Genomic DNA, 121,896 nt, shown 5'->3' on the forward strand with positions numbered 1-121,896 from the left:
CTCAACTATCTCATCTATAAAATGAGATCACTTAGGACGGGCGTGGTGGCTCATGCCTGTAATCCCAGCACTTTGGGAGGCTGAGGTGGGCAGATCACAAGGTCAGGAGATTGAGACCATCCTGGTTAACACAGTGAAACTCCATCTCCACTAAAAATACAAAAAATTAGCCAGGCGTGGTGGTGGGCACCTGTAGTCCCAGCTACTCGGGAGGCTGAGGCAGGAGAATGGCATGAACCCAGGAGGCAGAGCTTGCAGTGAGCCGAGACTGCCCCACTGCACTCCAGCCTGGGCGACGGAGCGAGACTCCATCTCAAAAAAAAAAAAGGAGAGCTCCAGTATCTACCCCACAGATGGCTGTTTCCAATTAGATGTAGTAAATGCACACCTTTATAACCCCATAACCCACTGCTTTCTATATATCAGGCCTCTCTCTGCTGCAGGGTCCCAGCTCTGCCACAATGCTCACAGTGTATCTCAGGCCGTGCCTTTCTTTTCTTTTGTTTTTCTTTTCTTTTGAGATGGAGTCTAACTCTGTTGCCAGGCTGGAGTGCATCCATCAGGCTGGCATGCAGTTTCACCATGTTGGCCAGGATGGTCTTGATCTCTTGACCTCGTGATCCGCCTGTCTTGGCCTCCCAAAGTGCTGGGATTACAGGGTGTGAGGCACCGCGCCTGGCCCCAGGCTGTGCCTTTCACAGCTCAGAGTGGGCCACACACCTCACTGAGTGCGCACTGACCTCAGGGCTGCAAACTCTTGCACCTTTCAGGTGTTTGCCTATATCCAGAAGACACAGACATAGGCAGAGACAAAGATATGAGGGGAGGGCCTGCTGCAGTGGCTCACACCTGTAATCCCACCACTTTGGGAGGCCGAGGCAGGAGGATCACTTGAGCCCAGGAGTTCAAGACCAGTCTGGGTAACATAGCGAAATCCCATCTCTACAAAAAGCTGGCAGGAGGATCACTTGAGCCTGGGGGGGTCAAGGCTACAGTGAGCCATGATTGTGCCGCTGCACTCCAGCTTGGCAGACAGAATGAGACCCTGTCTCAAAAAAAAAAAAAAAAAAAAAAAAAAACCCCACAAAGATATGGGGAACACACGATGTGTGTGTCAGAGCAACACAGGGAACTTCCTTATCTCCCCCCCAATATATATACCACCTCCCCGCCTCCCTTTCCCACCTCCATCTATCTCCCCATATTTGTCAGAGAATTCCTCTCAAGGGTAATGCAGTTGAATTTGAGGGGCAGCAAAGCTCAGGGGTGAAGCCACAGGCTCAGGAGGTGAGTTTAAATCACAGTACCACCACTTCCTGGCTGGTTTGCCCCTGGAAAGTGACATCGTCTCTCTGTGTCTCAGTTCCTTCTTCTGGAAAAGGGGGAGAATAAATTAACAGGCCCACCCCAGAGCTGTTGGGAGGATGTTTGAAAAGTGTTAAGCCTGGCCTGATACCTAAACAGCTCAGCAAGTGTCAGTCAGGATCACTAGCAGTAATATTTAGCTACTGACTGCTTTCTTCTCTTTTTTTTTTCTTTTTGAGAGGGAGTCTTAGAATCTGTTGCCCAGGCTGAAGTGCAGTGGTGCAACCTCAGCTCAGTGCAACCTCTGTCTCCTGGTTCAAGCTATCCTCCTGCTTCAGCCTCCCAAGTAGCTGGGACCACAGGTGTACGCCACCATGCCTGGCTAATTTTGTATTTTTAGTAGAGACGGGGTTTCGCCACGTTGGCCAGGCTGGTCTCGAACTCCTGAGCTCAGGTGATCCACCCGCCTTGGCCTCCCAAAGTGCTGGGATTACAGGCGTGAGCCACTGCGCCTGGCCAATCTTTGTATTTTTAGTAGAGACAGCATTTCACCATGTTGGCCAGGCTGGTCTTGAATTCCCGATGTCAGGTGATTTGCCCGCCTCAGCCTCCCAAACTACTGGGATTACAGGCGTGAGCCACCATGCCTGGCCCCAAAAGATATTTTGGTCAAGCGAGGCCAATTCATTTTAAGAGGCAGAGAAGAGAGCAACAGAGTGACAAGGCGAAGCTCAGAAAGATTAAAGCAGGAGAACTAAAATATTCTCCAGTGCCACAACTGGGTGCTCATTTCCATCCAACCTGTTTGCTTTGCGGAGGGGGAAAGTGAGGCCTCGATGGGGCAGAGCCAGGGCCTCTCCACTTGCTCACGGGTCCTGGTCCCAGCATTCAATTTGATATTAGCTGCCTCCCCCAAGCCCTCCTGAATCCACCCCACTCACAAGGCTCTGGGAACACATACCACTAGAAAAAAACCACAGAGCTTTATTATTCTCAACACCAATGGCAATGGTCTTCATAGGACGAGAGAGTGAGTTCTGTCGATGGATAGGCAGCCCCTACTTGCCGGCGATGAGCGGGTTCCGCAGGACCACGATGACCGAGTCCCCACGCAGGAACATCTTGGAGATGTAGCGGTCTTTGTTGACTGGCTTGGATTTCTTCTTGCCCTTGCCGCTCTTAGGGACCTCAGTCCACATCTCCTTCACGTTCTCCAGCACCATGTTGCAGTGCCTGGTGGGGAACAGGGAGGGGAGGCACTGGGTGTGAGGGGGGTGCCTCTGACAGCGCTGCCTGCTGCTCGCCCCCTCCAGCAGCATGGCTTGGGGAAGGATGCAGGTGCTAGGCTGGATGACCAAGCTGCCAAGGCCAATTCTGCCAGTCCTTAGGTTGAGGCTGAGGCAAAGGACTGCACCTCTCTGTGCCAGTTTGTTCATCTTTAAGAGGGAAGACAATCACAGTACCTTCCTCACAAGGTCGTTGAATATTATCTTTTTTTTTCTTTTTTTTTTTTGAGACAGAGTGTCGCTCTGTTGCCCAGGCTGGAGTGCAGTGGTGCGATTTCAGCTCGCCGCAACCTCTGCCTCCTGGGTTCAGGCAATTCTCGTGCCTCGGCCTCCTGAGTAGCTGTGAATACAGGTGTGCACCACCACGCCCGGTTTTTATATTTTTAATAGAGATGCCGTTTCACCATGTTAGCCAGGCTAGTCTCGAACTCCTGACCTCAGGTGATCCACCCGCCTTGGCCTCCCAAAGTGCTGGAATTACAGGCATGAGCCACCACCCTGGGCCATACACCCCAGGCGTCTGAGAAACCTGTCTTTGAGCTCTTCAGACTGGAGCTAGGGCAGCCTCTCTAGGCCTGCACAGAACACCTCCCAGGACCCAGCACTCACCTATCGAAGGCCTTCACACGGCCCAGGAGTTTCTTATTGTTGCGACAGTTGATGAGCACTTGGGTGTTGTTCTTGACTGACTGAGTGAGCACAGAGAGTGGACCCGTGTTAAATTCCTCCTCCTCTCGCTTCTGCAGCTCCTCTGGGGTCATCTCACTCTTGGGCTTGTTGAGGAGGCTCCTGCATGGATAAACATGGAACCCACAAGTGAGAGAGGCTGGAGCTGTGAGGATGGGTGGTCAGGGCCTCAGCCTCAATGTCTCCCCAGCCTTGTCCCATCACATCCGTCCTGTTTGGCCTTCTGAGTATCACCAGCTGGATGCCTAACAGACATTTTCTTTTTCTTTTCTTTTTTTTTTTTTTTTGAGACAGAGTCTTGCTCTGTTGCCAGGCTAGAGTGCAGAGGCACGATCTCAGCTCACTGCAACCTCTGCCTCCTGGGTTCAAGCGATTCTCCTGCCTCAGCCTCCTGAGTAGCTGGGACTACAGGCGCGCGCCACCTCCACGCCCAGCTAATTTTTGTATTTTTAGTAGACAGTGGGTTTCACCACGTTGGCCAGGATGGTCTTGATTTCCTGACCTCGTGATCCACCCGCCTCGACCTCCCGAAGTGCTGAGATTACAGGTGTGAGCCACCGCGCTCAGCCAGACATTTTCAACTCTGCATGTCTCAGGTCGGGATCCAGATCACCCAACCACCGAAGCCTACCCTATCCACAGTGTTCCCCATCTGCCTTCTAGTTCTCTGGGCAAAAACTCTTTGTCAACTTGATTCCTCTTTTTCCCTTGCATCCTACAATAAATCTGTAGGAAGTGGCCATTTCTTACCATGGCCTCAGCCTCTGTCATCTCTGACCTGGAATCTTTCCGGTCTCTCTGCCTCCACCCATGTTCCCTGACAGTCTGTTCTCCACAGAGTGGTCTGAGGGGCTGTGCTAAAACCTAAATCATAACATGTCACTCTTCAAAGCCCTCCCAGGGGCTGGGTACGGTAGCTCATGCCTGTAATCCTAGCACTTTTGTGGTGCAGAGGTTGCGGTGAGCTGAGATCGCGCCACTGCACTCCACCCTGGCAACAGAGCAAGACTCCGTCTCAAAAAAAAAAAAAAAAAAAAAGAAAAGAAAAAAAAAGAAAATGTCTGTTAGGCATCCAGCTGGTGATGATTCACAAGGCGGGTGGATCACTTGACGTCAGGAGTTCGAGACCAGCCTGGCCAACACGGTGAAAACCCATCTCTACTAAAAATACAAACAAAACAAAAACAACAACAAAAAATTAGCCAGGCGTGGTGGTGCACGCCTGTAATCTCAGCTACTTGGTAGGTTCTGGCAGAAGAATCGCTTGAGCTCAGGAGTCGGAGATTGCAGTGAAGCGAGATCATGCCACTGCACTCCAGCCTGGGCAACAGAGCGAGACTCTGTCTCAAAAAATAAATAAATACAAATTAGAAAATACAAAAATTAGGCTGCATGTGATGGCTCACGCCTGTAATCCCAGCACTTTGGGAGGCCAAGGGGGGTGGATCGCCTGAGCTCAGGAGTTCCAGACCACCCAGGGCAACATGGTGAAACCCTGTCTCTACTAAAAATACAAAAAAATTAACGAGGTGTGGTGGCGCATGCCTCTAGTCCCAGCTACTTAGGAGGATGACGCAGGAGAATCGCTGTAGCCCCAGCAGCGAAGGTTGCAGTGAGCCAAGATTACACCACTGCACTCCAGCTTGGGTTACAGAGTAAGACTCCATCCCCCACCCCCAAAAAAAAAGTCGCTGGGCATGGTGGCGCATGCTTGTAATCCTAGCTACTTGGGAGGCTGAGGCAAGAAGATCACTTGAACCCAGGAGACAGAGATCGTGCTACTACACTCCAATCTGGGTGACAGAGCGAGATTCCATCTCAAACAAACAAAAGAAAATCCTCCCATGCCCCCCCGCCATCTCAGTGTAGAAAGTAAAACCCCGGCCAGGCATGGTGGCTCACGCCCGGCCAGGCACGGTGGCTCACGCCTGTAATGCCAGCACTTTGGAAGGTCGAGGCAGGTGGATCATTCGAGGTCAGGAGTTTGAGACCAGGTTGGCCAACATGGCGAAACCTGGTCTCTACTAAAAATATAAAAGTCAGCTGGGCATGGTGGTGGGTGCCTGTAATCCTAGCAACTCGGGAGGCTGAGGCAGGAGAATTGCTTCAACTCGGGAGGCAGAGGTTGCAGTGAGCTGAGATCGCACCATTGCACTCCAGCCTGAGCAACAGAGCAAGGCTATGTCTCGGGAAAAAAAAAAAAAGATTTTTTTTTTCCTTGGGAACAAAAGGTTTCATTCACTGATGTATCCTATGTGGCTTAAGCAGTGTCTGATACATAAACATTCAATGTAATATTTGGTGCACTAATAAATGAGCAAAATCATGCCAATCACTCGTTATCCCTTTAAGTTGTGAATTAGGTCGAAAACGCATCTGTCTCCAGCTCAAATGATCAGGAGAAGTCCCTTATTTCAAATCATTATTTCTAAAAGTCCTAACTTCCCTTCCCCAGTATTCGTTTTGATTTCTTTTGTTTCGTTTTGAGATGGAGTCTTACTCTTCGCTCAGGCTGGAAGTGTGCAGTGGTGCAATCTCGGCTCACTGCAACCTCCGTCTCCCGGGTTCAAGCGATTCTCCGGCCTCAGCCTCCCAAGTAGCTGGAATTACAGGGGCCCGACACTACTTCTGGCTAATTTTTGTATTTTTGGTAGACACGGGGTTTCACCACAATGGCCAGGCTGGTCTCAAACTCCTGACCTCAGGTGATCTGCCCGCCTCGGCCTCCCAAAGTGCCGGGATTTACAAACCTGAGCCACCGCGCCCGGCCTCCCCCAGTATTCGTAAAATCGCTGCCCCTTAACATTCACTTCAATAGGACTAATTATCTAGGACCCCCCTCCGTTATCGTTTAAAATATGTTTTTCATAATTAAAAAAAATTTTTTTTTGTAGAGACGGGGGTCTCGCTATGTTGCCTAGAGTAGTCTCGAAACTCCTGTGTTCTAGCGATGCTCCCGCCTTGGCCTACTAAAATGCTGGGATCACAGGCATGAGTCCCCGCGCCCAGCCCAGCGCGTTATCTGATAAAGCTGTCCCCTCTCCCGAAGTCACGATGCGTCAAAGGCCCCACGCCCGTTCTCAAACTCATCAGGAGAAAAGCAGGACGCTCCATCCCTAAAACATCTGCCCCTGTCCCCCACCCCGCTCTCTGCTCAACCCTTCCCACCCTCAATAGGTCAAAATTTCCACCCTCAACCTCCTTCCCGCCGCCTAAGCCTAGCCCGGCCTCACATGATGGTCACTAAGCTCTCCGTTCACTCCCGTTTCCTCCGCGTTGCTGCAGCCTGAGGCGAGAGAGGCGGGACTTCCTCTTCCTGCGACCCACTTCCGTTGGCGCCTGCGCAAAGCCAACCAGTAAGTGGAGGCGTGGCCTGTTGCCATAGCATTGCCCACCAACGGTGCACAATGAAAGAATAAAAGCCTCGAATAGGGGTTCGAGGCCAGTCAGAACCACACGGGGCAGATGTTTATGACAATGAAGACAAAAGGAAAGGCGGTCTGATTCAAACCGTTTCGTTGAAGAATGGTACAGGTTGAAGGAGGGAAATGACAAACTATTTCCAAATGCCCGCCGGCCGTGACTTCGGGGGCGCGGCCTCCGCTGAAGCCAATCCGCTCCTCGCTTCGGAGACAGGCACCGCCCCTCTTCCCTCTGGGACGGGTTATTGACGTATCTACTGATCTTTCCGACCCTGCGCCACCAATCCCCTGCCTACATCCGGGAGGGGCATGGACCTGCGCCCGAGAGATTGAATATTTTCCACGATCAAACGCTGCTCATTGGCTTTCCCCCTCCGCTAAGGCGGAGCCTATCTCTTTTGCGCTCCCTTTTGGGTCGTGCCATTCTCAGAAGAACCAACCCCAATACCCAAGGGAGGCCGGGAGGCGTGTCCTCAGGACCGTAGCTCTTATTGGTTTCGCTGCTCGCTGTGGGGTGGGCAGGTGCAGCCGCTGCTGTTGCTTATTGGCCCACTGATTCCATGGGGTGGAACTTGGCTGGGCCTAAACTCAATCGTGGTCTGGTACAGGTTTCAGGGCATAGCTGCCATGCGTTCCGGGGGCCGCGGGCGGCCCCGCCTGCGGCTAGGGGAACGTGGCGTTATGGAGCCACTCTTGCCCCCGAAGCGCCGCCTGCTACCGCGGGTTCGGCTCTTGCCCCTGTTGCTGGCGCTGGCCGTGGGCTCGGCGTTCTACACCATTTGGAGCGGCTGGCACCGCAGGACTGAGGAGCTGCCGCTGGGCCGGGAGCTGCGGGTGAGGCTGGGCGGGGACCCGGGCACCGCGGGGACCCTCATTCCCTCCCCGCTGTTACCCAGGGTTGACTTGGCTTTAGCGTACGGCCCTAACCGCAGATGCCACAGTCTTCGTCATCTGAGCGCATGACCCTTACCAAAGGAATAAGGCTTCGGGCTGGTTTTACAACAGTAGCTTCCTTTTATGAGGAAAGGTCTGAAATAGTAAGACGAGGGGGTTCAGGGTTCTACGCCTTTAGTCAACTATTTGGAAGAGTCCCTTCCTCCATCTCCCCTCTCTCTCACTGGGCCTCGATTTCCCCATCAAGTTTGAGGTAGGCTGGACCGGATGGTCTTGGAAGGACTTTTTCTGAGCCTTGGATTTATCCTAGAAGTCTCCGATGCTGGAGGCCGCAAATTAGAAAGAGGACCCGGGGCTGCTTGTGGGTGACGGCGCCCGGGGTAGGGATGAAATGGTGGGTTGCTCTCATTCTTCCCTTCCCTATCCCACCTCCTTCCCAAGGTCCCGTTGATCGGAAGCCTTCCCGAAGCCCGGCTGCGGAGGGTGGTGGGACAACTGGACCCACAGCGTCTCTGGGGCACTTATCTGCGCCCCCTGCTGGTTGTGCGAACCCCAGGCAGCCCGGGAAATCTCCAAGTCAGAAAGGTAAAGGGACCCACCTCCAGTCCCTGACCCCCTAGCCCTCCAGGGAATGGGAAATAAGCATCCTGTTCAAGATCCCAAAGGAGCTAAGAGGAGGAACTGGGGCAATGACTGGAGTTAATCGGACTCTAGACTCCCATGCTGAAAACAAACCACCAGGCTGTACTGCCCCCCTTAATGCCCCCACCAAAAGCTTACTATGTGCTAGGCATAGGCAACAGACAGCCCTTTAAGGTGGGTACCAATATGATCTTCATTATGCAGATGGGGAAATTGAGGCTCAGAGAGGTTATACACATTGCACAAATCCTACAGATAATAAATAGTAGACCTTAGCCTGGTGCACTGGCTCATGCCTGTAATCCCAGCACTTTGGGAAGCCAAGGTGGGGGAATCATCTGAGAACTTCGAGACTAGCCTAGTCAACATAGTGAGACCCAATGTTTAGAAAATCATAGACCTAGAGTTGAACCCAAGCAGGTTGGCTCCAACCTGGTGCTGTAATGTGAGTCATTTAAAGGCCAGGCACAGCAGCTCACACCTGTAATCCTAGCACTTTGGGAGGTCAAGACAGGCAGATCACTTGAGGTCAGGAATTTGAGACCAGCCTGGCCAACATCGTGAAACCCCATCTCTACTAAAAATACAAAATTAGCCAGGCGTGGTGGTGGGTAACTGTAGTCGCAGCTACTTGGGAGGCTGAGGCACGAGAATCACTTGAACCCGGGAGGCGGAGGCTTCAGTGAGCTGAGATTGCTCCACTGCACCCCAGCATGGGTGACAGAGCAAGACTCCATCTCAAAAAAAAAAAAAAAAAAGAGTCATTTAAATACTGCCTGAGTCCCAGTGCGACCTCATCCACTTAGATTGTGACCTTGGACTTGTTTCTTTTCTCTTTTCTTTTCTTTTTTTTTTTTTTGAGACGGAGTCTCACACTGTTGCTTGGGTTGGAGTGCAGTGGCGCAATCTCGGCTCACGGCAACCTCCACTTACCAGGTTCAAGTGATTCTCCTGCCTCAACCTCCTGAGTAGCTGGGATTACAGGTGCCCGCCACCACGTCTGGCTAATTTTTTTGTATTTTTAGTAGAGACGGGGTTTCACTATGTTGGCCAGGCTGGTGTTGAACGCCTGACCTCGTGATCCACCTGCCTCAGACCCCCAAAGTTCTGGGACTACAGGCGTGAGCCACCGCGCCCAGCCCGAACTAGTTTCTTAACCTCTCTGAGCCCATTTCCTCATCTGCAAAATGGGATCATGTATCGGCAGTCCCTCCCCTTTATGGTTCCGAGAAGAGAGCTTAGCACACAGTGAGAGCTATTTAAGGGTAAGCTATGCCGGGCGCGGTGGCTCACGCCTGTAATCCCAGCACTTTGGGAGGCCGAGGCGGGCGGATCACAAGGTCAGGAGATAGAGACCACGGTGAAACCCCGTTTCTACTAAAAATACAAAAAATTAGCCGGGCGCGGTGGCGGGCGCCTGTAGTCCCAGCTACTCAGGAGGCTGAGGCAGGAGAATGGCGTGAACCCGGGAGGCGGAGCTTGCAGTGAGCCGAGATTGCGCCACTGCACTCCAGCCTGGGCGACAGAGCGAGACTCTGTCTCAAAAAAAAAAAAAAAAAAAAAAAAGGGTAAGCTGTGATGAGTCTTGTTGGCTTCAAGAGGCGGGGTCACCCCAACATCTGGCACCCAGTAGGTACTCACCAGGACTGTCAAGGGAATGATTTTAATCACAGTAGGGGACTGGGCACAGTGGCTCACACCTATAGTCCCAGCACTTTGGGAGGCTGAAGCAGGCAGATCACTTGAGGTCAGGAATTTGATACCAGGCTGGCCAACATTGTGAAACCTCATCTCTTCTAAAAGTACAAAAAATAGCCAGGTGTTGTGGGGGGGGCCTGTAACCCCAGCTACTCGGGAGGCTGAGTCAGGAGAAATCACTTGAAGCCAGGAGGCGGAGGTTGCAGTGAGCTGAGATCGAGCCACTGCACTCCAGCCTGGGTGACAGAGCAAGACTCCATCTCAAAAAGAAAAAGAAAAAAAGAGGCCAGGCACGGTGGCTCACGCCTGTAATCCCAGCACTTTGGGAGGCCGAAGCAGGCAGATCACGAGGTCAGGAGATCAAGACCATCCTGGCTGACACGGTGAAACCCTGTCTCTACTAAAAATACAAAAAATTAGCCGGGCATGGTGGCGGGCACCTGTAGTTCCAGCTACTCAGGAGACTGAGGCAGGAGAATGGCGTGAACCCAGGAGGCGGAGCTTGCAGTGAGCCAAGATCGCGCCACTACACTCCCTTCTGGGTGACAGAGCGAGACTCTGTCTCAAAAAAAAAAAAAAAAGAAAAAGATAAAAAAGAAAGAAATCCATTAAATCAGAGTGGGACTTTAGAGTCAACCCATCTGCTCTACATGGCTCAGGTCACGTGGCCCTTCTCCCCACCTCCTCCCCAGTCCCCGTCCACCCTCCCACCTCTCTCTTGCCGCTAGTTCCTGGAGGCCACGCTGCGGTCCCTGACAGCAGGTTGGCACGTGGAGCTGGATCCCTTCACAGCCTCGACGCCCCTGGGCCCAGTGGACTTTGGCAATGTGGTGGCCACGCTGGACCCGGGGGCTGCCCGTCACCTCACCCTTGCCTGCCATTATGACTCGAAGCTCTTCCCACCCGGATCGACCCCGTTTGTAGGGGCCACAGACTCGGCTGTGCCCTGTGCCCTGCTGCTGGAGCTGGCCCAGGCACTTGACCTGGAGCTGAGCAGGGCCAAAGAACAGGTAAGGAGCAGGAGTTGGGGAGGGTAGTGGGCTACCTCCACCTTTTCCCAAGCCCCCACCTTACCTTTTCTGGACATTTGTCATCCCTCTCATCTTCCCACTCTACTCCGCGCACGGTGTCACAGGGATATTTTTTTCCTTTTTTGAGACAGAGTTTCACTCTTGCTCCCCAGGCTGGAGTGCACATGGCGGGATCTTGGCTTACCGCAACCTCTGCCTCTCGGGTTCAAGCGATTCTCCTGCCTCAGCCTCCCTAGTAGATGGGATTACAGGCATGTGCCACCACGCACAGCTAATTTTGTAATTTTAGTGGAGACGTGCTATCTCCATGTTGGTCAGGCTGGTCTCGAACTCCCAACCTCAGGTGATCTGCCCTCCTCGGCCTCCCAGAGTGCGGGGATTACAGGCGTGAGCCACCACGCCTGGCCATCACAGGGATCTTTTTACCTCCTAGATGTCAGATTCTCTTTCCTCTCCCCCAAACCCTCCCAGGGCTCCCGCCTCATTGCATTGCATTGCATCCCGCAAGCATAATCCAGAGTCCTTATATTGGCCCATGGGCTGTGCCCTGGTACCTCTCCAGCCTCATCTCCCACCCCTCACCTCTTGCTCACTCTGCTGTAGCCACCCCTACCTCCTCTGGATTCCTCAAACCCGCAGGGCTCACTCCCGCCTCAGAGCATTTGCACTTGCTGTTTGCTTTGGATAGAATGTGCTTTTCTGGCCAGGCTCGGTGGCTCACGCTTGGAATCCCAGCATTTTGGAAGGCTGAGGTGGGTGGATCATGAGGTCAGGAGTTCAAGACCAGCCTGGCCAACATGGTGAAACCCTGTCTCTACCAAAAATACAAAAATTAGCCACGCTTGGTGGTACACACCTGTAACCCCAGCTACTCGGGAGACTGAAGCAGAGAACTGCTTGAACTCGGGAAGCGGAGGTTGCAGTGAGCTGAAGTTGCACCACTGCTCTCCAGCCTGGGTGACACAGCAAGACTCCATCTCAAAAAAAAAAAAAAAAAAAAAATTATCCGGGTGTAGTGGCATGCTACTTGGGAGGCTGAGAGGGGAGGATGGCTTGAGTCGAGGAGTTTGAGGCTGCAGTGAGCCATGATCATGCCACTGTATTCTAGCCTGGGTGACAAGAGACCTTGTCTCTTAAAAAAAAAAAAAAAAAAAGAATATGCTTTTCATAGATATCTTCCTGGCTGACTCCCACTCTTCACTCAGGTGTCCACTCCAATGTCACCCCTTTAAAGAGGCCTTCCCAGCCGGGCATGGTAGCTCACGCCTGTAATCCCAGCATTTTGGGAGGCCAAGGCAGGCAGATCATTTGAGGTCAGAAGTTCGAGCCCAGCTTGGCCAACAGGGAAACCCCATCTCTACTAAAAATACAAAAATTAGCTGGGCATGGTGGTGCACACCTGTAATCCTGGCTACTTGGGAGGTTGAAACAGGAGGATCGGCCGGGCGCGGTGGCTCAAGCCTGTAATCCCAGCACTTTGGGAGGCCGAGATGGGTGGATCACGAGGTCAGGAGATCGAGACCATCCTGGTTAACACGGTGAAACCCCGTCTCTACTGAAAAATACAAAAAAAAAACTAGCCGGGCGAGGTGGCGGGCGCCTGCAGTCCCAGCTACTTGGGAGGCTGAGGCAGGAGAATGGCGTGAACCCGGGAGGCGGAGCTTGCAGTGAGCTGAGATCTGGCCACTGCACTCCAGCCTGGGCGACAGAGCGAGACTCTGTCTCAAAAAAAAAAAAAAAAAAAAAAGAAACAGGAGGATCACTTGAACCCGGGAGGCGGAGGTTGCAGTGAGCCAAGATCACACCACTGAACTCCAGCCTGGACGACAGAGCGAGATTCTGTCTCAAAACAAACAGAAAAGAAAAACACAGATCTCATCATGGTCTTGCCCTGCTCAACCCCCCTCCGTACCTCCCCAGTGTCCCTATAACAAAGCCCACACTCCCTGGCCCTTGCTAAACCCTCCGGACTCCTCTCAAACCTCTGGGACCCCTTCCCTGGCCACAGCCTTGCCCTGTGTTGCTCCCTTGGCTGGGAATGCTCTTCCTCCTGCTCCATTTTGCCAGGCCAGTTCCTACCCACTCTCATGGCAAACATCCCTTCCCAAAAGACCCAACGCCCTCTCCAGGCCAGGTCATCCCCCAGCCTCCTTCCTATGCCCTCTCAGGACTCTATAGTTCTTAGAAGCATTTGTCTCAACTGCATTTCGCTGTTTGTATAATTACTCATTTGTGGCTCTATCTCTTTCTCCAAACTGAGCTTGAGGAATAATAATCAGAGATAATCCTTATTTAGTTACATGCCAGGCACTGTTCTAAGACCTGGATTCAAACCTTACCCTTTGAAAAGAACTGTTATTGCTGGGCGTGGTGGCTGACATCTGTAATCCCAGCACTTTGGGAGGCTGAGGCAGGTGGATCATTTGAGGTCAGGAGTTTGAGACCAGCCCGGCCAACATGGTGAAACCTTGTCTCTACTGAAAATACGAAAATTAGCTGGGCGTGATAGCGGGCGCCTGTGGTCACAGCTATATGGGAGGTTGAAGCAGGAGAATCTCTTGAACCTGGGAGGTGGAGGTTGCAGTGAGTCAAGGTTGTGTCATTCCATTCCAGCCCGGGTGACAGAGCAAGACTTAGTCTCAAAAAAAAAAAAAAAAAAAAAAAACCTCAGCCAGGCGCGGTGGCTCAAGCCTGTAATCCCAGCACTTTGGGAGGCCGAGGCCTGATCACGAGGTCAGGAGATCGAGACCATCCTGGCTAACACGGTGAAACCCCGTCTCTACTAAAAAATACAAAAAATCAGCTGGGCGTGGTGGCGGGCGCCTATAGTCCCAGTCACTTAGGAGGCTGAGGCAGGAGAATGGCGTAAACCCGGGAGGCGGAGCTTGCAGTGAGCTGAGATTCGGCCACTGCACTCCAGCCTGGGCCACAGAGCGAGACTCCATCTCAAAAAAAAAAAACCAAAAAAAAAACTCTTATTAACCCCATTTATAGATGAAGAAACTGATGCCTCTAGAAGTTAGTAACTTCCCCATGCCTGCTTTGTTATGAAGCAGCCAAGTACGGATTTGATCCCAGACAACTGGACTCAGAATCTGTGCTCTTGGCTACCACGTTCAATGAGTGAGGACATCTCATTTGTTCTGTTAAGCCATGCAAATGGGCAAGAAGTGTGGGTGTGCCGAGGCTGAGGGCTAGTCCTGAGCTGTCTCTGACCGCCCCCTGCTGCTCCCACAGGCAGCCCCGGTGACCCTGCAACTGCTCTTCCTGGATGGTGAAGAGGCGCTGAAGGAGTGGGGACCCAAGGACTCCCTTTACGGTTCCCGGCACCTGGCCCAGCTCATGGAGTCTATACCTCATAGCCCCGGCCCCACCAGGATCCAGGCTATTGTAAGACCAGGGTCCCCTGACTTCTGGCGAGGGAGGGAGAAGGTGAAGCGGGGCTGGCGTCATCTTGCGCGGGCCCCTCCAGTCCTGGCCTTTCTCCTCAGGAGCTCTTTATGCTTCTTGATCTCCTGGGAGCCCCCAATCCCACCTTCTACAGCCACTTCCCTCGCACGGTCCGCTGGTTCCATCGGCTGAGAAGCATTGGTAAGGGTGAATGTGGAGGTGGGCCCCAGCCCACCTGGGGTATGGGGTACAGGGCGGCGGGCTGGGGTAGGACAGGCACCTACCCTCTAAAGGCTCATCTACCAGTCTGGGCCACATAGGAAGACCCCATTTTTTTTTTTTTTTTTGAGATGGAGTCTCACTGTGTCACCCAGGCTGGAGTGCAGTGGCGTGATCTTGGCTCACTGCAACCTGCACCTCCCAGGTTCAAGCCATTCTCCTGCCTCATCCTCCCGAGTAGCTGGGACTACAGGCGCATGCCACCATGGCCAGCTAATTTTTTATTTTAGCAGAGACAGGGTTTCACTATGTTGGCCAAGCTGGTCTCGAACTCCTGATCTCGAGATTCGCCCACCTCAGTCTCTCAAAGTGCTGGGATTACAGGCGTGAGCCACCGCGCCCTGTGACCCCATCTCTTAGAAAAAGAAATTAGCACCGGGCATGGTGGCTCACGCCTGTAATCCCAGCACTTTGGGAGGCCGAGGCAGGCAGATCACGAGGTCAGGAGATCGAGACCATCCTAGCTAACATGGTGAAACCCTGACTGTACTAAAAGTACAAAAAATTAGCCGGGCGTGGTGGCGGGCGCCTGTAGTCCCAGCTACTCGGGAGGCTGAGGCAGGAGAATGGTGTGAACCCAGGAGGCAGAGCTTGCAGTGAGCGGAGATTGCGCCACTGCACTCTAGCCTGGGCAACAGCTGGGTGCAGTGGCATGCACCTGTCATCCCAGCTACTAGGGAGTATCCTTTGAGCCTGGGAGGGCAAGGCTCCTGGGAGGTCAAGGCTGTAGTGAGCCAAGATTGCACCACTGCACTCCAGCCTGAGATCCTGTCTCAAAAAAAAAAAAAAAAAAAAAAAAAAAAAAAGCTGGCTTGGTGGCTCACACCTGTAATCCCAGCACTTTCAGAGGCTGAGGCGGGTGGATCACTTGAACTCAGGAGTTCCAGACCAGCCTGGGCAACATGGCGAAACCCCGTCTCTACAAAATAAAAACAAAAATTAGGTCAGTCGTGGTGGCTCACGCCTGTAATCCCAGCACTTTGGGAGGCCGAAGCGGGTGGATCACCTGAGGTTAGGAGTTTGAGACCAGCCTGGCCAACGGGGCGAAACCCCTTCTCTACTAAAAATACGAAAAGTTAGCCGGGCGTGGTGGTGTGTGCTTGTAATCCTAGCTATTCAGGAGGCTGAGGCAGGAGAATCGCTTGAACCTGGGAGGCGGAGGTTGCAGTGAGCCGAGATCGTGCCACTGCACTCTAGCCTGGGCAACAGAGTGAGACTCCATTAAAAAAAAAAAAAAAAAAAAAATTAGCCAGGCGTGATGGCACCTGCCTGTAGTCCCAGTGACTTGGGAGGCTGAAGTGGCAGGATCACTTGAGTCTGGGAGGTCGAGGCTGCAGTAAGCTGTGATTGCACCACTGCACTCCAGCCTGGGTGACAGAGTGAGACTCTGTCTCAAAAAAGAAATAAATAAAAATAAAAATTTTAAAAAGTTAAAAATTGTTTTTCTTCCTTTTTGTGGAGAACAGGGTCTCGCTATATTGCCCAGGCAGGTCTCGAACTCCTGGGCTCAAGTGATCCTCCCGCCTCTGCCTCCTTGAGAGCTGGGATTACAGGCATGAGCCACTGCACCCGGCCTAAAAATTGTTTTTAAAAATAAAGGCTCGGCCAGGTGCAATGGCTCACGCCTGTAATCCCAACACTTTGGGAGTCTGAGGTGGGTGGATCACAAGGTCAGGAGTTCGAGACCAGCCTGGCCAATATGGTAAAACCCTATCTCTACTATAAATACAAAAAGCAGCCAGGTGAGGTAGTGTGTGCCTGTAGTCTCAGCTACTCCGGAGGCTGAGGCAGAAGAATCGTTTGTACCTGGGAGGCATAGATTGCAGTGAGCTGAAATTGTGCCACTGCACTCCAGCCTGGGTGACAGAGCGAGACTCTGTCTCAAAAAATAAAATAAAATAAAATAAAGGCTCATCCAGCCTTTTCTCTACCTCTCTATCTTTCTAAGGAACTAGAGATTAGTGATAGTGATTAACAGACGGGCTGTAAGGTGAGACAGCTGTGGTTTCCAATCTTACCAGCTGGGTGAACTTGGACAAGTGGCTTCATTTCTCTGAGCCTCAGTTTCCTATCTGTAAAATGGCCAGTGGGGGCTGGGCCTGGTGGCTCTCGCATGTAATCCCAGCGCTTTGGAAGGCTGAGGCAGGTGAATCACAAGGTTGGGAGTTCGAGACCAATCTGGCCAATATGGTGACACCCCATCTCTACTAAACATTCAAAAATTAGCTGGGCATGGTGGCGGGTGCCTATACTCCCAGCTACTCAGGAGTCTGAGGCAGGAAAATTGCTTGAACCTGGGAGGTGGAGGTTGCAGTGAGCCGAGATTGCGCCACTGCGCTCCAACCTGGCGACACAGAGAGACTGTCTCAAAAAAAAAGGCCAGGGGACCCAGAAGTAGTGGCTCATGCCTGTAGTCCCAGCACTTTGAGAGGCCGAGGCAGGAAGATCACATGAACCCAGAAGTTTGAGGCCAGCCCGGGCAACACAGGAAGATCCCGTTTCCACACACACACACAATTACCCAGGCATGGGGGCAGGCGCGTGAAGTCCCAGCTATTTGAGAGGCTGAGACTGGAGGATCGCTCAGGCCAGCAAGATTAAGGCTGCACTGAGCTGTCATCGCCCCACTGCATTCCAGTGTGGATGAGAGAACAAGATCTTTTTTTTTTTTTTTTTTGAGACAGAGTCTCGCTTGGTCTCCCAGGCTGGAGTGTAGTGGCCCAATCTTGGCTCACTACAACCTCTGCCTCCTAGGTTCAAGCGATTCTCCTGCCTCAGCCTCCTGAGTAGCTGAGACTACAGGCATCTGCCACCACGCCTGGCTAATTTTTGTATTTTTAGTAGAGACAGGGTTTCACCATATTGGCCAGGCTGGTCTCGAACTCCTGACCTTGTGATCCGTCCGCCTCAACCTTCCAAAGTGCTGGGATTACAGGCGTGAGCCACCTTACCTGGCCTTTTTTCTTTTCTGTTTTTTTTTTTTTTTTTTTTTTTTTGAGACAGAATCTTACTCTGTCACCCAGGCTGGAGTGCAGTGGTGCAATCTTAGCTCACTGCAACCTCCACCTCCCAGGTTCAAGCAATTCTTGTGCCTCAGCTTCCCAAGTAGCTGGGACTACAAGCGCCCACCACCACACCTAGCTAATTTTTGTATTTTTAGTGGAGACAGGGTTTCACTATGTTGGCCAAGCTGGTTTCGAACTCCTAACCTCAGGTGATCCACCTGCCTCGGCCTCCCTAAGTGCTGGGATTACAGGTGTGAGCCACCACACTGGGCCACAAGATCTTGTCTCAAAAAAAAGAATGTCTATGTCTTTGACTTGGAGGGATTGAATGAGACCAGGAACATAGTGAGCCCACAGGAAGGAGTAACTGGCATTCATCCTTGTTGGGATGACCAGGGCTTTGTCTCTGGGTGCTCTGCCCTCCTCTGATTTGTGGACTGGGGACCTCTGACTACTAAGGACTAACCCTTCCTCTCTAATCACCCCCACCTCCAGAGAAGCGTCTGCACCGTTTGAACCTGCTGCAGTCTCATCCCCAGGAAGTGATGTACTTCCAACCCGGGGAGCCCTTTGGCTCTGTGGAAGACGACCACATCCCCTTCCTCCGCAGAGGTACCTGCCGCAGGGAGGGACGGAGGGTGGGTGTCTAAGGAAGCCACAAGTTGGAACTGGCCATGGCCCCTTCCCAGGGCTGGGGAATGGTGCTAAGTGGCCTAACCTCTTTGTGCTTTGATTTATTCATCTGTAAAATGGGGATAATACTCCCTATCTTAGAGTATTGTTGAGGAGATTGAACGTGCTAACACCGGTAAAGACCTTACTTGGACCAGCACCCAGCACATAGCAAGCATTCCAGAAATGTTTGCAGCTCGGCACGGTGGTTCACACCTATAATCCCAGCACTTTGGGAGGCTGAGTTAGGAGGGGTGTTGGGGGACAGGAATCCTCGAGCCCAGGAGTTTGAAACCGGCCTGGGCAACATGGCATAAATCTTGTCTTTACTAAAAATACAAAATTTAGCAGGGCATGGTGGTTCGCACCTATAGTCTCAGCTACTCAAGAGGCTGAAGTGGGAGGATCACCTGAGCCTGGGAAGTCAAGGCTGCAGTGAGCCTTGATTGAGTAGCTGCGCTCTAGCCTGGACAACAGAGGGAGACAATATTTCAAAAAACAAAAAAAAAGTGCGAGGCCTGGGCGTGGTTGCTCACGCCTGTAATCCTAGCACTTTGGGAGGCTGAGGCGGGCGGATCACCTGAAGTCGGGAGTTTGAGACCAGCCTGGCCAACATGATGAAACCCCATCTCTACTAAAAATACAAAAATTAGACAGGTGTCGTGGTACCTGCCTGTAATCCCAGCTACCCGGGAGGCTGAGACAGTAGAATCGCTGGAATCCGGGAGGCAGAGGCTGCAGTGATCTGAGATCGCGCCACTGCACTCCAGCCTGGGCGACAGAGAGAGACTCCGCCTCAAAAAAAAAAAAGTGCCCGAACATACTATCTTTCACCAGTGTGTGAGGGCAAGGCAAGGTTACCTAGAGGCTGGGCTTGGGCTCCTGGGTTGTGGTGGGCTGCAGCGGACCTGACAAAGTCTCCTCTGTCACTTCAGGGGTCCCCGTGCTCCATCTCATCTCTACGCCCTTCCCTGCTGTCTGGCACACCCCTGCGGACACAGAGGCCAATCTCCACCCGCCCACGGTACACAACTTAAGCCGCATTCTGGCCGTGTTCCTGGCTGAATACCTGGGGCTCTAGTGCCCTCGGCCAATGCCTGTGCAGAGGACTGACAGAGAAGGTCCCACCGAGCGCCAGTGAAGCTCAGGCGGGATCTGCCTAGAGTGTGCTGGCTTGTCGTTTTCACACCTTTGTCTCCTAATTGTGCTACAATTGGAAGACCTTCTTTCTTTTGATTGTCTCAAGCTGCCACCCTTCAAGGATAGGGAAGAGACCATTGTGGGGTGACAGCCAGAGGAATAAGAACGTGGTCCCTCCCCAGAGGTAAACACTTGGTCCAAAGGTTTGCAGGGGCCAAATGGTGTTTTTTTTTTCTTTGAGACGGAGTCTTGCTTCGTCGCCCAGGCTGGAGTGCAGTGGCCTGATCTCAGTTCAGTACAAGCTCCGCCTCCTGGGTTCATGCCATTCTTCTGCCTCAGCCTCCCGGGTAGCTGGGACTACAGGCGCCCACCACCATGCCCGGCTAATTTTTTGTATTTTTAGTAGAGATGGGGTTTCATCGTGTTATCCAGGATGGTCTCAATCTCCTGACCTCATGATCTGCCCGCCTTGGCCTCCCAAAGTGCGGGGATTATAGGCGTGAGCCACTGGCCCGGCAAAATGCTGTTCTTTAGGTCAGCGAACTGAAAGAGCAAAGGACTGCTAGGTGTGGTGGCTCATGCCTGTAATACCAACACTTCGAGAGGCTCAGGGGGGGAGGATCACCCGAGGTCAAGAGTTTGAGACCAGCCTGGCCAACACGGTGAAACCCTGTCTCTACTAAAAATACAGTAATTAGCTGGGCACAGTGGCAGGTGCCTGTAATCTCAGCTGCTTGGGAGGCTGAGGCAGGAGAATCACTTGTACCCAGGAGGCGGAGGTTGCAGTGAGCCGAGATCACACCACTACACTCCAGCCTGGGCGACAGAGCAAGACTCTGTCTCAAAATAAATAAATAAATAAATAAATAAATAAATAAATATTTTTAAAAAAGAGTAAAAGACTAAAAGACTGTTACTGGTCTGGTCCAGTGATGCCACCCAACCAGATGAATTCTCCGTGGCTTGTTTTGTGTCAGGTAATTCTCCAGAATGGCAGCCTTGCTACTGTACCAGTCCTAACCTAACTCCCACATGGGGCACATAGGATGTGTTCATAACCAGGCACAGAGGAGACAAGCTGATATTTTGGAAGTCCAGATTCTTCCAAACCCAATGGGTAATAAGCCATTGTTTCTGGCTGGGCATGGTGGTTCACATCTGTAATCCCAGCTCTTTGGGAGGCAGAGGCAGAGGGATAGCTTGAGCTCAGGAGTTTGAGATCAGTCTGGGCAATATAGTGTGACCCCATTCTCCAGAAAAAGGAAAAAGAAAAAAAGTGTAACCAGTGTTTCTGCAAAACACCACCTGCATAAGCCAGGTGTGGTGGTGCACACTTGTAGTCAGGAGGCTGAGGTGAGAGAATCCCATGAACCCAAGAGTTTAAGACCAGCCCGGGCAACACAGTGACACCCTGTCTCAAACAAACAACAACAACAAAAACGCCAAACATTCTGTAGAACTCATGTAAATAGACATTGCATGACAAAGGGGATCTGAAATCCAAGAAGCAGGGTGAGACAACATAAAATGCGTTTCCTCACTGCATCATGTGAATTTTTAAGACAGAGGCTCCCAAAGTATTTCACTATGGAACCCTTTTTATTAGGAAGTACTTCATAGAACTAAGATACCTCAGCCGGGCATGGTAGCTCACACCTGTAATCCCAGCACTTTGGGAGGCCAAGGCCAGTAGTTCACCTGAACTCAGGAGTTTGAGACCAGCTTGGACAACATGATGAAACCCCATATCTACTAAAAATACAAAAATTAGCCAGGTATGGTGGCATGAGCCTGTAATCCCAGCTACTTGAGAGGCTGAAACAGGAGAATCGCTGGAACCCAGTGGCAGAAGCTGCAGTGAGCCAAGATCACACCACTACACTCCAGCCTGGGCGACAGAGCGACACTCTGTCTCAACAAACAAAATACAACAACAACAAAAGAACTAGGATGCCTCAGAAGGTACTTTGGAAAACAACGGGTTTTGAAAGTCTGGGAGTGGCCGGGCGCGGTGGCTCAAGCCTGTAATCCCAGCACTTTGGGAGGCCGAGCCGGGTGGATCACGAGGTCAGGAGATCGAGACCATCCTGGCTAACACGGTGAAACCCCGTCTCTACTAAAAAAAATACAAAAATCTAGCCGGGCGAGGTGGCGGGCGCCTGTAGTCCCAGCTACTCGGGAGGCTGAGGCAGGAGAATGGTGTGAACCCGGGAGGCGGAGCTTGCAGTGAGCTGAGATCCGGCCACTGCACTCCAGCCTGGGCGACAGAGCGAGACTCCGCCTCAAAAAAAAAAAAAAAAAAAAGAAAGTCTGGGAGCATCTATGAGCGCAATGGGTAAGACAGATCTAGATCTATTGCAGAGTAGCTACAGCACACTGGCTCTCCCTTTCAGCTGTTGGCGCAGCAGTGTGAGATGGTGGGTGTAACTGCAAACTCCAGTGAGCAAGTATTTCCCAACCCTACCTAATTTTCAGACTCAGCTGGGGTGCTTATTAAAAAATGCAGACTGGGTGTGGTGGCTCATGCCTGCAATCTCAGCACTTTGAGAGGTTGAGGCGGTAGGATCACTTGAGCCCAGGACGTTTTTCTTGTTGAGGTGGAGTCTCGCTCTGTCACCCAGGCTGGAGTGCAGTGGTGAGATCTTGGCTCACTGCAACCTCCGCCTCCTGGGTACAAGCGATTCTCCTGCCTCAGCCTCCGGAGTAGCTGGGACTACAGGTGTGTGCCACCACGCCCAGCTAATTTTTGTATTTTTAGTAGAGACGGGGTTTCATCGTGTTAGCCAGGATGGTCTCGATCTCCTGACCTTGTGATCCACCTGCCTCGGCCTCCCAAAATGCTGAGATTACAAGTGTGAACCACCATGCCCGGCCCATGCTGTCCTTAAGGACACACTTTGGTGCATACACAGCTGCTCAGCAAACCAACTCAAAAGAAAAACCTGAGACGGATGGCATCTGGAAGCAGAGTCCTACACCGAGCTCTGTGCCTGTGAGTTTATGACTTTGATGGAAACTTAGCAGTGAACACGGATGCCAGGCCAAGGTGGAGGATTAGTACAGAGTGTAGCGAGCATCTGCCCTCCAAATCAACTCCAGGGCTGAAACTCGGGGTATCAAATGAGAGGATAAACATAGGTCCTCAATTTAGGTTCATCCACATTCGCTGACATTTATTGAGCATCTACTATGTGCCAGGCATCATGAGAACTTTTTTTTTTTTTTTAAGATGGAGTTTCGCTCTTGTCACCCAGGCTGGAGTGCAGTGGCACAATCTTGGCTCACTGCAACCTCTGCCTCCTGGGTTCAAGCAATTCTCCATCATCAGCCTCTAAGTAGCTGGGATTACAGGCGCCTGCCACCACGCCCAGCTAATTTTTCTATTTTTTTTGGTGGGGGGACAGAGCCTTAGTCTGTCGCCCAGGCTGGAGTGCAATGGCGAGATCTCGGCTCACTGCAAACTCCACCTCCTGGGTTCAAGCGATTCTGCTGCCTCAACCTCCCAAGTAGCTGGCAATACAGGCACCTGTCACCATGCCCTGCTAATTTTTTCTATTTTTTAGTACAGATGGGACCATGTTGATCAGGCTGGTCTCAAACTCCTGACCTCAGGTGTCCACCCGCCTTGACCTCCCAAAGTGCTGAGATTACAGGCATGAGCCACCAAGCCCAGCCCATGAGAACTTTTTTCTACATATATCAAACTGTGTAGTCTCCCTGACTACAAATCCTGAAATAGGTACAATTTCAGTTCTCATTTTGCAGGTGAGGCGGCTGAGACTGAGAATTGCGAACCAGTTGCATGCGGTGTGAGGATTTTCACTCACAGCTGTGCTTGCAACCCCCATGTCCTACCTCCCTTCCAAAAAGTACCTGTGGTTGGGTGTGGTCACTCACCCCTGTAATCCCAGTCCTTTGGAAGGTAGAGGCAGGAGGACTGCTTGAGCCCAGGAGTTCCCGACCAGCCTGGGCAACAAAGACCCTATCTCTACAAAAAAAAATTTAAGGGCCAGGCGCGGTGGTTCACGCCTGTAATCCCAGCACTTTGCGAGGCCAAGACGGGCGGATCACGAGGTCAGGAGATCGAGACCATCCTGGCCAACACAGTGAAACCCCATCTCTACTAAAAATACAACAAATTAGCTGGGCATGTTGGCAGGCGCGTGTAGTCCCAGCTACTCGGGAGGCTGAGGCAGGAGAATGGCGTGAACCTGGGAGGTGGAGCTTGCAGTGAGCCGAGATTGTGCCACTGTACTCCAGCGTGGGGGACACAGCGAGACTCTGTCTCAAAAAAAAAAAAAATTAAAATTAGCCAGTATGGTGGCAAGTGCCTGCGGTCCCAGCTACTTGGGAGGCTGAGGCAGGAGGATCTCCTGAGCCCAGGAGTTTGAGGTTGTAGTCAGCTATGATTGTGCCACTGCACTCCATCCAGCCTGGGTGACAAAATGAGACCCTGTCTCAAAAAAAATAAAAACACCCCAAATCCACCCCCACCACTACCAAAAAAAAAATACACTTGTGCCAGATGAGATTTGTTAAGAAAAAGTATCCAGATAATTTTAACTTTAATCTGCTTTATGCAGATTTTTGGCTTGAATCTGGGGTAAGAACTGTTAGCCCTGTTGTACAGATGAGGCTGCTGGTGCTTGGCAAGGTCCCACAGCCAGCAAACCCTTTTTTTTTGTAGACAAAGTCTCACTCTGTCACCTAGGCTGGAGTGCAGTGGCAGGATCTCAATCTCTGCTCACTGCTACCTCTTCCTCCCAGGTTCAAGCAATTCTCGTGCTTCAGCCTCCCAAGTAGCTGAGATTACAGGTGCACGCCACCATGTCCAGCTAATTTTTTGTATTTTTAGTAGAGAGAGTTTCACCATGTTGGCCAGGCTGGTCTCGAGCTCCTGACCTCAAGTGATCCGCCCTCCTTGGCCTCCCAAAGTGCTAGGATTATAGGCGTGAGCCACCGTGCCTGGTCTAAATTAGATTTTTGTAGAGATGAGCTCTTGCTATGTTGCCCAGGCTGGTGTTGAACTCCTGGCCTCAAGTGATACTCTTGCCTTGACCTCCCGAAGTACAGAGAGCACAGGTGTGAGGCACCATGCTTGGCCTTTTTTTTTTTTTTTTAAATGCTGTTGGTGTCTTTTATCAGTTTTTAATTTTCCAACTATCATGTCTTTAAATAGCATCTTTGGGCAGGGCGTGGTGGCTCATGCCTGTAATCCCAGCACTTTGGGAGGCCGAGGCGGGCAGATCACGAGGTCAGGAGATTGAGACCATCTTGGCTAACAGGGTGAAACCCCATCTCTACTAAAAATGCAAAAAATTAGCCAGGTGTGGTGGCAGGCACCTGTAGTCCCAGCTACTTGGGAGGCTGAGGCAGGAGAATGACGTGAACCTAGGAGTTGGAGCTTGCAGTGAGCAGATGCATGCCAGCCTGGGCGACAGAGTGAGACTGCATTTCAATAAATAAATAAATAAATATTGTCTTTGTACTTATCCTTTCTTTCATTTCTGGAATGCCAATTAAATGTGTTATTTTTTTCCTTTAAAAAGCCACATGTATAAATGTGTTAGATCAATTTTTGCTATTTAACCCAGCCATTGGGTTACTATTGATTATTGCACTTTTTTTCCCCCTACACAACACTGAGGTATGCATTTTCTTTCTTTCCTTTTTTTTTTTTTTTTTTTTTTGAGACGGAGTCTCGCTGTGTCACTCAGGCTGGAGTGCAGTGGCATGACCTCGGTTCACTGCAACCTCCAGCTCCCGGGTTCAAGTGATTCTTTTGCCTCAGCCTCCCGAGTAGCTGGGACTACAGCTGCATGCCACCACACCCAGCTAATTTTGGTATTTTTAGTAGAGACAGGGTTTCAACATATTGGCCAGGTTGGTCTCAAACTCCTGACATTGTGATCCCCCCGCCTCGGCCTCCCAAAGTGCTGGGATTACAGGTATGAGCCACTGTGCCCGACCTTGCATTTTTCATTTGTAAAAGTTATGTCAGTGGGTTCCTTTCCTACTTACTAGGCCATTTTGATGTTTTTTTTAAATTAATTGATTGATTTTTTTTACAGTTTTGGCTTCCTTGCTGATAATTCCAAGCTTTTTAAATTTTTAAACATAGTTTAAAATAAATTTTGTATTATAATCAGTGATTGACAGTTTCATCATGTGAAGCCAACTTTGTGGGTGTTTTTGTTGTTTCTGCTGGTTCTTGTTCATATTATTTCCATTTGTGTTTGGTTATTTGTGTACTACTCATTACCTGAAGAATTATTTGTGGTGGGCTGGGTGCGGTGGCTCACACCTGTAATCCCAACACTTTGGGAGGCCGAGGCGGGCGGACTGCTTGAGGTCAAGAGTTCAAGACCAGCTTGGCCGACATGGTAAAAGCCCATCTCTACCAAAAAAAAAAAAAAAAAAAATTGCTGGGCATGGTGGCAGGTACCTGTAATCCCAGCTACTTGGGAAGCTTAGGCAGGAGAATTGCTTGAACCAGGGAGGCGGAGGTTGCAGTGAGCTGAGATTGTGCCACTGCACTATAGCCTAGGTGACAGCGAGACTCCATATCAAAAATAAAAAAAAAGCCAGACACGGTGGCTCACACCTGTAATCCCAGCACTTTGGGAGGCCAAGGCGGGTCAGGAGTTTGAGACCAGCCTGGCCAACATGGTGAAACCCTGTCTCTACTAAAAATACAAAAAATTAGCCGGGTGTCACGGCATGCACCTGTAGTTCCAGCTACTTGGCAGGTGAGGCAGGAGAATCACTTGAACCCAGGAAGCGGAGGTTGCAGTGTGCCGAGATCACGCCATTGCACTCCAGCCTGGGCAACAAGAGCGAAACTGCATCTCAAAACAAACAAACAAAAATTATTTGTGGGGCTTCTAGATGACAGTTCCTTCCACAGGTGGACTTGTGTTTGTTCGTGCCGGACATGTCAGCTAGAAGTACCCTGTATCATACGGAGGACGTGAACCTGGCTGCGAACCTGTGCCAAGGGCCAGTCTGTGACCACAAATTCTCAGGATCTTTCTTGTTTTTTCATTTGATTTCTGCATCTTGAATACCTCTGCAGTCTTCCGGGTCATCCTTACCTGAGCTTGTAGTTCTCTGGGATCCCAGTTCCTGCAGTTGCTCACCGTGGGCCGGCTTTGGTCTTGACTTTTGCTTGATCCTTCCAGTAAGGCTGCCAAGTAGGAAACCCCAGTGTGTCCACATCAGCAAACACCCTGAGAGCAAATGTGGCCTCAGAGCCCCACATATCATTCTCTTAACTATTTGGCGTGGTGGGTCCTTACTGCATTTTATTGGCTATTTGATCCTTTTAAGGAGATTTTTTAAAATTTTCAGTTGTTCTCAACAGGAAGGTCCGAATAATCTAACTCACCCTCCCCACAAGATTCAAACCCGGGTCTTTTTGATTCTAAAATCTAAGCATTGAATCACTACCATAACGTATCCTAGTCCTCTGGAAATTCTGATTTCCTGAGAAGAACGTCAGAGACTTAGCTGCCTCTCAATGTCCATTTTTCCCTTTCTTTAAACTGAAAATTTAAGATACCCAGCTGGACGCAGTGGCTCACCCCTGTAATCCCAGCACTTTGGGAAACTGAGGCGAGTGGATTACTGGAGGCCAGGAGTTCGAGAGCAGCCTAGACAACATGGTGAAACCCTGTCTCTACTAAAATACAAAAATTAGCTGGGTGTCGTGGCGAGTACCTGTAATCCCAGCTACTCAGGAGGTTGAGGCAAGAGAACCATTTGAGCCTGGGAGGTGGAGGTTGCAGTGAGCTGAGATTGCACCACTGCACCCCAGCCTGGGCGACAGATCAAGACTGTCTTAAATAAATAAATAAATAAATAAATAAATAAGTGGCTATTTTAAAACTGTAATTACAGGGATTTCTAAAGAGTGTTTTGTTGGGCTACTGCACCCAGCTAAAAGACCGCATTTCCTAGACTCTCGTGCAGCCCTTCTGTGGCTAAGTCTGACGGGTGAGATGTATATAGAAGCCTAGTGTAGTGCTTCTGGGAGGAAGGGGGCCTCCCTTCCGGCAAAATGGTGATAGTAAAAGCAAAATAATCTTGGCTGGGCACCGTGGCTCACTCCTGTAATCCCAGCACTTTGGAAGGCTGAGGAAGGAGGATTGCTTGAGCCCAGGAGTTTGAGACCAACCTGGGCAACTTAGTGACCCCATCTGTACCAAAAAAAATTTAAAAATTATCTCGGTATGTGGCGCACACCTGTAGAAAACCAGCTGCTTGGCAGGATGAGGTGGGAGGTTTCCTTGAGCCCAGGAGGTTGCTGCAGTGAGCTGTGATCACACCACTGCACTCCAGCCTGGGTGACAGAATGAGACCCTGTCTCTAAGGAGAAAAAAAAAAATCTTGTTCAAGCTTCTACTATTTTGAGATTTTTCAAATCCAAACCGACACAGATGAGAAGAGTAAAAAATAATCTCAGACTAAGGGACTTGGCTAGGGATCCCTTCTCTCTCCACTTTTTCCATCCCCCATGCACAGGCCTACAACTCCCCTCTCTTCCCAAACCCTCCCTTCACAACACACAAACCAGTCTGCGCACAGCCTTATAAATATTGATTTTATAGAAAGGACCAATTCAAAATTGGTCAGATGCCACACGCTAGAAGCTTCCAGAACCACAATGATGGAAAGAAAAAAACAAAAAACAGAGAGAACAAACAAAAATACCCCAGACCAAAATGCCTGAAAAATCAAGGTCTTGGTTGACCAAAGGATTCTTAAAGAAACATGTGGCCGGGGTGAGGAGACCCCAATGCCTGAATGAGAGCCCAGAGTGGAAGGAAAAACAACCCAGAAATGCAAATCCGAAGTCCCTGCCCACGGGGCCCCCCCACGCTGTCAAAAGCGAGGCAAAGGGCTTCACAGCTTCATGGGGGTGGGGTTGATGGCAGTAGCTTAAATAATAACGGGACAAGGAGGATTTTTATACTTCAGCTTTTTTTTTTTTTTTTTTTTTTTTTTGCCCCCCTCTTCCTCTATGGGGAAGAGGAGAGACTGGTAGCTTGAGGTTAAGGAGAAAACAGTTATTTTCCCCTCACTTCTTTAATAGGCAAACCATCCAGAAATGGCGAACTGTCATGAAAAAATGCCAGCTCCCACCTGTGACCGGATAGCCCCCAATTCCTAGAGAGGTGAGAGTGGTGGTGTGGCAGGTTAGGAGAGGTGCCAACGTTGGGCGATGCAGCCTCTTGGGAAATAACAGCTCCAGCAAGAAAGAATTGGGGCGAGGGAGAGGATGGGGGCCAGAAGGGGGGAACCCTTACGTGATACCAAAATTAGCTGCCGTCTGCTCCCTGCTGGTGGGTCCCTGGGGTGGAGAGCGTGGCAGGGAAGGGGGTTGGGGCTGAATGGAGAATAAAGTGAGATGCTGATAAAAAAAACACCCTTCTCAGAGGGTCCACGGCCCTGGTTCTGAAGAGTAGAAAATCAACAGGATCAAGCAGAGTGCCTTCCTGGGTCACCCCTGCTGAACCCCAGCTCAGTTCCAGTTGGGGATCAATGCTGTCTGGAGTGGGGGAATGGGCAGGCGGCCCAGTTCGGACCCTCAGCTCCCAGGGGAGAGGGGAGGGGTGGGTATGGTGGGCTCTCCCCTCCCCTCCCCCGGCTTCACCTCCCCTCCTCCCGGCCTGCCCGGCCTCCGCCCGGCCCATTGCAGGGCAGCACCCAGTTGTTATCGTGGAGGCCCAGGCGACAGCCGGGCGTCTCGCGGTCGGCTCGGCGGCAGCACATCCAGTAGGAACGTCCGTAAGGCAGGTCATGGTGGTAGGGCTTGGGGTGCCAGCGGCAGAGCGACACGTCGCCCTTCTCGTATCTCTTGCGGCACTGCTTGCACGGGTCATCGCGGTAGAGCGGGTCTCGGCTCCAGCGCGAGTCTGTGGCCCGTACGCCGAATGCCTCGATGATGCCCTTGAAGTGGTGGCAGGTGCACTTGAGGGCGGCCAGCGCGCGCGTGGGCAGGAAGCTGAAGATCTTGACCAGCACGTGCTCTGGCAGCAGCAGCATGTACTGTCGCGGCTCCAGCAGCCGCTGAATCTTGAAGCGGATCTCTAGGAAGTCGTGCGACACGTGCCGGTACAGGCGACACAGGGAGGTGTCCGCCGTGCCCTCGACATCGTCTGGGCCGGGCGCGGTGGCCGGGGAGTCTGCTGGGGGTGGCTCCGGGGGCCCGTCCGGCCCGCGGTTCTGGAGAAAGAAGAGCTGGCCCGGAGGCGGCGGCTCCTCTGGGCTGACCGTCAGGCACACAGTCTCCTCCTTCACGTTCTTGGTGCCATCCTTGCCAAAGAAGATGCACTCATCTACCACGCCCGTCACCACCACGTCCACGTGGAAGCCTGACGCTCCGCAGTCCCGGGCAGGGGGCGGAGGGGGCGCCGGGGGAGTGTCCTCAGGCCTGGCGGGCGCCGGGCTCTCACCCTCGCTGGCCTCATCCGCCCTGGCCAGCAGGAACTCCACGTTGCTGGGGAGGGCATCCCGCGAGGGGCTGATGAGCTGGTATAAGTCACATGTGATCTTGTCCTTGGCTCGGGCCCCAGGACCTGGGCTGCCAGGGTAGGCACAACCAGGCCTGCCCCCGCCCCCAGTGGGCAGGCCGCTGTCTGGTGCACGGGGCTCCCGGCCATTGGAGATGCGGAAGGCGATGCGCACCTCCCCAGGGCCTGGCCCGGGTCGCTCTTCCTTGCGGAGGCCCTTGGTGGGAGGGCTGTCTCTCTGCGCCTCAAAGTGGGCCACGGCCTCCGCTACACGGCTGCAGTCCCCTCCACCGGACCGCCGTTCAGACCCCACCCCCTTGGCCGGTCCACCCTGCTCCGCGGACACAAAAACTACAGGCGCTGGGGTGGCCGGTCGTGGGTAGCTCTGCAGGGCCAGGGCCGCCCGCTGTTCCACGAGGGCCACCATCTCGGCCACAGAGAGCAGGTCCACGTCCTCACCGGCTGAGGCAGGGCCCTCCTCAGAGGCAGCCAGGCCCTCCCGGCCCCCTGGGTCAGGAGGAGCTTTGGTGGGGTCAAGACAGCGCCTCCTCCGCTTGGCCTTGGAGCTATCACTGCCCCAGTGCCCCTTGACCTTCATGGAGCTGGCCCGGCTGCCCCCACCACACTGGTGGGCCACAAAGAAGGCCACCTTCTCCTTTGTATTCCCGGGCTTGATGACATACCAAGTGTCCAGGAGGACTCGACCCTCATCACCAGCAGCTGCTGCTGAGAGGAGCGGAGCCGGCTGGGAGGCAGGGACCTCGGTGGCCAAGGCAGGTGGTGTGTTCTCTGAGTGGGCAGGCCCATGGTCTGGCTCGGCCCCGCCGCCAGGCTCAGGGCAGGCTGATGGCTTGAGGGCCGCAGAAGGCGGGCGCGGCTGGTTCTGTGAGTAGGTGCCAAACGGCCGGGGGCACCATAGCTGGAAGGGCAGGAGGCTTCCGCGGTCCATGCTGGGGGATGACGGCAGACGGGCTGGGCTTCACCACATCTCAGGACCTAGGTGGTGGTGGGAGGCTCCACATGCCACCTGGAGACAGGAAGAGGAGGTTGGGGAGCTAGGGGGACAGCCTTTCTTGCCAGGACCACCCCAACCTCCACCTCTCCTTAGACCAAACCAGACCATCAAAACTCTATTCCTGGCTAGAAGCGGTGGCTCACGCCTGTAATCCCAGCACTCTGGGAGGCTGAGGCAAGCAGATCACCTGAGGTCAGGAGTTTGAGACCAGCCTGGCCAACGTGGTGAAACCCCATCTCTACTAAAAATACAAAACTGTGCTGAGCGTGATGGTTCACGCCTGTAATCCCAGCTACTCGGGAGGCCGAGGCACGAGAATCGCTTGAATCTGGGAGGCGGAGGTTGCAGTGAGCCGACATGGCGCCATTACACTCCAGCCTGGGCAACAAGTACGAAACTCCATCTCGAAAAAAAAAAAAAAAGAACTCTATTCCCACTGCCTTGCTCAGGTGAGCAAAGGGTTGCAGAGGGGATGAGAGATACCCTTTTAACTTGCAGAGTGGGACCCTAACTGGCAGCGTGCTCCAACCCCATAGATCCTACCCCACTGCCCAACTGCCTTCGCCCACAATGCAGAGGCCTTTACACTGCCATAACTTTTACACTTAAGCGAAAGGACCACTGACAGACAAGGTCCTTTTTCTATTTGCTCACTCAGTAGCTCGTCCCTGAAAAGACAGAAATTCCCAGCCCCACCCACAGCTATGGCTGCTTAAACCCAGAGAGAGAGCAACGAGATGGGCTGGGAGGCGGAAGAAAATCTGAGGTCAGATTCAGACAAGCACTTAAGAAATCGGCTTTTCTTTTTTTTTCAAGTCGGGGCTTAATGAGAATTTATTAAAGCTGTATGTCCTCAGACAGAAAAATGCACACCCTTGAAAAGACGGTACAGGTAATTCCCTGAAGCACAACCATAGACCTGTGGAGTAAGAGGGCCTGTTCTAGAGCCTGGGAGTTCCAGGCTGCAGGGAGCAATGATGGCACCACTGCACTCCAACCTAGGTGACAGAGTGAGACCCTCTAAAAAAGAGAGAGCAAAACCAGGTGTGGTGGCTTGTGCCTGTAATCTCAGCACTTTGGGAGGCCGAGGTGGGCAGATTGCTTGAGCCCAGGAGTTTGAGACCAGCCTGGGCAAAACCCATCTCTACCAAAAAAGAGACAGAGATTAGCCGGGGGGGTGGGGCGCACCTGTAGTCCCAGCTACTTGGGAGGCTGAGGTGGGGGGATCACTTGAGCCCAGGAGGCCCAGGCTGCAGTGAGCTGTGATGCTGTGATCATACCACTGCATTCCAGCCTGGTTGACTGGGAGAGAACCCATCTCAGAAAAAAAGAAAAACAAAAAACGGGGCGGGGGGTGCTGTTCTAGCCTAGCTTTCTCCTCAAGCTGCACACAGATAAACAGAAGCTCAGAGTGGGGAAGGGTGACATAGCTAAGATTCCAGTGGGTCCGGAGCAAAAAGAGGCTCTCAACTTGGTTTCTGGACTCTTCAATTTAGGGCTCTGTTAATAATGACTATTTTATTTTGGAATGACTTGATGTGAGTGATCTAATCTGGAGGCAATCTTGCACATGAGTCCGATATGATCACTTTCATTGCAGTTTGAACCTACTAAGTAACATATGCCTCAATCTTTCTCTGGCTCATCTCCCTCCAGACAGCTCAAAACCAAAATGACCCTTTAAACCTTGAAACTTCCACATGCCTACAGGCCAGAGAGGTCAGCAAACTATGGCCCAGAAGCCAAATCCAGCTCGCTGTCTTTGTAAATAAAGTTTTATTGAAACATGCTCATTTGTTTATGGATGCTTTCATCTTCAACAGCAGAGCTGAACAGCAGAACAAAGACCACATGGCCTGCAAAGCTTAAAATACCCATTATCTGGCTCTTTATGGAAAAAGTTTGCCAACTCCTGCAGTACAGACTGTCCCTCTAAATTCAAGCAATTCCAGGCCAGGCGCGGTGGCTCACACCTGTAATCCCAGTACTTCGGGAGGCCCAGGCAGGCGGATCACCTGAGGTCAGAATTCGAGATCAGCCTGACTAACATGGCAAAACCCCATCTCTACTAAAAATACAAAAATTAGCCAGGAGCGGTGGTGTGAGCCTGTAGTCCCAGCTACTCAGGAGGCTGAAGCAGGAGAATAGCTTGAACCGGGAGGCGGACGTTGTGGTGAGCTGAGATCTTGCCATTGCACTCCAGCCTGAGTGACAAGAGCGAAATTCCGTCTCAAAAAAAAAAAAAAAAGGTAAACAAAACAAAGCAAAATCCAGACAGCCTCCGAGCACTCACAGGTACCAGTAAACACAGAGAAACCCCGTGTCAAGAATCTTTATCTCCCCTCCATAATCCCCAATCCCACCTACCCCTCAAATACTTACAGTCCCTGCTGTAATCTCAGTTCAGTGTTAAAAACATCACTCCATAGCCTCCAAAACATATAGATGGCTGTTTACCAACCACCAATTCACATACATGTTGAGTATCTCAAATCTGAAAATCCAAAATGCTCCCAAATTCAGAACTTTTTGAGTGCCAAGATGACACTGATAGGATATGCTCATTGGAGCATTTCAGATTTTCAGACTTGGCATATCAACTGGTAAGTATAATGCAAATACTCGAAATCCGAAGAAATCCAAAATCCGAAACACTTTTGGTCCCAAGCTTTTCAGGTAAGCGGTACTTGACCTGTATATCCAACTGCCCAGAGAGGCAGGCTAACACAGCAAAACCCAGTCTCTACAGATGCCATCCTGCTACAACTTGGCCACCCACTCAAGTCCCCTAATCAGTTCCAACCTTACCTCCAGCATCTCAATGTCCTCCCCCAAATATCGAAAACCTTCCAAATACTACTTTAAACCACCGAACCTAAAAATATCCTCGCCAGTACTGAAGGGCCGAATCTCAATCAATCTCTCACAGATCCCAACACAGCAATTCCCCAACCTATGTCATAAACAACCACTCTCCCGGAATCCTATACTCCCCCCAACCCTCCTCCATTATCTTCTAATTCCACTAGAAGCCCTCCAACAGCAGACGAACTCTTTGAAAAACACAAAAGCTCCCTAACACTTTAAGATGAATCTTAAACCTTAAAAATGTTTCACAAAGCCAAAAAAAAAACAAAAAACCAACCCAAAGACACCTCACAAATGTTACAATAGCAGACATGTGCTTACTGCACACTCGCTGCGAGCTTGTTAGGTACTGCGCTAACAATTCCTGCTAATCCTCCTCGGTCCCTAGGAAGCAGGTAGTGTTATCAATGCCTAGTTCCCGATGAGACACAGATGAAATCTCCTGTCCGGGTTCAGACAGGTAGGAAGTCAAGATGCAAGCCCAGACATTCCAGCTCTAGAACTGGTACTCTCGGGCTCTTTCCTTCCGTCTCTCCCGGAGCTCCCCAAATCCTATGCCCAACAAACACTCCAAAACACAAAGGGAACCTGATCCCGAGAACACAACCGAACCTTCCGCATTACAAACGAACCCAAACTCCAAGGTGCCCCTTAGGCGCAAAGGAACCCCAAAAGTATCCCTTGAACCCACGTTAAAACTTCCCCAAGCCCCAGAACATTTTGCAATGCAAAGGGAACCCCCAAATCTTGTAACCGCCCCGCCAAAGAAACCTTCCAAACCCCTCAGGTGACCCTCGAAACCTATACACGCCCCCAAAGAGCCCTCACCCGCAGCCCCCCCAGGCGGCGGGAGAAGGCTGCAGCCCACACGCATGCGCGCGAAAGGTAAGAGGGCCCGCCCCCTCGCTCCTTCCCTCCGGCCACCGCGCGGGCAGGGGAGCAACTAGCTTCCCTCCGCCCCTTTGTTGACAGACGCGCGCGTGACGCCCTCAGCCAATGAGCGGCCGCCATTCGGGGCAGTGCCCATATAAGGCAGGCCTTGGCGAAGGGGCCCAACTTCGAAATAGGGAGGAGTAGGCGAGAGGTGACGGGAGTGGGTGGTGGGGTAGACACAGCCGGATGCAAGGGAGCGTGGAACAACTCCCAACGTCCAGCTAAACGGAACAAGGTCAGGGCAAAGGCCACGGCACTCCAGGGGAGGCTTATTACACCACGTTCCCTCGAACAGAAGCCCTGATTGACGATTGAGATTTAAAGGGCCAGGCAGCCCGGGGATTAAGAACACCAAGGCGGAAGGAAGCAGGCGGAGAGATCAGAGTATCCAGCTTTAGTTGGGAACTATGAGGGGCGGGGGGTGGGGTGCTGAGGATTTCCGCGGGGGGAATTTGGCATTGGGATAGCCCCACCCTGAAAAACAAATGGACAGAACCCTTCGAAGGTTCCCACGGCAACAGAAATCAAGCCTCTGGGCCTGGCATTCAAGGCTCAAGCCGTGTAGCCATTCAGAGCTGCCAGTCCATCCTTTCCAAACGGGCGCCCCAAGCCTGCCTCGCTTAATACAAAAGAGCAGCCAGGAAAGTCCTGTTAAAGCACAATCCTATAAACCTGAACCCGTCCCTATCCTGGTGAGAACCTGCCATGGCTCCCCAGTGCCCTCTGGAAAACACCCAGGTACCCCACCTGTCCAGTGGCATCCCTCCCCACTCCTCCGCCCCGCAGGCAATACCCCAGTGCACCCTAGTGGGCACCTGATCTGGCATACATAGAATACTCAGGCCCCATCTGATCCCTGGTAGCAGTGATCGTTTCCATGGTATGGATGAAGAAACACGCAGGGCAGGTCTCCTGACCACAAGGTCACAGAGCTGGGGTGTGAGCTGGAGCAGGGATATGAAGCCAGGGAATCTGATTTCCTAGTCACTGTGCCCTACTGTTTCACTATATATTCCCTGGGGTTTCAGCTTGACCACCCCTCCTCCAGGAAGCTGACACCCCCAATCCCCCTAGGCCAGGTCAGGCTTCACCCAGGGCGTCCATGCGGTGGGCTCATTGCTATCTATTCCTCACAGTCACCCGGCTCTTGCCTTCCCTGGTCTCTGCATTTGCTGTTCCCACCAACAGCAATACATTCACGCTCTGCAAGGCTCAATTCCTTACTGCATTCAGGTCTGTGTTCAAATGCAGTTTTAATGGAGAGGCCTTCCCCAACTCCCTTCCTGGAAATCACCCACCTGCCCAGAGAGGACCTCTGGGTTCCCTCTTCCCTGGCCACTCTGGGTCATCGTCTTGGGTGGGTCTCTCTCCCCAACTATGATCCTCCTGTGGAGGTTGGGGCAGGAAGGGGAGAAGGGCCTGAGGCAGGATCTTCTAACTCCCCCCACACTGAGCCCAGCATAAGGCCCTACACTAGGTCAGCCTTCAGTAACTACTCCATGAAAATCTATTCATTGTAAAACACTGTGAACCAAAAATATGGAAAATCAAAAGATGGCAAAAAACTGGCTGGGAAAACACGAACCAAGAGACAAGTAGAGGAGTAACATTACCCCTTAAAAAAAAAAAAAAAACAAACTTGGCCAGGTGCAGTGGCTCATACCTGTAATCCCAGCACTTTTGGGAGGCTGAGGTGGGAAGATCCCGTGAGCTCAGGAGTCTGTGACCAGCCTGGGCAACATGGTGAAACCCCATTGCTACAAAATGTACACAAATTGGCAGGGTGTAGTGGCACGTGCCTGTAGTCCCAGGTACTCAGGAGGCTGATGTGGGAGGATTCCTTGAGCCCAGAAGGTAGAGGATGCAGTGAGCTGAGATCGGGGCCATTGCACTCCACTCTGGGTGACAGCACGAGACTGTCTTAAATTAAATTAAAAATAAATAAATAAAATAAAAAATTGACAAAAGCAATGGATGATGACAAAACAAAATGACCCATTATTTATTTCTCTACATGAGTACCTAGGGCTGGGGGAGGGAGGTAGAAGTGGCCCATTATACACAAAAGTTCTCAACATACATGATCCAAATACTATGGCCTCCAAATAGATAAAGCAAAAAACGACCATCTCTACACATGACAGCCATAAACTTACAAAATGACAAGGGAAAGTTTGTTAAATCCACAACTGATATGGGAAACCTTAACATATTTCTAAGAAAAGACTGCTTGGGAAAATTAGTAAGGACCTGAACCACGCAATTTACACCCTTGGTCAAATGCCCTCAACAATTAAATAATCCACATATTTACATCCCTAGCATAAGTGGAGCATTTACAAAAACTTGTCCCTGACATTCACTGTGGTCCTGCATGCTGGCCATTGTTGGGTGCTGGAACACACAGGTGACACTGAGCTCCCCATGAATGGCTCATGGGAAAGGGGTCAGACATCCAAATAAACAGTCAGAACCAACATGAATATATTAGAAAATGATCATCACAACAGCAGTCAATACTTGAGCACTCTACAAATACTCGAGCACTCTACAAATATGAACTTGTTTGATTCTTCCATCTCTTCTTTTTTTTTTCTTGAGAGAGTCTCGCTCTGTCGCCCAGGTTGGAGTGCAGGGGCGCAATCTCAGCTCAGCTCACTGCAACCTCCGCCTCCCATGTTCAACCTATTCTCCTGCCTCAGCCTCCCGAGTAGCTGGGACTACAGGCGCGTGCCACCATGCCAGGCTAAAGTTTTCCATTTTTAGTAGAGATGGGATTTCACCATGTTAGCCAGGATGGTCTCGATCTCCTGACCTCGTGATCCGCCCACCTCAGCCTCCCAAAGTGCTGGGATTAGAGGCGTGAGCCACCGCACCCAGTCTCTATCTCCTATTTTTAATTTCGTGTTAAAGATTAGGAAACTGAGGCAGAGAATGGCTAAGTAATTGCCCTCATTTAGAGCTTTGTGGCAGAACTCTTTTTGTGAGTGTGTTTTGTTGTTTGTTGTTTTCTGAGACGGTCTCACTGTCACCCAGGCTGGAGTACAATCTCGCCTCATCGCGGCCTCAATCTCCTGGACTCAAGTGATCCTCCCATCTCAGCTGCCCTCTTTTTTATTTTTTTTTAGACGGACTCTTGCTCTGTTGCCCAGGCTGGAGTGCAATGGTGCGATCTCAGCTCACTGCAATCACTACAACCTCTGCCTCCCGGTTCAAGCGATTTGTTTGCCTCAGCCTCCCAAGTAGCTGGGACTACAGGCATGTGCCATCATGTCCAGCTAATTGTTTTATTTTTTAATTTATTATTTATTTGTTTATTTAGAGACGGAGTCTTGCTTTGTCGCCCAGGCTAAAGTGCAGTGGCCCTATCTTGGCTCACTGCAAGCTCCGCCTCCCAGGTTCACGCCATTCTCCTGCCTCAGCCTCCCAAGTAGTTGGGACTACAGGCGCCCGCCACCAGACCAGGCTAATTTTTGTATTTTTAGTAGAGATGGGGTTTCACCATGTTAGCCAAGATGGTCTTGATCTCCTGACCTCGTGATCCGCCTGCCTTGGCCTCCCAAAGTGCTGAGATTACAGGCATGAGCCACTGGGCCTCGCCTAATTTTTTTTATTTTTAGTAGAGATGGGGTTTCACCATGTTGGCCAGGCTGGTCTCGAACTCCTGACCTCAGATGATCCACTCACCTTGGCCTCCCAAAGTGTTGAGATTACAGGTGTGAGCCACTGTGCCCGGCCTAATATTTGTATTTTTAGTAGAGACAGGGTTTCACCATGTTGGTCAGGCTGGTCTTGAACTCCTGACCTGTCTCAGCCTCCCAAAGTGCTAGGATTACAGATGTGAGCCACCGTGCCTAGCCTATCCCAGCCTTTTGAGGAGCTGACACCACAGGTGTGTACCACCACGCCCAGCTAATTTTTACATTTTTTTGTACAGATGAGGTCTCAGTATGTTGCCTAGGCCAGTCTTGAACTCTTGAGCTCAAGCAGTCCTCCACCCTGACCTCCCCAAGTGCTGGGACTATAGGCAGGAGCAACCAAACCAAGTCAGAACTTAGAATCAAAGATCAGCTGACTCTAGAGCTCAAGGTCTAAACTACAATCATCCTGGCTGGGCGCGGCGGCTCACGCCTGTAATGTGATGGCGGGCTCCTATAATCCCAGCTACTCACGAGCTGGAGGCAGAAGAATTGCTTGAACCCAGGAGGCGGAGGCTGCAATGAGCTGAGATTGCACCACTGCACTCTAGCCTGGGTGACAGAGTGAGACTACGTCTACAAAAAAAAAAATAATAATTAGTTGGGCTTGGCGGCCGAGGAGGTTGAAGCTGTATTGAGCTGTGACAGCACCACTGCACTCCAGCCTGGGTGACAGAGTGAGATCATCTCAAACAAAAAAACAAAACAAAACGAAAACAAAACGAAAAATGTATTGAACACAGCTCTGGAGCCAGTGCCCAGCTTTGAGTCCTGGCTTTATCTCTCATCAGCTGTGTGACCTAGGGTAAGTCACTTGATCCCGTTGGACATCAGTTGCCTCCTGTGGAAAATGAGGGTTCATTGCTTAAGTAATCCACAAGTGTTTGATTCATTTATTTACTTAGAGACAGGGCCTGCCTCTGTTGCCCAGGCTGGAGTGCAGTGTATGATCATACCTCATTGCAGCCTCACACTCCTGGGCCCAACGGATCTTCCTGTCTCAGCCTCCCGAGTAGCTGGAACTACAGGCTCATGTCACCATGCTCAGCCAATTAAAAAAATTATTTTAGTGATGTGGTCTCACTTTGTTTCCCAGGCTGGTCTTGATCTCCCAGGCTCAAGCGATCCTTCTGCCCTGGCCCCCCAGAGTGCTGGGATTAAGTCATGAGTCACCACCCACACCCTTCACTTTCAATTTTCATTTTTAATTATTTATTTTTTTGAGATGGAGTCTTCCTCTGTAGCCGAGTCTAGAGTGCGGTGGCACAATCCCGGCTCACTGCAACCTCCACCTCCCAGATTCAAGTGATTCTCCTGCCTCAGCCTCCTGAGTAGCAGGGATTATAGGCGCCTGCCACTATGCCCAACTAATTTTTTGTATTTTTAGTAGAGATGAAGTTTCACCATGTTGGCCAGGCTGGTCTCATCCTGACCTCAAGCGATTTGCCGACCTCAGCCTCCCAAGGTGCTGGGATCACAAGCGTGAGTCACCACACCCAGCCCACTTTTTTTTTTTTTTTTTTTTTTTTTGAGATAGAGTCTGGCTCTGTTGCCCAGGCTGGAGTACAGTGGTGCAATCTCGGCTCACTGCAAGCTCCACCTCCCGGGTTCACGCCATTCTCCCGTGTCAGCCTCCCAAGTAGCTGGGACTACAGGCACCCGCCACCGTGCCCGGCTAATTTTTTGTATTTTAAGTACAGACTGGGTTTCACTGTGTTAGTCAGGATGGTCTCCATCTCCCGACCTCGTGATCCGCCTGCCTCGGCCTCCCAAAGTGCTGGGATTACAAGCATGAGCCACCGCGCCCAGCCCCAACTAATTCTTCTTAAAAATTTATTTGAAAACAAAAAAAGAGATAAAATTAAAGCAAAAAAGTGGCTCACAACTGTAATCCTAGCACTTTGGGAGGCTGAGGCAGGCGGATCACTTGAGCCTAGGAGCTTGGGACCAGTCCCTGCAACATGGTGAAACCCTATCTACAAAAAATAAACAAAATTAGCTGAGTGCGGTGGTGCACGCCTGTAGGCCCAGCTACCCGGGAGGCTGAAGTGGGAGGGTCAGTTTAGCCCAGGAGGGCAAGGCAGCAGTGAGCTATGACTGCACCACTGCACTCCAGCCTGGGCCACAGAGTGAGACTCTGTCTCTCTCGCTCTTTTTTTTTTTTTTTTTTATAAGATGGAGTTTCACTCTTGTTGCCCAGGCTGCAGTGCAATGGCACAATCTCGGCTCACTGCAACTTCTGCCTCCTGGATTCAAGCGATTCTCCTGCCTCAGCCTCCTGAGTAGCTGGGATTACAGGCTCTCGCCACCACACCCGGCAAATTTTTTTTTTTTTTTTTTTGTAGTTTTAGTAGAGATGGGGTTTCACCATGTTGGCCAGGCTGGTCTCAAACTCCTGACCTCAGGTGATCTGCCCACCTCAGCCTCCCAAAGTACTGGGGATTACAGGCGTGAGTCACTGTGCCGGCTGACCCTGTCTCTTAAAGACAAAACAAAGATAAAAAGGGAAGCTAATAAAGACTTTGAGGCCGGGCATGGTGGCTCACACCTGTAATCCCAGCACTTTGGGAGGCTGAGGCGGTCGGATCACAGGTCGGGAGTTCGAGACCCGCCTGACCAACATGGAGAAACCCCATCTCTACTAAAACTACAAAATTAGCCAGGCATGGTGGCACATGCCTGTAGTCCCAGCTACTTGGGAAGGCTGAGGCAGGAGAATCGCTTGAACCTGGGAGGCAGAGGTTGCGGTGAGCCGAGATCGCGCCATTGTACTCCAGCTTGGCCAACAAGAGCGAAACTCCGTCTCAAAAAAAAAAAAAGACTTTGAAAATCACTAACTGAGCCAAAGACTACTTCCCTCTTTATTTCCCATTCTGAAGTTAAAGTGATCCTAAAGAGTCACACACAAAAATAAAAATTAGCTAGGCGTGGTGGCTCATGCTGTAGTCCCTGCTACTCAGGGGGCTGAGGTGGAAGGATTGCTTGAGCCTGGGAGGCAGAGGTTGCAATGAGTGCAGAGACTGTGACGCTGTACTCTGGCCTGGGCGAAAGAACGAGACCCAGTCTCAAAAATAAACAAACAAAAAACTTAATTGGAAAAGGAGACAACAAATACATAGTAAGCATCATGGTGGCCAGCGTTATGAGGAAACAAATATAGCAAAAGAGGAGGGTCAGGGCTGGGCACGGTGGTTCACTCCTGTAATCCCAGCACTTTAGGATGCTCAGGCAGGTGGACTACCTGAGGTCAGGAGTTTGAGACTAGCCCAACCAACATGGCAAAACCCCATCTCTACTAAAAATACAAAATTAGCTGGGCGTGGTGGCACATGCCTGTAATCCCAGGTACTTGGGAGGCTGAGGCAGGAGAATCATCTCTTGAACCTGGGAGATGGAGGTTGCAGTGAGCCGAGATCACACCACTGCACTCTAGCCTGGGCAACAAGAGCAAAACTCCGTCTCAAAAACAAAACGACAAACAAACAAAAAAATTAGCCAGGCGTGGTGGCGCATGCCTGTAATTCCAGCTACTTGGGAGGCTGAAGCAGAAGAATTGCTTGAACCCAGGAGGCGGAAGTTGCAGTGAGCTAAGGTCACGCCATTGCCCTCCACCCAGGGCAACAGAGGAGGAGACTCCATCTCAAAAAAAAAAAAAAAAAAGCCGGGCGCGGTGGCTCAAGCCTGTAATCCCAGCACTTTGGGAGGCCGAGGCGGGTGGATCACGAGGTCAGGAGATCGAGACTATCCTGGCTAACACGGTGAAACCCCGTCTCTACTAAAAATACAAAAAAATTAGCCAGGCGTGGTAGCGGGCGCCTGTAGTCCCAGCTACTTGGGAGGCTGAGTCGGGAGAATGGCGTGAACCCAGGGTGCGGAGCTTGCAGTGAGCCGAGATCGTACCACTGCACTCCAGCCTGGGAGACACAGCGAGACTCCGTCTCAAAAAAAAAAAAAAAAAAAAAAAAAGGGTCAGGAGAATTTGGAAGGGTGAGGTTATGATTCTAAATCAAGGGGGCTAGGCGTGGTGGCACATGCCTGTAATCACAGCACTTTGGTAGGCTGAGGAGGATGGATCACTTGAGCCCAGGAGTTCGAGACCACCTGGGCAACATGGCAAGAACTCATCTCTATCTTTAAAAAAAAAAAAAAAAAAAAAGCTGGGCACAGTGGCTCAGGCCTGCAATCCTAGCACTTTGGGAGGCGAAGGCAGGAGGACTGCTTGAGCTTAGGAGTTGGAGACCAGCCTGGGAAACATAGTGAGAGTCTAACTGTACTAAAATGTCAAAAACAAACAAACAAACAAACAAAAAGTACTAGCTGGTTGAGGTGGCACATGCCTGTAATCCCAGCTACTTAGGGGGCTGAGGCAGGAGGATTGCTTGAGCCCGGGAGGTTGAGGCTGCAGTGAGCCCTGATGGTACCACTGTACTCCAGCCTGGGAGAAAGAGTGAGACTCTGTCTCAATAAATAAATAAATAAATAATAAATCAAGGGGTCAGGGATGGCATCACCAAGCAGGTGCCACGAACCAAACCGTTTAGAAAACTTGTGCTTTTAGGGCCGGGCACAGTGGCTCACACCTGTAATCCCAGCACTTTGGGAGGCCGAGGCGGGCAGATCACAAGGTCAGGAGATCGAGACCATCTTGGCTAAACACGGTGAAACCCCGTCTCTACTAAAAATACAAAAAATTAGCCGGGCGTGGTGGCAGGCGCCTATAGTCTCAGCTACTAGGAAGGCTGAGGCAGGAGAATGGCATGAACCCAGGAGGCGGAGCATGCAGTGAGCCGAGATTGCGCCACTGCACTCCAGCCTGGGCAACAGAGCGAGACTCCGTCTCAAAAAAAAAAAAAAAAGAAGAAGAGAAAAGAAAACTTGTGCTTTTAGGAGTAAGACAGTTTTACCATAGCAGTTAGAAATACACCATTAAACGTGGTAAAAAATACAATTTTCTTCTTCGTTTCCTAGTACATGTCACAGGTTTTGAAATAAAGATGGTAAAAATACCATTTTGTATGAGTAAGCTTCAGACAAGCACAGGCTGAAAACAAATTTAAGATTTTAAGAAAAGGCAAAACAACTTGGAAAGCAGACAAATGCTGTAAGACAAACAAATGAAGGCAATGGAAAACAAAAAAGTGTCAGATCACCCCAGGGTGGACAGAGGTGACACATAGGATTGGGGACAAGTGAGGGACTGGAAACTTTTTCCCAAACCAATAGGTCTGCGGATAATTCAATGAGGGCCGGAGACAGAATGTTAAAAAATCCGTGAAAGCAGTGACAAGCAGGCAAAGCTGACATAAGGGACTGAAAATGAACCAGGAATAGGGAAACTCAAACTTGAAAATGAGCCCAAATGCCCGCATACCTGCAGAACTTCCCTACCATTATGACAACAGCGAGTTCCCCAATGGCAGGGTCGAGTCTGCACCCAATACAGACGGTGGCACATGGTAAGTGCTCTATTAACACTTGTGGGCTGGGCTCTGTGGCTCATGCCTGTAATCCCAGCACTTTGGGAGGCCAAGGTGGAAGGATCACTTGAGTCCAGGAGTTTGAGACCAGCCTGGGCAATATAGCAAGACCCTGTCTCTATAAAAAAAATTTTTTTTTTTTAGTTTTCTTGGAGACGGAAACCTGTTCGTCACCCAGGCTGGACTGCAGTGGTGCGATCTCAGCTCACCGCAACCTCCACCTCCTGGGTTCAAGCTATTCTTGTGCCTCAGCCTCCCGAGTAGCTGGGACTACAAGGGCATGCCACCGTGCCCGGCTAATTTTTGTTTTTTTAGTAGAGATGGGGTTTCACCATGTTGGCCAGGATGGTCTCAAGCTCCTGACCCCAAGAGATCTGCCCACGTCGGCCTCCCAAAGTGCTGGTATCACAGGTGTGAGCTACCGCACCCGGCCAAAAAAATTTTTTTTTAATTAGCCGGGCATGGTGGCAAGCACCTGCAGTCCCAGCTACTCTGGAGGCTGAGGCAGAGGCAGGAGGATCACTTGAGGCCAGGAGGTTGAGGCTGCAGTAAGCTGTCATTGCACCACTGTACTCCAGCCTGGGCGACAGAGAAAGGTTCTGTCTCTAAATAAATAGGTTGGGCTCGGTGGCTCAACCCTATAATTCTAGCACTTTGGAAGGCTGCAGCCGGTGGATCACTTGAGCTCAGGAGATTGAGACCAGCCTTGGCAGGATGTATTTTTTATCTCTACAAAAATTACAAAAATTAGCCAGGTGTGGTGGCATGCCCCTGTAGTGCCAGCTATTTTGAAGGCTGAGGTGAGAGGATGGCTTAAGCCCAGAAGGTGGAAGTCACAGTGAGCCAAGATAGTGCCACTGCATTCCAGCCCAGTCAACAGAGCCAGACCCTGTCTCAAAAAATAAATGAACAAATAAATACATAACTAAAACACTTGTAGGCCAGATGTGGTGGCTCACGCCTGTAATCCCAGCAGTTTGGGCAGGTCGACAGCTTGAGTCTCGTTGTTCAGGACCAGCCTAGGCAACACAGTAAAACCCTGTCTCTACAAAAAATTTAAAAAAAATTAACTGGGCATGGTGGTGCACGCCTGCAGTCCCAGCTACCTGGAAGGCTGAGGTGGGAGGAAGGCTTGAGCCCAGGAGGTAAAGGTTGCAGTGAGTTGAGATTGTACCACTGTACTCCAGCCTGGGCAACAGAGCCAGACTTTGTCTCAAAAAATTAAATAAAAATAAATAAACAAACACACGGACTACCTAAGGAATGAACCCCCATTTTCCAGATTCAAAGCTGGGCACTCTGACTCCAAAGTCCATTTTTCTCTTTGTTTTACTTTTTCTTTTGTTGCTTTGATTTTTTTTTTTTTTTTTTGAGATAGTCTCGCTCTGTCACCCAGGCTATAGTTCATGGGACAATCAGAGCTCACTGCAGCTTCCACCTCCTGGGCCCAAGTGATCCTCCCACCTCAGCCTCCAGAGGTGCTGGAACTATAGGCTCATGCCATCAAGCCTAATTTTTAAAAAAAAATTATTTGAGGCTGGGTGCAGTGGCTTACGCCTGTAATTTCAACACTTTGGAGGGCCAAGACAGGCGGATCATTTGAGCCTAGGAGTTCAAGACGAGCCTGGGCAATGTAGTGAGACTCCGTCTCTACAAAAAAGATCCAAAAATTAGCTATGTATGGTGGCATGCAGTTGTAGTCCCAGCTAGTCAGGAGGCTGACGTGAGAGGATCACTTGAGCCCAGGAAGTTGAGGCTGTGGTGAGCTGAGATCGCACCACCGCACTCCAGCCTGGGCGACAGAGCGAGACTGTCTAAAAAAAAAAATGGCCAGGCAAGGTGGCTCATGCCTGTAATTCTAGCACTTTGGAAGGTTGAGATGGGTAAATCACTTGAGGCTAGGAGTTTGGCACCAGCCTGGCCAACACGATGAAATCTCGTCTCAACTAAAAAGACAAAAGTTAGCAGGGCATGGAGGTGCACACCTGTAATCCCAGCTACTTGGGAGGCTGAAGCAGGAGAACTGCTTGAATCCGAGAGACGGAGGTTGCAGTGAGCTGAGATCGTGCCACTGCACTCCAGCCTGGGCAACAAAGCGAGACTGTCTTTAAAAAAAAAAAAAAAAAATTTTTTTTGTTTGTAGAGATGAATTTTCCCTGTGTTGCCCAGGCTGGTCTCAAACTCCTGAGTTCTACTAATCCTGCCACCCTGTTAATCCCAGCCTCCCACCTTGGCCTCCCAAAGTGCTGAGATTATAGGCATGAGCCACCTTGCCCAGCCTCAATACCTTTTCTTGAAAGAATAAAAATCATAAAGACCTCACACTTAGGCCGGGCGCGGTGGCTCACGCCTGTAATCCCAGCACTTTGGGAGGCCAAGGCGGGCGGATGACAAGGTCAGGAGATCGAGACCATCCTGGCTAACACGGTGAAATCCCGTCTCTACTAAAAAATACAAAAAACTTAGCCAGGCGTGGTGGCGGGCGCCTGTGGTCCCAGCTACTCGGGCGGCTGAGACAGGAGAATGGCATGAACCCGGGTGGCGAAGCTTGCAGTGAGCTGAGATCGCATGACTGCACTCCAGTCTGGGTGACAAAGCAAGATGGAGTCTCAAAAAAAAAAAAAAAAAAAAAAAACCTCACACTTAATGAGAGCATAATATACCCCAGGCATTTTATATATGCCACCTCATCAGTTACCACGTCAACTCCTTACAAGAAGCTCAGAGTTTAAATGTGGTCCCATTTTTACATGAGAATACTGAGGCCAGCTGGGCACTGGGGCTCATGCCTGTAACCCCAGCACGTTGGGAGGCCAAGGTGGGTGGATCACTTGAGGTCAGGAGTTCAAGATCAGCCTGGGCAACGTGGTGAAACGCTGACTCTACAAAAATTAGGCAGGCGTGGTGGCAGACACTTGTAGTACCAGCTACTCAGGAGGCTGAGGTGAGAGGATCCCTTGATCCTGGGAGGTGGAAGTTGCAGTGAGCCAAGATCACGCCCCTGCATGCCAGTCAGGGCAACAAAGTGAGACACTGGCTCAAAACAAAACAGAAAAAGAGGTCGGAGCAGTGGCTCATGCCTATAATCCCAGCACTTAGGGAAGTCGAGGCGGGTGGATCACCTGAGGTCAGGAGTTCGAGACCAGCCTGGCCAAGATGGTGAAACCCCATCTCTACTAAAAATACCAAAATTAGCCAGACGTGGTGACACAAGCCTGTAATCTCAGCTACGCGGGAGGGTGAGGCAGAAGAATCATTTGAACCCAGGAGTTGGAGATTGCAGTGAGCCAAGATCATGCCACTGCACTCCAGCCTGGACAAGAGTGAGACTCTGTCTCAAAAAAAAAAAAAAAAAAAAGGAAAAGTAAACTGAGGCCCAGAGTGGTAATGCAGCTTGGCTAAGGACACACAGCAACAGAAGCAGGAATTTGAGCCTGGGCCTCTCTGAAGCCAATGTTTTCAACCATAAGCTTACTATCACAGTCACTGAATTAAGCCCAGAAAGCTCACAATAAATAAACCAAACTGTTTCAAGGTGAATTTACAAAGTTGTCAAACTGCCCAGTGAGGCCTTAATGACCCAAAAGTTAAATGAACAAAAGCAAACTAACAACAACAACAACAGGAAAAACCTAGTTAGAAATATTTCCTCTTCACTGAAACACCTGGAGTAAGGCCAGACTAGGTAATTGGCGAGGACAGGAATGGGAATGGGGATACACTGAGTTTCTTTTTTCTTTTTTTTTGAGACAGAGTTACTCTTTCGCCCAGGCTGGAGTGCAGTGGCACAATCTTGGCTCAACGCAACCTCCACCTTCTGGATTCAATAGATTCTCCTGACTCAGCCTCCTGAGTAGCTGGGACTACAGGCGTCCGCCACCACGCCTGGCTAATGGAGACGGGGTTTTGCTATGTTGGCCAGGCTGGTCTCGATTGAACTCTTGGCCTCAGGCCATCTGCCTGTGTTGGCCTCCCAACGGGTTGGGATTACAGGCATGAGCCACCATGCCGGGCCCACAGATTGAGTTTGTAAGCACCATCTCCAGAAGTCATAATTGGATTTAGGAGCCCAGGGGTGGAGGGCAGGGATATGGTGACAACATAAGAGAGAAAGGAGACAGCCTGACATCTTCCCTCTCGGTTCCTCTCTACCGCCTTCTCTTTCCCGCTAACATTCAAAAATAACAACTCACATGTACTGAGCCCTTCAATAAGTATTGGAGTAAGGGCTCACAAAGTAAGTTCCACTATACTGCATTATCTTCCCGAACCTCTCACCTTCCTAGGGTTACTGATCCCATTTTATAGGTGAGAAGAACCCAAAAGACTTGCCCAGGGCCAGGCGTGGTGGCTCATGCCTGCAATCCCAACACTTTTGGAGGTTGAAACAGGAAGACCCCTTAAGCCCAGGAGTTTGAGACCAGCCTAGGCAACATAGTAAGACCCGCGTCTCTACAAAAATAAAAATACAAAATTAGCCATGCATAATAAAAAATTAGTCCCAGCTACTTGAGAGGCTGAGGTGGGAGGACTGCCTGAGCCCAGGAGGTTGAGGCTGCAGTGAGTCATGATTGCACCATTGCATTCCGGCCCGTCTAGGCAACAGAGCGAGACCCTGTCTTTAAAAAAATAAAAAGGCAGGCCAGGCATAGTGGCTCACAGGAAACGCCTGTAATCCCAGCACTTTGGGAGGCCGAGGCGGGCAGATCACAAGGTCAGGAGATCGAGACCATCCTGGCTAACACAGTGAAACCCTGTCTCTACTAAAAATACAAAAAAAATTAGCCGGGTGTGGTGGTGGGTACCTGTGGTCCCAGCTACTCAGGAGGCTGAGGCAGGAGAATGGCATGAACCCGGGAGGCAGAGCTTGCAGTGAGCCAATATTGCGCCACTGCACTCCAGCCTGGGTAAGAGTGCGAGACTCCATCTCAAAAAAAATTAAAAAAATAAAAAATAAAAAGGCTGGGCGCGGTGGCTCACGCCTGTCATCCCAGCACTTTGGGAGGCTGGGGCAGGCAGATACCTGAGGTTGGGAGTTCGAGACCAGCCTGACCAACATGGAGAAACCCTGTCTCTACTAACTATACAAAATTAACCAGATGTGGTGGCGCATGCCTGCAATCTCAGCTACTTGGGAAGCTGAGGCGAGAAAACCAAAGCACCCAGGAGGCGCAGGTTGGGGTGAGCCGAGATCTCACCATTGCACTCCGCCTGGGCAACAAGAACTAAACTCCGCCTCAAAACAAACGAACAGAAAACCCATAAAAATAAAAATAGGGCCAGGTGCGGTGACTCACGCCTGTTAATCCCAGCACTTTGGGAGGCAGGTGGATCACCTGAGGCCGGGAGTTTGAGACCAGCCTGACCAACATGCTGAAACCGTGTCTCTACTAAAACTACAAAAATTTGCCAGGCATGGTGGCGCATGCCTGTAATCCCAGCTACTCAGGAGGCTGAGGGAGGAGAATCGCTTGAACCCGGGAAGCGGAGGTTGCAGTGAGCCGAGATCGCGCCATTGCACTCCAGCCTGGGCAACAAGAGCGAAAATCTGTCTAAAAAAAATAATAATTAAAATTTAAAAAATAAAAATAGGCCGGGCACGGTGGCTCATGCCTACAATCCTAGCACTCTGGGGGGCCGGAGCGGGTGGATGGCTTGAGGTCAGGAGTTCAAGACCAGCCTGGCCAACTGACGAAGCCCCGTTTCTACTAAAAATGCAAAAATTAGCCAGGCATAGTGACATGAGCCTGTAATCCCAGCTACTCAAGGAGGCTGAGGCAGGAGAATCGCTTGAACCCAGGAGGCAGAGGCTCCTGGTGAGCCAAGATACCACTGGTGACAGAGGTAGACTCTGTCTCTAAATAAATAAATGAATATAAAAGAGTTGCCTAAGGTCATATAGCAAGTAAATGGCAGAACTAATATTCTAGACTGCTTTGTTCTCTGTCTCTACTCATCACATTGTATATTTCAGTATGGAGAGGGGACTAAATTATAGTGCTGAAAGCACAGATTCTGAGCCAGGCTGCCAAGATCGGAATCCTGAGTCTAGCAATTAATGCTGGATAGCCTTGGGAAAGTTGCTTAATTTCTCTGCACTTCTGTTTCCTTTCTGTAAAATGGAGAAAATAACAGCACCTACCCCTCAGGGGTGTTATCAGAATTAAATGAGTTAATGCATACAAACAGCTAAGGACAGGGCCAGGCATTTTGTAAAACAATAAGCGTTAACTGTAATCCACAGTAGGGAACCCCTACATGCTTCTGAGCTGGGGTGTGTGCCCAGATCAGTGCCAGCTTTTGAGAAAACGCCCTCTGGGACTGGACTGGAAAGGAGGAAATCCATTAGCACCTGTAACCCAGTCACATTCCGGGGGCGGAGAACTTCCCACCAACAGCTCTGAGACTGAAACTTCACAGCCCAGATCTCCCATTAATAGTAACGATTTTAATGACTCCCTTTAACCCTGTTCTCAGAGGCATGCTTGCCGTTCCCATACTACAGATAAGGGCACTAAGGCTCACAGATTTGTCCATGGCACAAAGGGGTGGGAGAATAGGGGATGTGAATGCTGTACTTCTCATAGGGATAAACCACTACACTCTTCTAAATTCCACTGGGGAAGTGAGGGTGCAAAGCCTGTCTGGATGGCCCTTTCTGGCCATATTATCCTACAGTTCTGTGCCTGTCCAGCTCACCGGGAGTCTCTGGCGGGACTAGGGAAATTATCACTACATCCACGCCCCTAATTTCACGCTCCTCACCCCACCCTCAGTCCTGGAGCCTGAACCCACACTCTCCTACCACTGATTTCTCCCTCCCACCTCCTCAACTTGCCTTCCTGCCCCCAATCCGATCCAGAGGCCCCATCCCATCGCGTCCACCGTTCGCCTGTCCCTTGGAGCTTCCAGACCCCCTCACTCATCCTAACCGTGATCCTCATACCCTCGCCACAGGTTAACCCCCTATCGAAATCGACACCTTCAGGGCCTCTACCTGGACGTCCAGCCCCGTCTCCAACTCGGGGCCCACTTCCCCAGCTCTGAGCCCCTTTACAATCAATTCCAAAGCTCCACTCCCACCCCACCTCCAAGACCCCTCCCCAAGCCACCATTCTTTCACTACTACCTCCGGCTCCCATTCCTCCCAATCCCCTCCCCCAGGCAATCTCCCCTCGCCCAGCCCCTTCTTTCGCCCCTGCCTCTTCCCCCTCGTCACCCGGTCCCGAACCCCCGTCCCGACTCTCCAGCGCCCCCGGCCCTCGCCTGGGCTCTCACCATCGCCGCGCGCTGCATCTCCCTCAGCTACGCGGGTTTCCCCTACTCGCTCCTCTCCAGCCTCCCCTTCCGGGTTCTCGTCCCGAAGCCCGCTGGGAATTGAAGTCCGGGCCTCCACGGACTACATACCCCAGAAGGCAGCACGGTCAAGCGTGGAGGTGGGGTGGGAAGCAAATTAGGCGGGCGGAGGAAAAGAACGACTCGAACTCCCGGGAGACAAAGCCGGAGAGGACTTGGCAGCGCAAGCGCAGGGCGCTTCCCCGCGGGGCGCGCTGGGAGATGGAGTCTAGCCAGGAGGGCTCCATTTTTACCCGGGGCCCTTGGGAAGGGAATTGAGAGTATTGCAATAGGGTGTTGCTGAGGGGTGGAGAGTTGGGGAAGAGCACATTTATTGATTCATTTGTACCGATCAACACAATAGCTAACAGTTCCTTATGCTTTTCCAAAGTCATTCCCATCCATCCCCCTTTTTTTTTTTTTTCTTTCTTTCTTTTTTTTTTTTGAGACGTAATCTTGTTCTGTCACCCAGGCTGGAGTGCAGTGGCGTAATATCAGCTCACTGCAACCTCCGCCTCCTGGGTTCAAGCGATTCTCCTGCTCAGCCTCCTGAGTAGCTGGGATTACAGGCGCCCGCCACCACGCCCGGCTAGTTTTTGTATTTTTTGTAAAAACGGAGTTTCACCCTGTTGGTCAGGCTGGTCTTGAACTCCTGAGCTCGTGATCCACCCTCCTCGGCCTCCCAAAGTGCTGGGATTAACAGGCATGAGCCACTGCGCCAGGCCCATCCCCTCCCTTCTTACCTCCTGATTTACAAATGAGAAAATTAAGCCTTAGGAGGAAGGAAAGTCCCATGCATTAGGAGTTAGTCCACATCACAGAATAGCAGCTCCACATCGCTCGAGCCCAGGAGTTCGAGGCAGTTAGCTAGGGTTACACCACCGCCCGCCATGGAGTTCAGCCTGGGCGACAGAATGAGACCCTGCCGTCTCTTTTTGGGTGACAGAATGAGACCCTGCCGTTTCTTAAAAAAAAAAAAAAGAAGAAGAAGAAGAAGGCCGGGCGCGGTGGCTCACGCCTGTAGTCCCAGCACTTTGGGAGGCGGAGGCGGGCGGATCGCGAAGTCAGGAGATCAAGACCATCTTGACTAACACGGTGAAACCCCGTCTCTACTAAAAATACAAAAAAAATTAGCCGGGCGGGGTGGTGGGCGCCTGTAGTCCCAGCTACTAGAGAGGCTGAGGCAAGAGAATGGCGTGAACCCAGGAGGCGGAGCTTGCAGTGAGCCGAGTCCGCGTCAGCCAGGGTGGGACAGAGCGAGAGTACGTCTCAAAAAAAAAAAAAAAGAAGCTCCACGAGGGCAGAGATAATTGTGTACCTTGTTCAAGCACCTAGAACAGCGTAAATATGTGTTCAGTAAATATTTATTGCATCAGAACCATATGCCAGACACCCTGCAGACAACCCTAGTAAGAATTACCATCCTAAATTTATAAGGCAGAAAGAGATTAAGCCTCTTGTCGCTGGCAACACAGCCAAGAAAACGATTTGAACTGAAATATATTGGATTTCAGGGCTTCTACTCTTGACTAGATCTTTAGATCACCTCCCCTTAAGACGTATTTTCCAGGCTGGCTGCGGTGGCTCACGCTTATAATCTCAGCCAGGAGACTGGATTTAGTCCAGGAGTTCAAGACCAGCCTGGGCAAAAAAGTGAGACCCTCGTCTCTACAAAAAAAAAAGGGGGGGGCAATTATTTTATTTTTTTTCATTTATTTATTTATTTATTGAGACAGTCTTGCTCTGTCGCCCAGGCTGGAGCTTATTCAACCTCCACCTCCTGGGTTCAATGATTCTCTTGCCTCAGTCTCTCAAGTAGTTAGGACTACAGGCGCGCCCCACCACGCCCGGCTAATTTTTGTATTTTTAGCAGAGACGGGGTTTCACCATTGTTGGCCAGGCTGGTCTGGAACTCGACCTCAAGTGATTCGTCAGCCTCGGCCTCCCAAGAAGGCCCAATTCAAATGGCCCTCCTCTTTGAGTCCTTTCCCAACGTATTGTTCTCTGCATTAACCGGGTTCCCGTCTGACCGGATTCTCATGTGTCGGAGGTTCTCATGGCCTGGATTGCACTGGGAAGACAGTGGCTAAATTCCCACCATCCAGCCTGGTGCTTGGCACATAGGAGGCCCTCATGAAACAAGAACTGAAGGGAAAACGTGGAAATGGGGCACCACAGGGCCAGAAGGGACACAAGCGAGCTCTCTCGCTCTCTTCCTGAGAGTTGGCAGTTGGGGAAACCCAGCCTCCTTGGGATGCAAAGGCCCTGGACCACGGGGGTCGTGCAGGGGCGTGACCGCTTAAAAAGGCGGGTGGCTGAGCGGGCGTTGATTGGCCGCCTAGCGGCTCACGCCGGCAAAGGCCTTGTCAGAAGGCTTGAGGCCCAGCTCACGCTGTGCAAGACGACAGGGCCCTTCCCGAGGCGCGCGTGCGCACGGCCACTTGCACCCTGCCCTTTCAACCCCGTCGTCTCGTGCCCAGCACACCTTGGCTGGAACTGGTGGGGGCGTGGCCTGGCCTCAGGAACGCACTCTTGCTCTGCTCTTCACGCCTCGCGCAGGATCCTCGCGCCGGGAGGATTCGCACCCAACCCCAAGCCGGGTTGGGAACGTGGTGTCCGAGACCGTCTGGGACCCCCGCGCGCGGCCGTCTTTCCGGGACCCGCGCGAGACGCTGTCTGATCGGGCTCCCTAGAGTGGGGCCCGGAGAAACCAGAACGGCGGGGGCAGCCTCACGCCATTTTGCACGCCCTGAGGCGGGTGCTGGAGGCCAAGGGGAATGGGGCGCGGGGCAGGGTGACTCCCCCAGCACTAGCTTGGCTTAGGGGAACCCGGGATCCCCACAGGAGCCTCTCTCGGGGGGTGTCTCAGGGGAATAGAACATGCTCTGGGTGCAGGGCCGCGGGCGAAGGAGTACGCGTTTGAAGGCAGGGGTCCAAGTTCGAGTTTGAGGAACAGAAGACTCTGTTTATGTTGGGGATCCGGGCTCTCGAGTTCCGATCTGGGATCTCGGGATTTGTGTCTAGGGGTGACTAGTTCTGGAATCTGAAGGGCTCGGGTTTTGTGACTGGAAGCTTTCTCCTTGGAATCCAGAGATCCCAATTTGGGAATCTGGAAGTCTTAGTTCTGAGTTATGATGTAACATTTTGAGAGTCTGGGGCCTAATTTGGGGCAATTGAAGCCTCAGTGTAGATTTAGGGCCTAAATCCCAATGTATCACATGAGGCTTTAGGATCTGGAGTTGCAGTTCGGGTCTTTAAAAGCACGTATTAGGGCCCGGAGTGCCCACTTTGAGTATGGGAGCTCCCAGTTTTAAGGTCTGGGGTTTCAGAGTAGGACCCACATTTGAGATCTCAGTTTTAGGGTTGGGGCCACAATTTGAGGGACAATATGGGGGTCTAAGAGGTCAATTTGGAGGAGTGAGGTTTGCTTCATAGGGTCCTGGATTTCTTATTTTAGGATATAGGTTCATAGTGTTACAGCTTGTGGTCTGTAATCTTAGTATTAGGATCATATTTGGAGATCAGAAGTTGACAGTTTGAGGGTCTGGGGTATCTCAGTATTACAATTTAGGGTTTGTAGGTTTGGGAGGGCTCCTTTTTTTGTTTTTGAGATAAGATCTCACTTTGTCACCCAGACTGGAGTGCAGTGGTGCGATTTTAGCTCACTGTAGCCTTGACCTCCTGGGCTCAAACAATCCTCCCACCTCAGCCTCCCAAGTAGCTGGGACTACAAGCATGTGCCACTATGCCCAGGTAATTTTTTTTTTTTTGTAGAGGTGGAGTTTTGTTATATTACCAGGCTGGTCTCAAACTCCTGAGATCAAGTGATCCTCCCGCCTTGGCCTCCCAAAGTGCTAGGATTGCAGGCTTGAGCCACTGTGCCCGGCTTTGTGAGGGCTCCAAAGTGAGGATTTAGGTCCTCATTTTGGGACTCTAAAGTATTAGTTTTAGTGTCTTGTGTTTTTTTTTTTTTTTTTTTTTTTTGGGACAGAGTCTCCCTGTCTCACCCAGGCTGGAGTGCAGTGGTGCGATCTTGGCTAACTGCAGCCTCTGCCTCCCGGGTTCAAGCAATTCTCCTGTCTCAGCCTCCCGAGTAGCTGAGACTATAAGCGTGTGCCACCACACACAGCTAATTTTTGTATTTTCAGTAGAGATGAGTTTCACCATGTTGACCAGGCTGGTCTCGAACTCCTGACCTCAGGTGATCCACCTGCCTTGGCCTCCCAAAGTGCTGGCATCACAGGCATGAGCCACCACCCCTGGCCAGTTTTAGTGTCTTAAAATCACAGTCTGTAGGTCTCAAGCCACACTTTTAAGGCCTGGTAGTCTCTGTTTCAGAGTCTGGCATCTCACTATTAATGTCTAAGTTCTGAAGTCAAGCTTAGGGGTTTGCTGGTTTTAGTTTTAAGTCTGGATCATGATTTAAGGCCCAGATTTACAATTTGGGATTCACAGATTTGAGTTTAGAGGTTTAGGGGTTTGTTTTTGTTTTTTGAGACACAGTCTTACTTTGTTGTCCCGGCTGGAATGCAGTGGCTTGATCCTGGCTCACTGCAACCTCCACCTGCTGGGTTTGAGTGATTCTCCTGCCTCAGCCTCCCGAGTAGCTGGGATTACAGTCGTGCACCCCCATGCCTGGCTAATTTTTGTATTTTTAGTAGAGACGGGGTTTCACCATGTTGGCCAGGCTGGTCTCAAACTCCTGACCTCGATTGATTTGCCTGCCTCGGCCTCCCAGAATGCTGGGATTACAGGTGTGAGCTACCACTCCCGGCCAAGGTTTACCTGTTTAATTTGGGTTTCTGGGCCCATAATTTGTTGGGGGCTGGGGACTCTTATTGTGGGATCTCTTGGTGCTCAAAGGAGCACCATAGGGAAAATGAAGGGTGCCCATCAGGCTTCCTGCCCATCATTCCCGCAATCTCAGAGGTCACTAATCATTCTTTTTCCCTCTTTGCAGATGTTCAGTTCCAGCAGATGCTTGTGTTCCTCTGAACAGCCCAGAGCTAGTTCAGTGGGTCCCAGTGACAGGTAAGGGCTTGCCCCATCTCCCTTATAGCCCCAACCACTCTCATTGAATAATAATAACAAAAACATTTGCTGAGCATTTACCATTTGCTAGATTCTTTGCCAAACCTTTTGTTTGTATGATAACTGTTAATCCATACAACAACCCCCCTGAGGAAGTATATACAAAGATGCCTACCATTTTCCAGATGAGAATACTCTGAGATGATCAGCAAAGATCATTTATTTCTTACTTATTTATTTATTCATTTATTTATGAGACAGGGTTTCACTCCCATTGCCCAGGCTGGAGTGCAGTGGTGCGATCCCAGCTCACTGCAACCTCCGTTCCCGAACTCAAATGATTCTCCTGCCTCAGCCTCCCGAGTAGCTGGGACTACAGGCACATGCCTCCACGCCTGGCTAATGTTTGTATTTTTTGTAAAGATAGGGTTTTGCTATTTTCCCCAGGCTAGTCTTCAACGCCAGGCTTCAAGTGGTCTGCCTGTCTCAGCTTCCCAAAGTGCTGGGATTACAGGTATAAGCCACCATGCCCGGCCCATGTCTTTTTTTCTTTTTCTTTTTTTATTTTTATGGCAAAGATAGCTTCTAAGGTCCTTGCAGCCTGTGACATTCTGAGTTTGTTTGTTTTCAGAGATACGGTCTCACTCTGTTGCCCATGCTAGAATGCAGTGGTGGCATCATATAGCTCACTATAGCTTTGGATTCCTGGTTTTGAGCCTAGGCTTGATCCTCCTGCTTCAGCCTTCTGAACAGCTAAGATTACAGGCACATGCCACCACACCCAGCCAATTTTTCTATTTGTTGTAGAGACAGGGTGTTGCTATGTTGCTCAGACTTGTCTGGAACTTCTGGCCTCAAGTGATCCTCCTGTCTTAGCCTCCCAAAGTGCTGGGATTACTAAGCCGCCACGCCCAATTGACATTCTGAGTGTCTTTCTTTCTTTCTTTTTTTTTTAGACAGAGTCTCTCTCTGATGCCCAGGCTGTAGAGTGCAGTGGCATGATCTCAGCTCACTGCAACCTCCACCTCCTGGGCGCAAGTGATTCTCCTGCCTCAGCCTCCCAAGTACCTGGGATTACAAGTGCCCACCACCACGCCCAGCTAATTTTTTTTTTTGTATTTTTAATAGAGACAGGGTTTCACTGTGTTGGCCAGGCTGGTCTCAAACTCCTCAACTCGTGATCCACCTGCCTTGGCCTCCCAAAGTGTTGGGATTAAGGCATGAGTCACTGCACCCGGCCCATTTTTTGTTTGTTTGTCTGTCTGTTTTTGAGACGGAGTCTTGCTCTGTCGCCCAGGCTGGAGTGCAGTGGTACGATCTCGGCTCACTGCAAGCTCTGTTCCCAATTCACGCTATTCTCCTGCCTCAGCCTCATGAGTAGCTGGGACTACAGGTACCCACCACCATGCCTGGCTAATTTTTTTTTTGTTGTTTGTATTTTTAGTAGAGACGGGGTTTCACCATGTTAGCCAGGATGGTCTCGATCTCCTGACCTCGTGATCCACCTGCCTCGGCCTCCCAAAGTGCTGGGATTACAGGCATGAGCCACCGCACCTGGACTTTTTTTTTTTTTTTTTTTTTTGAGATGGATTTTCACTCTTGCTGCCCAGGCTAGAGTGCAATGGCGTGCTCTTGGCTCACTGCAACCTCCGCCTCCCGGGTTCAAGCAATTCTCCTGCCTCAGCCTCCTGAGTAGCTGGGACTACAGGCGCCAGCCACCACGCCCAGCTAATTTTTGTATTTTTAGTAGAGACGGGGTTTCACCATGTTGGTCAGGCTGGTCTCAAACTCCTGACCTCAGGTAATTCACCCGCCTCGGCCTCTCAAAATGCTGGGATTACAGGCGTGAGTCACCAAGCCTGGCCTCTTTCCTTTTTTTTTTTTTTTTTGAAACAAGGTCTTGCTCTGTCACCCAGGCTGGAATGCAGTGGTGCAATTCCAGCTGACTGCAGCCTTGACCTTCTGGGCTCAAACAATCTTCCCACCCCAGCTCCCTGAGTAGCTGGGACCATAGGTGCGCACCAACACGCCTGGCTAATTTTTGTATTTTTCATAGAGATGGATTTTTGCCATGTTGCCAAGGCTGGTCTCAAACTCTTGGGATCCAGTGATCCACCCAGCCTCCCAAAGTGCTGGGGTCACAGGCATGAGCCACCACACCTGGCTCTTTCTTTTTAGACAGGGTCTTGCTCTGTTCCCCAGGCTGGAGTGCAGTGACATGATCACAGTTCACTGTGACTTTGACCTCCCAGGCGGAAGCAATCCTCCCACGTCAGCCTCCCAAGTATGCAGGACCACAGGTACACTCCACTAAGCCCATCTAATTTTTAAAAAAGGCCAGGTGTGGTGGCTCTCACCTATAACCCCAGCACTTTGGGAGGCCAAGGTGAGTGGATCACCTGAGGTCAGGAGTTTGAGACCAGCCTGGCCAACAGGGTGAAACTCCATCTGTACTAAAAATACAAAAATTAGCTGGGCATGGTGGTGGATGCCTGTAATCCCAGCTACTTGGGAGGCTGAGACAGGAGAATCACTTAAACTCGGGAGGCAGAGGTTGCAGTGAGCCGAGATGGTGCCATTGCACTCCAGCCTGGGCGACAAGAGAGAAACTGTCTCAAAAAAAAAAAAAATTGTGGACATGGTCTCTCTATGCTGCCTACACTGCTCTGAAACTCCTAGGCTCAAGTGATCTTTCTGCCTCAGCCTCCAAAAGTGCTGGCATTACAGGCGTGAGCTGCCATGTCTTTACTTCCATTCTTTTATTCACGCATTCATTCATCCATCAAGCACCCACCAAGTATAATGAATCTTATAGAGGGGATTGTCACAGCAGATTAGGGGTTGGATCAGATTTCTCCCTCCCTCCAAAGTCTGGAAAAATAAAAAATAAGGCCAGAGTTCATGTTAACCCCTACCATCTCCCCCCAGTGACTTTCCATCCAACTATCTCTTCATTAACTCCAAAATTAAGCATCTTCGGGGTTATGTCCTGATAAACCTATCATAAATTGAAAATACTGTATGTCAAAAATGCATGGTTGATGGCTCATGCCTGTAATCCCAGCACTTGGCAAAGCCAAGGTGGGCTGATCACTTGAGATCAGGAGTTTGAAACCAACCTGGCCAACATGGTGAAACCCCATCTGTACTAAAGATACAAAAATTAGCTGGGCATGGTGGTGCACGACTGTAATCCCGGCTACTCAGGAGGCTGAAGCAGGAGAATCACTTGAACCCGGGAGGTGGAGGTTGCAGTGAGCCAAGATCGCGCCACTGTACTCCAGCCTGGGCAACAGAGCAAGACTCAGTCTAAAAAAAGAAAAAAAAAGAAAAAAAAAAACATGGCTGATTGGGAGCTGTGGCCCAGTGTTGCTGCCCAGCACAGTAAGAGAAGTATGACTTCTACTGAATTTGTATGGCTTTCACACCATCCTAAAGTCGAAAAATGTTAAGTCCGACCATTATAAGATGAGGACTGTGTGCTTTGTTCAGGTTCTCTACCTAGATGCTATGCTCAGAAGAAGCACCATGAAGAAAATGAAGAATGCCTATCCCGCTGCCCATTCCTCCTGGAATTTTAGAGTTGCCCACAATTCATACTTTCATCCCCCTTTCTAGAGGTGGGGGTCCTTGTGTTGATAAAGACTCTTAGTTGCAATAAACAGAAACCTAGCAAAAAGTGGCTTAAGCATAAAAAGGGATTTATTGGATCTTTTTTTTTTTTTTGAGATGGAGTCTCACTCTGTCGCCCAGGCTAGAGTGCAGTGGCGCGATCTTGGCTCACTGCAAGCTCCGTCTCCTGGGTTCACACCATTCTCCTGCCTCAGCCTGCCCAGTAGCTGGAACTACAGGCGCCCACCACCACGCCGGGCTAATTTTGTATTTTTAGTAGAGACGGGGTTTGACCGTGTTAGCCAGGATGGTCTCGATCTTCTGACCTCGTGATCCACCTGCCTCGGCCTCCCAAAGTGCTGGGATTACGAGCGTGAGCCACCACGCCCAGCCTATTGGATCATTTAAACAAAAAATTCAAGGGTGTCAGCCTTGGCTGGTTCCAGGATGGAGGTTAAATGATGTTGCCAGGAATCTGTTACTCTTGGTTCTGGTATTGTCTGTGATGGCTTCTGTCTCAAGCAGGTTGTCCCTTTGTTTTATTTATTTTATCTTATCGTTTGTTTGTTTGAGATGGAGTCTTGCTCTGTCGCCCAGGCTGGAGTGCAGTGGCGTGATAGCTCACTGCAACCTCCGCGTCCCGGGTTCAAGGGATTCTCCTGCCTCAGCCTCAGCCTCCTGAGTAGCTGAGATTACAGACATGTGCTACCAGGCCAGGCTAACTTTCTTGTAGTTTTAACGAAGACGGGGTTTCACCATGTTGGTCAGGCTGGTCTCAAACTCCTGACCTCAAATGATCTGCCTGCCTTGACCTCCCAAAGTGCTGGGATTACAAGCGTGAGTCCTCGTGCCCAGCTGCAGGTTGTCCCTTTGGAAGGGCAAGATGGTTCCCAGCAGCTCCAGGTCCATATCTTGCCAACTCCATATACCCAGAAGAGAAAGCCTCTAAGGTTGATGAACTCTGATTGGCGAAACCTAGGATTACCACTCCAACCCTGAACCAATCACTGTGACTATTCTTGGCAGAACCTTGGTTTTGTGCTCCCTAGTGGAAGGAGAAGATAAGGTCAGCCCCTCTGAACCACATGGACTGAGAATGGAGGAGAAATGGTTGCTCAAAGGAAGAATGAGGTACTGTTAACAGAAAAGGGGGGATTGGATGTTGGTCAAGCAAAAACAGCCCATTCATCAACACCTCTTACCCCTAAAATCCTTCTGACAAATGACTGTCCACCCGCTTTCTTTTTTTTTTTTTTTTTTGAGACGGAGCTTCACTCTTGTTGCCCAAGCTGGAGTGCAATGGTGCAATCTCGGCTCACTGCAACCTCCACCTCCTGGGTTCAAGTGATTATCCTGCGTCAACCTCCCAAGTAGCTGGGATTACAGGTGTGTGCCATCACACCCAGCTAATTTTTTGTATTTTTATTTAAAACGGGGTTTCACCATGTTAGTCAGGCTGGTCTTGAACTCCTGACCTCAGGTGATCCTCCCGCCTCGGCCTTCCAAGGTGCTAGGACACAGGTGTGAGCCACCGCACCTGACACCACCCGCTTTCTTGAACTAACATTTCATGAACACTCCCTATGTACCAGGCACTATACAAAACACCTTCCAGACAGGATCAAGGTTTTCCTAACCACCTCCATTTTGTAAAAGAGGAAGAAACAGGCACAGAGAAATGAAAGCAGTTGCCCAAAGTCACACAGCAAGTGGTGGAACTAGGATTGGAATCCCAGTGTTTCTGCTTCAAAAACTTGAGCTTATATATCAACCTTTATGCCATCTCCTGGGACTGTCCCCTGCTTTGTCCCACTTTGGGGCAGCTCTTACTCTTACATCCCTACACACTATTAAAACAAATGAAGGCCAGGCACGGTGGCTCATGCCTGTAATCCCAACAGTTTGGGAGGCCGAGTCAGGTGGATCACGAGATCTGGAGATTGAGACCATCCTGGCCAACGTGGTGAAACCCCATCTCTACTAAAAATACAAAAAAAAGGCCGGGTGCGGTGGCTCAAGCCTGTAATCCCAGCACTTTGGGAGGCCGAGACGGGTGGATCACGAGGTCAGGAGATCGAGACCATCCTGGCTAACACGGTGAAACCCCATCTCTACTAAAAAATACAAAAAACTAGCCGGGCGAGGTGGCGGGCGCCTGTAGTCCCAGCTACTCAGGAGGCTGAGGCAGGAGAATGGCGTAAACCCGGGAGGTGGAGCTTGCAGTGAGCTGAGATCCGGCCACTGCACCCCAGCCTGGGCGACAGAGCAAGACTCCGTCTCAAAAAAAAATAAATAAATAAAAATAAAAATACAAATACAAAAAAAAAAAAAATAGCCAGGTGTGGTGATACATGCCTGTAATCTCAGCTACTTGGGAGGCTGAGGCAGGAGAATCGCTTGAACCTGGGAGATGGAGGTTGCAATAGCCGAAATCATGCCACTGCACTCCAGCCTGGGCAACAAGGCGAGATTCCATCTCAATAACAGTAAAGTAACTAGGATATGTTCAGGTTGATTATCTCAGGGAAAAGGAAACTTGGGAATTAGTTTCATAGACCACTTCAGAAGTCTAAGAGGCTATCTCAAGACCTCTCAGTATTTATTAATTCAATAATTTTTTACTGAGTCGGGCGCAGTGGCTCATGCCTGTAATCCCAGCACTTTGGGAGGCCAAGGTGGGCGGATCACAAGGTCAGGAGTTAGAGACCAGTCTGGCCGACGTGGTGAAACCCTGGCTGTACTAAAAATACAAAAGTTAGGAGGCGTGGTGGCGGGCACCTGCTATCCCAGCTACTTGGGTTGCTGATGCAGGAGAATCGCTTGAACCCAGGAGGCGGAGGTTTCAGTGAGCTGAGATCATGCCACTGCACTCCAGCCTGGGCAACAAGAGTGAGACTCCATCTTGGGGGGAAAAAAAAAGAAAAATATTAACAATTGTGATTTATGATAGTATTAATATAAAGACAAGTATACTACAGATGGGGTGATATTTATTTTTTGTTCTAATTTAAAAGGAATTAGAATATTTTCATGAGCCCCTAAAAGTATCATGGGTTCTAAGTACTGTGCTTTCTGCATTTTATGGATCAATCAGCCTGGGATATAGCAATAAATAAAACGAAAATTCTTGTCCTGTGGGTAATCCCAGCTACTTGGGAGGCTGTGGTAGGAGAATCACTAGCCCAGGAGGTGGAGGTTGTGGTGAGCCAAGAGCCCGCCACTACACTCCAGCCTGGGCAACAGAGCAAGACTCTGCCTCAAAAACAAACAAACAAATAAACCAATTCTTGCCCTCTTGGAGTTCATATTTATAATTAATAAATAAATAATGAAAGAAATAAGATTTCACAGCCTGTACAATATAGAGAGACCCCGTCTCCACAAAAAAATTTATTTTAAAATTTATTTTATTTTATTTTATTATTTATTTATTTATTTATTTATTTTTAGGTGGAGCTTTTGCTCTTGTTGCCCAGGCTGGAGTGCAATGGTGCAATCTCGGTTGCTCATTGCAACCTCCGCCTCCTGGGTTCAAGCGATTCTCCTGCCTCAGCCTCCCAAGTAGCTGAGATTACAGGCACCTGCCACCATGCCTGGCTAATTTTTGTATTTTTAGTAGAGATGGGATTTCACCACGTTGATCAGGCTGGTCTTAAACTCCTGATCTCAGGTGATCCACCCATCTCTCGGCCTCCCAAACTGCTGGAATTACAGGTGTGAGCCACCATGCCCAGCTTAAAATTTATTTTTAAAAGTTTTTTTTGTAGAGGCAGGGTCTCACTATGTTGCCCAGGCTGAACTCAAACTCCTGGGCTCAAGGGGTCATCCTGCCTCGACCTCCAAAGTGCTGGGATTACAGGTGTGAGCCACCACACCCAGCCTTGTCTCTACAAAAAAATTTAAAATATAGCCTGGCCTGGTGGTGCGTGCCTAAAGTCTCAGCTACTTGGGAGACTGAAGCAGAAGGATTGGTGGAGTTCAGGAGTTTGAGGTTACAGTGAGCTATGATTGTGCTATTACACATCAGCCTGGGTGACAGAGCAACTCATTGTCTCTTTAAAAACAAACAAGCAGGGCCAGGCACAGTGGCTCATGCCTGTCCCCGTGCTTTGGGAGGCTGAGGCAGGCGGATCACGAGGTCAGGGGATCGACACCATCCTGGCTAACATGGTGAAACCCCATCTTTACTAAAAATACAAAAAATTAGCCAGGCATGGTGGTGGGTGCATATAATCCCAGCTACTTGGGAGGCTGAGGCAGGAGAACGTGAGGCCAAGGAGGCGTGAACCCGGGAGGCAAAGCTTGCAGTGAACTGAGATCTCGCCACTGCATTCCAGCCTGGGTGACAGAGCAAGACTGTGTCTCAAAACACACAAACAAACAAAACAAAACAACAACAACAAAAACCAGGGCAAAAGAACATTCCAAACAGAGGGAATAGTAAAGGCCCTAAGGCAGAAATAAACTTGGCAGTCTAGAGAAACAGAAAGAAAACCCATGTGGCTGGAGCTGACCTGTTCCCTGAAAACCCAGAGGGCACAGCTGAGATTAGCGGATGCAAATATAGAGACTGTGAGGGAGGAAACTGGCTAAAACCCAAACCATCCAGCAAAGAAAGAGGCAGCCCTAGCAGGTGGTCCCTGGCTCCTGGAGGCCCCTGAGAGCAGAGCCCAGGTTGTACTTATTCAGGACTACTGCCCAGGGGATGCCAAGTCATTGGGATTCCCAGCCACTCAGTTGCTCCCTAACCTCTGTGTTTGCCCAGAAGTTTCGTCCAGTGCTTTGTAAAACCCGTAAAACCCAGAGTAAACATCCAGGGACTATGGTTTATAGGAAACCCTCTGAGACAAGGTCAAATAACACCTTGAACTTTATAAGTAGACCTGGACACTTTTTCTTCCTTGCTTCCTGAGTTGTTTGTTGCCAGGTCTTCCAAGGGCCCCTCTAGAACACACGGGAAATAATGTGCAATATATATATATTTATCAGGGCTAGACAGGAGTTTAAGGTCAGCCTACTCAATTTACCTCTAAGGATAGAACCCCAACACCCCCTTGGCTCAAAGTTATGGTTTCTACCAGGAGGTAATTTGAGGACTCATCAGTGATTTTTTTCTTTTTTTGAGACAGAATTTTGTTCTGTTGCCCAGGTTGGAGTGCAGTGGTGTGATCTCAACTCACTGCAACCTGTGCCTCCTAGGCTCAAGCGATTCTCCTGCCTTAGCCTCCCGAGTAGCTGGGGTTACAGGCGCTCGCCACTACACCCGGCTGATTTTTATATTTTTAGTAGAAGCAGGGTTTTGCCGTGTTGGCCAGGCTGGCCTTGAACTCCAGGGCTCAAGTGATCTGCCCACTTCAGCTTCCCAAAGTGCTGCGATTACAGGTGTGAGCCACCATGCCTGGCCAACGTTTTATTTTTTTGTAAAGGCGAGGTCTCACTTTTTTGCTCAGGCTGGTCTTGAACTCCCGGGCTCAGGTGATCCTCCCACCCTGGCCTCCCAAAGTGCTGGGATTACAGATGTGAGCCACCACACTTGGTCAAAAGCAAAACACAGCCTCTTGATGTATTGGTGACACTGCACTTGCTACTTAGCATTCAGATCAATTTCCTTGTACAAGCTTCTTTTTTTTTTTGAGACGGAGTCTCGTTCTGTCACCCAGGCTGGAGTGCAGTGGCTGGATCTCAGCTCACTGCAAGCTCCACCTCCTGGGTTCACGCCATTCTCCTGCCTCAGCCTCCCGAGTAGCTGGGACTACAGGCGCCCGCCACCTCACCCGGCTATTTTTTGTATTTTTTAGTAGAGACAGGGTTTCACCGTGTTAGCCAGGATGGTCTTGATCTTGTGACCTCGTGATCCACGTGATCCGCCTGTCTCGGCCTCCCAAAGTGCTGGGATTACAGACTTGAGCCACTGTGCCCGGCCTATTTTTACTTCTTTTTTTTGAGAGTCTGGCTCTGTCGCCCACAGTCTCAGCTCATTGCAGCCTCCCAGGTTCAAGCAATATTCGTGCCTCAGCCTCCCAAGTAGCTGGGATTATAGGCACGTGCCACTATATCCAGCTAAGTTTTGTATTTTTAGTAGAGATGGGGTTTTGCCATGTTGGCCAGGCTGGTCTTGAACTCCTGTCCTCAAGTGATCAGCCCACCTCAGCCTCCCAAAGTGCTGGGATGGCAGGTATGAGCCACCACGCCTGGCTTCCTTTTACAAACTTCTATAACACCAAGCAACACTTTTTTCTTTGTCATGGCCAGCTTCATAGACATGTGCAGTCACATAGGGCCCTGTGCTTAGGATGATTCGATGCTTGGTTTGATGCTCTGCTCTCACCATGTTTTTTTGTTTTGTTTTGTTTATGAGACGGAGTTTTGCTCTTGTTGCCCAGGCTGGAGTGCAATGGTGTGGTCTCGGCTCACCACAACCTCCGCCTCCCAGGTTCAAGCTATTCTTTTTTTTTTTTTTTTTTTTTTTTTGAGACGGAGTCTCGCTCTGTCGCCCAGGCTGGAGTGCAGTGGCCGGATCTCAGCTCACTGCAAGCTCCGCCTCCCGGGTTCAGGCCATTCTCCTGTCTCAGCCTCCTGAGTAGCTGGGACTACAGGCGCCCGCCACCTCGCCCGGCTAGTTTTTTGTATTTTTTAGTAGAGACGGGGTTTCACCGTGTTAGCCAGGATGGTCTCGATCTCCTGACCTCGTGATCCGCCCGTCTCGGCCTCCCAAAGTGCTGGGATTACAGGCTTGAGCCACCGCGCCCGGCCGGCTCAAGCTATTCTTCTGCCTCAGCCTCCTTAGTAGCTGGGACTGCAGGCATGCGTCACCACGCCCGGCTAATTTTGTATTTTTAGTAGAGACAGGGTTTCTCCATGTTGGTCAGGCTGGTCTTGAACTCCTGACCTCAGGTGATCTGCCTGCCTCAGCCTCCTAAAGTGCTGGGATTGCAGGCATGAGCCACCACACCCGGCATGCTCTCACCATCTTTAAATTCTCAATTTTTGAATAAGAGGCTCCATATTTTCGTTTACAATGGCCCGTTAACCCAGTAAATTATGTAGCTTTTTCTGGTCTTACTTGCAATTTTGTTTGTGTGACAATTTGATTAATTACCTTAGCCCCAAATATACTGTAATCTCCAGAACAAGGGGCTGTATTTGTTCTTGGTGTTTTTTGTTTTATTTTTCAAGACAGGGTCTCATTCTTTCACCCAGACTAGAGTATAATGGGGTGATCACAGCTCACTGCAACCTCGACCTCCCTGGCTGAAGTGATCCTCCTACCTCAGCCCCCCAAGTAGCTGGAACTATAGCCATGTGCTACCTAGGTGGTGGAGCGCACTTTTTTTTTTTCTGAGATGGAGTCTTGCTCTGTCGCCCAGGCTGGAGTGCAGTGGCGTGATCTCCGCTCACTGCAATCTCCGCCTCCCGGGTTCATGCCATTCTCCTGCCTCAGCCTCCTGAGTAGCTGGACTACAGGCGTCCGCCGCCATACCCGGCTAATTTTTGTATTTTTAGTAGAGATGGGGTTTCACCATATTAGCCAGGCTGGTCTCGAACTCCTGACCTTGTGATCTGCCCGCCTTGGCCTCCCAAAGTGCTAGGATTATAGGCATGAGCCACTGCACCCGGCCAGTGGAGCATACTTCTACAAAAAATAAAAAAGTTAGCCAGCCAGCGATTCTCCTGTCTCAGCCTCCTGAGTAGCTGGGGTTATGGGTGCCCACCACCACGCCCGGGTAATTTTTTTGTATTTTTAGTAGAGACGGGGTTTCACCATGTTGGCCAGGGTGGTCTCAAGCTCCTGAGCTCAAGTAATCCACCTGCCTCAGCCTCCCAAAGTGCTAGATTACAGTCGTGAGCCACCGCGCCCAGCCAACACAACTTATTTCATGTCCTTATTTATTAATTCACTTAGCAAATACACAGTGAGTCGTCACAATATGCCAGACCATGTTCTAGGTGCTAGGGGTGCAGTGGTGCCCCCAACACAGGTGACAGCCTGGTGAAGTGATCAGAGGTGTGTGAGCACCAGGGCGCAGGGGCCTTAGCAGAGCCACCTCACCCATCCTGTGGAATCAGTTGATGGGAGAGAGCCAAAGGAAGCAAGAGAGGACGCCAGAATGGTCAGCGGGGGCAGGATGCAAATAAGCCACGTTAGGAACTTTTCTTTTTTGAGGTAGAGTCTCACTCTGCCGCTCAGGCTGTAGTGCAGTGGTGCGATCTCAGCTCACTGCAACCTCCACCTCCCGGGTTCAAGAGATTCTCCTGCCTCAGCCTGCCCCAGTAGCTGGGATTACAGGTGCCTGCCACCCCGCCTGGCTAATTTTTGTATTTTATTTATTTATTTATTTATTTATTTATTTATTTATTTATTTGAGACAGAGTCTCACTTTGTCTCCCAGGCTGCAGTGCAGTGACACAATCTTGGCTCACTGCAACCTCTACCTCCTGGGTTCAAGGGATTCTCCTGCCTCAGCCTCCCGAAGTGCTAGGATTACAGGCATGAGCCACTGCACCCAACCCACATTAGGCACTTAAACTTGATCCTTAACAATGAGATGACATGGAGAGGTTTGAAGCAAGAGAGTGACGTGGTCAGATTTGTGTTTCAGAAAGGTCACCCTGACTCTAGCAGAAAGTAGGGGTGGAAGAGGCCAAATAGCAGGGTTGAGTGAACTATTGGGATGTTAACACATGGACTAGGGCAGGGCTGTGAGGTTGAAGAGAAGGCGATGGAGGAGGAGTGGGTAAGATTTGGTGACTGACTGATTAAGGGCTAAGGGAACGTAACAAGTACGGGTGATGCCTGGGATTCTGTCTTGAGTGTCCAGGGTAGGGTGCAGGCAGCCCTAAAATGGGTAACACAGACAGGAGGTTTGTGGATTAGATGTGGAATTCAGTTTTGGATGTCCTAACCAAAACCAGCTCCTGTCCCCAAACAGGAATCAGAGGAACCAAAACCAGCTCCTGTCCCCAAACAAGAAGCAGAGGAAAAACCACACTAGCAAGCTGCAAGAGTTGGCACTGCTGCTGCCCATAGCCCTGAAGACGGGGACCAAGAAGCTCACAAAGGTAGAGGGACTAGAGGAGAGGGGCCAGATTTGGGAGGCAGGTCCTTAAATAGCAGCAACTGGGTCACCCTCTCCTGGGAAACCTAGACAGATCCTTTCAGTGGCAGCATTCAAATGGGAATGGGGCTATTCTGAACGGGAATTTCTGGGAGTCTGTGATCCCATAACTAGGTGCCTGGAGGATGCTTTTTTGCAAAGGAGACAGGAGAAACCGGGCTGGGGAAATAGAGATAGCACAAAGATCATTGTTCCAGGAATCAAATAGCCATGGGTTTGAGCCCTCTAGCTTCACAGCTGCAGAACTCTGGGCAGTTCCTCAGGCTACCCAGACTTTCTTTTTTTCTTTTTTCTTTTTTGCTTTTTGAGAGGGAGTTTCGCTTTGTTGTTCAGGCTGGCGTGCAATCTCCGCTGATTACAACCTCCACCTTCTGGGTTCAAGCAATTCTCCTGCGTCAGCCTCCCGAGTAGCTGGGATTACAGGTGCCCACCACCACGCCCAGCTAATTTTTGTATTTTTACTAGAGACAGTTTCAAAGTGCTAGGATGATAGGCGTGAGCCACTGTGCCTGGCCAACTTTCTAAGCTTCAGTTTTCTCAACTGTCAAACAAGGGAAAAGAACTCTTGGAGCCGGATGCAGTGGCTCACGCCTGTCATCCCAGCACTCTGGGAGGCCGAGGCAGGCGGATAACCTGAGGTCAGGAGTTCGAGACCAGCCGTGCCAACATGGCGAAACACCATCTCTACTAAAAAGGACAAAACTTAGGCCGGATGCTGTGGCTCATGCCTGTGATCCCAGCACTTTGGGAGGCTGAGGTGGGCAGATCATGAGGTCAAGAGATCGAGACCATCCTGGCCAACATGGGGAAATCCTATGTCTACTAAAAATACAAAAATTAGCTGGGCATGGTGGCGCGTAACTGTAGTCACACCTACTTGGGGGGCTGAGGCAGGAGAATTGCTTGAACCCGGGAGGCAGAGGTTGCAGTGAGCCCAGATCATGCCACTGCACTCCAGCCTGGCAACAGTGCAAGACTCCCTCTCAAAAAAAATTAAATTAAAAAAAAGGACAAAACTTAGCCGGGTGTGGTGGTGGGTGCCTGTAGTCCCAGCTACTCAGGAGACTGAGGCACAAGAATCACATGAACCTGGGAGGTGGAGGTTGCAGTGAGCCGAGATTGTACCACTGCACTCCACCCTGGGTGACTCTTGCTACCCAGAGACACTGTGAGACCAAAATGACAATATAGCTATGACAGGCCCAGTGCATAGCATGCCTCAAGTAAACGTCAGTTTCCCCTCTAGCACCTTGTTTTGTGACCTATGGGTATCATCTCTATCAGGCAGGAATAGGTAAGGTTTCCCTCTGCGTCCCCATAGGCTACTCCAGAAATGCATATAGTGCTAAGCTAACACCTTGTGCCCAGTGGGAGTACCTTAATATGAAATTCAGATCTTGAAGCCTTGGTAGGATATTTTCCTGCTCTGTTTCCTCTCATGCATTCATCTACTCATTCATTCATCAGGCATTATGAAAGATTGTTGGATGCAGGCAGCTGTTCTGTTACAATAGGGAGAGGCAAGGAAATTTGAGACACAGTGCTCATCCTCTGGGAACTCAGAATCTGGTCAGGAAGATGAAGATTTGAACACAGGGGCCAGGCATGGTGGCTCATGCCTGTAATCCCAGCACTTTGGGAGGCCGAGGTGGGTGGATCACCTGAGGTCAGGAGTTCAGGACCAGCCAGGCCAACATGGTGAAACCCCATCTCTACTAAAAATACAAAAATTAGCTGGGCGCAGTGGCTCACTCCTGTAATCCTAGCACTTTGTGAGGCCGAGGCTGGTGGATCACTTAAGGTCAGGCGTTTAGGACCAGCCTAGCCAACATGGTAAAACCCTATCCCTACTGAAAATACAAAACAATTAGCCAGGCATCGTGGCATGTGCCTGTAATCCCAGCTACTCAGGAGGCTGAGGCAGGAGAATTGCTTGAACCCAGGAGGTGGAGGTTTCAGTGAGCCGAGATTGCGCCACTGCACTCCAGCCTGGACAACAGAGCCAGACTCCATCTCAAAAAAAAGAAAAAAAAAATTAGCTGGCTGTGATGGCATGCGCCTATAATCCCAGCTACTTGGGAGGCTGAAGCATGAGAATCACATGAGCCTGGGAGGTGGAGGTTGCAGTGAGCTAAGATTACACCACTGCACTCCAGCCTGGGCAGCAAAGCAAGACTACGTCTCAAAGGAAAAAAAAAAAAAAGATTTGGCTGGGCGCAGTGGTTCTTGCCTGTAATCCCAGCACTTTGGGAGGCCGAGGCAGGTGGATCACTTGAGGTCGGGAGTTTGAGACCAGCCTGACCAACATGGAGAAACTCTGTCTCTACTAAAAATACAAAAAATTAACCAGGCGTGGTGGTGCATGCCTGTAATCCCAGCTACTCGGGAGCCTGAGGTAGGAGAATCACTTGAACCCAGGAGGCAGAGGTTGTGGTGAGCTGAGATCATGCCATTGCACTCCAGCCTGGCAACAGAGCAAGACTCTGTCTAAAAAAAAAAAAAAGATTTAAACACAGGAAAAACTGATCCCAGCTAGAGTGTGTGACTTGCCTTTAGAGAGGTTCAGAGGAGTGGGTGTTTGGGACAGATTTGCCTAACCCTGACCCTAACCCTAACCGTTATCCTGCCTACCACATCTGTCAACTACCGGGTCACATGGATTCTCCTAAATCTCTCTCACTAGTAGGTGCTTTATATATAAAAGCTGTATTAAATCCCTGAGTTTCCTATGGTAATAAATCACCCCAGACTTTAGTGGCTTAAAACAACACAAATTTATTCTGTCTTCTTTTTTTTGGAGATGGAGTCTCGCTCTGTTGCCCAGGCTGGAGTGCAGTGATGCGATCTCGGCTCACTGCAACCTCCGCCTCCCAGGTTCAAGTGATTCTCCTGTCTCAGCCTCCCGAGTAGCTGGGACTATAGGTACACACCACCACCCCTGTTTTTTTTTTTGTTTTTTTTTTTGTATTTTTAGTAGAGACAGGATTTCACCATATTGGTCAGACTGGTCTCAAATTCCTGACCTCAGGCGATCCACCCTCCTTGGCCTCCCAAAGTGCTGGGATTATAGGTGTTAGCCACCGTGGCCAGCCAAATTTATTCTCTTATAGTTCTGGAGTTCGGAAGTCCAATATCTGTCTCAGTGGCTTTTTCACTTGTTTGGTTGTTTTGGGGTTTTTAGGTTTTGTTTTTGTTTTGTTCTGTTTTATTTTTGAGACAGGATCTCACTCTCTCACCCAGGCTGCAGTGCAGTGGCTTGACCTCAGCTCACTGCAGCCTCTGCCTCCCAGGCTCAAGCAATCCTCCCACCTCAGCCTCCCAAGTAGCTGATACTACAGGCTCATGCCACCCACTGCCACACTGGCTAATTTTTTGTATTTTTGGTAGAGACAAGGTTTCACCATGTTGCCCAGGCTAGTCTCAAACTCCTGACCTCAAGTGATTCGCCCACCTTGGCCTCCCAAAGTGCGGGGATTACAGGCATAAGCTACTGCGCCTGGCTGGTCTCACTGGTTTAAAGTCAAGTTGTCAGCAGGATTGGTTCCTCTTAGAAGCTTTGGAGAGTTTGTTTCCTTTCTCTTTGCCAACTTCTGGGGGCTGCCTGCATTCCTTGACTCATCATGGTCCCTCAAAGCCAGCATGGAAGCATCTTCAAATCTCTTTCCTGTCCTACCACTTCTGTTGTCACATTGCCTTGTCTGCCTTTGACATTCCTGCCTCCATAAGATTATATGTAATTACACTGGGCCCACCCAGATAAACAGGAATAATCATGGCATCTCAAGATCCTTAACACGGCCAGACACGGTGGCTCATGCCTCTAATCTCAGCAGTTTGGGAGGCTGAGGCGGGTGGATCACCTGAGGTCAGGAGTCTGAGACCAGCCTGGCCAACATGGTGAAACCCCGTCTCTACTAAAAATACAACAAATTAGCCAGGAGTGGTGGCGCATGCCTGTAATCCCACCTACTCAGGAGGCTGAGGCAGGAGAATCATTTGAACCCAGGAGGCAGAGGTGGCAGTGATCTAAGATCACGCCATTGCACGCCAGCCTGGGTGAGAGAGCAAGACTCTGTCTCAAAAAAAAAAAAAAAAAAAGATCCTTAACTCAATCATATCTCATATCTGCAAAGTCCTTTCTGCCATACAAGGCAACATATTCATAGGTTCTAGGGACTAGGACATGGACATCTTTGGAACTTTGGGGGGATGCATTATGCAGTCCATCATGGTGCTAAAAATATTTGAGGAATGTGAGTTTTTGGCATACACAGGTGCTGGAATAGCCCTTGGGGAGCCAGAGATGACTACGACACAGTCCCTGCCCTCGAGGAATGGCAGTCTCGTCAGGGGACTGGCAACATTTCATAAATGACTTGATGGCCACATCTCTTGGAATTCTCCCCAGGCCTCAGCCTACTTATTTACCATGTATCCTCTGCTGTCTTCAGAACCCCTCTTCTCCTCCCTCTTCATCCTTCCCTCAACTGCATCATGGGATCCAGCTCCACAGACAACCCGCGTCCCGGGGCCATGGGACATGCTCAGTCCGGTGCTCCGTGCCATAGCGGGAGCTGTGATGAATTGCCTCTCCTGTATTAGAGATTTGAGGTGCAGCTTCGATTCAGAGTGTCCTTCCTCACCACTCTGGCTGGTGAATTGCCCCCTGCCCCATCTGATCCTCCCTCTGACCATGAACACCTGCAGTGTATCACTGCAGTTACTTCCTTGTTTCCGACCTCCTTTAGGTGGAGTTCAGCGAGAGCCATAAAGGAGACATCTCTGTCCGCCTTGCCCACAGGGCCTAGCATAGAGCAGAGAGCAGTAACAACTGTTCCCAACTTAGTGAGAGTTCTACGTGTCAGGTCTTGAGTGCTGAGTGTCTCAGATACATTTCTCTCACTTAACTCTCCCACAAGGCTTGTGAGAGATGTATGGCTATGCTCATTCTTTGGTTTGAGGAAACTGAAGTGCAGAGAATAGTCACATCGCCCACAGGCACAGAGTTAAAATACAGAGAGAGACAGACAGAGAGAGAGAGGGAGGGATTCAGATGTGGCCAGGCACAGTGGCTCATGCCTGTAATACCAGCACTTTGGAAGGCTGAAGCAGGCAGATTGCTAGAGTTTCAGAGTTCAAGACCAGCCTGGGCAATGTGGCAAAACTCCATCTCTACAAAAAATACAAAAATTAACCAGCCATGGTACCCACTACCCAGGAGGCTGAAGCAGGAGGATAGCTTGAGCCTGGGAAGTGGAGGTTGCAATGAGCCGAGATCATACCACTGCACTCCAGCCTGAGCAACAGAGTAAGACCCTGTCTTAAAAGAGAGAGAGTCAGCCGGGCGCGGTGGCTCGAGCCTGTAATCCCAGCACTTTGGGAGGCCGAGACGGGCGGATCACGAGGTCAGGAGATGGAGACCATCCTGGCTAACACGGTGAAACCCCGTCTCTACTAAAAAATACAAAAAACTAGCCGGGCGAGGTGGCGGGCGCCTGTAGTCCCAGCTGAGGGACTGAGGCAGGAGAATGGCATAAACCCGGGAGGCGGAGCTTGCAGTGAACTGAGATCCGGCCACTGCACTTCAGCCCAGGCGACAGAGTGAGACTCCGTCTCAAAAAAAAAAAAAAAAAAAAAAAGAGAGAGAGTCAGATGTATCTCACTCCAAAGGCTCTTCCCTTCAACCATTCTGCCACTCAAGGCTCAATAGATGTTTGTTGAATGACTGAATGAGCCCCCTTGGTTGGGACAGTTACAGGACCTGTTGATCTTACCTTCAGAAGGTCTTTGAGAGTTCAGACTCTGGTGTAGCCTCCAAACTAACCTTCCTGAAGTTGCAATTACTGAGGCTTCTGTCTTGAAATCTGGGATGATGCCCAATTGCTTTCTACATAAAACCTTTATACTAGTAATAATAAGTAACATTTATATATTACTTCATGGTTTATAAGGACTTTTTCTTATCGAGTGCCAACTATGTGCTCAAAACCTGGTATTAGAGATAATAAGCTTAAAAAGACTGAGGCCAGGTGTGCCTGTAATCTCAGCTCACTGCAACCTTTGCTTCCTGGGTTCTAGTGATTCTCCTGCCTCAGCCTCCCGAGCAGCTGAGATTACAGGCACGCCCCACCACGCCCGGCTAATTTTTGTATTTTATTTTATTTTTATTTTATTTATTATTATTTATTTTTTTGGCGAGACAGAGATATACTCTTGTTGCCCAGGCTGGAGTGCAATGGTGCGATCTCAGCTCACTGCATCCTCTGCCTCCCAGGTTCAAGCGATTCTCCTGCCTCAGCCTCCCGAGTAGCTGGGATTATAGGCATGTGCCACCATGCCTGGCTAATTTTGTATTTTTAGTAGAGACAGGGTTTCACCGTGTTGCCCAGGCTGATCTTAAACTCCTGACCTCAGGTGATCCACCCACCTCAGCCTCCCAAAGTGCTGGGATTACAGGCATGAGCCACCACGTCCGGCCAGTTTTTGTATTTTAGTAGAGACAGGGTTTTACCATGTTGGCCAGGCTGGTCTCGAACTCCTGACCTCAGGTCAGGTGATCCAGCCACCTTGGCCTCCCAAAGTGCTGGGATGACAGGCGTGAACCACCACGCCTGGCCAGTGTTTGTATTTTAGTAGAAACAGGGTTTCACCATGTTGGCCAGGCTAGTCTTGAACTCCTGACCTCAGGTCAAGTGATCCGGCTGCCTTGGCCTCCCAAAGTGCTGGGATTACAGGCGTGAGCCACCGTGCCTGGCAATATAGGCCATTTTTGAATCCCTTGTTATACTCTTTTATTTATAATGCTTATCACGCAGACTCTGCTGGGTGATTTCACATACCCTAATTTATTTAGTTCTAATGACAATCATCTGAGCTGGAATTAATATCCTCATTCCCATGACACAGATGAGAAAAACGAGGCTCAAAGAACTAAAAATGCCATGTTGCCAATACACAGCTGGAAAGTGGCAGATTGGCCCCAGGTTCTCCAAAACCAGTGTCCTCTCTGCTGAGTCACCTCTGTCTCTTAGATCACAGAGTTAGATTATAGCTTCCTTCTGTGGACCACGCTGAATCATTTCAGTGACTGTCTGTGTTTTTTTGTTTGTTTGTTTGTTTGTTTGTTTGTTTGTTTTTGAGACAGAGTCTCGCTCTGTCGCCGAGGCTGGAGTGCAGTGGCCGGATCTCAGCTCACTGCAAGCTCCGCCTCCCGGGTTTACGCCATTCTCCAGCCTCAGCCTCCCGAGTAGCTGGGACTACAGGCGCCCACCACCTTGCCTGGCTAGTTTTTTTTGTATTTTTTAGTAGAGACGGGGTTTCATCGTGTTAGCCAGGATGGTCTCGATCTCCTGACCTCGTGATTCGCCCGTCTCGGCCTCCCAAAGTGCTGGGATTACAGGCTTGAGCCACCGCGCCCGGCCGACTGTCTGTGTTTTATACAACAGCTTCGCATGAGTCCCTTCATCAGACCATGTTTTCTGATTTGGAGTTGGGAAGATGATTGCTGTTGTGTTATTTTTCTAGGGATCCAGTTTGATTCGAAAAGTACTTCCTGGTGTTCTTCCCTCACCATTTCCCCAGAATAACTCCTTCTACTCTTCAGATCTCAGTTTATTTATTTATTTGAGACAGAGTCTCTCTGTCACCCAGGCTGGAGTGAAGTGGCATGATCTCGGCTCACTGCAACCTCCACCGCCTGGGTTCAGGTGATTCTCCTGCCTCCACCTCCCACGTAGCTGAGACTACAGGCGTGCACCACTACACCTGGCTAATTTTTGTATTTTTAGTAGAGACTGGGTTTCGCCATCTTGGCCAGGATGGTCTTGAACTCCTGACCTCAAGTGATCCGCCCGCCTTGGCCTCCCAAAGTGCTGGGATTACAGGCATGAGCCACCACGCCCGGCCTGGGTCTCAGTTTAAGTGCTAGTTCTTCAGAGAGGCCTTTTCAGACACCCTAATTTTGGAACCCCTTGTTATACTCTTTTATTTATAATGCTTATCACACAGTCGATCATTTTCGATAATTGGTGAGTTTATTAAGATGTGTTGCTCTCACTAGATTGTAAGCTCCATGAAGTCGAAAAAAAGCATGTCCAGTTTACCCTGACACACCTGGCCCCTAGTCAGTCATAGTCTCTTTTAGCTTTGTGACTCCAGTACCAACTCAGGAGGTATTTGGTGGCTGCATGGATGATGCCTGTGGGGCAGGAGACATCCTTCATGGTGCTTTGGGGAGACTCATTCCTTCGACAATGCCTGGTTTAGTGACCTCTCAATTCTGTGTGCTTGGGATGAGAAACCAATTTGCTAGTCTCACCCTTCACTAGTTCATGGTCAGTGGCAGAGAATGATGGATGATTATAAAACAGTATGGCAAGTGCCTTCGTGGAGGTAGGCCCAGGGTGTCACAAGAGTGCAGGAGGGGGTCAGGTGAGGTGGCTCAAGCTTGATCCCAGCATTTTGGGAGGCTGAGGCGGGCAGATCATCTGAGGTCAAGAGTTCAAGACCAGCCTGACCAACATGGTGAAATCCCATCTCTACTAAAAATACAAAATTACTCAGGCGTGGTAGTGCATGCCTATAATACTAGCATCTTGGGAGGCTAAGGCAGGAGAATCGAATCGCTTGAACCCGGGAAGTGGAGGTTGCAGTGAGCTGAGATCGCGCATTGCACTCTAACCTGGGTGACAAGGGCAAACCTCTGTCTCCAAAAAACAAAAAAAGAACAGCTGACCCAGCCTGGGTGAGGGGGCAGAGAGGTGGCACTTCTGGAAGAGGAGACCACTGTGCAGAGGCTCAGAGGGGGAGAAGCTGGTGAGGGAGTTCATGGAGAGAAGACGAGGGCTTTGCAGATAGAGAATAATACAGCATGAGCGAGGAGCCAGGCGAGACGCCAGGGAGTGTGTGCCAAAAACTGCACCAGGAGATTCTCACTCTGCTGCTCCATCTCTGCAGCCTTTTCTTGAGACAGTCTTGCTCTGTTGCCCAGGCTGGAGTGCCATGGCAAGATCTCAGCTCACTACAACCTCCACCTCTCAGGTTCAAGCGATTATCCTGCTTCAGCCTCCTGAGTAGCTGGGACTACCAGCGTGCACCACCATGCCTGGCTTATTTTTGTATTTTTAGTAGAAATGGGGTTTCTCCACATTGGTCCGGCTGGTCACAAACTCCCAACCTCAGTTGATCTGCCCTCCTCGGCCTCCCAGAGTGCTGAGATTACAGGCGTGAGCCCGGCCAACCGTGTCTTTCTTTTGAGGCAGAAGGAGATTCTGGTGCATGTCCTGCAGTACATTCAGTACCTCCAGAGAAACATCGATGCCGCCAAGGCCTTGTTCAAATGCCACACCACCACTGGGGAAGGTGGACTTGCGGGTAAGTAGTTCAGCCAGTGTTTCTTGGTGCCTGCGATGTGCCAAGTGTTGTTCCAGCCATCAGGGATACTGAGTGACCCTTGTATCAAGGCCTGGTATAGGAAACAAAGTCAGAAAGATATGCAAGATGCCATGGGAACTCAGAGAAGAGGGGCCTTGGAGCTGGGCCTTCAGGACAGTAGGAGATTCAGGGAAGCCCAGCCAGGCAGAAGAAACAGGACAGGCACAGTGGCTCACGCCTGTAATCCCAGCACTTTGGGAGGCCAAGGCAGGCGGATTGCTTAAGGTCAAGAGTTCGAGGCCAACCTGGCCAACATGGCGAAACCCTGTGTCTACTAAAAATATAAAAATTAGTGGGGCGTGGTGGCGGGCACCTGTAATCCCAGCTACTCCGGAGGTTGAGGCAGGAGAATCACTTGAACCTGGGAGGCGGAGGTTGCTGTGAGCTGAGATCACACCACTGCACCCTAGCCTGGGCGACACAGCAAGACTCTGTCTCAAAATAATAATAATAATAATAATAATAATACATAAATAAAATAAACAAATCTGATCATGACCTTCCCCTGGCATAAATCCCTCAGTAATTTTCATCTTCTTCACTTCCCTCCATAGCCTGATGCTGGAAGCCCTTTGGGATCTCATCCCTGCCTTCCTAGTCCCTGCCAAACCTCCCCAGCCTCATCTTCTAGCATTCTGCCAGCATATTTTATTTATTTATTTGTGGGTTTTTTTGCTTTTTTTGTTGTTTCATTTGTGTGTGTATGTGTGTGTGTGTGTGTGGTTTTTGTTTTTTTTTTTTTTTTTTTTGAGATGGAATATCATTCTGTTACCTAGGCTGGAGTACAATGGCGCAATATCGGCTCACTGCCTCCTGGGTTCAAGCGATTCTCTTGACTCGGCCTTCCAAGTAGCTGGGACCACAGGCATGCGTCACCACACCCGGCTAATTTTTGTATTTTTAGTAGAGATGGGGTTTCGCCATGTTGGCCAGGCTTATTTATTCATTTTTATTTATTTATTTTTTTGAGACGAAGTCTCTCTCTGTCGCCCAGGCTGGAGTGCAGTGGCACAATCTCGGCTCACTGCAACCTCTGCCTCCCAGGCCTCTACAAGTATATTTTACACTACAGTAACAGTGACAGCACCCAGCACATCTAGCCTTCCGGGACTGGTGTATTCCTGGTGCTGTGGTATGTTTTTTTCATTTTTTTGAGGCGGAGTTTAACTCTTGTTGCCCAGGCTGGAGTGCAGTGGCACGATCTCGGCTCAGCGCAACCTCTGTCTCCCTGATTCAAGCGATTCTCCTGCTTCAGCCTCCCAAGTAGCTGGGATTACAGGCACCCACCACCATGTCTGGCTAATTTTTTTGTATTTTTAGTAGAGACGGTGTTTTGCCATACTGGCCAGGCTGGTCTCGAACTGCTGACCTCTGGTGATCCACCCACCTCGGCCTCTCAAAGTGCTTGGATTACAGCCGTGAGCCACCGCTCCTGGCCTCTTTTTTTTTTTTTTTTTTTTTTGAGACAGGGTCTCACTCTGTCACCCAGGCTAGAATGCAGTGGCATGATCATGGCTCACTGCAACCTCAAACTCCCAGGACTCAAACTCCAGGGGTCAAGCAATCCTCCTGCCTCAGACTTCTAAGTAGGTTGTACTTACAGGCACGTGCCACCAACATCCAGATAATTTTTTTTTTTTTTTGAGATGGAGTCTCTCTCTAGCTGTAACTGGGACTAGAGGCGCATGCCATCACACCCAGCTAATTTTTATATTTTTAGTAGAGACGAGAGTTTGCCGTGGTTGCCAGGCTGGTCTCACCTTAAGTGATCTACCCATCTCAGCCTCCTAAAGTGCTGAGATGACAGATGTGAGCCATCATGCCTGTCTCTGGCTAATATTTTTGTTTGTTTTTTTTTGTAGAGACAGAGTCTCACTATGTTGTCCAAGCTGGTCTTAAACTCCTGGGTTCAAGCGATCCTCCCGCCTTGGCCTCCCAAAGTGCTGGGATTATAGGAGTGGGTCACCAAGTCTGACTTATTTCTATGTATTAACTCACATTTAATCCGCAGGACAAATACAGAAGGGAGAAGCTAGTGTGGCCCCGTTTTGCAGGTGATGAAACTGAAGCCCAGAGAGGTTAAGGTCACAGAGATGAACCTGAGTCAGGACCTGGCTCAGACCCACACACATCATCTCCATGCCATGCAGACCTCCAATCACACCCAGTGACTTGCCATCCGCAGACGCCCCGCATGTGTCTTCTCATGCCTGCAAACTCTTACTCAGATAGTTTCTTTTTATTCTTTTTTTTTTTTAGGCAGAGTCTCGCTCCTTTGCCCAGGCTGAAGTGAAGTGGCGTAATTTCGGCTCACTGCAAGCTCCACCACCTGGGTTCAAGCGATTCTCCTGCCTCGGCCTCCCGAGTAACTGGGATTACAGGCACCCGCCACCACACCCAGCTAATTTTTGTCCCTAACATGTAGTGTAGAGGACAGGTCATGAAGTGAGAGACTGGAGTCAGGGAGATGAGGAAAGACACTGTTCGGAGTGATCTAGACAGGGGACAATTAGGCCCAAGCGAGCTCTGTAGCTGAGAATGTGGATAGAAGTGAGTAAACCTAGGAGATGTTAACGAGGAAGAATCAAGAGGCCAGAGGGAAAGGCCCCAGTGGGGGAGTTGGGTAGGGACCCTCACTGTGTTGAGGAAGGCTGGAGGAGAAGCTGGTGTGGGCGGGGAGAGGGTGAAGCGAAGCATCTTCAAGGTGCCCAGTCTGGGGAAGTGTTGATTCCGTTCTCCCCCTGGGCCAAGGCCCAAAACAGCCCTGAAGAAACCTGAGTTCTCACCCTCTACTTTCACAGTCCTGACTGAGCGGCCTTGGATAAGCCCTCAGTTTTCACACTGTAAAGTCAGCCTGGGGTCCCACCCTGACCCGGGACTGAGGAGCATTGTCTAGAAGACAGGAACTGCCGGCTGGGTGCAGATAGAGTGCGGGATCTGACCTGTTTCCCTCTCCATCCCTGCAGGGCTGAGTCAGAATCCAGCCTGGGGCCCAGCTAGGCGGAGGAGACACTCTACCCCCTCCAGCTCCCCAAGCTCTCAGAAGTCCCGTCTCCAGGGGGCGTGCCAGAGGCCTCGGAAGAAGAAGCTGACCCAGGCATCAGGTACAAGCTGTCACTGGAGGCGGAACCAGAAGCCCAGGTCATCCAGGAGCAGGGCTCCTTCTCCAGGGATGTCCTTACTCTGGGGGCCTTCTCAGCACCCTATGCCTGGGTTCAACTCCCAACTCCTCCTTGTATTAACACTGAGGCTTCACACCCAGAAATTTGGGGTTCACTGGTCTATGGCAGAACCTGGGAATCAGTATTTTTTTCTTTTTTTTTTTTTGAGACAGAGTCTCGCTCTGTCCACCAGGCCGGAGTGCAGTGGCGCACTCGGCTCACTGCCCCCTCTGCCTCCCAAGTTGAAGCTATTCTCCTGCCTCAGCCTCCCAAGTAGCTGGGATTACAGGCACCTGCTGCCATGCTCAGCTAATTTTTGTATTTTTAGTAGAGACAGGGTTTCACCATGTTGGCCAGGCTGGTCCTGAGCTCCTGACCTCAAGTAATCTGCCTGCCTTGGCCTCCCAAAGCGCTGGGATTACAGGCGTGAGCTACTGCTCCTGGTCAGTGTTTTGTTTTTTTTTTTTTTTTTGAGACAGAGTCTCGCTCTGTCGCCCAGGCTGGAGTGCAGTGGCGCTCGCGGCTCACTGCAAGCTCTGCCTCCTGGGTTCACACCATTCTCCTGCCTCAACCTCCCCAGTAGCTGGGACTACAGGTGCCCACTACCACACCCAGCTAATTTTTTCTGTTTTAGTAGAGGCGGGGTTTCACCACGTTAGCCAGGATGGTATCAATCTCCTGACCTTGTGATTTGCCTGTCTCGGCCTCCCAAAGTGCTGGGATTACAGGCGTGAGCCACCGCACCCACCCTGCCTGGTGTTTTTTAAAGATCACAAGATGATTCTCACACGTGGACAGGGGTTGAACAAAGGGGCCTGTGATTGAGGATCTGGGCATACCCATACCGGGCCAGGCATAGCTTTGACACAGACACGGACATTTCCCACCTGAACCCTATTCTGGTGACAGGCAGGTGACCCCCAGGCCCCTCTAACACCTGAACCTCTGCTCCCCCAGAAAGCCAGACTCGGACCCCGAAGCCTCGCCGCTCCCTGGCCCTGAGCAAGCCTGAGAAGCTGGTGACCCCATCCCCAGACCAGAAAGGAAGCAGCACAGCGGGGACCACCACCCCTCCAAGGTGCCCCGACTCCTGTGGTCACCCGAGGCCTGCATCATCCTCGCCTCCAGCTGATAGAAAAGGAGGACAGTCCCAACTGACGCTGCTGGATCTGGCCGAGGACACCATCCACTGTGGCATCTCGAGTGGGTCTCTTTCCTCACTCTGAACTTACTCTTTCATTGAGATGCCACTTTGGGGGCACCTGCTGTGTACCAGACACAGTACCAGTAGTGAGGGCTGCAGCAGTGAATAGGAAACACCGCGTCTCACTTCTCAAGCTTGTGGCCTTGCTCTGGTGGTCTTCATCGCAGGCTGTGTCGTGGCTGTAAGGGTGGGACGAGATCAGCATCGTCTTGTGTGGGTTTCCCATCACAGAACCGGGGAGGAGGGCAGGGCCTCCACCTCAGGCCTCACTGGGCTCTCCTGTACCCCAGTCACTGCGCTGGTTTGGAAAAGGTGTGGTGATGTGTTCAAGCAGAGAGCTAGGCGAGAGGGAGGGAGTTCGGAGCTCGAGGCTTTGAGGCTTCAAGTCATCTCGTTCCTCTATTTGTTCATTCAGCCTTTTCTTTTTTCTTTTTTTTTTTTTTTTTGAGATGGAATCTTGCTCTGTCGCCCAGGCTGGAGTGCAGTGGCATGATCTCGGCTCACTGCAACCTCTGCCTCCTGGATTCAAGCGATTCTTCTGCCTCAGTCTCATGAGTAGCTGGGACAGGCGCCTGCCCCCATGCCTGGCTAATTTCTGTTTTTTGTTTGTTTGTTTGTTTTTTTGGTTTTTTTTGAGACGGAGTCTCACTCTGTCGCCGAGGCTGGAGTACAGTGACACAATCTCAGCTCACTGCAACCTCCTTATCCTGGGTTCAAGTGATTCTCCTGCCTTAGACTCTTGAGTAGCTGGGACTGCAGGCGCATGCCACCATGGCCAGCTAATTTTTTTTGTTTTTTTTAGTACAGATGGGGTTTCACCGTGTTAGCCAGGATGGTCTTGAACTCCTGACTTCGTGATCTGCCCGCCTTGGCCTCCCAAAGTGCTGGGATTACAGGCGTGAGCCACTGCACCCAGCCTTAATTTTTGTATTTTTAGTACAGACGGGGTTTCACCATCTTGGCCAGGCTGGTCTTGAACGCCTGACTTCGTGGTCCACCCGCCTCGGCCTCCCAAAGTGCAGGGGTTACAGGCGTGAGCCACTGTGCCCGGCCCCCATTACAGCTTCTGATAGGGATGTGGGATTCAAAAAACCCAGGGGTGATTTGGGGCACCCCTCAGCCTCACACCGATGCGATGCCCTGCATCCTGAGGTTTGGACTAGGATTGGGGAGTGAGAGGGTGTGTGGCAGAAGCTGGCACCCCTTTGTCCCCTGCGTCTGGGCTTCCTGGAATTTGGCTCAGTCCCCAGGCATGCTCACCCTGATCTGCCCCTTAGGCTGCTGGTGCCAGGGCAGTGTCCAGGATGACGTGCCTTTCCCTGCGCTCCTGGCCCAGGAAGATGTGGCGAGGATCCATTTTCTCAACAAGACCCAGCCCTATCCCAGGTAAGAGAGTCCCCAGGGCACTGACTGCGGCGCTGAGGCGTTTGGTCTGGCGTGGGTGACGGGTAGTGGGAAGAGAGGCCGAGGTGTGTCCTCTGCGGGTGCCCCTTGAGCACCAGTGGGGGCCCAGCTTTGTGCCTGCCACTGTGAGCTCGCAGGAAAGCCTGACTTCCCATTTCCTGGACATGGTCACAGCTTCCTCACCAGTCTCTCTGCCTCCTCTGTCTCCCCTCCATCTCATCCTCATGGACCACATGGCTTTTCCAACACAGAGACCTTGACCATGGAGGTTGAGGCTTAAAGCCTTTCCTCAGTGCCTGCAGCATAGAGTCCAGTATCTTTTTTTTTTTTTTTTTTTTAAGACAGGGTCTCACTCTGTCGCTCAGGCTGGAGACCAGTAGCGCAATCATAGGTCACTGCAGCCTCAACCTTCAGGGCTCAAGACATCCTCCTGCCTCAGCTTCCTGAGTAGCTGGGACCACAGGCACACACCACCACACCCAGCTAATTTTTTTTATGTTTATTTTTTGTAGAAATAAGGTCCCCTTATGTTGCCTAGGCTGGTCTTGAACTCCTGGGCTCAAGCAATCCTCCCACCTCAGCCTCCCAAAGTGCTGGGATTACAGGTATGGGCCACTGCGCCCAGCCCCGATATTTTACCTGGCCTGTGAGACTTTTAGTGGCCCCCAACTCACCTCGTCAGCCCTCTCTCCTGCCCTTCACCCATGACTCACACTTCACACCGCCACACATTCACCATTCCCCAGGAGCCCTGCGCCAGCCCCTCTGAGCTTCTCACATTCCAGTACTTCTTCCTGGATAGCCTGCTTCCCTGTGCCCCTGGAAAACCACCCATCCCTCAGGCTGAGCCCACTGCCCTCCACTGGCTCATCCTCCAATGCCCTCGGTCACAGCACTGCCCTGTCGTCTGCAGCGCCTGCTTACGGGCTGGGCTCTCCTCATGAGACTGTAAGCTCTCTGAGGATGGGAGTCTCAACTGACTGAGCTTTATGCCCCCAGCACTCCCCCAGGGGCCAGTGCAGAGCGCCAAAGGGCCCTATAGCAGTTTCCAGCCCGGGGCCTGTGTGTCTGACTCTGAAACTCCATCTCTTGCAGGCAGAAGCTGGTGTTCTATGATTCCAGCGAGGATGTGGACAAAGGGTCCCTAGATGCTGACCCTTGGCTTCCTGCCTGGACCCCAGAGAACAGCCCCCAAGGTGACTGCAACTCTGTCTTTCCTCCTTGTAGGCTGGTGTGGGCCTTCCCATACTTCCAGTCTGAGGATTTCTATGGAAGAGGGTAGGCAGGAAAGGGAATAGAGATCCCCTAAGCACAGGGAAGGCAAACATGCAGTGTACCTGCCATCTGTCCACCACCGCTGCCATGGCAGACATTGCTAATCAATCACCACTCTTTCCTTGAGCCCAGACACTGCCTCAGAATCGTTCTGGGTCTTTTTGGTTTGTTTGTTTTATTTTTTGAGATAGGGTTTCACTCTGTCATCCAGGCTGGAGTGCAGTGGCGCAATCTCAGCTCACTTCAACCTCTGTCTCCTGCCTCAGCCTCCCAAGTAGCAGGGATTACAGGTGCCCACCACCATGCCTGGCTAATTTCTGTATTTTTAGTAGAGATGGGGTTTCACCATGTTGGCCAGGCTGGTCTCATACTCCTGACCCAAGGTGATCCACCCGCCTCAGCCTCCCAAAGTGCTGGGATTACAGGTGTGAGCCACCCCTCCGACCTCTTTTTGTGTTTTTGTTTTGTTTTTTCTTTTGAGACAAGTTCTCACCCTGAGGCTGGAGTGCAGTGGCACAATCACAGCTCACTGAGGCCTCCAGTTCCTGGACTCGACAGATTGTCCTGCCTCAGCTTCTCAGAGAGCTGGGATTACAGCCACATGCCACTGCTCTCGACCTCAGAATCCATTTTTTTTTTTTTTTTTGAGACAGAGTTTTGCTCTTGTCACCCAGGCTGGAATGCAATGGCGTTATCTCGGCTCACCACAACCTCTACCTCCCAGGTTCAAGTGATTCTGTGTCAGCCTTTGAGTAGCTGGCATTACAGGTGTGCACCACCACACCCAGCAAATTTTTATATTTTTAGTAGAGATAGGATTTCACTATGTTGTCCAGGCTGATCTTGAACTCCTGACCTCAAGTGATCCACGTGCCTCAGCCTCCCAAAGCGCTGGGATTACAGGCATGAGCCACCACACCTGACCTCAGAATCTTTCTTATTGTAGAGCTGCAGGTAGTTATAATCAGCCTATGGGATTTTGTACATTATGATATTGATTTTTCTTTTTTTTTGGCCATCCCTGACATAATGCCAAACGTCACTTCGCTTCATTTCTTCTTCTTCTTCTTTTTTTTTTTTAATGTTGAGAAAGGGTCTCACTCTGTCACCCAGGCTGGAGTGCAGTGGCACGATCTCGGCTCACTGCAACCTCTGCTCCCAGGTTAAGGCAATTCTCCCGCCTCAGCCTCCTGAGTAACTGGGACTACAGGCACATGCCACTACCCCCAGCTAAGTTTTGTATTTTTTAGTAGAGACAGGGTTTCACCATGTTAGCCAGGCTGGTCTTCGATTTCTGACCTCAAGTGATCCACCTGCCTTGGCCTCCCAAAGTGCTGGGATTACAGGCGTGAGCCATCGTGCCCAGCTGCCTCTTCATTTCTCCAATCAAGAATTCAAAATGGGCCGGGCGCGGTGGCTCAAGCCTGTAATCCCAGCACTTTGGGAGGCCGAGACGGGCGGATCACGAGGTCAGGAGATCGAGATCATCCTGGCTAACACGGTGAAACCCCGTCTCTACTAAAAAATACAAAAAACTAGCTGGGCGTAGGTGGCAGGCGCCTGTGGTCCCAGCTACTCAGGAGGCTGAGGCTGGAGAATGGCGTAAACCCGGGAGGCAGAGCTTGCAGTGAGCTGAGATCCGGCCACTGCACTCCAGCCTGGGTGACAGAGCAAGACTCCGTCTCAAAAAAAAAAAAAAAAAAGAATTCAAAATGAGAAACTGAGATTCGCTTTCCGAAGCATCAGGCACTATCTCCTCAACGCCAGCTGCTGTGCTAGGGGAGAGGGTGATCTCTGGCCACACCCCTGAGTCTGCTGTTTCCTTTCCAGGGAGCCCACTGTCCCTGGGGCCTCCCCAGATTGATGTCTGGAGTGGAACAGGCCACCCAAGTGAGATCCTCGGGCTCAGCCCTAGCCTTTTCAGCTCCCCAGGGAAACTGCTGCCAGACGAGATCTTGGAGGATGGCACAGAGTACCTGACCCAAGGTGAGGCCCGGGCCTGGCCCTGATGCTTAGTTCATTCGGGAAACATACGGCCGCCAGGCCTGCATGGGGCCGTCCTGGGTGCCCAGGGTAAATCCTGCCCTGGCCCTGCCTCAAGGAGCCCACAGCCTAGTGGGGGAGCAGCCACAGGCTGGTGTGGTGCGTGTGTGGCTTTAGAAGCCCATAGCAGGACTTGGGCTCACTTTGTGTGTTGGAAGTGACCCAGGGGAGTGGGCTGTGAGTGGGATTTGGAAACAGGGTGGGAGATCCTGAAGGAAAACGCCAGAGACAGGGACTCCAGCTAGCAGGGACAGCGTGGCCGAAGCTTGGCGGTGTGGGAGAAGCATTTCTGCTCTGGCAGCCCCTCTGGTCTCCCTCCCTGGCAGCTTTCTTTGAAGAAGTGTGCTTAGATCTGGAGTCTTCACCTTCAGCCTACACGCAGGAGGCCCCACTGGAGAAGGTAGACATCCTCTGCCCCTCTGTCTACAGATACATCCATCTGTCTTTCCACACACGTCACTCACGGCTTCATTCACTCATCCGCTCCCTCACCCTTTTTTCAGCCGCCATCTACCCATCTCTCCTTCCACTCATGCTTCTCCTCATCCTTAAAAACCCCCCACCCTTTGTGCACCTGCCAGTGGCCACCAGATGCTGGCTCTGTGCTGGGCACGTGGAATGAATTGGATAAAAAGGATAAAAGCTGCCAGGTATGCATAGAAAAAAAAAAACAACTATTTAATTTTACTTATTTATTTATTTATTTATTTTGAGACTGAGATTCCCTGTTGTTGCCCAGGCTGGGGTGCAGTGGCGTGATCTCGGCTCACTGCAACCTCCACTTCCCGGGTTCAAACGGTTCTGCCTCAGCTTCCTGAGTAGCTGGGATTACAGGCACTTGCCACCACACCCAGCTAATTTTTGTATTTTTAGTAGAGATGGGGTTTCACCATGTTGGCCAGGCTGGTCTCCAACTCCTGACTTCAAGTGATCTGCCCACCTCGGCCTCCCAGAGTGCTGGGATTACAGGTGTGAGCTACCGCACCCAGCTTCCCACATCATTTTACAACTACTATACGAAGCAGGGTCTCCTGTGGCCCCATTTTACAGATGAGGAAACTGAAATCAAAAGACTAGGCTGGGCATAGTGGCTCACACCTGTAATCCCAGCACTTTGAGAGGCTGAGGCGGGTGGATCACCTGAGGTCAGGAGTTCGAGACCAGCCTGGTCAACATGGGGAAACCCCATCTCTACTAAAAATACAAAACTTGGCCAGGCGCGGTGGCTCAAGCCTGTAATCCCAGCACTTTGGGAGGCCAAGATGGGCAGATCACGAGGTCAGGAGATCGAGACCATAACACGGGGAAACCCCGTCTGTACTAAAAAAATACAAAAAACTAGCCGGGCGAGGCAGCGGGTGCCTGTAGTCCCAGTTACTCGGGAGGCTGAGGCAGGAGAATGGCATGAACCCAGGAGGCGGAGCTTGCAGTGAGCCGAGATCCAGCCACTGCACTCCAGCCTGGGCGACAGAGTGAGACTCAGTCTCCAAAAAAAACAAAAACAAAAACAAAAATTGTCCGGGTACGGTGGCTCACGCCTATAATCCCAGCATTTTGGGAGGCCGAGGAGGGCATATCACCTGAGGTCAGGAGTTGGAGATAAGTCTGGCCATCATGGTGAAATACCATCTCTACTAAAAATACAAAATTAGCCGGGTGTGGTGGTACATGCCTGTAATCCCAGCTACTCAGGAGGCTGAGGCAGGGGAATCGCTTGAACCTGGGAGGCGGAGGTTGCAGTGAGCCGAGATGGCACCATTGCACTGCAGCCTGGGTAACAAGAGCGAAACCTAGTCTAAAAAAAAAAGAAAAAAAAAAAAAATAGCAGGGCGTGGCTGGGCGTGGTGGCTCATGCCTGTAATTCCAGCACTTTGGGAGGCTGAGGTGGGCAGATCACCTGAGGTCAGGAGTTTGAGACTAGCCTGACCAATATGATGAAACCCTATCTCTACTAAAAATACAAAAATTAGCTGGGCATGGTGGCATGCACTTGGAACCCCAGCCACACAGGAGGCCAAGACAGGAGAATTGCTTGAACGTGGGAGGCAGAGGTTGCAGTGAACTGAGATCACACCATTGCACTCCAGCCTGAGGGACAAGAGCAAGACTCCATCTCAAAAAAAAAAAAAAAAAAAAAAAAAGAAAGAGAGAGAGAAAAAGAAAGAGAGAGAGAAAGAGAGAAACAGGCCGGGCGCGGTGGCTCACGCCTGTAATCCCAGCACTTTGGGAGGCCGAGGCGGGCGGATCACAAGGTCAGGAGATCGAGACCACGGTGAAACCCCGTCTCTACTAAAAATACAAAAAATTAGCCGGGCGCAGTTGTGGGCGCCTGTAGTCCCAGCTACTCGGGAGGCTGAGGCAGGAAAATGGCGTGAACCCGGGAGGCGGAGCTTGCAGTGAGCCGAGATCGCGCCACTGCACTCCAGCCTGGGCGACAGAGCGAGACTCCGTCTCAAAAAAAAAAAAAGAAAGAGAGAAAGACAGGGTCTTGCTTTGTTGCCCAGGCTGGCTGGAGTGCAGTGTCACCATCATAGATCAGTGCCTTGAACTCCTGGGCTCAAATGACCCTCCCGCTGCAGGTTCCCAGGTAGCTGCGAATACAGGCATGCACCACCATGCCCAGCTGTTTTTTTTTTTTTTTTTAACTTATTTTAAAATTTAACTTAATTTAATTTCTTTTTTTTTTTTGAGACAGAGTCTCACTGTGTTGCCCAGGCTGGAGGGCAGTAGTGCGATCTCAGCTCACGGCAGCCTCCGCCTCCTGGATTTAAGCGATTCTCGTGCCTCAGCCTCCAGAGTAGCTGGGACTACAGGCGTCCACTACCACACCTGGCGAATTTTTTAGTATTTTTAGACAGAGTTTCGCCCTGTTAGCCAGGCTGGTTTTGCATTCCTGACCTCAGGTGATTCGCCCGCCTCAGCCTCCGAAAGTGTGGGGATTACAGGCATGAGCCTCTGTGCCTGGCCTTTTTTTTTCTTATTTTTTGTAGAACGAGGTCTTTCTATGTTGCCCAGGCTGGTCTGTAACTCCTGGCCCTGCCGTCCTCCTGCCTCAGCCTCCCAGAGTGTTGGGGTTACAGGCATGAGCCACCACACCCTGCCAATCTGAGCTGCTGCTAATGCTCATGTTACGTCCTAGAAAAGCAGTATTGGGGGGATGAAGGGGCACCACTTGTCTCCCCTCCCATCTTTCTCCCTCGTCATGCCCCAGGACACAGCCTCCAAGGCCCCCAAAGACCCTCCTGAGTCCCACAGCCTGCACCGGTCCTCAGTCTCGCTGGACCACTGCTACCTCTCACTGAGCGGGAACAGCAAGGTGCCATCCAACTCTAGCTCCAGCTCCAGCTCTAGCTCCAGCTCTAGCTCCAGCTCGGAGGACAGCGACTCAGAGCCCCTGTGGAAGCAGCGAGAGGTGAGAGACACGGCCACACGCCAGGGCCAGCTGGGCCTCCTTCCTCTCTCACCACCCTCTCCCTCCCCCAGGATATGCAGGCCAACCCTGCGGGCATGCCGGGCTCCAGCGAAGAGGACGAAGACACCACATGGACCCCCACCCGGCCGACCTCACCCCTGCCAGCAGCCGAGAAAAAGGCCAGGAAGGGCCAAGCAGCCAGAGCCCCCGTGAAGCCCAAGGAGAAGAAGAAAGGCCCCTGCCCACCCCAGATGAAGAAGAAGTGTGTCAATGGCTTCATCATGTTCTGCAGGATGAACCGGAAGCAGTACATCCGGTGGGTAGGGGGTCCGTCTTTGGCCCTGGGGAAGGCCCTGGCTTCGTTCTCTGCCCGTAGCCTGGCCATGCCGCTCCTCACAGCTGTCTGACACTTTCTCCCCATCCCAGACCCCACAAACTCTTCCTGGACCACAGTTCTTCCCCAGAATTGAACCCGGCCCCATTGTATTGGACAGGGTCCATCCATTGTCAGCGCTGAAATCCAATTCAGACTTTAGCCTTCAGAAAAAAGGACTTTTTTTGGGGGGTGGGGAGGGGATGGAATCTCACTCTGTCGCCCAGGCTGTAGTGCAGTGGCACAATCACGGCTCACTGCAATGTCTGCCTCCCGGGCTCAAATCACTGCAACCTCTGCCTCCTAGATTCTCCTGCCTCAGCCTCCTGAGTAGCTGGGATTACAGGCGTGCCACCACTCCTGGCTAATGTTTGTATTTTTAGTAGAGACAGGGTTTCACCATGTTGGCCAGGCTGGTCTCGAACGCCTCACCTGCGTTCCTGGTAGCGAGACTTTGTTCAAAAACAAATAGGCCAGGCGCAGTGGCTCATGCCTATAATCCCAGCACTCTCGGAGGCTGAGGTGGGCGGATCATCTGAGGCCAGGAGTTCAAAACCTGCAAGTGATCTACCTGCCTTGGCCTCTCAAATTGCTGGGATTACACGTGTGAGCCTCAGGCCCAGCAAGAAAAGGAAATGAATTGACTTATATAACCTAGAAAACAAGGGCAGGTATAGATTGCCTTGAGATGTAGTTGGTTTCAGGGCTCACACAGGCTGTCTGGAATCTTTGTCCTTTTCGCTCAGTTCCGCTGTCTTCTGTGCTGGCTTCATTTTCTGGCAGGCGGGGTCACCCCAGGAGGCGCAGGCTCGGGTCCCGTCCCCCACCCAAGCGACCCCGGGGGGAGCAGAGGTCTCTGAGGTTTTAAGCAAAGTCCTTGGGACTGACTTTGGTAGATCTCGTGCCAATCCGGAACCAGTCACTGTCAGGCCTGGAGCCAGGGGATGGGGAGGCCCCCCAAGCCACAGAGGAGAAGCCACAGAAGAGAAGATCTTCCTTTACAGGAAGATCCAGATGTGGGGGCTAGGAGCGGTGGCCACAGGTCCCCTGCACGCTCCTGGGATGCCGGATGCCCCCTTGTGAACAGCCACTGAGTCCAGCTCCGTCTGCATCCTCAGCTCCCGAGGGTGGTCTTGGAGGCCTTGTAGACCCACGAGTCTAGGAAGGGTCTGAGTTCTCAGTCAGGGTGTCCTGCAGGCCTCTCCTTACCTCCTCCTTCTTCCTGTCCCAGATCCTGTCCTGGAACCGCTTCTACAGCTGCCACCAAGGAGCTGGCCCAGCTGTGGCGGGTGATGACCCAGCAGGAGCGGAGGCCATACTGGTGAGAGGCCCCGGCCCCGAGCTGTGGGTGGGGGCTAGAAGGGCCTCCCTGCCCTGGAACCTGCTCTGTCTCTGGAGCCTTGGGTGTCATGGCATGGGAGACTGGGCCGAGGAATTTGCGTGTTGCCCCTTCTTATGAAACCCTTGGGAGTGACACAGGTGTAGGGGTGCATACCACAATTAAGCTGGGGAACAGCTGAGCCCGGACAAGGACCCCCAGCCTCAATTCCTTTGCGTCTCTGCCACATGAGTTTCTTGGGGTGTGGTCTGATTTTTCTGTCACTTGGCCACCTCGACTCCCCCAAACCCTGTCCCCTCCACTTTCAAGGAGCTGCCACCTGCCCTGGCTCCTGACTTTGAACACATCCCAGAGCCCTTGGCTGAGTCCCATTTTACAGACAAGGACTTGGTGGCCCCAAGGCTCGCCCAGTAGAGGCTAAAACGGTGGCCCAGGCCACTGTGGGGGCCACAGGATTGGGGGTGGGACAGGGATGCCCGGGAGGCGAGTGAGGAAGCTGGGCCGTCCTGCCGCCGTCTCCCCAGCACCAAGGCTCGCAGGTTCAGCCGCCAGCACAACCGCATCGTGAAGCAGGATGGCTCCAGCAGCGAGGCTGAGGACTGGGAGACGCCCAAGCCCTTCTACCAGCTGCTGGCCGAGAAGGCCTTGCCGCTGCCCCCGCACATCCAGTGAGAAAGGGCGGCCCCTCACCTCGCTCCCCTCACCCCTCATGGCAACCACAGCTCTTGCTGGAAGCCAGGACCCATCAATGAACTTGTCCCTCCTGGGCCTCCAGCCCCTGAGAATGCAGGTACCATGGGACTGCGGAGGGGGGCACTGATTGGCCCCAACTGCTGAGCACGTTTGCCTGGAGCACCAGTCGCCCGCAGCTGCCTCGATTCTCCCCCAGGCTTAGGAAGGAAACCCAAAATGAAATGCGGGGTGTTGGAAGGTGAAGTTTACCCACCCCTCTCCCCTTCCCGTCCCCACCCGAGCCACACAGTTGCAACCCTGTTCATGCTCACCTCACCCTACTCCTCCCTCTCCTGTTCTATTTTTAGACTATTTATTGTTTTAAATAAAATAAAGCAAGTGGAACCTTTGTTACCAGCAAGAGAGACAAGGGCAGGCCCTCCCGCATCCCCTTGCTGCCCCACTGGGGTGCTCCTTCCACCCTCATCTGGAGGCCTGTGGCTTGCAAGAGGCCTCATTGCCACCCCCTCCCCAGCCACCCCGTGCATCTGAACGCAAACCCCTCTTCCCCCTCGGGAGGCAGCAGTGGGAAGGCCGGGTGTGTTCCGAGCTCCTCTGGACCGCCCCTGGAAGGCACCCCACACCCCTGGTGGTGGTGTAGTCCGGTAATTTTATTTTAATTGAAAATGGAGGCATAACATATCCTAGAAAAATAAAGATTTAGGATACAAAGGAGACACAGTGGCAGGGCTGCCCCCAGGAATGAGGGAATCTTTGGTCTGGGCCGGATATGAGGACAAGGGCTTGAGTCCAGGAGAGCTGGTGGGGGAAGACCCCCGCCTCCCCACAGCTGCCCCCTCCCGCCCCCGGCAGGAAATGCCACGCTGGGGAGGGTCTCCAGTCTTGGGGGCACGGGGCTGCCTGTCCTCCGCTTTTGGATTCCAGACAGTTGTGACAACACCAGCTATCAGCAGAGCTATTAATAGTGTTTCAGGGAGTGACTGGGAGAGGGCTCTGGGGGCTGGAAGTCCGGCCCTGGGGCAGGGTGTTCCACTCACAGCTAGTACCAAGTGGAGGCGGCAGGGCCCCTGAGTCAGGACCCTGGGTCCCCCATGTATATGGTAGGACACAGCATGGGGAGGGCTGTAACAGAGAAGCTTCCCATCCACAGGGGGAGGGAGACCTGGACAGGAGGCAGCCAGGGACGCGACCCCGAGCACCACCAGGGCTTGGAGAGGCCACCCGGGCAGAAGGATGTGCTGGCTGCGGTCTTCAGCAACCGTGTTTCCGGGGCCCCTCCTCCCACTCCTGTCCTTGCATCTTCAGCACCATTGTTGGGAAAGGCCACAGGGCCGTACTGGGTCACAGTTCCAAGGGCTCCTCCACAGGCACCGACTGGAGCTGGGTCAGAACCTTGGCCTCAGCCTCTAACCCCTCGTCAACTTCACCCCCTGCAGTGGCCCCCAGGAGCAGCCCCTCGGGGTCGGGGTCCGGCAGCCTCAGCACGGTGTGGGGGGCCTGTGTCCCCAGCCCCTTTTCTGCTTCCAGCAGCCCCTCTGTTCCTGTGCTTAGTTCCAGCCCTGCTGGCCAGACAGGCACAGCTGCGGGTGACAGCATCAGCCCCTCCGGTGGGGGCGCTGGGAAGTTGGGAAGGAGGCCAGGGGAGTCAGGGGAGAAGGGCAGGCTGGTGCCGGAGGTGGTGGCAGCGGCGGGGGGTGGCTGCTGAGCAGAGAGGGTGCCTAGGGCGTGAGCCTCTGGGAGAGCAGGGCTGGGGGCCACCGGGAGGCCTCCCTCGGGCACGGAGATGGCTGTCTCTGGCTTCAGGGGCAGGGCCAGGCCAGGAGCTGGCGGCAGGACCTGGGAGACGAGCATGCTGGTGGGAAAGGTGGCGGTGAGGATGATCTTGCCCTGCTGCACGGCCACACCCGTCACGATGGGGCTGCCAGACACAGGGTTGGCCAGGAGGAAGTTTCCTGTGGGGAGAAAGGGACCGAGCGCAGGTGAGAGCCAGGAGAGCCCGCCAAGCCACGCAGAGGTAGAGACTGTGCGGCTAGAGGGCGGGCAGAAGGAGCCTTCCAGTGGGCCTTGTCCTCGGGGCACTGAGACTTGCCAGGGATGAGATGCCCCCCAGGAGCCCACTGACAGCTCCTCCCTCTGAGATGACTGCACCCCCTCCCCTGGCTCTCACCCAGGCCTGAGAGAGGGAGATGGGGGTACCTGGGGCAGTGGCCGAAGGCAGCTGCAGGGCAGTCACGCCCACCCCGGAGTTGATGAGGTGCACGTTGGCAGGGCCTGCTGCAGCTGCCACCTTCACAGGGCTGCCTGGCCCGGCTGCCAACAGCTGCAGGGGCCCCACAGCCTGGGGCAGGGTCACCACCTGCGAGGTGGGCACTACCTGGGGTAGGTTCAATAGCGGGGAGGTGGGGCTCAGGCCCGCGGGGTACCCTGGGGGTGGGGAGAGTGGTACCACTTGTGGGGCAGCCACAGCAGGCACTGGCCCCGGGGGAAGAGGAAAGGTGGCAGCCGGCGGGGGGCCAGGTACCACTTGGGCCAGGGGTCCCTGGACCTCCTCTCCAGGGGCTAGTCCTGGAACAGCCACTTGGGCCCCTTTGGTCTCAGGGGCCTCCGGCTGAGCCTCCTCCAGCCGTACCTCCCCTGTCTGAGGGTCCAGGACCAGGGAGGTCTTGGCCTCGCTGGCCCCCTGAGGGCTGGGCTGCGGTGGAGGGGCACCCCCGCCCCCAGTGAGCAGCAGCGGGCCCAGGCTAGAGGCCTCGCCCAGGGCAAGGCCGTTGATGATGACGGGGCCCCCGTTGAGAAGCACTGCTGGGGAGCTGCTAGCCGCCAGGAAGCTCCCGTTCACCAGGATGGAGGAGGAGGCCGGGCACGGCGCCGGCGGGCTGGTCCCTGCCAGGAATATGGAGCCCTGGGCAGCGGCCTCGGCGGACACTGGGGCCACCCCTCTCTCCAGGTTCTCAGGACTTCGGCTGGACTCGTCCTCAGTGGTGGGATTCCCATCAGACTCGCTGGCAGGAGAAATGGCTGTCAGCTGGGGTCCCTTAGCCTGTGGGGCCTCCCACAGAGCCAGCCGGCTGCTCCCCCACCTTTCCCGGCCCTAGTTTCGGTGGGTCATTCCAGGCGTTATGAAGCCTCTCTGAGACCACCCCAAACCCCAGGGCCTTTTGCAAGTCCTGCATGGACACCACTGCAGAGAAGCGCTGGGAAGGGAAGAGGCCCTTGCTCTCCCCCTGCCTCAGCCTCGGGTCCCCAGAGGCTGAGCTCCCAGGTTGCCCTAAAAGTTCCTTGGTTGGGTATAAAGGGCGAGTGCCCTGGAGAGAGGGAGCAGCAGCCGCCAGCACAGTTCCCGGTGCCCTCCCCGCGGGGCGTCAGAGAAGGGAGAGGCCGGCGCTCAGGGTGGGAGGGGAAGGGCTTGGGTTACAGGGAAACCGGAGCTGGGGAAGGTTCACGTTTCACAACAAAGGCAGACGATGGACCACGCCGTCGGGACTCGGAAGGGGTGTGGGGGCGGGTGGGTAAGAGTAACGGTCAGCGAAGAAAGAGGGCTGGGAAGCAGGCCCTACGCGGGCTGAGGGTGGCCACAGGCCCCTATCCCCTTTCCGCAGCCCCTCTAGTGGCCCCGCAGTGTGGTTCCCCAACACCGATGGGACTGGGGCAGGAGCTCGGAGTGGAGCCGCTGGAAGAGAAGACGCGCGGGGCAGTGATGCCGGGGAGAGGGCCCGGGCGGGTGTCTGTCCCGTCCACGCTTAGTCCCCGCGCCCCGCGGGCGCCCGGGGTTGTGAGCGGGAGGTGTCCAAGGACCTCGGCACGCCGGCCCCAGTAATAGGCACGGGGAAGGAGGGCTGGTGGACGGGATGTCCCCAGGAGAGCGGGACTTGCGCCGCCCGAGGCCCCTCACCTCTTGCAGGGTGCGCCGCCTCCGGCCCCGGTCCGGTCGCGCTGTCGCCGGTTCTTGAACCAGTTGCTGACCTGCGTGAGCGAGAGGCCGGTGAGCGTGGCCAGGCGGCGCTTCTCGTCCGGCGTGGGGTAGCGGTTGCCGCGGTAGCAGGCCTTGAGCGCGGCGCGGGAGCGCTCCTTGAAGCAGTAGACTGTCTCCTCGCCGTCCCAGATGGTCTTGGGCAGCGGGAACTTCTTGCGCAGTCGATACTTGTCCACTGCGCCCAGCGCGCGGCCGCGGGCCCGCTCGGCCTCATGGTAGCGCGCGCGCAGGTAGAGGTCCTGCAGGAAGGCGTGGTGGGCGGCGGGGAAGGGGCGGCTCTCGAGTAGCCGGTAGAGCTCGGCGTACTCGCCCCGCTGGAAGGCCACCAGGGCCCGCGCGCGCAGCACCGGGTCGCTGCCACGTAGGCGCTCGGCCGGGGGCAGTGCGCCCAAGAAGCGGCTCAAGCGGCCGGCGTGGCCCGCCTGGAGCAGCGCCTCGCAGACGCACGCCACCTGCTCGGGCGAGAAGCGGAGGCCCGTGGGCGGTTCGGCAGCGGCCTCGGGGGGCGACCCGGGGACGCCCGGGGATCCCGGGCCCTCCGCTCCCGCAGCCGCTTCGCCCGCCCCGGCCCCGGCCGCCGCCGCCGCCTCACCCTCGGCCGCCTGCAAAGTCTGCAAGAGCTGGCGCGCTTCCTCCTCCTCCTCTTCGGTCGCCGCCGCCGCCGCCGCCACCGCCTCCCCCCCGGCCGCCGGCCCCGCGCTCGGCTCCGCAGGCAAGGTAGCCATGTTTTGCAACTTTGGGAAGTTCCTCCCTCCTTCTCTTCCTCCCTTGGGCTTTCCCCAGCCCCCTCCCCCGCCTGTTCCCCCTTTTCGCCCCCACTCCCCGCTGTTCTCGATCTTCTCCCTGGCCGACTGCGCCCCACGCCGGGAAGGCGAGACCCGGGTCTCTGTCCCCGTGTGTGTGTCCGTTCCCCTCCCGTCTGTCTGTGATTCTCCCTTTGTTTTCCCTCCGCCTCTGGCCGCGCTTTCTGCCTCCCCCCCAGCGTGTGCTTCTGGCTCAGGGCCTCAGTTTCCCCATCGGGACAATGCAGAAGGTAACGGGCCGTCCAGGAGGGCTAAGGGCGCGAAGCCTCCGCCCCGAGACTGAGCTTCTGCACGCCTCCGTCTCCAGGGTCCTCTGCAGGCCCCCACATTCCCCATCTCGGCCTGCGCTCCGCCCCTCGGAATTCCCGGCTCCGCGGGGGGGCGGGTCTGGCCTGGAGGAGGGGCGGGGAACGGGCTAGAAAGTTTGCAGCAACTTTTCTCGAGCTTGCGTCCCCGGAGCGGATGCGCGTGGCGTGCGCAGGCGCAGTGGAAGGAGGATGGCCGCGCGCTGCCAGCCCATCCCCCCTCTTCTCGACGCTCAGTGGCACAGCTGGGCCACAGCTGGGCCGGGGCGGTGCCTCCGGGTGGCCCATTCGCCCTCCTATTGGCCGGACGCCAAGGCCCCGCCCCGTAGCTTTCCCTCCCCCAACCTTGATTCGTCCGCTTCGCATCCCGCTAGCTCCTCCCAGACCTTCGGCCGCCTCCACTCGCCTTCGGATTGGCCCGCTCCGCAACCTCCTGCCCACTACGCAAACCGCGGACTGCGGAGTCCAGAACTTTGGGCAGATGGAGGGCCTTTTATTCGCGAGGGTCGGGGGTGGGGTCCTAGGTGGGGACAGACAATAAATACCGAGGAATATCGGGGTCTCAGTGCATCCAAAACGTGGATTGGGGTGTTCGGGGTCCTGCAGCCTGTCAGCGAGTCGGAGGACGAGGTCAATAAATATCCAAACCGCCGAAGCAGTCAGAGCCGGCTCGGGCTCCGAGAGCAGCGCACGTGAGGAGGGGGGCGCGGGATCCCCGAATAAGCGGGTTTGGCAAAAGCAAATTTCCCGAGTAAGCGGGCAGAGGTCGCGCCAGACGCTCCCCAGAGAGCAGGGCGTCATGCACAAGGGAGGATTTGCAGTTTGCGAACCGACGGTAGGTGGGGGTGCGTGGAAAGTGGAACACGGACGACCCGGCTTGCTGCCTTCGCAGGCCTGTCGTTTGCCCATCCACGTCAGGGCCTCAGCCTGGCCGAAAGAAGTGGTCTGCGATCCCCCACCAGCAGCAGCAGCAGCAGCATTCCCGGCTACAAGGCCCCCTCGAGCCCCGTTCGCCGGCCGCGAACCCGGCCCCTCCCTCCCCAGCCGCTAGGGGGCGGGCCTGGATCACAGGACTGGAGCTGGGCGGAGACCCAAGCTCGGAGCGGTGTGAACTGGCAGGCGGTGGGCGCGGCTTCTTTGCCGTGCCCCGGGCGCTCAGTCTTTCAACGGGGCCCCGGAGTCGAAGACAGTTCTAGGGTTCAGGGAGCGCGAGCGGCTCCCGGGCGACGCCAGACTGCGGTGAGTTGGCCGGCGTGGACCACCAACCCAGCGCAGCCCAGGGCGGCGGCACGAGACAGAGCAACGGCGAACAGGAGCAGGGAAAGCGCCTCCGATAGGCCAGGCCTAGGGACCTGCGGGGAGAGGGCGAGGTTAACACCCGGCATGGGCCTCTGATTGGCTCCTGGGACTCGCCCCGCCTACGCCCATAGGTGGGCCCGCACGCCTCCCTGCTCCCCACCCCCGCCCCAACAGCCGGCAGCTGTTAGTCCACTCGCACGCCTCTAATCCCGTCTGAACTCGTCATTGGCTGCTTCTTAGCGGCCTGTGTTGATTGGCTCCCCGCGGATCCGCCCTCCCGCCGTGGGCCCAGCCCTGCAAATGCGCAGCTAAGCGGGTGGCACAGGGCGGGTGGAGCGAGGGGCGCGGCGGCGGAGGGGGGCGTGGGCAGCCGGACGTACCCTGGCAGGGAGCAGCAGGTGGCGGCGGTGCATGGGGCCTGGCCCCACCAGCGGGCACTGGCCCAGAGCCACGGCCGGGGGGCCATCTAGCTGGAGAGAGAAGGGACAGGTGACCCGATCGGAGCCCAGCCCAGCCCTCAGCAGTGGGGCGAGAGAGAGCGAGGGGAATCGAGGCCGGGGAGGTTATCTAGGGAGATCCCGGAGGGAATCTGGTGAGCCTTGAACGGAGGGAGATCTGGGGCTGAACGAAGGGCATCTGTCCTCCAAAGTTGCAAAGACGTAGGGTGAGCCCTGTATCTGGACGGGGAGACCAGGAGCCAGGGAGGGGATCTGTAGAGTGGGCAGCAGGTCTGAGGCAGGGGAAAGAGAGGGGTCTTACATGGGAAGGTGGATCCGTGGCCCGGGGACTGGGGACCCCCGTGACAGCTGGAAGGAGAAGAAAGAGGCATAGGGCGCGTGGAGGGGCGAAGGAGGGCGGTGGCGCGGCGTGCCCCAGCATGGGTCCCTTCCCTCCTCCAGGTGTCTATACGTGCCCCGCAGAGCAGACGGCCCACCTCCTCCCGGCCCTTCGGGGAAGGGGACACATGAGGGACTCGCCTGTGGCTCCCTCTGCCCGCAGCAACTCCATCCGCTCCTGCAACTGCCGTACGTGCGCCTCTAGGTCCCGGTTCCGAGCCTCTGCCTCGCGTAGTTGACTGTGGGGAGGTAAGGACAGTGAGTCCGTCCGAGTCGGACGAGAGGGGCTGCCAAGGGTTGCCATGGGCCCTGCGCCCCGGCCCCAACGCCGACCTGGCAAAGTTCTGGTTGGCCATGCGGATGGCCTCCATCTCCCGGCTCAGGCTCTGCCGGGTGAGCACCTCCTCCTCCAGGGCCTCCTGGAGCTCCCGCAGCGTCACCTCGGCCTCAGCCTCTGCCGCAGGGATAGCCGCTGGAACTGCCACTTCAGCCTGTGTATGGGGACCGGGCTTAAGGCTGCCTGTGGCTCCTGGAGGACTCAGAACTTGGGCACTGGTTCCAGGCTAGGGATCCTTGCTTGTCTCCTACTTCTCCGTCCCCTCAAAATTTCTGGAATCCCCACAGCTCCTGCAATGATCCAAGCCCCCTCCCTTCCCTACCTCCCTCAGCCCCTTCTCTGAGTCTGGTCCTCGAAATCCACACAGGGACCAGAGAGCTGGTCCTCAAACACGAACACAACCTATGTCCCTCTGCTGCTCAAAATCCCTCCAGCTCCCTAATGCCCTCACGACAAAAGGCCTTGCTGGGTTTTGTTGCCTGCTGGCCTCTCCAGCATTCTCAGGAACGGTTCAGCCAAACAGGAACAAATCAGGATATCAGGATTCCCACCTGCTCAAGGCCTTTGCCCTTGAGGCTCTCGCCTGACCACCTGGCACCTTTCTTTCCATGGCTGGCTTCTCCTTCAGGAGCGTTCAGCTCAAAGTTCAACTCCTCAGATCCCCACCAACGCACACAGCCTTACTTAATGCCCCACTGTAACTACAGAGACCGTGTCATGTCTGAAGTAACCTGGTCTGTCCGTGGTTTCTGTCTGCTTCTGTTCAGGAAGTCCCCAGAGGGCTCTACAGCACACGCCACCCGGGAAGCCCTCACCTTTTCTCTCCTGCTTGCCCCTGACGGACCCCCTCCCCTCCACAACTTACTGTTTCATCCCTTGGGGACACTGAGGACTCCAGGCTAGGCACTTGCACGTGTGGCTCAAGCAGCTGCTCGGCCTCCAGTTCCATGGGTGTGGGGCCCGGGACCTCACTGTCCCTGAGGAGAGGGGGTGGGCAGGGAGACGGAATGCGGATTCTCTGGTGGAGAACCAGAGCTCCTGGCCTGCAGGTAAGGGGCAGCTGCTTCCAAGACCTCCTGATTTGAGGAAGGGGAGCGACAGCGCGAAGAGAACAGTCTCAGGTGGGCCAGTGGCCCCTCCTCTGCTTAGGAAAAGCCCTGCCCCTCCCCTGGCCTTGGGCCCCTGGGAGCTGCTCTTTGTAAACCTTCTGCAGGGACTCGGGGTCCAGACCCCCATGTTCCAGGGTCAGCTCGTCTCCTCCCTTGACATGTGATCTCTGCAGACCCCTCTTCTTAGGGCCACAGGACAGGGAGGCCGGCCTGATGAAGGAGACTGCTTGGCTCTGGCCACCTCCACAGATGTGGTCCTAAGACTGGACATGAGACCCCACGATGGCGACTTGAGATCAGCACACCCCACTCAGCTGTGGGAAGGGGACAGCTCCTCCCTAGGGTACAAAGTGGCTGTCCCCACCAACCTAGCAGTCCCTCCTGTGGGAACATGGCTCAGGACCCAGCTATCTTGGGCATGCATCTGGGCTCCAATAGAGGATGGGTTCAATCCTGACCCACTGCTCAGGCCCCACAGCAGTTCAGAATTGAGTTAGAGTTCATTAACGGTAAGGTACAGTATTTGTAATGTTGTCCAGTAATAAAAGCTGATTAGAAAACCAACTGTTCTCTTAGACAAAGTAGCATGAAGAAGGGGAAAAAAAAAAACACAACAAAACACCTGTTCTCCAGTATTTAAACGTGTCTGTGCACGTGTGAGCCAGGGACCACTGCCGTCTGGTGAGCTCACAAGATACCGACTTCCTTTTCCTTATCTGTATTTTCTAATTTACTTGTGATAAGCAATGCATTATTTGTGTAATTAATACTTTTTTTTGAGACCAGGTCTCACTCTGTTGCCCAGGTTGGAATCTATCATGGCTCACTGAAGCCTCAAACTCTAGGCTCAAGTGATCGTCCTACTTCAGCTCCTGAATAGCTGGGACTGCAGGCACAGACCACCATGCCTGGCTAAATTTTTTCAATTTTTTTGTAGAGACAGGGTCTCATTATATTGCCCAGGCTGGTCTTGAACTCCTGGGCTCAAGCAATCCGTCCACCTCAGCTTCCCAAAGTACTGGGATTCCAAGCGTGAGCCACCATGCCCAGCCTGTAAATTAATACTTTTTTTTTTTTTTTTTTTGAGATGAAGTTTCACTTTTGTTACCCAGGCTGGAGTGCAATGGCACGATCTCAGCTCACCACAATCTCTGCCTCCCGCCCTTAGCCTCCTGAGTAGCTGGGATTACAGGCGTGCACCACCACGCCCAGCTAATTTTGTTTTTTAGTAGAGACAGGGTTTCTCCATGTTGGTCAGGCTGGTCTTGAACTCCCGACCTCAGGTGATCCACCCGCCTCGGCCTCCCAAAGTGCTGGGATTACAGGTGTGAGTCACCGCACCTGGCCTAAATTAATATTTTTAAATGGCCTTATTATTATGTGGGTGATTCAAAGAGTTTGCATTCTTTTACAATTAGATTATAAAAGTCTCAACTTCATATTTTCCAAGATTCTGAAGTCCTGTGACTCTGTGTACCACAGACGGTAAAGCTGATGGTTACGAGATTCTGGAAAGCCCAGTCTGTAACTCTGAGGTTTTAAAGTTCAATCTAACATTTCGAAGTACATGTATCTGACATTTTAAGGTCCTCCAACTCTGGCCTCTTAGGAGTCTTTGGTCCCAAAACAATAAGGTTCCAAGACTGATCCTGCAACTCTATTGGCTGCCAAGGAGCAGGACCCAGGAAGCTCCAGCAGCCTCGGGGCCTCTGGAGGTCATCCAGGGCAGTGCTTACCTGAGGGCCATGCAGGAGTAGGAGTAGCCCACAAAAGGCAGGTGGACCCCCAGTGGCGCACCTTCCCGAATGTCCGACAGCGTCTCCTGCACAAGACACACAGATGTGACCGGCAATCGTCAGGGTGGGCCCCTCACTGCTTTTTGATTTTGGCTTACATGTTCCCCACAAACCAGCCCCAACTCAGGGCTTATCTAAAGTGGCCCCTCCAGCTTTTTTTCTTTTTTCTTTTTTTCTTTTTTTTTTTTTTTTGACAAGGAGTCTTGCTCTGTTGCACAGGCTGGAGTGCAGTGGCGTGATCTCAGCTCACTGCAACCTCTGCCTCCTGGGTTCAGGCGATTCTCCTGCTTCAGCTTCCCAAGTAGCTGGGATTACAGGTGCCCTCCATCACACCTGGCTAATTTTTTATATTTTTAGGAGAGATGGGGTTTCACCATGTTGGCCAGGCTGGTCTTGAACTCCTGACCTCAAGTGATCTGCCCGCCTCGGCTGGTCTAGTCCCAAACTCTGGGCTCAAGCAGTCCTCCAACCTCAGCCTCCCAAAGTGCTGGGATTACAAATATAAGCCACTGTGCCCGGCCCACTTCTTTTTTTTTTTTAGATGGAATCTTGCTGTCTCCCAGTCTAGAGTATAGTGGCACGATCCCAGCCCACTGCAGACTCCGCCTCCCAGGTTCAAGCAATTTTCCTGCCTCAGCCTCCTGAGTAGCTGGGACAACAGGCACACACCACCAAGCCTGGCTAAATGTTGTATTTTTAGTAGACACAGGGTTTCACCATGTTGGCCAGGCTGGTCTTGAACTCCTGACCTCCAGTGACCTGTCTGCCTCAGCCTTCCAAAGTTCTGGGATTATAGGCGTGAACCATCTTGCCCAGCCTATTTTTTTTTTCTCTTTTTTTTGAGACAGAGTCTCACTCTGTCACTCAGACTGCAGTGCAGTGGCATGATCTTGGCTCACAGCAAACTCTGCCTCCCGGGTTCAAGCAATTCTCCTGCCTCAACTTCCCCAGTAGCTGGGATTACAGGCAACCACAACCACGCCCAGCGACTTTTCTTGTATTTTTAGTAGAGATGGGGTTTCACCATGTTGGCCAGGCTGGCCTCAAACTCTTGATCTCGTGATCCGCCCACCTCGGACTCCCAAAGTGCTGGAATTACAGGCATGTGCCACAGCGCCCGGCCGCAGCCCAGCCTATTTTTAAATTTCAATTTAATTTTATCTTATTTTTGAGACAGAGTCTCTCTCTGTTGCTCAGGCGGGAATACAGTGGCACAATCACAGCTCACTGCAGCCTTGACCTCCTGGGCTCAAGCGAGCCTCCCAGGTCGGCCTCCCTAGGAGCTGAGTATACAGGCATGCACCACCACACCCAGCCAATTTTTTAAACATTTTTGTAGAGATAGGGTCTCACCACATTGCCCAGGCTGGTCTTGAACTCCTGGGCTCAAACAATCCACTCGCTTCGGCCTCCCAAAGTACTGGGGTTACAGGCGTGAGCCACGGCGCCTGGCCCCACTATTTTTTCTTGTATCCTGTTGCTTCCCTTCAAGGGTACCTGCCACACTCTCCATAATTCTCTAATTCTCTAGACTGCAAGTGGATGAGGGCAGGGACCAGAGATGATCTGGTCAGTGCTGGATCCCCAGTATTGTCCAGCAAAAGGGCACCCAGAGCCAAGCAAGCATTCCACGACAGCTCGTTACACAGTGAAGAGAGCCAGCCTGAGGGAGGAGGAGTCCTCTCCTGCTTCTCATCTCTCGAAGTCTCAGCTCAGATAGCTCCCCACTCCAGGAAGCCCTCCAGGACCTTCCTTGCTGAGTCAGGAGCCCCCCACCCCCTGCACTCCATTGTCTCAGCCCTGATCATTCTGGGGCTTCACTGTCTGAAGACTGGTCTGTGTTTCCCCACTGGACTATAAGTCTAGGTCACTGCTGGGTCCTCAGCACTAGATGGGCTCACAGCAGGTGCTCTGGGGAATGAGTGGTTCAGGACCCCAGGAGGTAGGCACTGTCCTTACTCCAACTTTCTGGAGGGAGCATGGGGAGGTTCCCGCAGCTGAGCAGGGGCCGCAGGTACCTACCCCGCCCCCGCTCACCATGGCAGTGAGCCCGTCCTCCACCAAGTCGAAGTTGCATGTGTCGGTGGCACCTTCGAAATCCGGTGTAAAGGGGGGCATGCTGTCTCGGAGACCATCCCAGTCGAGGCCAAAGAAGAAGGGATGTGTCCGGAAGTCACCTGCTCCACCCCGGCCCAGCCGTGTCTCCGGGGGACACAGCAGACGCTGGATGAGGTCTTGAGCCTCCTCAGGGACCCCTTCATCTGCCAGCGGCAGAGAGAGGTGCTCCTGCTCAGAGGGAGAGGGAGAGGAGGCGATAGTTGGGGAGCGCCTACCTGGAGAGGCCAGGGCTCCCTGGGGCCATGCTCACCTTGTAGTGGACGATCTTGCCGTAGGTCTCCGCCGTGGAATCCGCGTAGAAGGGCGTCTGCCCGTAGAACATTTCATAGGCGAACACACCCAGCGCCCACCAGTCACACTCTGGCCCGTAGCTGCCTGTCCCAGGCCCACCGCCCACAGCCTGCAGGATCTCGGGGGACAGGTAGTCTGGGGTGCCCACAGCCACCAGTGACCGCACCTGGACCAAAAGGAGCAGAGCGAGGCTTGGGCCCACCCCTCTGGGCCCACCAGCTCTGGGCCCTCCTTCCAACCACTCCCCAAATGCTTAGCCTCTCCCTCTGCCTGGTCTAATGCTCTGCCACACAGATGCACACTTAGGCCTGGGTCACCTCCTCCTGCCCCCTCCAAATCCAGTCCTGCCCCCACACTCTGCACCTCCCATCCCTCATTAGCAGCCCGAGTTGCTCTGTGGCCAGGGCACTGGCTCACCGTTCCATCTGCCTGCAGCTTGAGACAGGAGCCGAAGTCAGCCAGGCGGATGTGGCCACAGCGGTCCAGCAGGATGTTGTCGGGTTTGATGTCCCTGCACCGAGGAAAGGAGAAGGGTGGGATAAGTGAACCTCCCTTCTGTGGTCCCACCAAGCTCTGCCCCTTTGGGCAGTGCCACCTCGGGCCCCACTTCCTTGGGTTCTGCCCCTGTAGGGATTCTACAGTTCTGGACCCTACTCCCAGGCACGCCCCAGTGGGCCCCAACCAAGGAGGTCCCTCTCTAGGCCCTGGCCTCTCTGGGCTCTGACCTTCCAAGAACCCTGCCAGGGAACAAGCTTGCTATCCCCTCGCCCTAGCCCTCAGCCATGCCACACACACCTGTGCACGTAGCCGAGCCGGTGCACCGAATCTATGGCCATGACAATCTCCGCCAGGTAGAAGCGCGCCATCTCAGCCGGAATCCGCTCCCCAAACTTGCTCAGCAGTGTCAGCAGGTCCCCACCCACGTAATACTCCATGACCAGGTACTGAGAAGGGGTTCGTCATGGGTGGCTGGTAGTCCCGAGGCCCTGATCCATCACGGATGGCCGGGACAACCACTGCCAGAGACACCCCATCCCTGGGCAGAGACCTGCAGCCCCAGCCCAGAGATAACCACAGAGATCTGCCGGGCCAAATCAGAGACACCTGCGGCCCCCGCCCCCCGCCCCTCGGAAAAAAACACAAACAAAAAACCTTTCCTGGAATGTCACTGGGCAGATTCACTCCCCCTGAGATGTTCTGGGAAAGAGAACTCATAGACCACTCAACACCCAGAGAATAGGTCCCAGACACTCCCTCCCTAGGCAGTGGCCCCGTTAGAATTTCTGAAGACCTATCCCATTCCAGGTAAGAGACCCCCCAACAGAGACTTCTTTATAGGAGTCCCCCAAAACACCCCAGAAAGGGGCAGTGAGGGACCCCATCCCCGTCCAAGATAAGGAAGGCCCCTCATCCACCTGACACACCCTCTTACTGCACACAGACTCTCCCACAGGCGTGGGGGACTTGTGGTGGGCAGCACCCCCAATCCTAGAGCTTCCTCTCCCCACCTCCTCATTCAGTGACAGCATGGGCTCTGTACCTCTTCCCAGTCACCCCAGCCCGGAGCTCACCAGGTAGTTCTCATCCTGGAAGGCGAAATGCAGCTGCGTGATCCACCGCCGGTCCCCATTCACCAACACGTCCCTCTCCTCACGGAAGCACGACACCTGCAGGGCACCCGGAGGAGCTGCAGCCGGAGAGAGGGCGCGGATCCTCAAAGCCCCCCACGCCCGCCGAGCCCCTCACCTCGCCCCTCTTCAGCATGTCCCACTTGTTCATGATCTTCATGGCGTACACCTGGCCCGTCTGCTTCATCTTCACCACCGCTACCTGAGGCCAAGAGAGGCAGACAAGGTGGAGACGCCGGGAAAACAGAAGGGCTCCCCGAGACCCAACTCCACCCCCTTCTGCACCCAGTCGTGGCCCCGCCCCACCTGCCGCACCACGCCCATTGGTCCCAAGCCCCGCCTCCAGCCCAGCCCTAGGTTCTAAGGCTTGGTCATTCATCAATTTCTAAGGCCCCACCCCAACCCTTATGCCCCACCCACCACAAGTCAAGTCGGGCTGCCGACCAGTTGAGCTTACCTCACTGAACGCCCCGCGTCCGATCACCTTCAGAATCTCGAAGTCGTCCCTGTGCAGTCGGACCTCCTTAAGCCTCACCACGATGGGCTCCGCTGGGGGCGTGGTGGGGGAAAAGAACCGAGGGTCACCAGAAAAGGCACTGGAGACAAGGGGAAAAACCCCACCTTCTGTCTCCCCTTCTCTCTGCCTCTCAGCTTCACCCTAGGACTGTCTGCTTCCCAAGAGCTTCCCCACATAAACACTGTGTAAGGTTCTGGGGACCCAAAACTGCCCTCCCATAGAGGCGAGATGCCTGGGAAGCCCTTTGCGGGACAGGGCATTGGACCAGAGGGCTCCAAGGGTGTGCAGGACGGTGAGGGTGGGGTAACAAAGTCTGCAGAAGGGCAGACCCTAAAGAACAAGGGGAGAAGGAAATAAGACCCAGTTCTTCCACCTTCCTGGGCTTCCAGTCCTCCACCCCGACTCCAGGTGACAGTTCAGGCGCAGCCAGGACCCCACCCCCTCGTTCTCATGTAGAATGTCCTGGGTAATGGCCCAGACGTGGGGTTGTATCCAGTACCTCTAGATTCAGATACAGGTGGTTCTTGAACCACACTTTGGGAAACCCTGGATCTGGGGCTGGGGGAAGGAACAGGACAGGGAGACAAAGCCGGCATGGTCACACACCCTAGACTCAAGTGCTCTGGTCCAGCCCATCTCTCAGTCCTCCAGGAGGAGGGCTTTAGTCCTACCCCTTATTTACAGACGACAATCAGGGCTCTCAGAAGTCAAGGTCCTATGACTAGGAATGTTAAACAGGGCAGCTTGGGTGGGGGACCGGCTGGGGTGGAGGCTTGGGGCTCAGGGACCATGGGGACAGGGAGGCCTGGACTCCCAGGGGTGGAAGAAGTGGAGGCAGGATGGAGAGAGGGATGGGTATGGGAGGGGAGGGAAGGAGAAGAGACAGTGGGTTCTAGAGGAGAGAGGGGTTTCGGGGGGTTCCGGGAGAGTGGGCCAGCAGGGACGAACCAGCCAGGGCTGAGGATGGGGGAGGGAGGAGAGAGCCAAGACATTGAGCCCTTTTAAGGCAGCAGGAACCCAGGCCCCCTCCCCCGCCCCAGGCCTGGCAGGGGAGGGGCCGCAAGATGCAGCTCGGGCCACAAAAGGAGTGCTCCTCCCTGGAGCGCCAGACCCCTACCCCGCCCGGTCTCAGTTTACCCTGCCAGCCCAACTTCATCCTCTGTTAAAGGGGGGCCAGGAGAGTCATTAGGGGCTGCGGGAGGTTGGGAGAAGGTTTTTCCAGAGGCTGAGTGGCCTGGCCCTTCTTGGCCTCCGCCTTCCCATCTGTGAAATGGGAGGAGGGAGAGGAACCAGACCTGGGTCACAAAGAGATGGACACAAGAGGAAGCAGGGGAAGGTGGAGAAACAGGAAACAAGTGTCACACAGTTTGTCACACACAGACCAAAGACCAAGTGCCAGTCGCTGAGGGCCAGGCACGTGAGGGCCAGAGGGGCAGGGTGCTGGGAGTGAAAGAAACCAGTGACCAGTGAGCCTGAGTCCTGGGCTTGGGGAGGAGATGGGCGGACAAGGCAGCTGGCAGAAGTGGAAGCATCCTCCTTCCAGCCCTGGCCCCAGGCCCTGGAAAGTCCTTGCAAGAAGGGGCTTTGTGGGGCAGCTGGAAGGTTGGAGGCCGTGGGCCAGGAGAACTAAAGGACGCAGGGAGCTGGGGTGGCGAGAATGGTGGCTGACCCACACGGCTCATAGGGACCGAGACTTTGGGGCTGGGGGTGGGGGTGGGTGCAGAACCTACAAAAGGAGGCACACCCAGAAGAACCCAAAGTTGTCCCTCCTGGATCACAGAGGAGGGGGCGCTGGTGGCGCCTGTCTGCAAAGCTGGTTCTCCCCCAGGGCCCGCGTGAGTCACCGCCCTCCCAGTGCCTGGGCACCTGTTGGGGCAGCTGGAGAGGCTGGCGCCGAACACCTGCCTGTCGGCTGCGCCCCTGGCAGCTGCCCCATGCTGGCCCTCCTGGCTTGCCCCGGGCTGCAGAAAACCAAGGGAGTGGGCCATAGAGCCCACTTTTGGGGAGAGGATCCTAGGAGAGGGAGCTCCCAGCATGACACTGGCCCTGTCCCTGAGGCAGGGTGCAGAGAGGCCATGGGAGGCTGTTGGCAGTGTAGCCTGCTGTGACTCCTAAGCCATGGCTCTGAGTCATAGCCACCCTGGCCTCTGCTGACCTTACTCTGCCCCTCCGGGGTGGTGGCATAGGACAGAGAAATGTTGTCCCAGGACTCAGGTCCACGCTCTGAGCCCCAGGATGGGAGGATCTTCCCATGCCCATCCTGCCATCCTGCCCCCGCAACAGCCAGGCCTCTGTGCCCAGACCTGTCTCCTGCCCCACCCCCACCCCATCTGCAGGAGCCCTGAGGGCAGGCACTCACCCCACTGCAAGAAGTCGGCCACGTACTTGTCCTGGGCCAGTTCGGAGGCACCCAGCTCCTGGTGGACGCCCAGGAGAAGGTCGAGCAGGGGCTCCAGCCCCAGGAAGCCGGGGTCCAACACCAGCTGCTGGAGCTGCCTCAGCCGCACCTCGGCTGACATGTTGGACAGGCAGCACCATGGCCCCTCCCCGGGCCGGGGGCTCGGGGTCCTCCTGTCACGGGGCCTGGCAGCCCCTGTCCAGACCCTGGAGCCCTGGCTGCATGTCTGCCTGTCCCTGACTGTCCCCTGGGCCTCTCTGGCCACTTCTCTCTGCTGCTGAGGCCTCCTCCCCTTCTCCCCACCCCTTGGTCCAGCCCCCCTCCCGCCTCCCAGCCTTAACCCCTCACAAGCCACCCCCCAAGCTCCCTCCTTCCAGGGCCCTTCAGAACCCTTCAGTGCTAGAGGGGATGGATGGAGAATCTCAGCTCTCACACTGTCACCCCAATAAAAAGGTAGAGCACAGAGGAAGCCACAGGTGTGATGGATTCCAAGAGGAACCTGCCCATTACTAAAATGGGGCCAGTCGAGGCTGAGTGACCCAGTAGCAACCACCCCCTTGCTCCTGACAAGCTCCAGAGCTAGGCGCTGGGCGCTGGGGGCTGGGCGCTGGGGGCTGGGGGCTGAGGGCTGGGTAGGAGAAAGGGGCTGAGGCCTGGGAAGGGGTGGGAGGCCAGGGCAGCTTCTTGGGTGACTCAGAGATGGATTCCGACTCGGACAGTTAAATTTAGCCCTCAGGCTCTCTGCTTTACACTTTTTTTTTTTTCCAGGAGGTGGGGAAGGGGTGGTGAGGAGAGGACCAGGAGGGGGCACCCTCAGAGCCTGAACAGGGGTGACCTGCTGCCCAAAGCCTGGGGGAGGCAAGTGGTGGAGCCAAGCCCTCCCCAGGCAAAGGAGACCCCAAAATAGCTCCTTGGCCCCTGGCCGGGAAGCCACATTCCTGCCCAGGCTGGGATTAGAAACAGAAACATTTCGGGGGGTGGAGGGTGGCGCGGGAAGACACTCCCTGCGGCTCCGAGAGCCAGGAGGGATCTGAGCTCTTCTTTCCAGTATGGACCGTTCTCCAGAGTGGAAGTCGGGGCCTCCAGCTGGCCTGGGGTGCCTGGGCCTTGAGAGGGCCAGGCCTGAGAAACGAGGCAAGGACCAAGGAGTCCCAGCTGGGCAGGGCTTGGGAAATGAGGTTCTGGGCAGTTTTGAGAATTTTAAAAACACCCAATGAGGACTTTGATGAGGGGCCCTGGCAGCGGGCAGGATGCTCTTCTCCCCGAGAGGGCCCTGCTCCAGTCACTGGTGTGGGTCACCAGCCGTGTGACTCGCAGATCCGTTCCCTCCCTGGGCTCCGGCTTTTCCTGCTATGAAAAGGGGTGGGAGGCGCTGGGCCAGGAGCAGGCCTGCACTCCTCCTCTGGGGAAAGCGGACTGCCTGGAACCGCAGAGCACACACACAGGTCCTCTACACCACCTCCTCCGAAGGGGACAGAGCCGCTGAGAAAACAGGGAACTTTAGTATAAATAAGAGGTCCTGGGGGACAGGGAGGAACCTGAGGGGCTTCCATAATTTAACACTCTTCAAAAGCACAGACAATAGCAAGGGCAGCTGGGGTGGGGGCCGGGTGAGGGCTGGACCACCCCCAGCCCTGCCCACTCAACTAAGGGGCACACTGCAGACCTGGGGCTCTTGTGGTGGGGGCGGGGAGTCTCTCCCCAGGAGTGACCAGTCACATGCTGGGGACAGGGATGAGGGTAACACTGATGTTTCAGAGGAAGAGGTCATTGTACTTGGCAGTGGGTGGGGGACAAGGCTGAGGCCACAAGGGCCATTACATTCCCCCAGTGTCTGGGCCAGTCTGGGGGGGCCCCCAAATTTTGTGCAGGCTGGGGGACCGGCGCAGTCCATCTGTCATAGTTAGTCTTGTTAATACGTTGATCCATGAGGTCAGCAGGGAGGGTTATGGCTAGGAGGCTGGGGGCATGGGGTAGGGGCCCCGATATCCATGGCTTCACACCACTGTGCCGCTCGGGGAGTTGCCTGGTTGGGAGGAGATGCCCTGGGGAAGATGAGAGGGAGAAATGGGAGGGGTTAGAGACCACCTGGACTTCAGCCAGTGTCAAGGGGAGGGAGCCAGCCCAGAGTCCCCAAAGCTGCTGCCACCCTGGCCTTGCCCTTGGGTCCACCCCAGAGCCCCCAGAGGCCGCTGCTCTAGGTTGGGAATTTGCATCTTAGCTAGCTTCCTGTCCTGGCAGTCGGCACTTTCACTCAATAATCAAAGTCCTCGGCAGATCCTGAGTGAGATGATGGGGTAAGGGTAGGGGTGTGAGGGGAGGGGGAAACTGGGGCTCCCTTCTAACTTGGGAGGGACTCTGAGGTGCTGGGGAAAGAACTCAGGGACAGTCCTACCTCTACCACTGACTTGCTGGGTGACCTGGGCCAACTTCCTTCCCCTGTCTGGGCCTCGGTCTCCTCGTCTGTGAACTAGGGAGACAGAGGGGTCTCTTTTAGGACTCAACCAGACTCCCCAAATCCCACCACTCTTGCCTCTGAGGCACTCAGACTGTACTCTCAAGTTCTAGGGACTCAGGACTCTACAATACCAAAACCGAGGATCTGAGGAACCAAGCCACAGCCTCCAGGACCCTGGGCAGCTGAGTCCAAGCCCTAAGGAGCGGAGACACCCAAGACAAGCTCCGGACTGACAAGATGCCAGGCCTGCTTTTGCCTACTGTGACCTTTCCAACACCATAGCCCACCCAGGAGGCAAACGCATCCCCCCTCTGCCCATTCTACAGGCTCTAAGACTTAGGTGATAAGTTGGAGGTTAGAGAGAGCAGTGACTTGTCCGGGATCACACAGGGAATGGGACTGGAACCCAGGCCTGGGATTCCCAGACTGTGCCTTCAGCAGGAGGCTCAGATCCTGAGTCCAGAACCAGCCTGGCAGCCATGCCCACAGGCTTGAGCTCGCCCCTAGAGTTTTGGCCTGAAGTACTCAAAAAAGTTTCACCATTTAAAAAACAGATGTTCAATAGAAACAGATTTTGGTTCGAGTGACAGGCAGTAAGACTTGGCCATGCGGGGCCCATCTGCTGCCCTTCAGACGGCCAGCCTTGGACGCCCCGTCTCCCAGCTGGCTCTCACACCCACCCCTCTCTCTGCTGCCTGCCACCTGGGAATCTGAGAGGTCTTGTTCTGAGACACTAAGATTTCCATGGCTTCCCCTCACCCCACGAAGCCAGAGGCTGTGACAGCAACAAAGCCCTCTCTCTGCCAATGACTGCTTCTTCCCACCAAGGGTCCTGCCAGGTCCCCGGCAGGCTGGCATGGAGCCACTCACCGCCTTGCCCGGCCGGGCCCAGGTGCAGATGAGGCCCTCCTGGCAGGCAGTGATGATGCAGTCCTCCAGAAACAGGAGGACTGTGAGCCGCTCCTGCGCGATCTTCTTGCACACGAGGGGCTCCAGCAGGGGCACCTCATGGATGCGTGGGCACAGTGCGGTGCCCAGCACCTTGGCGGGGTCCAGGCGGCTGCGGGGAATAGGGCCGCTGGGCTTCTCCCCACTGCCGCCGCCACCGCTGCCACCCCGGCTGATGTTGCCCAGGCTGTGGTAGCGCTTGTGCTCCTTCTCGGCCCCCCGGTCCCGCCGCTCCTGCAATGTGAGCGTGGCGAAGCGGCCGATGCTGAATGGTGTGCCAGGCTCTGCTGCCACGCCCGGGCCGCCTGCCTTGCCCCCGCCCGCCGGGTGCGGGAGGCTGTTGGAGCGGGACAGCGAGCGAGGCAGTGGGCCCGGGCCAGGCTCGCCACCCCTCGAGCTGCTGGCGGCCGGTGGCGTGGTGCCAGGAGTGCCAGGGAGGGTGCGCGTGCGGGCCAGGGGCGGGTGCGGGTAGAGCACATCTTCAGTGAGGTCCCACAGACAGAACTGCGTGTCCTGGCCCGCCGAGCCAAAGCGGTAAGTGATGGAGCCAGCCTTGGGCAGTGGAGAGAGCGGGGCACCCCCGGCCGAGCCTGTGCCCGCAGCCTCGGGCTCCTCCTCCTCCTCCTCGCCACTCCGCTCCCCGTCAGCACCGGCTGCTGTCGCCGCCTCCTCTGCCCGTGTGGTGTAGGGGTCGAAGGCCACAGCGTTGACCCAGGACTTGTGGCCGTGGCCTCGAGCCACCACGCGGCCCTCAGTGAAGGACCACACGGTGACCAGGTCATCTTCACCACCCGTCACCACGTAACGGCCGTCGGGGCTCCAGCACACACACAGCAGGCCCCCAAAGTAGCTCTTCATGAGCCCGCGCAGGAGCATGGAGTCGAAATGGAAGACGCGCAGGCAGCCATCCTGGCTCACACAGGCCAGGTGCCGGCCATCAGGCGAGAAGGCGAACTCGTTGAGGGGCCCCTCGCCCACCGCCCACTTGGCCAGTGGGTTGCGGGGCGCCTTGCTCTTGGCCGCATAGACAGAGAAGCCCTCGCCCTGCTTCAGCAGGCTGTACTGGGGTGGGGCCGAGGCGCACGGGTGGCTGACGTTGTATAGGTACAGGTGGCCACTGGCGTGTGATGCCAGGAACAGGCTCTCCGACTCAGGCAGCCACTTCAGATACGTCACCTTGGTCTTGTCGATCAGCCGCTGCCAGGGGAGACAGGGTGGGGTTGGGAGAAGGCAGTAAAACTCAGGCAGACCTTCTCCCCAACCTGAAGTCCCCAAGGCCATTGGACACGGCCCCGCCCACACAGCAGATGCCACACCAGGCCCAGGTCCTCCTCGACGAGAAGCTCCCAAACTGGGGAAGACAGATGGATACTGGGTCATGAAGACATGGGGGAACAGGGGCTGCTCCAAGGAGCCTCAATGTGTCATCTTTGGTGAGGGGACAGTCCTGCTTGCCATAGAATTGTCCTGTATCTCAGGGTCCTCAACCTCTGGGCCATGGAACAGTAGTGGTCTGTGGCCTGTTAGGAACCGGGCCATGCAGCAGAAGGTGAGCGGTGAGCAAGCAGGCATTACAGCCTGAGCCCGGCCTCCTACTGGAGCAGCGCACCATTTGATCCTCATAGGAGCGCAAACCCCACCATGAACTGCGCATGCGAGGGAGCTAGGTGTGCGCTCCTTACTAGAATCTAACACCTGATGATCAGAGGTGGAACGGTTTCATCCCAAAACCATCCCCCCAGCAGTTCGTGGAAAGACTGTCTTCCCTAAGCCGGTCCCTGGTGCCAAAAAGGTTGGGGACCTCTGCTCTATCTACCTAACCCTCCCCCAATCTTTACTATGTCAGGCTTTAAGCAGGAAATTTCTTCACAGAAAGCCAGCTCCCCAAAGGAAGGGATCTTTGTTTGGTTCGCTGTTCTTTAAAGCAGTGCACACAGGAGGCGGCCTGAAGGTAATTCCTGGACAAATGAGTGACAACCCGCCATCCTGCTAGGTGCTTAAGACAAAAAACCTCAGCACCTGCCCTTTTCCTCACATCCAATCCTTCCACAAATCCTGTGGGCTCAACCTTCAAAATACACCCCGAATCGGCCGGCACGGTGGCTCACGCCTGTACTTCCAGCACTTTGGGAGGGCAAGGCGGGCGGATCACAAAGTCAGGAGTTCCAGACCAGCCTAGCCAATATGGTGAAACCCTATCTCTACTAAAAATACAAAAATTAGCCAGGCATGGTGGTGGGCGCCTGTAGTTCCAGCTACTCAGGAGGCTGAGGCAGGAGAATTGCTTGAACCCGGGAGGCGCAGGTTGCAGTGAGCGGAGACCATGCCACTGTACTCCAGCCTAGGCAACAGAGCGAGACTCCATCTCAAAAGAAAAAGAAAAACTACACCCAGAATCTGACCTCCTCTCACCATCCCATCCAGCCACCCCAAGCCTGCAATGTTGTGTGACTGGCCTCAGGCTCCACTGCCTGGGCCTGTCTGTCCTCTGCAGCAGCCACAGCAATGCTCTGTTAAGTATCAGTCAGCACCTCGCACTGTCCTGCTCTGAACGCTTAGCAGCCTCTCTCAAGCAGGGTTCCAGAGCCCAGGGCCCTAATGCCCTCAGGCAGTCAGCATATGCAACTAAGGAGCTGCTCTCCCAGGATGAGAGGCCTCCCATCCTTGGGAGAACTGAGCAAATAATCACTCCAGTCACTTCTGCCTTCCAGGGCTCAGCTGAGCCCCGATGAGAAAGGCTCCTCCACAGGTTTCCAACTAAGAGTAAGGCAAAGTCTCTCCACCGCCTTCCAGACTCCCCATGAGCCGGCCCCTCTGTTATTTCCTGGAACTCATCTACCATCCTCTCTCCCTCAGTAACTGCTCTGGCCACACGACTTCTGTGCTATCCTGCATTTGTCCTAGCTGGTCCCACTACTCAGAATGTCCTTCTTGGCTGGGTGTGGTGGCCCAGCCCTATAATCCCAGCACTTTGGGAGGCCAAGGCAGGAGAATCGCTTGAGCCCAGGAGTTCGAGACCAGTCTGGGCAACACAAAGAGATCCCATCTCTATGAAAAATACAAGCCAATTGTGGTGGTGCTTGCCTGTAGTCCCCGCTACTCAGGAGGCTGACATGGGAGGATTGCTTGAGCCTGGGAGGCAGAGGTTGCAGTGAACCAAGATCGTATCACTGCACTTCAGCATGGACGACAGAGTGAGACCCTATCTTGAAAGGAAAAAAAAAAAAAAAAAAAGATGCCCTTCCCCAGGCAACTCTTCTCACCTGCCTCCTTCAGGTCTTTATTTCAATATCACCTCTTAGTGAGGGCTTTCCTGACCACCCTATTAGACTCTTCAAGCTTCCCTCAGCTCCTTCCCCACTGTTTCTTCTAAACAGGCCTTAATCACCTGCTGACACATGAAGACTTAACTTGATTAACTGTCCATCTCCCCAGCTAGACTGAAAGCTCCAAAAGGGCAGGGCCTCCTGTCCAGGGCCCTGAGATGTGATATCCCTACTGCTGGGAACGGTGCCTGGCACAGAACGGATGCTCAAAAACTATTTGTGAATGGATGAGCTAATGAATTTTTAATCCACTCACTATTCCGTTCACTCCCTTCAGCCATTCACTCATTCTGAGAATATTTATGGAACACCTCCTCTGGACCAGAGAGAATGAGACAGAAGCCAAGAGCAGTCCCTGCCCGCGGATAAGGTCGTTTACTGGTATCTCCTCGTAGGCCAAGTTGGCCCAGGACTGAGCAATCTCCATGTATGATTCTACAACAGCGGTTCTGCAAGGTAGGAACTGGAATCCCATTTTGCAGAGAAGGAGAAGTGAGGCTCAGAGAATGGTCACCTTCCCAAAGTCACACGGTGAGTAAGTGGTGCAGCAGGGTTTTGAATCCAAAGCCTCCAAAGCCCAGAACTCAAAGAGCAAGGGTATCAACTAAGTCCCAACTTATTTACTAGCCTCAATTCTCTAATCTGCAAAATGGGCAGCACACTTCTGCATCCACTGGTTGATGAAAACTCAAGGAGTGGCCAGGCGCGGTGGCTCACGCCTGTAATTCCAGCACTTTCGGAGGGCGAGGCAGGTGGATCACGAGGTCAGGTGTTTGAGACCAGTCTGGCTAACATGATGAAACCCAGTCTCTACCAAAAATACAAAAATTAGCGAGGTATGATGGTGGGCACCTATAATTCCAGCTACTCAGGAGGCTGAGGCAGGGGAATTGCTTGAACTGGGGAGGCAGAGGTTGCAGTGAGCAGAGATTGTACCAATGTGCTCCAGCCTGGGTGACAGAGCAAGATTCTGCCTCAAAAAGGAAAAAAAATTAAAAACAATAAAAATTACAATTACAATTAAAAAAAAAAAAACCGGGTATGGTGGCTCACGCCTGTAACAACAGCACTTTGGGAGGCCGAGGCAGGCGGATCACGAGGTCAGGAGACTGAGACCATCCTGGCTAACACGGTGAAACCCCGTCTCTATTAAAAATACAAAAAATTAGCTGGCCGTGGTGGTGGGCGCCTGTAGTCCCAGCTACTTGGGAGGCTGAGGCAGGAGAATGGCATGAACCCAGGAGGCGGAGCTTGCAGTGAGCGGAGATCACGCCACTGCACTCCAGCCTGGGCGACAGAGTGAGACTCCGTCTCAAAAAAATAAATAAAATAAATAAATAAATAAAAAAAACTCAAGGAGTAAAGTATTCAGCACAGGGGTAACACAGCATAGGGCCTGGGTACAGTGCAGCTGTCATTAGCTGCTGTCACCCCATTCTCATCTCTCCCTGGTCCTGCCCCTCTCAGGCCTACACTGGTCCCCAGGCAGCTGAAACCTAATGGCATATAGTGGGTAGGTGAGAAGGCAGAGCAGTTGGGGGTTCTGGGGGCTGCAATCACCTCCTCATTGAACAGCTTGCTGGTGTCCTTTTTGATGAGATCGAGGTACTGCACCTGACCCGCTGAGAAGCCCACCAGCAGGGAGATGGTCTCGGTGGCAGCAGTGAACTGGTTGAAATCGTGGCAGGTGGGCTGGGTGCCCTTGTAGATCCGCTTGTCAATTGGCTTGTTGAGGTCAATGGACTTGAGGGGTGGGAGAAAAGGAGTTAATGGTGTATGCCACTGAGGGGAAGGAAAAGGATGTTGAGGTTGGGGGAAACCACTAAGAGGAAGCAGGGTTAGAACCCAGAGGGAAGTGGGGAGGTGAGTAGGTGGATTGGGAAAGAGGGGGCAACCACAGACGGGAAGGGGACCTAAATCACAGATGGAGTAGCAAAAAAGATAGTAAGGATCCCCCTTGACCACAGTGCCTCCCCCAAGTTGGGTCACCCCTAATTCAGAAACACCCTTGTCCACAACTTCAGGGTTCTGGGGCCACACAGTTCCTGAGCTCCGATTCCTTTTAGCCCCACCACTCCACCCTATAACCTCAGCAACTCCCTTAGGACCTAGTACCACACTATTCCAAGACCCCCAAACCTCAAGGTCACCCAAATTCCCAGGACTCTAAAGCCTAACATCCTAGTATTCGCTTCACTTTGGAATCCCTAAACCGCCACAGTTCAGGGACCCATCAAAACTCATAGTCTCCCACATTTTAGGCCCATTTACTACCTCAGGGCTCTGAGGATCCTCATCATTTCTGGGGCCACCATAAGTTTCCCAAGGTTCTCACCACACCGCTTTAGAGATGCCCTGAATCACACTTGCAGATTCGCCTGCCAGAGCCTCTCATCCCCTTGAGAGCTCCCATCAGATTCCAGACGCTTATCTCCTCCAGGACCCTCATGACCTCCAGACCCCAATTTTCTCTAGGATCCCATTCAGCTTCTGGATCCCCTATTACCTTCAAGGCCTCCATCACTTCTAGACTTCTCCACATTCCTGGGCTCAATCTCAAGCCCCTCTCCAACACCTCCAGGATGCAATACTGGGTTCTCCATCACCTCTGAGCTTGCATCACCTCATGATTCCCCATTACCTGCAGAATACCTGCCACCCCAGAACCCGGGGGATCCCACCTCATCTCAGATACCCCATCATGTCCAATACTCGCCATCCCAGAACCCCTACGCATAACGGGGGTAAAGGGGATTTCCCCCATCACCTCAAAGATGCCTGCCCAGCACCCCGCGGGCCTCCCATCGCATTTCAGAATCTTGTACTCCCTCCAATGCTGTTGCCCCAGGACGTCCATCACATTTAGGATGCCTATCTCAGGGCCCTATATCAATTCAGGCACCCTCCTATCAGTTCTCTGGAACGTCCATCCTTTCAGCACCCAGGGCCCCACGATGCAGGCCGCTCACCCGTTGGCTCCCACGGCGGCAGCAGCCTGGGTAGAAATAGAGCTCACGGCCCAAGTTGAAACAGACGCGGTCTCCCCCCGAGCCCAGCCCCGCGGGCGTGGCGGGCGGCTCCCCGGCCCCGGCGCTGTCGGGCTCCCCGAGGCGCACGAGGCTGAGGCGCACGGCGGGCAGCGCGGGCCCAGGCCCGGGGCCTGCGGGCGGCGGGGACGACGCAGGGCCTGCAGCGCCAGGACCGGAGGCAGAGGCAGGGCCGGGCGGGGGCTGCGGCGGCTGGGGCGGCACCGGGGTCTGGGCGGAAGCCGGACCCGACCTGCGAGCGGCGCCGTCGCCCGGGAGCAGCTTGTAGAAACCCTCGCGCGTGCGGAACTGGGACTTAATCTCCGCGCAGTCCCCCATGGCGGCGCCGGGGCCCGAGCCGCCCTCCGCGCCGCCCGCCGCCATCTTGGGCGCCCCCCGGGCCCCGCCGCTGCCGGACTGCCGCCCGCAGCCGGGCCCCCTGCCGGAAGCCGCGGGCCCGCACCGGAAAAGGTGGAGTCGTCGCCCCGGCAACGCCTCTTCGATTGGCACCCAGGTCCGGAGGCGGGACGAACCCCCACGGTCGCTCGGGTAACGGTGCTGGGACTGTGGGCGGGGCGAGAAGGTGGGCGCGGTCTTTGTGCCTGTGACCGACTTGTGGTTGACTGCGGGGGCGGAGCCCGCAATGGAAAGAGGCGTGGCCAGTTAGAAAGCTCAAGTCCTTAGCAACCGCGCCCTGGGAACCGTTTGCCTAGCAACGGAGGGACCCCCCCACCAAAGAAGCCCTCATCCATAGTCCAGCCTTCCCATGAAGTCACAGCCGACCCCAAGTGACCCTGGTCTCTCCTTAGACGCCCAACATACACTCCCCTGACCGCCAATGTTTCCCACTGACATATTCAAATCCCTGAATGACCACAGCATCTGCTACCATTCTTCCCCACCCTTGGTGACCCGCCAAATCCCTGTGTCCCCACACAACTCAAAGGACTTCCTCTGACCCACTATTGATTAATGCTAACCCCAAACATCCTTCATATTTTCCACCAACCTCCAATGTATATTTCCATGACTTTCTTATTTTCTTTCTTTTTTTTTTTTTTTGGAGACGGAGTCTCGCTCTGTCGCCCAGGCTGGAGTGCAGTGGCCGGATCTCAGCTCACTGCAAGCTCTGCCTCCCCGGTCTACGCCATTCTCCTGCCTCAGCTTCCCGAGTAGCTGGGACTACAGGCGCCCGCCACCTCGCCCGGCTAGTTTTTTTTTTGTATTTTTTAGTAGAGACGGGGTTTCACTGTGTTAGCCAGGATGGTCTCGATCTCCTGACCTCGTGATCCGCCCGTCTCGGCCTCCCAAAGTGCTGGGATTACAGGCTTGAGCCACCGCG

At 53.1% G+C, this 121,896-nt stretch overlaps 7 protein-coding genes and 1 long non-coding RNA gene across 66 annotated transcripts; 2 read left to right on the plus strand and 6 right to left on the minus strand.

Moving 5' to 3' along the window:
- Window positions 1-2,263: 2,263 nt before the first annotated feature.
- SNRPD2 (small nuclear ribonucleoprotein D2 polypeptide) lies at window positions 2,264-6,617 on the minus strand. Of its 6 annotated transcripts, none has more exons than XM_077976492.1 (4): window positions 6,512-6,578; window positions 4,029-4,142; window positions 3,201-3,380; window positions 2,270-2,538 (listed from the first exon to the last, which is right to left on the minus strand). In XM_077976492.1, the coding sequence occupies exons 3-4, from the start codon at window positions 3,350-3,352 to the stop codon at window positions 2,364-2,366; spliced, it is 327 nt and encodes a 108-aa protein (XP_077832618.1). In that variant the 5' UTR covers window positions 3,353-3,380; window positions 4,029-4,142; window positions 6,512-6,578; the 3' UTR covers window positions 2,270-2,363. The 6 variants fall into 6 exon arrangements, with proteins under 6 accessions (NP_001180521.1, XP_077832618.1, XP_077832619.1 ...); XM_077976493.1 differs by lacking the exon at window positions 4,029-4,142 and adding an exon at window positions 5,207-5,302; XM_077976494.1 differs by lacking the exons at window positions 4,029-4,142; window positions 6,512-6,578 and adding exons at window positions 4,370-4,686; window positions 6,048-6,401 and having other exon boundaries at window positions 3,201-3,515.
- A 54-nt stretch (window positions 6,618-6,671) lies between these two features.
- On the plus strand, window positions 6,672-23,762 carry QPCTL (glutaminyl-peptide cyclotransferase like). Of its 4 annotated transcripts, NM_001194501.2 has the most exon segments (8): window positions 6,672-7,534; window positions 8,036-8,179; window positions 10,663-10,944; window positions 14,203-14,355; window positions 14,457-14,556; window positions 18,135-18,251; window positions 19,247-19,716; window positions 20,193-20,332. In NM_001194501.2, coding segments are annotated over 7 exon segments (1,149 nt in total). In that variant the 5' UTR covers window positions 6,672-7,327; the 3' UTR covers window positions 19,393-19,716; window positions 20,193-20,332.
- On the minus strand, window positions 20,939-22,782 carry LOC144337197 (uncharacterized). Its single transcript, XR_013409935.1, has 2 exons — window positions 22,315-22,782; window positions 20,939-21,073 (listed from the first exon to the last, which is right to left on the minus strand). It is a non-coding gene; the product is annotated as an uncharacterized LOC144337197 (long non-coding RNA).
- A 4,274-nt stretch (window positions 23,763-28,036) lies between the features above and the next one.
- FBXO46 (F-box protein 46) lies at window positions 28,037-53,558 on the minus strand. Of its 10 annotated transcripts, none has more exons than XM_077980444.1 (3): window positions 34,677-34,731; window positions 32,954-33,184; window positions 28,037-30,992 (listed from the first exon to the last, which is right to left on the minus strand). In XM_077980444.1, exon 3 carries the CDS (start codon window positions 30,912-30,914, stop codon window positions 29,103-29,105), a length of 1,812 nt encoding a protein of 603 aa, XP_077836570.1. In that variant the 5' UTR covers window positions 30,915-30,992; window positions 32,954-33,184; window positions 34,677-34,731; the 3' UTR covers window positions 28,037-29,102. The 10 variants fall into 10 exon arrangements, with proteins under 10 accessions (XP_077836570.1, XP_077836574.1, XP_077836577.1 ...); XM_077980448.1 differs by lacking the exon at window positions 34,677-34,731 and adding an exon at window positions 33,363-34,451; XM_077980451.1 differs by lacking the exons at window positions 32,954-33,184; window positions 34,677-34,731 and adding an exon at window positions 53,322-53,558.
- Window positions 53,559-56,251: 2,693 nt separating this feature from the next.
- On the plus strand, window positions 56,252-93,684 carry MEIOSIN (meiosis initiator). The gene is made up of 14 exons (XM_015124291.3): window positions 56,252-56,322; window positions 60,961-61,065; window positions 68,865-68,994; window positions 78,311-78,422; window positions 81,449-81,586; window positions 82,601-82,846; window positions 84,125-84,233; window positions 85,347-85,447; window positions 87,357-87,512; window positions 87,896-87,969; window positions 90,781-90,981; window positions 91,053-91,297; window positions 92,586-92,675; window positions 93,218-93,684. The coding sequence occupies exons 1-14, from the start codon at window positions 56,252-56,254 to the stop codon at window positions 93,363-93,365; spliced, it is 1,926 nt and encodes a 641-aa protein (XP_014979777.3). The 3' UTR covers window positions 93,366-93,684.
- Window positions 93,685-94,034: 350 nt separating this feature from the next.
- Window positions 94,035-98,162, minus strand: SIX5 (SIX homeobox 5). The gene is given in 3 exon segments (NM_001265752.1): window positions 94,035-95,338; window positions 95,583-96,388; window positions 97,279-98,162. Coding segments are annotated over 3 exon segments (2,223 nt in total). The 5' UTR covers window positions 98,085-98,162; the 3' UTR covers window positions 94,035-94,727.
- Window positions 98,163-98,939: 777 nt separating this feature from the next.
- DMPK (DM1 protein kinase) lies at window positions 98,940-112,841 on the minus strand. 41 transcript variants are annotated; one of them, XM_077976526.1, is made up of 16 exons: window positions 110,758-111,638; window positions 108,898-108,956; window positions 108,339-108,430; window positions 108,000-108,083; window positions 107,825-107,920; window positions 107,049-107,197; window positions 106,671-106,764; window positions 106,213-106,419; window positions 105,867-106,130; window positions 103,785-103,870; window positions 101,805-101,916; window positions 100,936-101,093; window positions 100,744-100,841; window positions 100,526-100,572; window positions 100,147-100,232; window positions 98,940-99,819 (listed from the first exon to the last, which is right to left on the minus strand). In XM_077976526.1, exons 1-16 carry the CDS (start codon window positions 110,934-110,936, stop codon window positions 99,660-99,662), a joined length of 1,971 nt encoding a protein of 656 aa, XP_077832652.1. In that variant the 5' UTR covers window positions 110,937-111,638; the 3' UTR covers window positions 98,940-99,659.
- DMWD (DM1 locus, WD repeat containing) lies at window positions 112,280-121,027 on the minus strand. 2 transcript variants are annotated; one of them, XM_028839492.2, is made up of 5 exons: window positions 120,498-121,027; window positions 119,089-119,271; window positions 114,125-115,399; window positions 113,192-113,266; window positions 112,280-112,841 (listed from the first exon to the last, which is right to left on the minus strand). In XM_028839492.2, exons 1-5 carry the CDS (start codon window positions 120,936-120,938, stop codon window positions 112,794-112,796), a joined length of 2,022 nt encoding a protein of 673 aa, XP_028695325.1. In that variant the 5' UTR covers window positions 120,939-121,027; the 3' UTR covers window positions 112,280-112,793. The 2 variants fall into 2 exon arrangements, with proteins under 2 accessions (XP_028695325.1, XP_028695326.1); XM_028839493.2 differs by lacking the exon at window positions 113,192-113,266.
- Window positions 121,028-121,896: the final 869 nt, after the last annotated feature.

This window comes from Macaca mulatta, chromosome 19 (genome assembly GCF_049350105.2).
Source record: "Macaca mulatta isolate MMU2019108-1 chromosome 19, T2T-MMU8v2.0, whole genome shotgun sequence".
Classification (NCBI taxonomy): domain Eukaryota; kingdom Metazoa; phylum Chordata; class Mammalia; order Primates; family Cercopithecidae; genus Macaca; species Macaca mulatta.

Bases quoted from the DNA above. Each gene is read 5' to 3' on its own strand.
- MEIOSIN (XM_015124291.3), top strand. From the start codon at position 56,252: ATGTTCAGTTCCAGCAGATGCTTGTGTTCCTCTGAACAGCCCAGAGCT. The intron at 56,323-60,960 runs GTAAGGGCTTGC...TATTCTTGGCAG, and splicing joins TCAGTGGGTCCCAGTGACAG to AACCTTGGTTTTGTGCTCCC. The intron at 61,066-68,864 runs GTACTGTTAACA...GTCCCCAAACAG, and splicing joins TTGCTCAAAGGAAGAATGAG to GAATCAGAGGAACCAAAACC.
- QPCTL (XM_015124124.3), top strand. From the start codon at position 7,328: ATGCGTTCCGGGGGCCGCGGGCGGCCCCGCCTGCGGCTAGGGGAACGT. The intron at 7,535-8,035 runs GTGAGGCTGGGC...CTCCTTCCCAAG, and splicing joins CGCTGGGCCGGGAGCTGCGG to GTCCCGTTGATCGGAAGCCT. The intron at 14,356-14,456 runs GTAAGACCAGGG...CTTTCTCCTCAG, and splicing joins CCACCAGGATCCAGGCTATT to GAGCTCTTTATGCTTCTTGA.
- DMPK (XM_077976523.1), bottom strand. From the start codon at position 110,917: ATGTCAGCCGAGGTGCGGCTGAGGCAGCTCCAGCAGCTGGTGTTGGAC. The intron at 108,084-108,338 runs GTAAGCTCAACT...TCTTGGCCTCAG, and splicing joins GACGCGGGGCGTTCAGTGAG to GTAGCGGTGGTGAAGATGAA. The intron at 107,198-107,824 runs GTGAGCTCCGGG...ACCCCTTCTCAG, and splicing joins TCCAGGATGAGAACTACCTG to TACCTGGTCATGGAGTATTA.
- SNRPD2 (NM_001193592.1), bottom strand. The intron at 2,539-3,200 runs GTGAGTGCTGGG...GTTCCCCACCAG, and splicing joins CGTGTGAAGGCCTTCGATAG to GCACTGCAACATGGTGCTGG.
- DMWD (XM_028839492.2), bottom strand. From the start codon at position 120,938: ATGGCGGCGGGCGGCGCGGAGGGCGGCTCGGGCCCCGGCGCCGCCATG. The intron at 113,267-114,124 runs GTGAGTGGCTCC...CTGTCTCCCTAG, and splicing joins GGGCCCGGCCGGGCAAGGCG to TTCACAGACGAGGAGACCGA. The intron at 112,842-113,191 runs GTAGGACTGTCC...CATCTTCCCCAG, and splicing joins CCAGCAAGTCAGTGGTAGAG to GGCATCTCCTCCCAACCAGG.
- FBXO46 (XM_077980451.1), bottom strand. From the start codon at position 30,914: ATGGACCGCGGAAGCCTCCTGCCCTTCCAGCTATGGTGCCCCCGGCCG.